This window comes from Dermacentor silvarum, chromosome 9, assembly GCF_013339745.2.
Source record: "Dermacentor silvarum isolate Dsil-2018 chromosome 9, BIME_Dsil_1.4, whole genome shotgun sequence".
Lineage (NCBI taxonomy): Eukaryota > Metazoa > Arthropoda > Arachnida > Ixodida > Ixodidae > Dermacentor > Dermacentor silvarum.
In genome coordinates, this window is record NC_051162.1 from 103,501,067 (window position 1) to 103,625,411 (window position 124,345).

The window sequence follows — 124,345 nt, forward strand, 5'->3', positions numbered from 1 at the left end:
AAATGTGACACAAGGATGAAAGTAACAGTGAAATCTATTTACAGCTGATATTACAAGAGACAGGCAGCGCAGGCAAGTCCCTAACGTTGTTGTCTTCCGACACCAGCTTGTGCCCATCTTCTTCCACCTTGTTCCCAGCGTTATAACAATATCCTGAGTGGTGCGGGCTAACATTCGCAGAGTTACAAACACCTGAACCTCAAATATTGGGAGCGCTCCAACCGCTGCAGGCGCAGCATTATTCGTAGTTCATGGCATGCATAATATAAAGGTTGTTAGGTTGCCTCCCATTGAGATCAGGTATTTTTTGTTCTCTTTCATTTCGCCTTATTTTTATTATTTGTACGCTTGAATTGAAAACGACAAATTCTTTTATGCTTTCCTTGGCTTCCTATGGTTGTGGTTAGACATGTAGTCTAAAGCAACGGGTCCTTGTTTGCTGCACAACATATTGAAAGAAAGAGAGACGTGTACATTGAGACGTTTTGGCCTTCTTTGTTCCTGGTCGTGTACTCTCACCAACTGCATGCAGTGAAGCGAAACCTACAGATCCCAACAACACACCACAAGAAAGACTCTTCCGGTCCGCCTCTGGTGGCCTTCCATGCAACGCCGACAGAATGAACGCTTCACGCAAGGATGGTTGGTGGATAATTAGCCAAACGCACTCTTTTTAGACCCATGCACCCGGCTGTAATCTCATCGGCACGTTTGTCCCTTGCCGACACAACAACAATGAATGGCTTTGTAGCCGGCTGACATAGTGCGCCCGATCTCATGATTAAGTGACATAGAAAGACAGCTAAAAAGCTCATAAATTTTCACGAGATATTTGTAAAATTAATGCCTTCCAGAGGGAGCGCAGCATTGTCATTTCGGCAGTGATAAGTGTCACAGTGTTGTGTACACGATGCCTGTGTTTATTTTGTATACGCTGAAGACGTTAAGTTCACAGGTGCGAAAATTCACCTGTATATTATTGGGTATCTGAGCTTAATGAGATTAGTGAAAGTAAAATAAGGAACATAAGGACCATGGTTTTCCTAAGGTACTCACAAATGTCCTATTTCGTGAGCAGCGCTGATTACACCGGCATTCTTTTTTCTGTTGTCTGCAACCACGACGACATTTTGTGGAGTGCAAGCTTTTCCGGTAAACGTAGCGCCTGTTTTAACGCAGGAAGAAAAACAGAATTACTAAGGTGCGCCGCAACGAGAGGATTCGGCAGGCGTAAAAGTTAAAGTTAATCCTGAACTTTGTTAGAACCCAAAGCTTGACAAGTACTTGTCACAGGACCTTCATTCTGAGATTGAGATTTGTAACATCATATTTCACGCCAGCAAACAAGCACAAAAATAAGTACGATGCCTTTTTAAGTGTGAAAGACTAACCTTTTTCACGTAATCGTACAAAAAAACGGAGGTATTGTAAAGTGATAGTAAAGATGCCGACATAAAAGATCGTAAGATAACAACCAATTCATGAGGAGCAACGTCAGGAGGCTATTTATTGCACTAAATCCTATCACGTGGGTAGTGCAACTTTGGTCTTGGAGAACACGTGAAGATTGTACGCATTTGTTATAGCTATTTTATGAACAGTTTTTCTGTAGAGAACTAGCCAGCATCACTGAACTAAATCTACGGCAAATGTAATTATATTGGATAATCTAATGACTTGATACCATTTTCATGGAGCAAACGGCAGCCCCAGGATTTAACACTAAAGAAATTTCGATAACATGACTCAACTGTCGTCACGTAAGAATCTTTCTATGAGCACGTGCACAGCGCTGGCACTATTCATTCAGAAAGATTGACAACAACTCAATGATGTCAAAATTAGAGACCGTTTGATGGAGAGCATGTATATTGGGATAACTTTAGTACGCTTTAGTTGGACCGAAATGGTGATAAATTAGTCTTTGCTTGTCTCAAGGCCTTACATTTTTTTCAGAGAATGTACTGTTTACAATGCCGCTTCCTTATCCACCATTCGCCGAATGTGCACCGTTTGATGGAGCGCACGTATATTAGGATAACTTTAGTGCGCTTTAATTGGAATGAAATGGTGCTAAATTAGTCTTTGCTTTTCTCAAGTCCTTACATTTTTTTCTGAGAATGCAGTGTTTACAATGCCGCTTCCTTATCCACTATTTGCCGAAACTTCTGCAGAATCGCGTGATTCTGTGTAAGCATAACTTTGATTTTGACTGGATGATTTTATCAGAATTTATGTACATCGCCCTTGCATGTGGGATTGAGAACGGTTCTCTTCGTTCGGCTATATAGAGGTCACACGGTGACGTTCAACTCAGTGCGTCTATTTCATTATTGTTTAAAGCCCTTTTTACGACGTCTACCGATATTACACTGTACGTCTCTCTAAAACATCTATGTGCAAACTTCTGCACAATCGCGAGATTCTGTGTAAGCATAACTTTGATTTTAACTGGATGATTTTATCAGAATTTATGTACCTCGCCCTTGCATGTGGGATTGAGAACGGTTCTTTTCGTTCGGCTATATAGAGGTCACACGGTGACGTTCAACTCAGTGCATCTATTTCATTATTGTTTAAAGCCCTTTTTACGACGTCTACCGATATTACACTGTACCTCTCTCTAAAACATCTATGTGCAAACTTCTGCACAATCACGAGATTCTGTGTAAGCATAACTTTGATTTTGACTGGATGATTTTATCAGAATTTATGTGCTTTTTAGCCATTCACTTGGAGGGGTGTTTCCTTATAAGCATTAAGACACTGCATGGTAGAAACGGTTCCAACGGAGGAACACAAAGTCAAATAGTTTTCATATTTGAAGTCGCCAGCGATGTTCTTAATGTGTGAGTGGTAGATAGGACATAGCGCAGTAATCGCAAGATAGTGAGGCTAACGATTGCCCCCAATTTAGAGAAAGGAAGAGCGAAATTTATAAAGAAGAAATATGCCAAACTTAGAATCAGTCAAGCGAAAACCATGTGAATTCATACCCCTGATCCTTAACAAGTATGCGACTTAAGAACAAAAAAACGAAGATAGCTTGAATATTGTCAGCGGTAGCATTTAAAGTTTCGGTAATTCACTCAGACAGCAATAGAAAAGCTATCCCAAAAAGAAAATTACCTAATAAAAAAGCCAAAAAAGCGCGAAACTGTGCAACTACAGGGAGCAGATAAACCAGATAAACTGACAGATCTGATAAATAAGAAAGTGATCTTCAAGATAATAACAATGAAAGGATTTGCCTATAAAAGCTACAAACAGAGATAAGGTATCTCAGAACAGCTGGTCAAGGTTTGGATGCCAACGTTTCGCCGTTGATGAAGATGGGTACTCTTATCGAAGCGTTGGGCAGCTTTACTGGGGCACCTTATCCTCGTTTGTAAATTTTATACTACAGTGTGCCACTCCATCTGACAGCCCCCGTCTTAATCTTGGAAGAACTTAGGAAGAAGTAAGAAATGGGAGTATCAATAAATCTGGCATAAGGAAATTTTATACATGAAAGAGCAAGATGTGTGCAGTGAAAGGTAAGCAGGCCCATGTTTCAGCAAATTCCACGATATGGTATAAGCAGCAAAAGAATTCTATACACTAGAATTCTAGCCACGTAACTGTGGTTACACATAGTGGCGAACATTTAAAAGAAGCTCTGTGTGTAACTAGCGATGAGGTTAGAAAGGCTTTGCAAGCCACATCACGATTTCGTAGCATAACCACATCGTGCTAGTTTATGAGAAGGGACTCGTTAAAAAATGAACCCAGAGAACAGACTGGCTTAAAAAAGGGGTACTCCACAATTGATCACATCTATGTCATTGTTGAGGTAATTGAAAAATCTGCGAATAACAACCAGCCAATCTACCTAAATTTCATAGATTAGGGAAACGTTTTTGATTTAGAGGAGGGAGCATCATTCAATGAGGCATTGCGTAGGGAAGGAGTGCAGAAATCATGCATGAATAAGCACATATACAGGGTGATCAAAATCGACAGGTTTGTTTTTTAATTAGTTGCTTAGATGTACGTGAAGACCACCTCTACAGTCAGGTTATACGCCCAAGCGGACACAGAATAAGGTGGCAACTATTGATGTCGGTGGCTTATTTACTGAAATTGTATAATTAACTTTTTAGTGGCTGCAGTAAGCAGGTAAGTTTGTATTGAAAATTTTGACGCAATTGTGTTTCTACACAGTTTCATTTGGCAGACTTCTTCTAGCGCCTCCGTCCTCCGAGATTGGAGAAGCTTGGCGCCGGTCCTCACTGTCATCAATGCGCAATCATGCGAACGGCAATTAAACTTCACAGTTCAATATCTCGCAGCACGGATGCGCTCGAAGAATTCTGCCAAATGAAACTGTGAAACACGATTGCGTGTAAGTTTTCAATACAAACATGCCTGCTTACTGCAGCCACAAAAAGTTCATTATTCAATTGTCCGTAATTAAGCCGCCGACATCAATAATTAACACCTCATTCTGTGTCCCCCTGGGAGCATAACCGTACTGTGGAGGTGGCCTTCACGTACATCTAAGCGCCTAATTAACAAAAAAACTGTCGATTTAACTTTGGTCACCCTGATATGTAGACTTCACAGCTACCTTAATTCTTGACAAGAAAAGCGCAGAACACCTGTCAAGAAAGTGTTCAGGGAAAGAGAGAAAATTTCTTAATAATATTCACATAATAGTTACAACAAGCATTCATGTTATTAGACTGAAATTCATTATGATTGAAGATCTACAGCCAAAATTTTGGTAACCTGCCGTTTCCAAATAAAATTGTTCATTAACGCAAGAGATGACGCGCAACAAAGAATTGGCGGTGGTCTTAGCCGACAGTGTGAGATAAGGGTTGACGATTATTATGCACAATTCAAACATAATGTTCAATAAAGTGGCAAAAGTATAGAATTCTTCAGTGGTTGTCAACCTGTAGTATCTGTGGCAAAGTATGTTCAGCTAGGTCACTTACTCATAGGGGACCTTGATTACGACAAAGAAATTTAGGAAAGGAAGAAAATCGTTTGGAGCGCGCACACAAACCATTGCCACGTGTAGACCGGCCGCTTAAAGCTATCCTTATAATACAATTGGTACATTCTTCTCGTTATAACATAGGGGGCCGAAACTTACAGTCTACCCTGAGAGAAGTTAAGCACCGCCCAATGAGAGGTGGAACAAAAATCCGAGGCGTAACACGAAGGCAGGGGTGCGAACAAGAGAGAAAAAAATGTCACAGTTTCGCCCTAAGGGCGAATCAATGAATGCGATAGCAACACAGCAATGTCATACGAAGTAAGGTGAGCGGCTTTGGTAGCAATATGAATTGTAGTAGACATGAGCTGATTAAGTAAGCAGGTGTGCTGCGGCGTCAGTAGACCGACATGACGAGAGACTCGATGACCACGAGAAGGCGCGTGTGAAACGGTGGTGTTGATGAGAAGCGCTTCCCGTGGGCAGCGCACGTGCGAAGGGACACACCTGTAGCGCTGCACTGCCGATCCGGGCAGCATTACATGTGTAGCGTGCGTTGGAAAATGTGGCCAGACTATTACTAACTGAATGAACAAGCGTGGTGTGAGCGCGCACAAACAAACATGAATAGATCACACTGAATGACTGCAGACAACGACTGTCAAAACGCTGGCAGCAAGCCCATACGCTGCAGCGGGCGAAGGTACGTGCGGTCTATCGCTTCAACAGAAACTGAGCGGCGAATGCACAGTGCATAAAGGTCAGAGCCGTGTGGAGATAAGAGACGGTGCGGCGAGCGACGAGTGCGGTTGTTGGCAGAGTAGAAATGCGCCCCCCCCCCCCACCCCCACCGCTCCCTCCGGCGCTGGCTTCCCGCTTCCTTGCTTGCGCGTGGGAGAGATAAGAGACGGTGTGGTCGAGCGACGAGCGCGGTTGTTGGCAGAGTAAAAGTGCCCCCCCCCCCCCCCCGCTCCCTCCGGCGCTGGCTTCCCGCTTCGTTGCTTGCGCGTGGGAGATTGAGTGCGTTCGCTCTCCGTGATAGCGCGCGTCCCCGCACGCTTCCGCTCGGGCATACTGCGCGCGGTGAAGATTTTATCTATACGGAACCTCACGGCGATGGCGACGACGACGGCGGCGACGACGGCGACGGCTACGGCGACGGCGATGGCGACGCCGACGGCAGAAATCCGGTTGAAGTGTCCTTAAAATTGCTATCGCAATAAAACGGAAGTAGCCAATAGTGTTATTGACACCGAGCAGAAAAAAAATGGAGCAGGGAAGGCGATGTAACATGTTGGGTAGATACTTAGATGGTGTACTACAGTCACAGTACTACGGCAGAGGGGTGCCAAGAGAAGCGAAGTGCTTTCGAAGACAGCAGACTTAGGTAGTTAGATAAAATTAGGAAATTTGGAGCCATTCGACTTAGTCAGTTGGTGCATGCAGGGGGTACCGAAGATTGGCGGGAGAGGCCATCGTCCTGCAGTGGACATAACAGAGGCTGTTGATGATGATTGTAACAATAACACCAGGCCTGAAAATATGCCATACCATGCGACACATGTGTTGCACCGCCGGGATTCACTTGTACCATTTCTCGCCTGCAATCAGAAAACAAAAACAAATAAAGTGGGTTGTGAATCGCATATAACGGAAACTGCATCACGTTACGTTATAACAAAGCTACACGTATTTGCTAGACACGCCCTCTTTCACAACAGATTTACGTTTTTTGGGAGGGAGTGGCGTACTTGACAGATTACTACAGTTCTTATTAAGTAGGCAGTGTGGTAAACAATGTCGTACGGAATATCTGCATGATAATTAGAAACGCCGTTGCAGGAATGAGGATCACTTTTGCAAAAGAACAAAGTCCAAAACTTTTCACTTTGAAACCTACTTCTCAAATACTATATAATAATGTAGCCTTCCACCTGCAAGTTATAGCATATAGAAAATTTTCACTCACCCTATCAAACACACGATCATATCCGCACGCTGCAAGTCTTTATTTTTAGCCGCATGTAGTACCAAGTTTTTGAGTGTCTTGGAACTGTCTACATGATTGTCATTAGTAAAGGCCACATATTCCTCCTGCCCCTGCAAATTATTCATTGTGAAAAGAAGAATGTATGTAAATTATGGCACTTACGACATTGTTTATTTGAATGGTTGTCAACAAAATCATGCCAGGAGGCTCAAGCTGTTGCAGGATCAAGCTGACCTGGGTGAAAGAATATGAAAAATAAAATCGGCGTAAGTGAAAACACCATTCGAATGTAACGCGCGAAATTCAAGTTCCTAGAATCTACATTTATAGTGCGCCTTTTATTGTGCTTCATCAAAGTATGCCCGAAGACACAGGCGCCAATCCGAATAAGATTATTATAATATTAAGCAAACTGAATGACCCTCTATGTTTGCCTTAAGTTCTACTGCAACTATTTTTGAACACATGTGCGATTGCTGATAAGCATTTACGAATAACTATGACAGAAATATTTCAATATCCCCCCTTTGACAGAGGTTTTATTTCAAGAAACGTAAATCCGTTTCATCGCAAACATGCACTTAATACAGGTATCAGTGCAACATTTATTGGCAGAAGTTTTTAGGATGAATATTTTGCCTTACTTTGAGAATAAAAAAACACATCAAAGTTTTTTATACACAAATTGAACAAACGATTTTACGCTCACGCTCTTAAGGATGGATGGATGGATAAAAACTTTATTCCGTCTATTTAAATGTGGTTGGGCCCCTATATGTCCGGGAGCCCCCTGGCCGACATCTCTAGGCAGGCCCGGTCCACCAGCCAGAGCTGGTCATCCGAGCAAGTGGCCCGAAGAGCGGCCTCCCTCACGCTCTTAAAGTCTGACTCAAATTTTAGACTGACAGTTTTTGTGACCTTGCTCCCATCCAGTTTATTTGTAAAATACTCCATGTATCAATTCCAAATAGTCGTTACCTAGTGGAAAAAAACATTTTATTCTCGGGACCGTTGATATATTGTTCTTAAAAACTGCTTTCTGCAGCGCAAATAGATGGAAAATGGAAGTGCAAAAGTATATGCAGAGGCGACGTATACTGCCGTCGTGCACATTGCGTATGTATTTTGATGTCTGCTTTATTGACGCTAAACAAACTAAGTTTTCAGAATGGCAGCGCATTACAGTCCAGAGACAAGGAAAAAAAAAACAAGGACCTTTCATCTGTGGCTCCCGTTTGAGCTCAGACCCTGAATTTTCGGTTGCCACATAAATCGCTGTACAGGTAGTAAATTTTTGTCAAGACTTATATCAAGCTTGTTTGTATAAAAAATTCATTGCATATGCGATTAAGCACACAGATCAGCGCACTACGTTTTACTTGTAACGGAACACAAGCGCTTTGATTTTGTGATGCTTACAGCTGAAGGAGGGATCATTAACGAGTGACGACTGCGCATCTACACAAAGTTGTAAACAAAAATCGAACTTGAGTATTTAGAAAGCTGAACAAACGCGGCAGTTTGGCTCGATGCTCACATTTCGTATATATTCCTATGCGCGTGCTACCTTTATAAGATGCTTCTAATGCGCTAGTGATGCTGTAAACTGCTCATTGCGCCAATACTTTTGCAGTACCTACTTGCTGGCCTTTTTGCAATGCAAGCAGCCTTTAGAGATAAAGGGCGGGTGACTTTGATATCTGGACGAAACCACCCACCTGGGGCGCTATAACGTAAAATGACTCCAAACTGTTTTGATTCAAGTTTCTGCAATCAGCCTCCACGATTGGTCAAAACATTTTCGGGCCACTCCCAACTTCGCCTGTCACGCGACGTCACGAAAACCGCGATAGCTCCCCATCAGATATAACGTGTACACACTGATTATGCATGATTAACCCGCACTAAAGAAAAATAATCATTCCTGATTCGACGCACTTTCACCACTTGTCCTCTGCTATTGGTCCAGTGTTTTCTGGCTACGCTCACTTCACCTCTCTGTTACGCGACCTCAGAAAACGGCAAGAACTCACCACGTCAAAGAGACGTGTACGCGAAATAAAATACATTATATGCCGAACGAAGCTGAAAATTTTCCGAATAGCCACAGACGGCCCCGTTCCGAAAGGAACAGAAGATGGCTGCCCGTCGATCGCTCAGGCCCTCGCTACTCACACCTGCCCGTGAGCATCTATTTATTTGCGCATGATAAACCTTTCTGAGGGACAGTAAAACGTTATCAAGCCCTTGCGGCATGCATACGACATTGCTCTGCCAACTCTTCCTTGCTGAGGATCCGTTTTAGCGGCATTGTTATCCTTCAGTTGCACGCCATCGCGATTTTTGACCAGCCACCGCAAGCTAAGTAAGGCGAAGCGGACCAATCGGAGAAGCCGGCACCGCCCTCTTCATGCGGTTACCTATTTTCACTGTGCTGGCTCGGCCCCATCGAAACCCTTTCCACTAGAGCGTGCTCCTCGCCTCTTGTCAGCCAATTAGATACAAAAAACCGCTGTGTGTAGACAATGCTATTGGTTTTGAAAGCGAACAACGGTGACTTCCTATAAACGAGGAGCGTGTTTGATTGGGTTGTTCAGACAACGCTGCGGGTCACCGCCCGATGCTTGCGTCGGTGCTTACGTAAATTTGACGTCAAGAGTTTCGAATAAAAACAGTTTGGAATCATTTTACGCTATAGCGCTTCTGGTGGGAATCATGCTGGTTGGCATTCTACAGATACCCACAGTATAACCTTCATCACAGATAATAGCCATGAAGCCAGCAGTTCATTCCAAATTGCCCAGCGTGACAAAATAAATGCGGACTTACAGCGCCTAAGAGCACTGCATGCAGCATTCCCTGTTGAAATTATTGATAGTATGGAAAACATACAAGATGTCCTTATCATGACGTAGTCAGGTAAAGAAAATGGGTATGATTTTATGCCAATAAAGGGCACTGCCTATAGTTCCCATACGTGGTTAGCAACAGCCTGTGTTTTTGTTTTCGACATTCAATGTGAAGTGATTGATCTCATCACTCGTCTCATTATTGTCAAGGCGCCAATAAGAAGTTATACGAAATCATAGAACAAACTTTGTAAAATACACTATCTGTTTGCTTATTTTGTTTTCTATAAAAACAAGTGCGCGAGGGATAAAAAATATCAACTACGCACCCATCTGCAAATAAATGCAGCGCCCGCAAAGGATGCTTGTGAGGTGCTCGCGAAAGGTGTAACAAGATATTGCGGGGCGAAATATAGTTTTGCGTGATATTTTTATACACTTTCACAACTATAATAGGACTACATTCACTTAAGAACGGAGGCAACGCGCTAACTAAAATCGTGCTTGAATTTACCTCTCAGTAAGCCTATTTGAGGACGCCGTTTTCTGGTGCAAGTAGGTGTGTAGAAAAAAAACGTATTTCTAATATATGGCCTACTTTCTTTGTCAGGTTGAAAACTTATGCGCATTGATAGTATGTTGCTGAAAACAATTAATTTCTTTATTTTCATCTAATTGTCTCCGACGTCATTATTAACACTGAAAATAACCACAGTTCCAGCGAGTGAAATAATGGTATTTCTTAGCGAAGTGAATGCTTTGAAGAAAAAAAAAAAACACTCGCTGCTACTCTCTACCGTCAATAAAATGTGATAGATTTTGTTTGCCTCAACTAGTTCATGTTTATTTTTTTTTAAGCTAGGCGCACGTTTCGTATCACTGTCGGTATTGTTTGTGAATGTTCTGAGGAATATTATATTTGTCGAAGCCCGCGCTTCTGCCAAAGGCGAAAGCGAATTCGGTATATGGCAGCGAGTACTCTGTACTGTCTACCAGTAATCAGTATAATCGGGCTTCTTTTCCAAGACACACCCATCTCGAAAAATTAAGCCCGCAACCACACCAGCAGAATATTCGGTCGTCACTTATAGCTTTAAACTATATGCCACCCTAACGAGGACCCCACGCTGCTTTACGTAGACTCAGCCTTAGAGCATGCCGTTTTGAGGTGCTCAAATTTAGTCTACGCTGCCTAAACCTCCATTATTCACATCTACACGTCCACACAACCGGATTCAGCAAAAAGACCTGCCACATACTAAAAAGCTGCCGGATTCGAATATTATTGATTTGGAAATAAATTTTACGTTTTAACCTTTCCATGATCAAAAACAAACGTAAATTGAGGGGAGTAAGAGAGACCAGGCAAGTATTCTTTAGCTGTCCCTATTGTATAGTTGAATAAATAAACACAAGTCACCTTTTACGCAACCAGGATGTATCAGGTTGAGCTTTGCGAAGTAAGCCAACACTCTCTTTAGAACCGAAAATAAGGGCGAAAATGTGAGACAAAATAGAATTGGAATTTCGATATTCTGTAGTGAGAACAAAGATATCGAAATCAATTGGATTATACCTATGAAAATGCAGCTTAATTGGAGTCGCACTAATTACAATATTTATTTGTAATTCAGTTATATTGCATTTTGGCTACTGTTACTGTGGAACTATAAGCTGTGTGCGAGAAGTGCCGCAGTATTTTGTATGTTGTGAACCTTTCCGGAAGATCTTCTACTCCACTTTCTTGGACATGGCAAATCAGTTATCAACTATACCGAAATATGTAAGTATGGTGAAATACACTTTAAATATAATGTTACCCAAAAATTTAAAATACTTGGTCTGGCAATTGATCCTGGACCCAGAAACACCTCAAGCACCGTACAACAGCTGATTCAAAAAGACGACCACAATATATTGGTGCATATTTACAAAAATAGAGCACGGAGGGTGTTCTGGCTACGTACCATTGCCATGAAAAATGATGCATACGCCTGTAAATCATTGCCTCCTGTCCGAATACGATTGGCGAGCGAGCTTTCAAGAATGAGGTATGTCTCAGCGACGAAACTTGATGACGATTCTCGAGGTTCTGCGAAGAAAAATATAGCGTGCCGAAATATGCTCACCCATAAGGTTCATGAACAAAACAAAATTAAAATTAAATTATGGGGTTATACGTGCCAAAACCACGATCTGATTATGAGGCACGCCGTAGTGGGGGACTCCGGAAATTTGTACCAACTGGGGTACTTTAACGCACACTTAAATCTAAGTACACGGGTGTTTTCGCATTTCGCCCCCATCGAAATGCGGCCGCCGTGGCCGGGATTCGATCCCGCGACCTCGTGCTCAGCAGCCCAACACCATAGCGACTGAGCAACCACGGCGGGTGTGAACAAAACAGCACGTCCTACGTACCGATGTGAACTGCCTCTTGTTTGTATACTGTCGGTTCTGTAATGCAAAGAACAGATCCCGATAGAAATTAATAACATACCCTCAGCCAACATCAGGAATATTAGGCAGTTGCAAATGTGCCATGCCGTGTACATAAGCATCCCGAAATCAATATTCTTTCTTCCATACCTCAACCGCCGAGACATTATATTGAGGGGGTAAACGGAGTCACACTGGCGAACAAGATTTCGCAATACAATTACGCATAAGCACAATGCGCAACCTAATAACACAAAATGCGCATTCTATTCCTGACATTTCTAAGCCGAGAAACTTACAGAAATTGAGGAACATAACACCTTGAAATACTGCGTATACTATTGCCGTTTCTGACCTCCTCAGGGGCTAGCAGCTATACGCTCCAAAGCATATTTGCCCGCAAGCACAATATTAAAAATGTATTGCTTTTTTTCATTTGTAGAAGGCACAGGAGACCAAGGATGCTGCGTAGAGCTATTATTTAACTGGAAGTGTGGCGGTCTGTAATATTGTTGTGATGTCGGCTTTGAAGTAAACTCCCTGTTTTGTGCTTCAATGTTCGGCCTCCGACACTGCCGACCGAAAATGATGCTCCGAACTCACCCTGACAAAACCGCTCAGCTAGCCCAACAAGCCAGATTTGTGGAGCCGATCCAAAAGTTCAAACAATGTCACGACAAAATCACGTGATTCAATTATTATATTCATTTGACATTGAGTTTCACCCCCACATGGTAGTTTCTTTGTAATAAAAAACGTTTCCACCCTTGGTGATTTATCTTGCGCCGTTACATCCCTCCCATTCTAACTCTACAGTCATGGCTAGGATAGTGTCTTGCTATAGAGAACAATGCGTGTGTTTTATTTCTTGAAGTTTACCAGCCAACCGTCGATACCATTTCGCCAGGGTGGAGTAATGTGCTGAAAAAATCCGCTGCTTTCCGACATGAACCCAGTCCGCTCATGTGCGTGCTGTGCATTTAGTTTATTATTGCATTTCTTTTCCTTAGTTGAGCGTGATGAAGTTCATGCAGTTTGAAATCAGTTTTCGTTTGGTCTTTTCTTCTCCTGTGTGTACGTTTTTTTCGCGCTGTGCAGAAGTATCATGTAGGCAGAAAACGAGAAATACTCGGGCTCTATAACAAGAGTATTTTGTAACTTTGTTTGTATGTTAACTGTGTTCGAATGCAAAATACAGGTCAATTTTACACCCATTAGGGCGAATGCAAGCGGCTTCAACTTCGGCCACCTCATTTACTTTTGTTTACCGCCACGGAGACATGACAAAATTCCCATTTCTTAGAAAGAAAGGTGAATGTTAGCTTTGCGTAGTCTATTGCTTTCTAAATGCGAACTCGCAAACATTGTAATGAACAGGCTGCTCCAGATGCCATACATCGTGTTTTGAAAAAGACGGATCATTCATCACAAATAAGACCAAAGGCTTGTCTGGCGGAGTCATGGTGAAAAATTGCCAGTTTATCAATTTTCTGGCATATAATTTGTTAATGAAAAGTAATTATCTAACTTTTTGTTGCTCTAATTGTAAAGATGCCAATTTGGCCGTGGTGGATAATTGTAAGAGAGGTCAACATGACATGTTTGCAGCAAGGTACACGCCACATGTCTATTTTTTCCGGTAACGAGCGAAAGCCCGATAAATATGAAAATATCACTTGACTACGTGCCCAAGTGCACGGGAAAACAGCGCCGTCAAACAGTCTCTGTCTAAAATCAGGTTTCTTCTCTGTTATGCGGCCGCTCGGTGACGATAACAGCACTGGTGCTCTTCCTAGGACGCGTCAACAGATCAAGGTGATTATTTTGTAATACCATCAAGCAATTGCTCAGTCCTGAGCGGCGAGCGCTGCCTTAAGTAACAGCGTGTTTCTCCACATAGACAACTTGATGGGGCTGATACCTCGCGCGCGCGAGCACTAGTAACATTATATGTTCTCCTTTTTCGCAGGTTTTTTTTTCTTCGCAGCATAAATAGACACGCGATGTGTACCTTGTTGAAAAGATCCTAAGATGGAGGGCTCTTACGATTATGTACAACTCCCTAATTTGCATCCTAATCATTAGAACATCAATTGAATAGTCATATAATTATATTGAACGAGCTAATTGGATGTCGTGAAATAAAATAAAATGCTGGTGGTTTCTCAACTTAACACCGGACAATATGCACTTAATGTTACCACCATAGGATGATTTGTCATTGGCGGAGCTCGGTGGGTGATAGCTGGGACAGCCTGTGCACGACTGTAGCTTCATTGCCCTTGGCACTATCAGAAATATTAGATAGTTGCAAATGTGCAGCTGTGTAATGGCGTAATCATAGGAATCTTTTCTCCTTGTGAACAATATTGAGTATATCTGATTTAAACCGCACTATAAATTGTCGCTTTTTTAAGTTACAGTTGTAGTTTGAAGCAAAATGTAGCTTAGTGTATTCTACAAATTGCAACCACTAAACAAACCTAACAGCCATTTGGACAATGAAATAACGTGGACACTAAAAAATGTGTTAAAATTTAAAAAAAAATATTGAACCATCAGAAAATGAATACCGTAGGCCGAACGCCAAGCAAGTATTACAAATTACAAGCCGCATTTTGTACCAACAATTCAAACTCCAGCTATAAAAATCACACAATCGAGTCTGGTAAATGAGAACGCACTATAAAAATCATACAAGCGAGTCTGGTTCATCGCAGCGTACGGCTACGAATACAGGCGAACACCAATATTTACTTACGGTATTGGTAATGCGGACAGGTTGAATACTCATGGGATATAACGCCAAAAGAGACAAAGATAGGCGGGTGTGGGGTGTCAATTACACAGGGATGTCTTGCTGATTCGTGACAGAAATTTGCTGATAGTGCTAACATATAGCCCAACTGTGAAATGACGATTGATACTCACGGACATACCAATGATTCTCTTGGTTCGGTGGGTAGCTTCGACCTTATGTATTACGTGCGCTGCTGGTTCCAGTGTCATCCCTTTTCCACTTACAATGGGCTCGATTCCATGAGTGAAATTGAGGAGGCCAAACTAGATACGATAATACAACCCTATAACAACGAGACTTGTTTACGTGTCGCTATCCGCAATGAGTGAATTGATTTAAATGTGCGACCTACCAATTTATAGCCTCCTGATGCGTTGGGCTCGACGAGCAAAAGGGCTTGATTATTTATATCGTGGTAGAGATACCTGTCATAGTAGGTCCCATCAATCTAGAAAAATAAAAAAATAGCCTTATGCTCATCTGGTCACAATTGGTAAATTATTCACTCTGTTCCAATGCTTCTCAATAACAAAATAAGTCAACGATAGTGGGATCAATTATACTTCTCTCAACACAGGCCGATGCCCCAATCGCATGCATATATTTCTCGTGCCCCTCATAACTACCTGTTGAGCACAACTGCGCAAGTCTCACGTGGCATGAAATAAGGGAGAGCTCATGTTATGCCAAGTGATGCGGCACCCGAGAGCGTGCCGCAATTTGCTATTCCTCGCGCGTCATATTCAGTGGTTTAAAACGGTGCAGGCCTGTCGCTCATGCTATGACCATCATTGGGACTGCATGTCACTCAAGCAGTATAATGCTTTGGCCGTCGCCATCATGCTTTTCTCGTCGCCATTGTTCCATGTGGTAACGTTTCCCAAAACCCCAAGCAATGCTGGATAGCCAGCTTCCTACAAAAAACTTGCAAACATGAAATGGTACAGTGCACTCGATCTGCATATTCTGTTTTATTTTCTTTAATTTATAGATGCGTTAAATAAACAACGACACAAGATAACAGCTCGGATAGCATAATTGAACTGCATAGATATATCAGTTGGAGACAAAATGTTAAACCAGTATTATGCTCCATTCAGCGGCCATTGTCAATCTGTGTTTTGCTACCTTCACATCATGCGGAAACATTAGGATCAACCTAAATGCTGAAAAATTGCGACCCGCAATTGCTTATATGCAAAGGAAATAATATTTTCCCTGTACCGGAAGCTGTCCCGGTTTCAGTTATAACAATCATTATATCAATAGGCTATACAGAGCTCGTATACTTGCTATCTCCCAATCTGTATACAGGCTCAGAAATCTTGAGCGTTCTTAGTGAAGATAAAAAATGGAGCCATCAATGGGACGTGTCCTCTTGTTTTATGCCCTTTAATTCGGTAAAAAACATGTACTGACAATGGCAAAACATTTTTTATTCCCTGTAATGTCTTTACCAACCGCGCTGTTTAACGCATTAGGGTTTTTGACTAATACTTTTCAGGTTTTAATGGCCTTGTAGGCGCAATTCAAGCCATGAGATGCTATGCGTACCAAGAGTCTACCAATTAACATAATTAAATATTTGAACCATTTTCTTATTCGTTTTATTTAATAGCAGCCAGACGAGATAAGCAGAGCAGTGTGAGCGAAGGAAACAATAAAGATATATGAAGGCAAACTGTAGGAAGCTGTGCGACTGCTTTTTAATTTGAATGTAACAAAAAACAATCAGCCCATAAATTCTGCCATTTCTATTTGCTCAGAACAAAGTAGACATTTTTGGTGATCGGATGCAGCACTTACGTATCTTTCAACGATGCCATTTTCGGTTACTTCTCGCAATAATAGTTTCTTGGCTAACACTGAAGCTTTCTTCAGCGTAAGCTTGCATTCCCCTTGAATGACAACAAGCTTATCAAAGCCTTCTTCGTGACCGTCGTACACCTCGGGGAAAACTTTGAGGCTGTTTTCGGCGAACACATCTCTTGCGGTGGTCGCTGCAGTGAAGCGAAGAAATCAAATGATAATAATTAACATGCGAGACAGTGACCTTAGTATTCCAACGTTCTCGCTGCGTTTTGTAATCAGTACGGAATCAGATAACCAGGCAGTCAAATAGACATGTGTATAAACAATGACCCCTTATATTTATTGGCGGAATTTATCATTAGTAGTGTCCGGCAGTAGCAACACTCAAAAACAATAGGCGGAAACAATTCTTGCTTTACGGTTTATTTCCGAAATATTGTTGCTCTGTAAGAAATAATTCACCCAGAAAATAGAACCTGTAATGCCAATGGCGTCGCCTGACAGTCTTGGCACTTTGACAAAAGCACCTTGATATATATATATATATATATATATATATATATATATATATATATATATATTGTGAGCGCTAACTGTGCAGTTCATCATCGTCTTCGTGTGTATATACCCATCCTCATAATCATCATCATTTTGTCGGGTTGGTGTTCCTGGGCTGTCTCGCGCTGTGGGAGAATACAAGAGCTCTGCCTTCGTCTCGGGCGTCGTTTCACAAGTGGTGGAGCGTGCGTTGATATCCCCGTCCTCTTGCTCTACCGGTCACCCCTGGAGCTCCGCTCTGGTCGACGGTTGTGCTCGCCAACACCAGTCATGGCACAAACCACCGCATCCACTGCTGCCACCACCTCAGCTCCAGCAGATTTTGTTCTTCCACCCGGCCAAGCCCGCATTCTCACCATTAGATCAAGCGAAAATATCGACTGCGACGCAGTGGTTTCCCCTTCTCAGCGCTGCATTTTTCAGGGAATCGCCATCGCTTCTTGTCTAGTGCGTTTCTCACGCGGCTGCGCCAGTCTGACCGCCTACAACACGACATAAGAGCCACTTCTGCTGCCGGAGGGGTCCACTGTTGCCATGCTTATCGACACAGCACCAGTATGTGTCATCACTGCTTCGCCTCTTTCCTCCTTCGCCGAGTGTACGCCCACGGACGGTTCACCCAGTGCTCTAAGGGCCACTGTGAGTTCAGATCTGAGCCCAATTCAGACTGATGCCTTGCTGACCGTCTTAAGGAAACACCAACCTTGCTTTGACATGTGTTCGGATGGCTTGGGTAAAATAACCGTGGCCACTCATCACATCGAAACCGACGGATCCCGCGTCATTCGTCGCCGCCCTTTCCGTGTATCTTCTGCTGAACGGAAAGTTATAGAAGACCAAGTCAACGACATTCTCGCACGGAACGTTATAAGGCCTTCAGCAAGCCCTTGGTATCCTGTTGTCCTAGTTAAAAAAAAAATCACGGTTCGGTACGTTTTTGCGTCGATTATAGGGCACTAAACAAAATTACCCGTAAGGATGTATATCCTATGCCCCGTACTGACGATGCTTTGGATACCTTACAAGGTGCCGAATACTTTTCGAGGCTCGACTTGCGTTATGGATATTGGCAGATCCCGATGCATGAGCCCGACAAAGAGAAGACGGCGTTTGCAACACCGGATGGCCTTTTCGAATTCAACGTAATGCATTTTGGTCTGTGCAATGCGCCAGCCACATTTGAGCGAATGATCGATACCGTACTACGCGGCCTCAAATGGAAAACCTGCCTTTGTTACCTGGACGACGTTGTCATCTTTTCGTCCAGCTTCTCCCAGCACCTAGAACGTTTAGACGACGTTCTCACGTGTCTAGCCAAGGCCGGTCAATACTAAGAAGTGTCGATTTGCGAGCCGCAGCATCAAAGTATTAGGTCACGTGGTCAGCAAGCATGGCATTGAACCAGATCCCGACAAGGTCGCTGCTGTACAGCATTTCCCAACACCAACCACACCTAAAGACCTTCGCAGCTTTCTCGGATTAGCGTCGTACTTCCGCCGCTTTGTCCGTGGCTTCGCGACTATTGCAGCTCCTCTTCATAAACTCCTGACCACGACCACACCCCTTACCTGGACGGATGAATGCGAAGCCGCCTTTCAGACCCTCAAGTGATGCCTCACATCAGGACCAGTGCTTCGTCACTTTGATCCCACAGCCTCTACTATCCTCCACACTGACGCAAGTGGGCATGGAATAGGCGCTGTCCTACTGCAGCGGAACCACGCGTCTGAAGAGCAAGTCGTGGCCTACGCGAGTCGTACTCTTTCTCCTGCTGAGCGAAACTATACTATCACCGAACAAGAATGTTTCGCCATCGTATGATCCATACAAAAGTTTCGCCCCGATTTATATGGCCGCCAATTCACAATTGTGACTGACCACCATGCTCTATGTTGGTTATCCTCCCTGAAGAATTTGTCCGGACGCCTCGGCCGTTGGGTTCTGCGTTTGCAGGAGTACGACTACACTGTCACGTATAGGTCTGGCAGGCAGCATCAAGATGCTGACGCTTTATCTCGTTGCCCGCTGTCGCCAAATGCCCATGTCTCACCTTCCCTCCGTTCGGCACCGCCCAGCCAACCGACCACAACCATGGCCCCAGTACGGTTCGTGACCTCGGTCGACATTCTGTCCTCCGAAGACCTCGCCTCCCTCCAACGTGCAGATACGTACTGCCGCACAATTATCGACCGGCTCACTGGCTTATCGCGTCCTCCCAACAGCCGCTTAAGACGACAACTGGAACGGTTTAAACTTCATGATGGCTTATTATTGCGGCAAGTTTACCACCCTACCGGTCACCGATGGGTCCCAGTCGTCCCTCGCTCACTTCGACTGCAAATTTTACAAGCTTTTCATGACGACGCAACGGCTGGCCACTTAGGATTTCATAAAACCTACCACCGCATTAAGACTCGCTGTTTCTGGCCTGGCCTGTCTACTAGTGTTGCCAAGTACGTCAGTTCGTGTGCGTCATGCCAACATCTAAAACGTTCGACCTCTCTTCCCGCCGGCCCTTTACAACCATTGCCGTGCCCGTCCGTTCCCTTTGAATTTGTGGGCATCGACTTATACGGTCCCCTTCCGCTTACACTCGCGGGTCACCGCTGGATTGTCACCGCCGTGGACCATCTCACTCGCTACGCTGAAACGGCAGCTCTTCCTTCTGGTGTGGCCTCTGAGGTCGCCGAGTTTGTCCTGCAAGCCATTATCTTACGCCACGGTGCCCCTCGTGTTCTTCTAAGTGACCGTGGCAAGACATTTCTTTCCCATGTTCTTGCTGAAGTCCTGCAAGCCTCAAACACCATCCATAAGACCACCTCTGCGTACCATCCCCAGACCAAAGGTCTTACCGAGCGTTTCCATCGAACTCTGTCCGAGATGATCTCCATGTATGTGAAACCCGACCACACAAACTGGGACACTATACTTTCTTTCGTCACGTTTGCATATAATACCGCCGTTCAACGCACAACAAACTACAGCCCCTTTTTCCTCGTGTACGGCCGTGCACCATATTTTGTTTTGGACACCGCTTTTCTCTCTACGCCTTCTGTTCCTTCCACATCTCCACCAGAGGAGTTCGCCGCCCGCGACGCCCACTGCCGCGATATTGCGCGCCCACACCGCGACCATTCAGGACAAGAGGAAAGTCCGTTGTGATGTGACCCGTCGTGTCATTTCGTTCCGCCCAGGCGACGAAGTGCTCCTGTGGACACCTGTTCGAGTGCCAGGGCTCTGTGAAAAATTTCTTCACAGGTATCGCGGCCCGTATACCGTGCTTGAAAGAACATCTGCCGTGAACTATCGCGTAGCTCCTGTTACCTCGGTTACTTACCGCCGTTGCCGCAGCACTGAAATTGTTCACGTCTCTCGCCTGAAGCCCTATCTTCGGCGTTCCGACCGTTTTTGACTCGCTGCCTTACCGGCCGCTTTCGTGAGGGGGGGAAGTTAGTGTGAGCGCTAACTGTGCAGTTCATCATCGTCTTCATGTGTAATTTTGTCGGGTTGGTGTTCGTGGGCTGTCTCGCGCTGTGGGACAATACAAGAGCTCTGCCTTCGTCTCGGGCGTCGTCTCACAATATATATATATATATATATATATATATATATATATATATATATATATATATATAAGTCTGACAAATCTGCACTTCATACATAAATGCATCATTGCTCGATGAGGAATAGGGGAGCCCAGGTGTCCGCATCATCTGTCGCAACTTTGTGCGATATGGTATCGCGTTACTCAAGGGAAGAACATCTTGAAAATTCACTGCAGAATAGCCCTCATTGAATCATTAAAACTACTTTACTGGGACCTTAAATATATTTCCCGCAATGTGCAAAACATGGTTTATTTCCAGAAACATTCCAGAGTTATACGGCGAGTGTATATACCCATAATGCTTCTTAGGATTTTTGTGTTTTAGAGTTCGCACCTTTTGTGAGTTCCACAGCCAGGTTTCTGGGCCATGGAATTCTATAGCAATCCCGTTTGAAAGTTTCCATCGTAAAATTACACCGTAAGAACTAAAATAAATGTTTCGATTCCAAAGCTAGTAACGACTCCATGTATTGCAGCGAAACAGCATTAAAAATTGGCGTTCTCTTTATCGTAGGCCAAAGAGGGTGAAAGCGAAAGCCTGCCCGCTCAAGATACATTCATTAAATTGCTTGACATTCTCATTCGAATGTGTTACTTCCTTTTTCCTATTTTCCCCCACCAAAGGTCGTGGGTTTCTGTGTCTTAATTGACGCTACCATAAATAATTGTGCGTTCATGAACTTTGCACTAATTAACAACAAATGCCGAGGATGCGACTAGTCCAACCAAAGGTCGTGGGTTGTAGTAGCTAAATAACCCTCTAATAATTAGCTGTACCTTAATCACCTTCACCTTAAGACGAAAGGTTGTGGGTCCGACTCCCACATAAGCTCGCTGGTTTGACTCCAACCGAAAGTCGTAGGTTCGAGTGCCTGAATTAACTTTACCTTAATTAACTTTGCCTTTTTTGGCATGATGAGCGGCATCGGAGCCACCTGTGTTAAAAGACGACGACGATCGCGCGAGCTCACATCACCTTCTGTAGTGCACGGTGCGTTTTCGAGGCCGCCGTCTGATGAGACATTTAAGGCTTTCGATTTAATAACTTAGGCGACATATGTGCTGTCCCTAAACGCTTACGAGGACACCAACATTCAGAAAAAACACAACAACTGAGCCCTGAAATTTGCCCCCTTCTTCAAAGCTGTTATGCAAAATAGTTCTCTGAAAAGAGCCAGAAGAACAAGAAACCTAACTCTTCAAGAAATTGCTGGCCACAGAAGTTTATTTAGCAACATCTGACATTGAGTATTAGTATTGTTACCATAGTACAAACACTTGTCAGATGTCAATTTGTGTACATGTGCAGAAAGTTTTACCTTGGATTTTATATAGCGTGAAAACCACAACTAGAAGTTTTATAGCAGCAGCATTGTCCAGCTATCGCATTTATCTCTTTGCCCCTACTTCCGAAAACGTGTTTACGAGTGGGGTGCTTAAATATCCTATTATTCCGTGGCAACTATTTTATTCTCACGGGATAGCTCAGTGCTGGATAATACCTTTATTGCAAAATTCAAGACATTGGAACTAAATACAGTTTGTCATTGGCTTTGTCACAACGTGAAAATGTATGAATAAAGGATTATCACAGATGAAGTCCTTACATGTATTTATCAGTTAGGTACCGAACTTATCCAATCGCGTTACACGTAGAGCACTATATATGTTTTCAGAAAGAAAACGCGGCTGTTTGCTGGTCGAGCAAAACACAATAAAGCAAAGAAACAAGTTACAGAGCTAAATACGGAAAAGATCACAGAAATAGCGTATCATTTGTATCCACTGCTTTATGCAACAAATAAAGCTGTGTTTTACAGCCCAACAGTGTCGCTGCCAATAGTTATTTTCCGATTCATTGCCCAATTTTCAAGCCATCTGATGTTCAACACCCGTTCTGTCTAATTCTGTTTGCCGTCTTCAGCTCGTAAATTTATCATGCCATTTTAAATAGTCCAAAAAATTAAGAAGCGACAATTTTCAGTGCTGGCTAGTCCCCACATGCATGCGCAGCAAAACCTACCAGAGAAAGTACTGCAAAACAGAAATGGCTTGTCGGTAGCTGTGTGCTCAAGCGTACAAATCTTCTTGTTTGTAGCAGTGTAGGCACAACGACACGGGAAAAAGGCACATGAGACAACATACAGCACCAAAAAGCGCCAATCGCCTTTGTTTTCTTTGTCCATGTAATTGTAACTGCCAAACGACATGACCTGTCAACACGCCTATATAGCACCCTCATCGATTATAGCACCCTTTACAGCAAATATGTGATTTTTGAAATCTTGCCTTGAGGTCCTATACGACTGTTCGTTTGAGTGCATTGTTTTTCACTTAATCGGAAACAAAGCACACATTACATAGCCTAAAAAAGAAACCATGGTTTGCAATAATAAAGAAAAACGCTTTTAAGAATCATAAACGGCAAGCAGAGAAATGTCTTAATTACCGGCGACGAGGAAACAGTAAAAAGTCCTTTGAAGGGAGTAGACTGTTATGAATGTTAGGGCCCATCTAAAGCGCATCGTGTTTCTTTTTTTGCCAGACTCAGACGTTGAGAACTCCGATTAGGAACTAATCTTCAGACAACTTTGGCAAAAATGTAATACTAGTCCGATAATTACCTTATTAAAAAAAACATGCCAATAGAAAAGCGTTTTCACGTGAAACCTTTCGTCATAAGTCTCCTCTGTGCGGAGCCACATTTCGCAAATATTATAGAGCCTACAATAATGGGTCCTGTTAACGCGATGATTCAGCAGTTGCTTAACAGAAAATAATGACGCAGCTGCCACAACAGATGAGGTCCCAGCATGTGCTGAAATGTCAGCGCAAACCAGCGAGTTTTGCTGCGTGCTTTGAACATGGGAGATAACATGTTAGGCCTTGTAATGTTTATTGGGAGACTGGCAACAAAACGGATACTTTTTCTGGGGGACCAAATGAAATACCCATCTAAGCTTTCAGTCGTGCCATGATCACGTAAAACGAAGCAAGCCCTAATTTTTTAAAACAGTGTTCAGTCTATAGTAGCATATTGACTCCCAGTCGTGGTGTTCCGTCTATAGTTTTAAGTTGTTTTTTTTTGCGCCCTCTCTATGGGGTTATTTCTTCTTGACTAGTTTTATTCTTTCTCTATTTAAATTCAGGGCAATTCGGGGCCTTGATAACCTATCATCACTGCTCTTTACTCTAACTATGAATTGCATATCGTGCACAATGATATCAAATATATTTCACTTGATGTTTCCTTGTTTTCCCCCTTTCGACATACACTTCCTGGTATTGCACTTTCGAAAGAAGCTTCACATAATTTGTTATCCATTACATTAAGCCAACCATACCAGCATATCTCCTCTGGTGTTGCCAGGGTCGGTTCTGTAGCTGGTAACTGCATACTCCCCGCTTAGCTTTTTCTTTTTGATGCGAAAGCATTATATGCCCCATTGCGTAAAACTCTATCGACATGACCGAAAGATGGTACCAAAAATGGCCGACGCCGCAAAGAGTACTCACGTCAAGAAATAATCTGATTAGCGTCACATTTCTTAGGGAGGTTCCTGTAAACAAAGGAAATTAATGGCTTTGAAAAGAAAACCTGGTACATTTCGGTCTCCGTAGGAATCGAGTCCAGAACTCTGAGGTGAGAGACGTGCACGCTTCTAGTGCGTGCCTAGTGCGTGCTTGATTGCACGCGTCACGTCGCAGCCGCGTCACGTCCAAGGTAGATATACCTGGTAGCGAAGCTTCCATAGAAGCCCATACGTTCAAAACATGGCGGTTCATCGGCGGCTCATGGGGCTTAGCGCCATCTGTGTGAGGAGGGAACACTTCCGGCGGAAGAAAAATAATGTGATGTCATATCTGTTAAAGACAAGAGTGACGCCATTTTGTTCTCAAAGGCGCGAAATTTGTTTTCGGAGGCCTGCCACTGCAGCTGTATATTCAAATGCCCCGCCATACAACTTGATGGGCGTTGCGAGCTTTCAGCACCGAAAGCGATGCAGGAAAAGGTCAGCCGTACGGGTGTCGAAATCGCATCCCTGCACAGCACATACTTTCTTTGAAGGCCGATGAACGCTTTGGGCGTAGAGTGCTCGTCTTTTCGTCGGACGCCAAACCCGCCAAGCCCGCCGGCCAGCGCTGTCGCACGAAAACAACTAAATTAAACAATTATTTGGCGGTCGCAACTTACTGCTTTTGACTGAATAGGTTAAGAAACAATGAGACTACCCGTGTCACCAAATTCAGGCAAACGTCGGCAGGCAAAACAACACAACATGTGAGGGGGGCGTATTGTAAGAGGATAAGTTTACCAGCGCGCCTTTCTGCACATTTTTAAGAGGTACATTGCATTGCAAGTGATAGCGGCAACGCCCGCCGCTATCGGTGGGCGCTCTTACAGTGGGCGCGGAAAAAACGTATTTATTGATAATGATCAAGTAAAACAGAATTGTCTCTACTTTTCTCGCCATCCGTATATAAAATTGATTAGGAACCTTATTTTCGTTGAATGTATCTAACTGTCCCTCTCTTTATTTATAAAACGCTTTTTTATTTTCCAATGTTTGTTCCCTCCAAACATAGTCGCGCTTCAATTGCTGCTTCCATAAGCACCCATGCTGATGTCGGTGACAATCCGTTCTGAACCGCTTTTCGTCCGAAGCTTCGCGACCTATGTGACTCGACCTTGTCACGTCACTGCGACATTAAAGATGTACCCTAGTGCGTGCGTCATTGGCCACGTGAGCGCGCACAGAATGGGGAGGAGGTGGCGTCACGTTATCAGTGTATAAAATGAGCGCGCTGATTGCGTTCCGGGGTCTACAAATGGTATAATGATTTCGCGTTCCCACACGTAAGTAGTCTTAAGTGTCTCTGCCGAATTTTTTTTTCAGTTTGATGTTGCCCGCGACTAAATATACTAAGTTCCCAGTTTTCTCACGGCTAATTCAATGTGTTTCTTAAAATTTTTTACTTCAAGCTGTAGACAGAAGGGTGAGCATAGGATTTGGCTATGATAAATATACCTCTCCCATTTTAGATTTATTACAGTCAGCGTAAAATTTGTATTATTGATGTAGAGTTCAATCATGTTTCCCGCTACATGTCATCGTGAATCACAAATCCTATCCCGAGTTTTCTCTCATCTGCAAGAAAAATTTGGCAGAGGACGTGGTAATTAGTCACGATATTTTGTACGTAATTAGTACGATATTTTGTACGACATATTTTGTACGGCTCATTAGTGCGACACATCATTTTAAATGCACATTTCGCGACGGCAGTTCGGGTAACTGACATTTAGGGCGAACTTGAAAACTGTTTGTGAGGTTTACTTAACTTGCTTCCGCGGGGACTGAAATTCGTGCGACGTCCATGTATTTTAGCACGTCATTGCGCTTACGTCAACCTGACGCATGTTTTTCTAAAATTTTTTCGTTAAATTGTGCAGAGTGGCTTTAGCGCACATATAGACGCTTGTGAATCATTGACATGGCGTAGAATTTAACGCTCAAACAAAATGAAAAAAAGTGCAAATCCTGTGGTCGAGCCGTAACTATAGTACACATAGTGTGTTAGCACCTTGAGTCTGACACCAGAAAAGCGGTATGGCGATGGGAAGGCGTGAGCAAGTTTGAAGAGAAATATGAAGTAGATGGAAAGAAAAGTAGAAAGAACAGAGAGAAATGACTTTAAAAAATGTCACAGTTTCGCCCTCAGGGCGAAGCAATGAATGCGATAGCAACACAGCAATGTCATACGAAGTAAGGTGAGCGGCTTTGGTAGCAACAACACGCAGAACTGTTGTCGACGCCATCGGCGTTTTGCCCGCGTTAGCTCAAAATGCGTGCGGCGTTGGTGACTGTTGCTGGAGCCTCTGATATAAATAGGCACTTGGTGCCGCAGCTAAACGTCACCTCCCTTCCCTCCCCCTCCCCCATGGCCTCTCGCGCGTCTGAAGAAAAAAATTAAAATTAAATTAAAGGCGCGTTTGCTCTACATATATGGTGATTGTAAAGGAGGAAAGAGACGCTTACTTCTGCAGCCCTTAAGCGAGCACGGCGCAGAACGCGCGTTTGTTCTCCGCCGTGCGTTCATTCCCCTTGAAAGCGCGCGTCCCTCGCGCCCTTTCACTCGCACATACAGCGTTCGGCGCACGGCGACGATTTCATCTCCATTGACGTCATACGGAACCTCACGGCGACGGCGACGGCGACGCCGACGGCAGAAATCTGCTTTTGAGTGTCCATATAATTGCTATCGCAATAAAAGCGGAAATCTTCCACTAGGCCGCGAAAAGCTAAAGACTCAGTGAAGCTGGCGGAAATGCCGACGCTGCGTTCCACCGTGTTGCAATGCCGACAACGCGTTCCAGCAGACCCGCTCCGTGAATGCGTGTCTCTCTCTTTCTCTCTCTATCTCAGACTTACGGCCGTCACTGCGCGTTGCATAGCGCAGCTTGCAACACCGACACCGCGTTCCACCGCATTGCATTGCCGACAACGCGTTCCAGCAGACCCGCTTCAAGAATGCATCTCTCTCTCTCGCCGTTATTTTCTTTATCTCTCTCTCGTGCATAGCGCGCAAAACCACTTATTCACCTCGCAGAGCATTGGCACGAGCGCGTGCGAACGCGCCAGCTGTGGACGAAGACGACGACGCTCGAACGCTATCATATGGTTCGCTAAATGAATGTACTGCAAGTGAGGCTGTATACGACCCTCGAATTGGGACCATGGGTACGCGGGTTCGGATACCGTCTCGGCAAGAAAATTTCTTTTCTTTCTTCATTGCTGATGATGATAATTTCTTGATACGAACCACAAATTACGGCTGGCCTAAACAGCTTCGCTGTTAAAAAAGAAAAGTTGGGTAACCAGAAAAAGTTGTAGAGGGACACTCTCCTGATGACCAACTATCACGTGAATTCCACGGATGGCAATATGTACATGCGAAAAGGAACAAATAATGTAGGAAAATTCGGCAGAAACCAGTTTCAAATGAATGTCGACGCTAATTCGATAATCGCTAAACCTATCTAGTGACACATCGTATTGGTGCGGTCTCTTGCAGCCAGGTTCCTCTGTCGCGCTTCCCAATAAACAGACTGCACCATGTGGACTTCGCCACCGTGATATTCATTCGTGGTGAATATATATTGACACGTATACATGTTTATCTTTCGCCGATGGCCGCTTTCCACCGGCTAACAAATGTTAAACGTTATCGCTCGGCGCAGGACGCGCCTGTATCGGAAGTTTCTAGACCGTTATCGATGCTTCTTTCCGTTGCCTGTTTTCACCGACGCTTATGTTATCTGATTGTATGAGCGACGCGAATTGTCTAGAACTTTCTGGAAGACACGCGCGTACCAGGGATTATTCTGGAACCTTCGATGACTCAGGTATAAAAGCCGACGCGTTTTTGCGCTGATCAGATTTTCGATGATCGCCGACTGTGTTCGCCGCTATCGTTGTGCTTTGAGTGTACCTTGCTTTTGTGGGCACAGGTTCGCCCAATAAACAACCGGTTTCGTTGTACACAGTTTTACGACTGTTTTCTTCAGCGTCACTACTACGTGACAATATATTCAAACAAGAGAGAAAGGAAACTGAGGAAACTGAGGCTTAATTCTCTAAGCAGCGACCTTCGTACGCAATTTCCTAGCCAGACATTTCTTACGCCAAGATAAAACTGCAACTGCAGTCGCGTTGCATTTAGCTTGCAGCATCATGTGAGAGCGAGAGAAAAACGATAACTCGAAATGGAAAGGAAACGCAAAGGAAGAGAGGAGCGTGGTGGCGCAGTGACCATATAATATGCTAGCGCATGAGGCGAGGCGCCTGCAGATGAGGCTATATTCTAACTCTTTCTCTGCTGGTGGCTTCCGTTTCCGGGTGTCTTCTACAACGCAGATAACCATGATAACCTACGCTCACTCGTTGAAAAAATTGTAAAATGAACGCTAATGTAAGATTTATTTACAAGAGAAATCGTATGATTGCAAAACAAAAATATCCGCGCCAGTAAATCGTTTTCTGTAGCGAACACAAGAAATGTCTGTCTGCAGTAATACTATGTCATGTCAAAGAAGGTGCGCTAGAAAAGAAGGCTCAATATGAGGCCATCAATCTCTCTCGTGACGTTTTCGTATGTGCTTTTCGAACTAAAGAAACCATTCCTTAGCTAGTTTGGCTTTGACATCTACACAGTTATTACACAACACATTGCAGGTATAAACCGGAAAGGCAGGCACGCATGCACCAAATTATCAAAGTAATCAAATTATCAGCCCTCAGAGTCGTGTACTAGCCGCTGATATTTTAAACAAGACTTTTTCAAGCGTGGTCTGGGCATGGCGCTTGGTAGTGTACTCTGCTGTTTTAGTTGTTGCAATGAAGTGAATTTTAAAGCTAATTTTCATCCGCGTGAATAGACTCCGTGAGAATAGCGAATACAGCTCTATTGTGCAGGCGCACACCACGCAAACCTTTGGCATCGATAATATGTTACGTGCTTGATGGTGTCACAAGGATCACAAGAAGCCTAGTTGAACGACCTTTGTGGTCTTCACACTGAATACCTAATGCATGTTAGCCTAGCTAAACTGCATAAAAGAACGAGCTGAGCGACTTTGCATACGAGCAGAACCGCCAAATGGCTTCTGTTACATTCTAACGCGATACATGGAGGACCTCGCTGCCAGAGCGTGTTTAGACACCTGTGGGTGCTGGGGGCACGAAGCTGAGGATTTGTTGTATGAAAGCACCAACATTTTTCAGGCATTGTGGCTTCATTTGGCCTACCAGTAATGACCGAACGCTCACAGGTGGCGCTAGAAGCACCCGCCACTTAATGAGCCTACATGCAACGCTGTTTTTTTTTTTTTAACAGCGTGCCTGTAAGCTCCCTACCGCCACCATGCGGTTTGATTGTCTGGTTTGAATTGCTGACCACTGTACGTGTGTTGCGTCAGCACAATGCACGTACAGTTTTTTTCTATGTGCCACTCAAGGCAACTTCTGTGTAACTCAAAACAAAAGAATGCAAGAAGTTGGCTTAGAGCAGCTTTATTTCCCGCACATTGAGAGTGCAAGTTACACTTCCTCGTAGTAGCAGCGCAGCGCCCACACGATACTGCCTAACGGCGCGCCTCTGTAAAGTATAGTTTTTTTTTAATTCGCCTGCAGGCTGAGAGTTAACCTAAAGGTTAGAGAAGTGTCGTCGTAACATAAGCTTATGATATATAAGTATAAGCGTGCCTCCAGATGGCAAAATATCGCGCTGCAACTTCTACAATGCCTGAGCAACCGGCATTCTCAATATCAATGGTATTTCCAACCTGTATGAGGTACACAGCAGCTGAAATCTTAAATTGGAAATTGTTAGTGAAATGATTCATGTGGTATCTTGCTGGTGGTGGCAAGACTAACGGCAAGTATTTATTGGGAAAAAGTCAAATGCACCCTGGATACAGTGATACTGGTTTAACGGTTGCGTTCTCGCACAATTGTCGCGAAACTGCAAAACTGCAAATGGAGCGGATGTACTACGGTGCGCTAACGCTGTCATTATTGTACTCTTTCTTTGCATAAACGTGAACCTTTGCAAAGGCAATTGCCTACGGAGCCGATATTGGGACAAAAAAACTGTGCTTGCCAACACGTGGGGCGCTACACAATGAAATACAATGTAACGCGCTATCTATAATTGCTGTGTCATATGAAATATTAGCAAACAAAAAATGAGGCAGGCCATATGTCCATTACGGGCATTTTACTTCGGAGACCACATGATTGCTTGAATATCAAGACGCATAATGTTAGTAACATTTCCATGATAGTAACCTGATATATTTTTCGCAATGTCGCATCGCAGAGTCTAACCTAGAATTAAGAAATCCCAATTTTTCCTGCGTACCCTTCTGAAAAAAAAAAACACACCTTTGTCTCATTCATCACTTTGAGTGTGGGCCCCAAGGGCCGCGTACAAGATGTCCCATCACCGTAATTTTCCTTATAATAGTGCATGGTGCTGGCTACAGGAACCGTTCTATTCTAGAAATAACGAAGCGTTCATCTGTTGAGCATGCGTTCGTCGTATCAATTTTTGCGATCTAAATTTAACTATAGCAAGTATTTATTCGGTGGGCGGTTCAATTGACCCAGTATATAACGCAATCAGCGGTAGAGGATAGTGCAATGAAATAATATCTCTGTGGCTGACGATAACAAGCGAGCGTAACACCTGCTCAGTATTAGTGATAACTTAGGATACTAATGTTCTACTAAAAATATCAATCTTCTGTCACTGTTGACCCTGTAATATTTCTTATTTGGACAAACCAAACGCGAGTGTTTTTTTCTCAAAGTTCTCTGCTTGAGAACACACCTAGCGTTATAATCAGGTTTGTGAAACGAATGTAAAATGCTTTCCTCTTTTTTTCAGTTTCTTCAAACTGTGGTGAGCTGATCCATTAGGCACCACCACGAGCGGAGCCATGTGCGAACACAGACCACTGAAGATGGTTTGGTCGTGTTAGATTGTGTCGCGCGCGGGCGCTTCTGAAGTGTTGCCTGTCCAATAACTCTGGTGGCAGAGAGGACGACGTCGTTCTTGCCATCAGTTACAAAGTCGTCAGCACTGACAATGAGTAAATTCTGCCTGTACTTGTACGTTCACTGTACTTTGCGACGGCACTTCGCGGTAGCTTCAATTAAGTGCCCTGTGGGCTTCCCCAATTTTTCAATTAGGTTTTTTTTGCGGCACCATTTCACGTTTTAACCCCCGTATATATATATATATATATATATATATATATTACTCAGCGATTAAAGTCTCCACTCCCGTTAAACTCGTTGTCGCGTAATGTACCGGCCAATTAGGTACTTTCAGAGAAGTACCTTCCACGCGAGCTGCAGCAGCTGACGTTAGAGAGGTGCCTATTTGTGATCCCCCTCTGTGTTCTTGTATTTCTCAAATATCTTCGTAGCAATTTTGAATGAAATTAACTTTTGCGGCCAGAATATGAACACTGCAGCTTTAAATGTTCCTATACTTACCGTGTAGATGCAGAAAAATATATTGAAATATCTATTTTTATGTGTACTAACAAGCATTTGAGCGACGTGTGAAAGCATCAATACAATAATAAGCATAAGGGAGATCGCTGTGTCTAGGTCCATCACTTGTCTTTTAAATGAAAGAGCGAGTTGCAAGCCACTGTACACTGCAGAGAAAGCTCTGGCGAAAAATAAGCCGTATCGTCAACAACCTTGCATTCAGTCATTTTTGTGTCACTATAGGAGTAGGAATCAAGGTATTCTACTTTTAGAACGCAACTAGGTGCGACTGTCATTTGCATACTTTGTGCAAAAATGTTGAAACCGAGAACTGTTTACAGCGCAGTGCTCTCGTTTGCCGTCATATGCTGCAACTAGCATGCGATTCATCTCCATGACGTGCTGCAAGGATTGGGCAACAGTCTGCTTGCACTTTCTGTAGGAAGCAAGTAACCGTTATACGCCCCAGAGACAAGTGAAAGAATGCCATTTCTGTTCCGGTTATTCTGTCCACAGTTCAGATTTTATTTTTCTTCTATCTGCACACTCCCTTCTTGCAGACCTGCAAAAAATTAATGAGTAATCTGCAGGTTGATAACAGAATGCTCAGACAATATGCCGATGATAAAATAGTGTAATACCAATAAGGTGCATGATAGATCCACTCGCAATAGCTGAAAGTGCCTTTCAGAGAAAAAGTTGGAGGAGTTGAAGGCTTCTCACAGCTTTCATTTCATATCATAACGCTAACACTTGATATAAATCACAAGAATTTATGTCGCACGTGTGCGTTCTTTCATAGCCACTGGCGACTGGGCCGGGTATTTTTGCAATCCCTTTCACCGCGATGCTCATAATTCTTCTCAGCGATCTATACTGCGGCAGAAAGACAAACTTTATAACAGTTAAACGTCTTTAATTACGCTTCATACTTGCGTCATCTTCTCATGCATAAATCATCAACATCTAGTTCGAAGGATAAGTCAAACATCCGGCCGAAGTTTTCGCGAAGTGTCTGTTTTTTTTGGGTAATGACATCTTAGCGAGCCTTCCACCAGTTGATTAGGTAACCCGTAATGATCTTTTACCTGCTTTTCAGCCATAATGGCCTGTTATATACGCACTATTCGCACAATGAAGTTCGCTGTTATTCAGTCGTTATCCATGAAGATGACTGTTGAATTTTAGAGGCCCCAACATCCGCAAGGCGATGATCGAGGCGCTTGTCAGCACCTCGTGATTGCGCAATAAAGATTATGGTGGACGTGGCCCCTGTTCGCCGAGCAATGTGCGTTGGGAATATCACGAAAGATTTACCCTGAACGAGTTCCCTTGCTGAAGTGTTGTCTGGAAGTTGAAGTTTCAATATTTTCCTTGTGAATATTTTCGTGAATTCATCTCAGACCACATTTTCTAACAAAATGTGTGTCTCACCTTTGACTAGGCTAACATAGTCAATTTTCATGACGTAATTCTATCTCTCATTACCTGTGTGTAAATTTGCCACACTGGTCGTCCCTTCGCCGCTGCTGCGGTGTGGCTCGGGTATTCGTCATTAACAAGGTAATTACGTACTGAACAAAAGAGCGATGTAACCTCCCTAATTCCTAACCGACAGTGTTCAATCTTTGCCACAGTTTTTGTTTCCAAGTTTCAAAAACCCGATTCGTATTCCAAGCTGATCCTACTATGCCTCTTAGTAATGGTGCTTTTAATTAGTACGATTATAATATTTGATGACGGTTTTTATAGGCATCCTCTTTTCAACGGGGCGGCGACAAACCATCGCAATAGTGGCTAGATTTTTCAAGTTACACAGAATATGTTGTGGTATTTTTGCCAAGCTCTCCCTGGTGTTATTTTTTAATTAAAACATCTATCTCCATGTTATTCATTCCGTGCCAGCAAAGAAGGTGGGTGGGGGTTTTACTATTAACAGCGAAGCTGTTTAAGCCAGCCATGACTTGTGGTTCGTATTAAAATACTGCCGCGCCATAGCCATGGCAACCAAGAGCGCGTTGGAGGGCGGCGCGACGCATGCGCACGCGGTCTCCTCCTCGCCAGCTCCTTCCCTTCCCCACCCCACCTCTTTCCTCTCCACGGCGCGTTGGGCCAGGAGAAAAAAGGCGAAAGCTTGCACTAAGCCGCGCAAAGCTCAAGACACAGCGAAGCTGGCTGATTGATAGTGAACGGCTAGCCTCCAACGCGTTCGACGTCGGCAAGCCACAGCGTTCTTGGCACTGTGCCAACCCTAAGCCTGCATGCGTTTGGGGCCAGCCAGGAAACCTGTCACTCGTAGGCGCCGGAATGTCCAGCACTGGTCACGCGAAATGTCGCGAAAGCGAAGGTACCTCCAAAAATAATCGCTACAGACTACCTTCCTACATGCGTAGTTAGGTTAAACCAAGTTAAGACCTCGCAGCAACCAAGCAGTAGCAGCCAGTAAGACATGATGATCGACAGTTTCCCTATGCCTAAGCTTTGCACGACAGAGTGCAACTTGCCCGTTTTTTTTCTTCCCTGATATTTTTTTCACTGATACTGTAAACGTCTCTTGCTTATCTTAATTGCTGTTTAATACTTTCGTCCGTTTTTTATCCCAACGCGCCTGAAAGGTGGACGTTTCCTACGGGTTTTGCTGGGTCAATATCCTGGCATTCCAGTACGTTGTGCGCAGTCGTTTCCGGAGTTTTTCCGCCAGAGATATTGTTTCCTCATACATTTTAGAATATTTGCGGCCAGCTCGGGCCTCAAAACGCAAGGCAGTGACCCTTGCGTTATCACAGTTCCGCCTAACATTATATGAAGCGTTTTTATCACATTCCCGAAAGGTATGTAAAATTCCACAACTATACGCGTGCTCCTGAGTCTGCGCTACTGGGGCGAAAACTACAGATGACGTAAGCCACACAAGAAAACGTGTGAGTGCACGCATCTGCACCCACCGCACGCCTAAGTGTCAAAACTGTGCCCTGTTTGTCTCAAACATAAGCTTTACTGAAGTCTGAAGAGATTTTTTTGGGGTGCTGAGCTGCCACTGTAGTGTCAGATTGGGAAACGCCGGACATATATTTATTGCTAAGCTCAATTTTTTTACACAGAGATCGAGACTTGACAGCGGAACTGCGTAAGACTAAGGTGAAAAGAAAGCAACCACAACACACGTGCTGTACCGGTCCTGTGGTCTTTCGCTGAGTGTCATCGTCAATGACGCAGGTACGAATAAATTGATGTCAGCCAAATTTGTCCATATATTGAATGAGTGTTGAACTAGTAGGCAATTCTAAATTATTTAAACTCTCACTTTACAGTGGACAAGGATGGGTCTAAGAAGACAGCGTTACCTTATTAGGGTCCGACTTGTCGCATGGTATTCCATCTGGTGCAACAACGGCGTAAACCCTCCACTTATCTGATGCGTTTGAGGCCGCAGTGCAGATTATATTACATGTGATGTTGGTTTCAGCCATCTGGTAGCGAAAAAAAGGGCGTGTCGTTATGCAAAAATTATCTTTATTCCCAAAGGTGGACGTTTCTTACGGCTCTTGCTGGGAGAATATTCCGGCATTTCATTACAATGTGCGGTCTCACCGCACCTGTAAAGGAGCAAGTGCACGTTCTCAAAGTTTTTAGGTGAATTAAACTGCGTAAACAGTTTACCAGCCACTCGAAAAATGTCGCGAGGTAATATTCACAACCTCAGTTTTATTATATCAGTTTTAACGCGAGCCATATTTGAACTCATTATGAGCAAACTAGGAAATTACCTGTGAGTGGGCCTGGTGAAAGGCATGTATCTATTGTCGGGTACAACTTTAGAAGGCGGGAGAGGCCCCGCCCCGCCCAGTTGATGGAAGCGCGGCAGCCATTGGTTAATCAGATTGTGGCAACAACATATGTAGCAACGGCAGAATAGAAGCAGAAAACACAGCACAAAGACAGACTGAAGCAGCGTGAAAACTAAGAAAAGCTCAAATATAAAGAAATGGGGGAATTAAAAAAAATACTCTCAAATGCAAAAAAAAAACATAGACACATTTACACAGAGACGCAGATAGAGGTATTCGCAGTCGGTTCGCAAGCTGCTTTGGCTACCTTGTCGTATGTTTTTTTAGGCTTTGTTCCCACCGTAGCCTTAACACTGCCGTACGGATTTTTAATAGCAACGTATCACGAGGATCGAAAAGCACTGCAGAGTTGTGCTGTGGGAAAGCATATCGAGTGCTGGCAGCAGACCTTATACGTGATTGTGTCACAGCGGGCGTTCTAAAGCAAGCGCGTGCAGTGAACAAAGAGTACTAAACCACACAGCGATGCGAATTGATGCCAAGTTTCCTTGTAAAGGCACCAGTTTTACGGTCACAATTTTATACGACTTGGTAGTGGGGCTGACATTACGGAAACAAACGGTGCGGTCAAAGAACCGGCCGTTACTAATTGAATGACATTCGCTCAAGCAGCGCGTGTTACTCACGTTATTCGTTCTCTTGTTATTCGCTCCAAGTTATTCTCTTGTTTGAGCTTAGCATTGGTGGACAGCAATCAATGGGCGGTGCTACACAATGCTCTAACGACGCCGCTAGACGCTCGGCTATCTTATTACACTGCGGCCACTGATCCATCCCGCTGAGATGGCAGCGACAAATCTTTGCATTGGACGTTGCTTTCGCAAATCTTTTTTGTGGAGGCAAGCATAGGTTTGTTTCATCTGCGTACGCTTTTCTTATTTCTCCTGAGAATGGTTTTGCTCCATCTCTAGAACACGTCCGACGAAAAACACAGCGACACCGTACATGAACATACCCACCAACAGTACACGAATACACCGGCCACTGACAGTAGGTACCAGAGTTTGGCAAACTTTCCTCGTCGGAACGTCACTTTGGAGCCATTGAAAAAATACGCAGGATGTTAGTTTGCAGCAGTGTGTCTCCCCGGGATCCTGCTTTTAGATGAAACGTAGCTCAGCGTCACCGATGCTCGCTGCTATCTTTCTTTGCCGGATCACCGCTTATACCAAACGGGTGTGGTACAAATGGTGCACCGTAAGCGCGCAATATGATTTCCGGCATGGTAGACGACCACAAACAGTTTGGAAATTCACTCTCACGAGGAGCAGACGCACACAGCTGACGCGTGGGCGGCCATCTCCGTCGGCGGAGTCACCGGCCGTCCAGCTCATGACGTCAGTCTGGAGTGTGCGCCCATTGGTGGAGGCTCGTGTGCATCCGCCTTTGAGGTGCAAATGCCTCTATCTTCTAAAATTGTATGCGACAATAGGAATGCTCGAGAATAATTGTATTCAAAGTATAAAAGCTGAATGTTATCATTGTTTTGTAGCAGCTGTGCCCTTCAACGGTAGTGCTCGAAAATGACACATGTCATTGATTTATAACAGTGCAAAAATGATGTGCATATTTACCAGGTATTGCTGTATGTTTTTGCTTTGCGGACGTAACTGAATGTTCATTCTAAACACGCAACTTTTACGACGTTAACACGGATTTTGATGTACATTTAGTAAGGAACTCAATACGATATATCAGTAGCAAATCGCGTATTTAGAAAAGTCTATAAAAGCGAAACATTGAAATTTATAGTGCAAAAACATACATTATTCATCATGATTATAACTTAGTAAAAAGTTGCGTCGAGGAATATACTGTAGCACATTTACGCGAACACCTAATATTATTGTGAAAAGAAGCAACGCCAAATATTATCAATAAGCGCAATATACATGTACTACATTATGTATTGTTGGCAGTGCAACAATTCGGCAACATAGTATGAGTTCAGTGGGACTTTGGTTTTTTTTTCTGCTTGGTTGAATAGTCATAGGTTTTTGTATCTGCAATATAATAGTCAAATGTTGCTTATTACAAGGACACCACAAATTGACCGAACACGGCAATTGCCATCCAGGCAGTAGAAATTTAAATACGAGGCACAGTTTGGAGGAGGCAAAGATTGTCCACCAGAACTTCACTATAGCGTCTCCATATTATCCTACCACTAGGCAGTGACTGTGCACAGCATGGATAAATAGATTAAAAAGCAACACTGAGTACAAGGAGGTAAATTTTCCCACCTCGAAATGCAAAAGATATTGGCCTTCGGTCATAAACTTTTTGCACTTCCTTCTCTTCTTTTTTTCGTGTTGTTCCTCATCGGCAGTGGTGAGAACCGCAGTGGTAACGGCGACATCAGTGGGAGTTGTAGTGGGCATAATGGCACTTTCTTCAAACAAACACTTAGCCCGTAAGCGATCCCTGTGTGAGTAAAAAGGAGACGTTTCTGAGCTTTTCTCTTGTGAGGGAGGCCCGACAAATGAAATCGGCCGCGCATTTTTGTTTAATATTGCCATGAATTTTTCCAGTTGGATATTCCTCGCCGCGATGAAGACACGAACAGCGAAGGGTGAAGTTACAAGTTTATAAACGGGTAGAATTTGTTCTGAAATATTTTTTCTACAAATCTTCTATGCACAGTCATTAATTCTGCGAGTTTAACTGTTTTCACTCCGCATCATAGCACATTTATAGAACATTTACGTTGTTTCGCGAAAGAAATGGCACAATCATGAGTTATCTCGCCTCCCTACTTGCTATTCTGGAGCTGTTTAGACTAGCCCCACCAGCACAGCATTTACGTGCCATTGCTGTTTCTTTTTATTCTCCACTCAATTTACGCGATTTTGAACAATAGCAAAGACTGCAAATAACGCTGCAAATATCTGTGGGACGGCGTGCACACGCACATACTTATTTTTTCTTCATGGCTTGGCTCAGCTGACCTCTTAATTTACCTAATATCAGTGCGCGTCACAGTGGTGAGTTCATATTGAGCAGTAATTATTCTGTTGTGGTCCTTCTACGTTGAGCATGCGCTTATCGGAGTTTGCGAGGTTTCCTTAGACACATGCTATATATCATACGATCCTGTTCATTGTCCAGCAATTCGCAAGAAACGTAAGGAGATTACAGATCACTACAAAAACAATGCAGGCGCAAGTTGGAATAGGCTAGTGCAGGACAGGGGTAATTGGAGATCGCAGGAAGAGGCCTTCGTCCTGCAGTGGACATAAAATATAGGCTGATGATGATGATGGTGACAAGAACAATACATTTTGTATTGATGTCATTTACTAAAATGTGGCACTTTTTTCGGAAAGTGCTGTAAGTGCGGTTACGCATGCATGGCACATGGCATGTATGCGTAAAGATATACTTCACATATTTTCTAGCGTTGAAGACTGGGCGTGTTGATATAGCACACTAGAAGTTGGATTGCGCAACATTTTGGCGGGACAAACACAAAGAAACACACACACAGCAGAACGCCACTTGCAACTATCGATTTATTCCCTTGTCACCGGGATAAATACATGAAGATGCCCAAAATGGGAAGGGCAACAAAATGCAAAACGGTTTTACGAAAAGGACCTAATCTTAAGTTTCGCATCCTCCTTGTTTCTTTTGTGCGATGTCAATCAAGCACAGCCAAAATGATCATGTGATAAAGCCGGCTTGTTATTAGTGGATGGTCATTTTTGTAGAAGTGTATTGTATTTTGTTGCTCTTCCGTTTTACAGCGAAGCTGTTAAGGGCTCACTCTTCGATGGTCGCGTCCGGCAATAGAAAAAAACTTTAATTGGCCGTATGCTGTACGTGCGAGTGAAGGCGCGCGAGGGCGAGGAACGCGCGCTTTCACGGGGAGCGAATGCACGGCGGAGAGCAAACGCAACTTCCCAGTAGAAGGGGAGCGGTGGGTTAGGAGGGCATTGTGGCACCCTAGACTGTGCGTGTGCGTGCCCGCTATCCTGCCGCCGACTTTCTCTTGGCTCTCACCCGCCTCTCCCCTAACAGTGTCTATAACGACGTTTAGCCGTTCCTTCACGTAGCCAGCGTTTTGACAGCGGTTGTGTGCGGCCACACAAACAACGCGCACAACTGTTGTCGACGGCGGCGGCGTTTTGCCCGCGTTCGCACCGAATGCGCACGGCGTTGGGGACGTGTTTATGAAGAACGTGCAAACCTTTTCCGTACACCCTATGGCGGTGTACCGCAGCGACCATAAGGCCATGGTCCCTGTGGTCACTAAATAAATGAAAACCACCGGATCATACATATTTCACATTCTTTATTACTTCAAATAACTAATTACACCATCACATCCTAATAGTCATAATTGGAAATACATAATTCCCACTATGGTAAAGCTTCGCTAGTCTTCTAGATCTCCACCCCAGTGGAAGGGCTGACTGTTTTTTGAGTATCTTCTTCAATTTATTCCGACGACAAGGGAGTAAATCGATAGTTGCAAATAGCGCTTTGCTGTGTGTGTTTCTCTTGTGTGTGTCCTGTAAAAATGTTGCGCCATCCAACGTCTAGTAAACATTACATATTTGTTATTAAAAAGCGTGATCACGTACGCAAGAAATGCTGAGATGGCTCTCCGGCTGCACTCAGAGAATCGAGGGCGAATTTCACCCCCAGCCTGTGGGCTCATTATGGTTCCGGCATCAGGTGGGCATGCCGCCAGTGATTCAGCACCGTCATGGGAAGATCCCAACCTGTGTTGAACAAACATAATATTTGCACGAGAAAATTTTCGCCATAGCCATACAGAGCCATACAGAACCATCATAGTCATACATATGTCATAGCCATCTCACTCAGAAATCACAAATTACCAACCACAACCTAATTTAGGGGCCTGCTGACGCCCCAGTTACACATCCTAGAGGTTATGACTCGATAAGAAAAAAGGACAGTAATATTCTTTTATATGCGCTAGAAGAGGATAAAAACAACAATAACCCAATGAGCACACCAGATGAAACAAAGCTGCAAAACGAAATCCTGACCACGCTTCAGTCGAGTCTGAGTCTAAAAAGTACGAAGTCTTGCTTTGTATAAAGAAACTTCATTTGCATAATAACTTAGGATCCGCAAAAGTAACAGTTATCGATAAAACCTACAAGATGTTGCTGCCGTGTGTGCAAGTCTGTGTAATAAATTAGTGGGAAAATGTGGGTACGAAGTATTATTCAAAGACTGCGTCTTTTTTATTCGGTATTGCACTAAGCTGTACTTAAATGAAAAATAGTAAAATGCTTCTGTCAATACAACAATCGCACAGGAGCGCTAAAAATCTCGCATATTTAAAGAAATCGAAAAGTACGCACACACAAACACATCACCATATAAAGCCATCGTATATCATCACCATATAAAGCCAACAGACCACGAAGCCAAGAAAAGCAGCGATAAAATTAGCTCTGGTTGAAAAAAATTGAAATTGACAAAATGATAAGGAAAAGGGAAATGAAAGTGGGCGAAAAGATCATTTGCCGCTGGTGAGATCAGAACGCACAACCTCCACATTACGCGTGCGTAGCGCTGCAGATTGTTCAGCGGCGCCAGCTATCAATACATCCACTAATTCGGGTATTTCTGTTTACTAGATCTCGCTTTGGAGTGTTAGCCAGTGCCACTCAGGGCCATGGGGAGCGGATGAGAAATATGCTTTTTTTTGCCGATTGTTTCACGTAACACGCGAACTTAGAAGAACAGGCACATGGCTAAAGAACCCTCCAATGCTATTTCCCCGATGGCTTTATGGTCTGTTGACTTTATACAGGGTGTTTCAGCGAACATTTTGAATTTTCTTTAACTGCCCGTGGCAGATAGCACACTTCTAGTCGCTGAGGTTGTTTCACTAATCACACTAATTAATTTGTTAACTAGTTACCTTATGGCACATATTGCAGTTAACAAATTCAAGTGGGTGAGACAGCAAGGCACATCCACTTTAAAAGAATTGTGTGGATGACACTAATTATGGGATATGCGCCGTCCAACTTGCGATAAAATGCAGTGTCTTTCCACTTGTTTTGTGAACAAAACGTCGTTTTGTCCATTGAAGCACAAAAGTAACTTTAACACCAATGCATTTCTCCCCAAATTTAGGGAATTAGTATCTCGAAACTGCGGTGTCATCTTAAGAATTCGTTGCAAGTGGACCCTCCTTGCGAACTTCCTGGCTAAAATTTGGAAATCGTAACATGTGCCATGAGATAATCAGATTAAAAATATTATTGTTTTTTTTTAATTAGTCCATAACGGATAAATTTTGTTGCGAGTAAGGTCCGACTCTCCGAATAGACCAGCTCATGGAGTAGAACTGTGCTATCTGCCGTAGGCTAGTTTTAAAATTTTTTGAGTGTGCACTGAAACACCCGGTATTGTCATGCTTACGAAACTGGAGCCCCTTGGTTTCTCTTCTTGCATATATATATATATATATATATATATATATAAAGATTAGGAGTGTGCGCTGAACCTGGAGAAATAATCACGAAAAAGTACTCACTCATTTAACAACAAAGACAAAATATGTTACTAACGTTCCAGCCATTTGCCTTCATCTGAGGGAACAAGACTACAGAAGACGTTTGTTCACGAAGTGTTGGAAAGGGAAAAGACACGTGGAAACGACATGTGGCTCCTCACAAAGTGTTAGCGAAAATAGTAATGAACAACTAACTCACACGTTGTTTCGAAACTGGGCCAGAAACACATGGCCAGAAAACAACACATGGAAGGTTGTGATGAGTCACAGACGAGAAAGCTTTGTCCTCACCCTCAAAGAATCGAAGAAAAGGAAGCGTTCTTTCTACGGTGGTGAAAGGCGAAAAGCATGTGGGTGACTGCAATCAGCCGCGCCTAAGGCAACACTTTCACCAGTCTCCAGGGACCGCCGTCGTTTAGGAGACTGCACGCTAGAACAGACCTGCCGTGCTAACGGGGCATGCACCACAATAGCGGCCCCTAACAGAGTAAAAGAAAGAACATGTGTCAGCGCGAAGCAAGACCGTTTTACATGCGTCGTGGTTAAGTTACGAGGAATTTCATTTTGCCTATAACAACATTGTTCTAATCAGAAGGCAAGCACGTGAGTTTCCCAGTGCTTTCATTAATGCCCGAGGCGGTGGTAATAAACTTATAAATTAGGTAGAACTCACGAATTTCCCGGTCAAGGTGTGAGCGAATGCCTCATTCCAATATTTTGGATTTAAGTCAGTGAAAGAGTGACCAGGAAGGTTGACACGTAGGTATATGGGAAGGTTGAAAAGAGTTGTGGGTATTACCTGTGGTTATTAAATCATATCCTGAAAGGTGCCTCTGTCTGAGGAAGATGGTGTTGATTACAATTAGTACATTCAAGAAAGTAGACCATATTGGCGATGGCACGTGTAAATTTTCCTCTAATTTGAACAGGGAAGTTCGACGCTGTGCTGATTTCTTTTTGTGTAATTCACATGTGAGCGCAGACCTGGCAACGTGATTTGTTGCAAGGCATACAGCCTATGCCACGGCAAGGATTTAGAGTTTACTTGGTGAAATCATCGCGGAAATTTTTATTGTTGCTATACAAGACGCGTTACAGTTCCGCAAGGCGATCACACTGAGCAAGGGTGCTATGGTGCTTTCTAAGAATAGCTGAAAGCGTTGGCACCAAGGCAGAATGGGTAAGGGTTAGATTCGTGTGTTGTTCCCTATTGGGGATTTAGCTTTAAATAGGGTTGGCCCGCTTGAGTTTGCAAGTTCAAGTTACAGTGTCATAAATTACCTGCTCCGGGTATTTCTGCCTATGGACGTCTTTCATTAGCGCATTTATAGCACTGAAATCTTTGTTAGAATATATACACTGAAATCGGTGCGCTTGGCAGTACGAAATGCACGTCTTACAGTTACTGACATGACTACTCTGAAAATGCATATACTGGTTGGTGCCCGTTGGCTTCCTGTAAAGTTTCGTAGTTAATCTGGCCCTGACAGTCAGATGCTTACATCCAGAAAGTTAACACTGTCCTGCAAGTAGGGGTGAGAAACGAAAATAGTGGGATGAGCGCGAGTGAAATCAGCTATATATTTTAAGGAATCTGCTTCCCCATGAGGGCAAATCCTAAAGCGGTCATCAATAAAACGCTTGTAGCATAGTAACATTAAGCTGCGAGACGCGAGAAAAGTCTTCTTACTAGTACGGCCACAAGAATATTGGCGTAATTAGGACCAATTTTCATTCCCATTTACGATTTCGCTGACTTTCCCCTAATGAACCCCATTAAAGTTAAAATTGTGTCGTTCGAGAATCAACTTGAGAAGTGTCCGTAGCGTATAGCAGTCAACAGGCTTATCGACAGGCGAGTCTTCATACGTGGACAGCACCGCCTTTATCCCATCAGCATGAGGGATATTAGTGTTGAGAGAACCAACATCGAAGGTAGCTAGTAAGTACTTGTTCGTTTAAGTACTTCTGTAGCCTTATTCATTCACACCGATAAAGGTCGGGCCACCTCCCGAAACTTTCGTGAAATAATATTATTTTTGTTGGTAATTGGAGCGCATTCCTTGCATATATATATATATATATATATATATATATATATATATATATATTTGTGTGTGTAATTAAGTAAACATAGTCTGCACGTGAACTGGCCTGCATTTATGCATATGTCAAATAATAGAAATAATAGGCTGGCTGTTGTGAAGGTACTCACAAGTGTCCTATTTCATGAGCTACGCTCATCGCCCCGGTGTACTTCTTCCGGTTGTCTGCAGCAACGATGACACTATATGTAGTGCAAGCTGCTCCTGTATACGTAAGGCCTGTTTCGACACAGGTAATAAATTCTTTTTCAGATATGTGCTACAATACAAAGAGCACGCTAGAGCCCTTAGCTGGCTAACTCCACTTACATCAGTTAAGAGAACTTAAGCTTAGAACGTACTTCTTCTGGAAAGCATGTAAAACCTAAGTGTAATAGTTGTTAGCCCAAAAAAACTCCTTCTGGAGGAACGGTAAAGATAGAGCAAAACATTGACAAATAATAATGCGGAGATAAACGTAAATTATTGTGTCCAATAAGAATGCATCCAATAGCAGTTTTGTCATATTATCATTGGGGGAGATCCTGGAACTTGTGGAGTTTCAACCTGGACTAGCCACCACTACTGCATGCATATATTCAGGATCTTACCTGCACGTTTGCATGTAAAACACTCGCGATCATCGTTAATACTAACGCCTAAGTGTACAAGAGATTCACCTGCGAACACAACTATCATTCATAATCGTGCAACTTGATCCTGTGTCTTCTAAAATACATGGCAGCAGCAGGAGTTATAGGGTAGAAATTTTCCAGCAGCATTTCTGCCGTCGGCGTTGCCGTTGCCGTCGCAGTGACGTTTCGTAAAGAGTCCAAGGGTGATAACATCTGTGCCGTGCACCGTATGCTGTATGTGCAAGTGAAAGCCTGCGAGAGTCAGCCGACTATGTTGGCTCAATCTCGCGCGTGCAAGGAGGGAAAGCTGGGAGGAGGTGTGCCAGTCTCTTTCGCGTGTAAGGCAATTTGGGAGGGGAGGGAGGGGTAGGGCCGTTCTACTACGGTGGCTTCGGCGTATGGCGCGGCCGCACTGGCGTTATCTTGAAAGCGATCTACCATGGGGACACTGTGCCGAGTGCTTACAGCTTCGTGTGCGTGGTGTTTTGGCCGCTTGGTTCACGTTGAAGCGAAGGACGCCACGAAGGTCAATTCTCTTCTGCTCTGCCGTGTTTCCTCAATCGAGCGTTCTGACAGCGAGTTTCCGGAGTCATTGAGTGGGATGTATTCAGGTTTGCTTCTGCGCGCGTGACACCACGCTTCGTGATTTAGTTAGCAAGCGAATGTTTACAAGAATAAACGGACGATAAAAATGCTATCCTTACTTCGTATAGCTCTGTGCTAATTTGCTATCATAATGGATGCTTCGCCTTCCTGGTGAAACTGCCGCTTTTCTTGAAAAATTCTCCAAGTTGCAAGATACAAGTGGCGTTCAATGCACCACGATAGCAGCGAGCACTGTCGGCGATCGTCGAAATCTGATCTACCGGCCACACGTGCCGGTTTGACTCGGTGAAGGTTACAGCGTAATCGCCGGTGCTCGCGCGCCTTCAAAAAAGTCCAACACTATTAGCGTAGCGCATACAATCACATTGGGCAAGATATGGTGACAACAGACAAAAAATGTCGCAGTTTCGTCCGTGAGATGAATCATCGATTGTGATGGCAAATTAGTACACAGCAATGTGAAGTAATGATAGTAGCTTTATTGGCCCTATACCGTTGTAAACATTCACTTAATAACTAAAATAACAATCATGGTGTCACGTGTGCTCGAGCAATTATAAACGTATCTCCCCTAATGACCGCGGAAACTAGCAGTCAAAACGCTGGAGTGGGAATGCGCGACGGCAGCAGCGAGCAAATTGACCTTCGTGCTGCCTGTCGCTTCAACGTGAACTGAGCGGCAAAAACACAGCGCACATTAAGTTAAGAGCACTCGCCACACTCTATCCCCATCGCAGTTTGATTTCAAGATAGGGCCCGCGCGGCCGCGCCATACACAGCAGCCAGCGTGGTAGAACGACCCCCCCCCCCTCTCCCTACCCTCCCCCCGGTGCCTTGCGCGCGACGGATGACGTTGCACTTCCTTCCCGCTTTTCGCCTCGCGCGCGTGAGATTGAGCCGCCACCGTCACTCACCCTCGGAAGCTTACGCTCGCACATACAGCAAACTAGTGGGCGGTGGCAATGTTATTCCCTTGGACTTTATACGGAACATGACGGCGACGGCGATGACAACGGCAGAACTTCGCCAGGAGGGTCCATATATGTGTTATCGCAATAATAGGTAGAACCCAGTATAACATTTGAGAAACTTCTGTTACAGAAAGGGACGTCTTGTGCCAAGCAAAAACATTGTAATAGAGATGGGCCAGCGCAAAAAATTCACAGAAAACAAACAATTTATACGCGTGTCCATTGTTTTATGCATATAAATGACAAATGTCCAGTGAAAATAAAGAAAACAATCCAACACTAGATTGTTTCTAAAATGTTTTTGTGCGAATTACTAAAAACTCGATGTCCTGTAAGCATCATCCGTTTCATGATGATTCTTAATTCCAATCGATAAAGGTCTAAAATGTGGATAAAGATTATTCTAAAACCAATTTTCTGCCACCTAGACAGGTTACATTGATTAGGCAGTAGGATCTAAAGAGAGTGCAGAGGTCTTAACCTCAGCATGATTCAATTTATGAATATTCATTTGCGGCACAAAGTCGACAATAGCACTGCTGATACTCACATTACTGAAAGTTGTTTTGTATTTCAGTGGATGGTATATATAAATAAAAAATGATTCCTGCGGGAATCTTGGCGTAAAAATAATCTGGTGAGCGTCTTTATCGCTTTGGTAGCTACACTGCTAACATACCATGAAGTTTCCCTATCGACCTTAAAAACCTTAATGTTGGTGTTTTAAGTAAACTGGGTGAATACTTTTTTTCGGTACTTTCTTGCAGTAAATCGTACGGCACTCAAAAACCAACCTAGCTGTGATACAAAGGTAAGGTTCGTGATGATATAATACGAAGGCGCTTGTTACTAACAACCGAACAAGAATCATTGGGACGCCGAGCAATAATATGAGAGGCTTGAGTCTGCAGAAATTCAAAAGACACAAGATGTGGGTGAAAAGCTAGCAATCATGAGGTTAAAGAAAGTTTAAATGGCTGTGAATGAAACTAGACAAATTGAGGCGCTTGTGCGCAACTAAATATAGAGTCGGACATTCAAAAGAACAATTATTCAGCAGTAACGCTTGGTTTAAATTACTTATATATGACAATAAAATTTTTATTTCTCATCGCGGAATATATATGAAACAAATACTAGCCTTTAACCATCTTACAAAAAGGAATCAATAGAAGCAAGGCACTTCCAAATATGGTTAATAAAGAGCTGAAGAAATTAGTTGTAATAGGAATCCCAAGGTTACTCTAATATTTATGACTATGAAATTCGATAATACTGCTCTTATATTGATTGCTTGGTCCTCATTCGATGGCGACATCTTTAACGGTTTTAACTATAATACATTGACATCATAAATCAAAGTTAAAGTAACTGAAACTTGTAGTTTATTGTGTCAAATACATTTGTTGCAATACCAAAAATGCAATTTACTTAACTAGTTAATTAGTTTATATGCAGTCTATTAGCGCTTGGTGTGTTATGCCCATCGGAAAAAGAATTGCTTTCGTGTAGTTGATTGAAAATTTTGTGAATTGCTGACGTCGCGTTCCATATATCTTTTTGACAATATTTTATACAGTTTGTTTGAATAGTAAATATGAGAGCAGGCCTAAAAATATAGCATACCATATGACTCGAATACCATACCGTCGGGTCTCATGTGTGCCATGTCCCGCCTGAAATATTAAACAACGCATAAATGATGCCGTGATTGACGTTTTACAGAGGCCATGTCAGGCGCATCAGATAGACTAAAAGTATCTAGCAGATTTCGCTAGTCTGCTAGAAGATATCTATTTTGGAACAAAGACATTTTTAACGAATGTCTTACGTTCTTTGTTTCAACCCAATGCTTGCACGAGGCGAAAATCTGTTCTGGGATTCCTGATTTTATTTAGCTGGAGCAGTTCTTCATGCACTTGTCATGACAAGCGCTCATTCTCACAATTTACAGGATTTGACAGGTACTGTTTTTCTCACCCTACAAGCAAGATGGTGACATCGGCACGCTGCATTTCACTGCTTGACCTTGCCCGTTCTCTCAGATTCTCGAGTGTCTTGGGAGTGTCCACTCTGCTGTCATTCATAAGGACCACATAATTATCCGGCCCCTGTAAATTTGCATGTGAGAAGAAAATGAGGCAGTTAAGGGACTGCCACTTACGATAATGTTGGTTTCAAGGGCTGTCAAAACAATCGACCCAGGAGGTTGAAGTTGTTGCAGGATCTGGCTCACCTAGTAGCAGAATGTATAAAAAAGAATTAGATTCAATTAGCTGAATTTCCAAAGAGAAAGAGAGAGAGATAATTTATTAGAAAGGCGGAAAGGTTGGCCTGAGCGAGCATGCTCTGGCCTGCTACTCTGCACCGGGGAAAAAGGAAAGAGGACAAATAAGAGTGATGAAAGATGATGATGGAGCGGATGAAGGGATGCATCTATATACACTAACACAGTTGTTTCCTTAAAGTCTGGCGTCTAGTACTATGATCTTCAGTTAGCCCAGAGCCGCCCTTGCACATTGATGGTATATATGTAGATGTATACGGTACGGTCACACATTGCGGATAAAATATTACTTGCGGACAATCTTCCCCTGCCAATGCCTGCTAGCGTCGAAGGCAGCGTCTTCCGCTGTGATGCGTAGAGAGGGCAGTCGCAAAACAGATGTTGGAGAGTTTCAGACACTTCTTATTTATTTATTTATTTATTTATTTAAGTACTCTCAATGCCATTGCGGCGTTACAGAGAGGAGTGGGGTTACAAGTTCAAGCTAGCAGTATTGAATGATGCATGCGCAGGGTTGCTGGCGATGGGGCGATGGGGACACTTGGGTGCGTTCACAGTTGGGGCTCTCCGTACGGCCAATGAGATGTGCATAGCGTCGAGTTAAGGCGAGGCCCAGGCGAATCCGGTGAAGCATGCTTGCTTGGCATCGCTTGACTTTAGCTGGGAGGCGTAAAGTCCTGTCACAGTCTCTTTCCCGCAGAATTTCCGAAACATCGTAATATGTTCTATGCGATTTGTTAGAAACGAAAATTCCGGCTGCCACGACGCCAACAGAGGTCGACGCGGTGCAAATCATTGTCGTTCAGTTCCAAGATGGGCTCCCACAATTTAAAATAATTTTCTGACGTGATACAGTTGCGGACGTTTGCAGCGTGTGAGCGAACCGCTTATATGTGTAGAGGGAATGACACAGTGGTTGTTGAAGATGAAATGGTTTCTTACACTGAAGTAACTCTGTTTCCTACGTTTGGGCAGCGTGGCGTTGACATTTGATCATCTGTTTTCATTTCAGCAGGGACGCGCGTCTCAGGTGTCCGCTGCTTTTCGACTGCAAGTGGCTGGGTGTGCTTAAGCTTACGTTCTTCAAGCTCGGCTTGGATCAGAGCATCTTGAGGCCAGTCATTTTAGCGCGAAGCGATCCTACGTAGCGACCTGAAGACTGCATAACTCCCAGGTTGCCCTGATGGGGACAAACAGCTAGCATCTCTTTAATACAAAGTTTTGAAGTCACATACGCGTGCCGATGGTGTCTAGCGCCCGCCGTCATTTTGAGTGTTGGACGCCGTGACCAACGTCAACGTCAACTATTGCCACCTATGAAGAACACTGGTCGTGTCTGCTTTCCCCTGAAGCAGAGAGCGGATGTGTCAAATAAGTTACTACACACTGTTTGAATGGCAGTTCGCGCAGTCTCTTCGTGATATGCTAATATTTATGAGCTGCAATACATGAGAGAGATAGACCCTCACTTTTAGACTGCGCTACCAGTGGGATCGACTCCAGAGAACGGTTTGGGAGATGGCAGATAGCACAACGCTCGGCCGAAATGTTTCGCATTGAAGGTGTTGCAGAGTATCTCTATATTGTCCGACGCTGATTTCTTCTTACACCTTAAGAATTAAATTCAAAAGGTCGCAACACAGCTGGGCCACCTGACACGCTTGTCAAAGGAGACACCAGCTTTTTCTCTTCAACCTTTCGCCCCTCACGAAGCACATCCCGTGACCACCAAGCGGTGGCATGTGGACCTCTCGTGTTGCGTCGATGGCAGGACATCATGGGGGTGGCTGTGTTGCCGGCGTACTACTGTTATGCTCAATAGAGTATTTTACCAGAGGAAAAGAAGTGACTATTATCTTTGTATGAGGAGCAAGTGAAAAAATGCCAATAAACTTTGAAAGTTTCTTCAGGTGTTACTCTGCAAAATAAAAAAGGAGGTCTTGAAATAGTGTCTACCTTATTAACAGAGAGATTTGTTCTTGTCCAGCACTGGTGTTCTCACATTATTTTGTTTTATGTCAAAGATACTGCCGACCTCTCATACGAGGCCTTAGGCAGGAGTAAGTCAGAGAATGAAAAATTACACCTAGAAGTAATATTATTCAGAATAATAGCTGCGCGAAAGCAGAACACCAATTCAGGGACGAGGCAACGAGTTTTAATAAGTTCTGAGTACCTATACAACAAGCAACTCTGTTTCGCACCGGAACAAACAAAGAAGAGAAGCAATTGAGAATAAATGCTAGTACTTATAAAATAGATAAGTATAAATGTTTGTCGCCTAGACATACAGATAAGAAGTATCTGTGTGAAAGATAACAGACAGCAGTAAAGACAAGTGAGAGTATTGATGCCAATCGCATTGATGTAGAGGGCGATAATCAAATATTGTTGTTTGAAAGCAGACAGAAATGCTCAGTAAAGGGCAAAATACATTGGAATAGGGTGCACATGTGTAATGTCAAGCCTAAAAATTTAAGAAATAAAGAAAAAAGAAAAGACGGAAATCAAATGGCTTTATTGTTGGCCCAGCAGAGAGAGGAATCATTGAACGGTTGTGCAGTTTAGTATGTGTGCCGACAACGCTTTACAATCAGATAGCGTGCGCGGAAAGACTAATTTTTGAATACTTGTGTTCTGCAGAAATACTCCTTCTGATTTTTCGAATGCTCAGGTCGCGTTAATTGACGACTGAATGATTCCGTATACGCGTTCTAAATAATTCATAGCTTATCATGGTAAACCAGGTACACATACTTTAGCCGATCGTGTTGCCGTCTCTTTCAGCAGTGTATCTAGGTTAGCATTCTTTCAATGTGTGTTGGGGGACCTAAACGAACGGTGAAAATTCTAGACAAGCCGTATTGTTTTGGTTTGAATCATTTGACTTTTTTTTCAACTTAGCTGCGTCCATCCCACACCACAGATGAACATTCAAGGATTCTATGAAGAAACGTTTCGCGCGCAAGTACATTTAATTTGGGTTGGATCCACGGAAATATATTCCAGAAACTTGCGAAGAACCACACAGCAAAAGCGGTCGATGAGCGAACGTTGCGTTTTCATGGAACAACGATGACGATGGGCCTCCTGTTGTTGACACCTATACTTGCTGTAATTCATTTCGCTTCGGTTCATGCGTGCGCCTTCGTGTGGTGCCGTCACACGCATACTCATCAATACAATGAGTATGCGTTCCCTTAAAGAAAAAAGTTGGGCTCTTTGATGCAGATTCTGTGACTCACTTCGTGTGACTCACTTCTATTCTGTGATGCAGATTCTGTGACTCACTTTGCCTAGACAGCATCGTGACTGTTCTGGGAAAATGAGGTCCTTGTGGTCTCCTAGACTGTTCATCAGAGATGTTGTCGAACCGCGTGTTTCTATTAGGACTGTTCGCAAGTCGTGCACACAGTAGGAAGTCTCTTTCAGTATGCCTGTGGCTAAAAGGGCTACTCACGTTCCTCCTTGCGCTTTCAACGCATCTGCAAAGTCTCAGATGACGACATCAATTGATAGTTATCTTTGGTTCTGTCAACGACGTCTCTAACCATGGTACTACCGGTTGTAGACAATATTTTGTCTTGAGTGGGTACTTCCGAGTTGTTGAAGATTTTTGCATTGATGCCGTTCTTTCATTTACCTTCTTCAACGCGGTCATGGCTCGTAGTTTCGACTGAACAGTCCTTTACCGGTTGTATTCTTTGCAACGCTTCAAGGCACAAAATCAATAATATGGTCATTCCGCTTCCCGAGATCTGCGACACGCCTTCACTGTTTACACTCTGTCTCATTTCAGAAGCAATTATGATTTTAGACTTTAGTGTAACCAGTTTGTTTTTGTAATCTACCTGAAGGGTATATTCTTGATATATATAATCGTCAGAAGTGAGTACTTCAATCTTTTATTCTAAGAAACAAAGCTTCTCATGAAGCATTTCGAGAAGGCTGCTCATGAGGCGCCGTTGAAGCGTTGTGGCTTTACAGGGAGCCCCGTCGATATCATGAAAGATGAGTCTTGCGGCATTTCTGATAATTGCCCTATTCATTATCAGCTCGGTCTCGTTTTACCAGGTAGTGATCAGTTGATGGATGAGGGCAGTCGTTTCCGTTGACTCCGCACCTCCCGGCGAACCCATGAGCTCGTTGCCACTTGGGCCTGTAGGCTGTTTTGTCGTTGATTAATATATATCTCTGGTTTCGGCACGATTTCGTGGAAACCCACCAAGGACTACACAGGAAAAGCGGTCGATGAACAAACATGGCGTTTTAATGGCACAACAGTAACTATGACGATGATGATAGCAGGTGAGCGAGGAAGAAGTTTCAAGAGATCTTCTTATATATGACTCCCAATTTCTGCATAGCTCTCTTTGCAATGTAAGCAACATGCTCATTCCACTTAAAATAGGTCCTGAGCACAGCATCTCAGCATTTACAAGTTTTAGCAAGAAACGGTTTTTTACTGTTGATTGAGCATTAGTACCGCAAAGAAAGTCGTTTACATGTTAGAGTCACAGCCACCATTTTCTTCTCGCTTATCTTCACCGTCCAGGTTGCACACCAAGAATATATTTTTAATTAAAGCGGAGTTTAAAAGAGCCTGGGCGCGCGGCCTACGTATCTCTTGAAAAAACTGCAGTCGTCTGCAAACAACATTATATTATTGGGAATAAAATGGGTTATGTCGTCGACAATGATCAGGAACAAAAAAGGCCCAAGCACTGACCCTTGAGGAATTCTTGACCTAACCAGTTGCGAACCGGAACACAACGTCATATTGCTGTGTTTGCGACTGGCAGTACAAAGGGGTAGTATAAGGTGGCAGTGTAAAGTGGCGTAAGTCCATGGTGTGTAAAGTTGGCATCGTCTCAGATATAAAAAGAAATCAATTAGCAGAACTGAGATAAATTGCTAAATACGCGATATACTTCCCTAAAAATACTTTGTTAAAGGGAAATGGCTCGCGAAATAATTTTGATCACCCTATGGCATCTATTATCGATGAAAAAGACCTATGAAAATTCTCGTACAAGCAGTAAGATCTGTGAAACACTTAGGTAATGAATGATCCTATACCTAAATTTCTACTCTTATGAATGAAGATAATGTTGAAGTTGTGCCCACAGAGCATATTGCATCTAAGGGTCTTAAATGATATAGGAGAAGAGGACAAAAGGTCATGTCAAGTGTTTTTTTTTTAATCAAAGTTTTCTCACTGTAGCATTGCACTTGAAATGAAAGAAGTGCTGCTAAGACCGTGTTGATTATTACTAAAATAAAGTTATCGAACAGCACTGTGAGTGTAGATAACATAACTACTCCGACGTGATTTTCTTTGAATACACAATATCGCATTATTTTACACTATTCTTCTACATCTAATTTCACTGGTTGCATACTTCCACTTTGACTTGATACCCCACAGCCTCATATTTTGTGTTCTGCGTGAATTTTGCAGTACGTATATAATTATACACGTAAAGGTTATATACACTGCCTATACCAGGTAACTTCGCATAAATACAATAACATTACCAAATATATAAGGCACTTAAAAAGCTTTAAATTATGTGCGATAAGATATGCAACAAACATTTTATTCTAACCGTGATCCTGGATTGAGCAACAGCTGCTGAATAATAAAACATTCGGTTCTTGAATATTTGCATGATATATTACACTATATTCAGTAAAAACTAGCGAAGCTGAAAGATTTCGTTTTTGCCACATACCAGTGACATAACAAGTGCTGCATATTCCTCTACATTGATGCCTTCTTTTATTACACGCTTCACGAGCTCCCTCTCGAGAATGAGGTACGTCTCAAGGACAAAACCAGACGACGATTCTCTTGGCTCTGGGAACAAAAAATGGCTTATGAATACGCGTTCCCATTATTGTTCGCTAAATGTTGCCCCACAAAATTCCCGTCATACGTGCCTATTTTCAGTGGGACTTCGTTTTCTCCAGCTTCTGCATTGACAAGAAAACAACGCAAATACATTATTATTATACCATCTGGGCGTGTCACGATTATTATGTCGGAGCAAAAGTACCTTATAACATTGTAAAAAAATCCTGCCCTCTGTAATTTGAAAATATTAGGTTTAATGTGACAACGGTTACAAATTGTTAGGCTCATGCACACCACATTCTGTAAAACTATGTAACAATGGAATGATATATAACAATTAACAAGCACATGGCGAAATTCAGGTACCCTAATTTCATGTTGTCCCGCTGTAGTGACCGCGAAGAACACAGTCGCGAAAACTGGGAATCACGAAAGTAATTCTTTAATTGGCGAACCTGTAGCCAGGAACAAATTTGTGGGGCCGCAACATTCATATGGGGATGGATTACCAGCGAAGCTGTTTAGGCTGCATACATTATGAAATCATACCTTTTTGTCATACAGCACCACACTGCGCCGACACAAGCGTCCTCACGGTTACCGCACCTGCCATGCATCTACGGCAACCGCGCTTGCGGCCGCGCTGGAACCTCTGACGCGCACGACATAACCACAGAAGCGCAGGCCACAAGCACAGGCGCTGTCGCAACACTATTTCGCCCTCTCCCCTACCCGCCTCCATTGCTGCAGCGCCGTCACCACACTCTTTCCTCCTCTCCCCTAGCTGGCTCCATTCCAGCAGCACCGTCACCTCCGACGCGCGTGACTTTACAACCACAGAGACGCAGGCCAGGCGTACAGGCACCATCACCACACTCTTTCCTGCTCTCCCAACAAAGGTGCCCGACGTCATAACCACTAAAGCGCAAGCCACGTGCACAGCCCTGTCCAATCGCATCGTTGCCATTCTTGTCCACGCGGCGTGATACGGACGTAAGCTGCCCAGGGTACCTGCCCCTCTTTTATTGCGATAGCAGTTATATAGACACTCCAAGCGCATTCCTGCCGTCGCCGTCGTCGTCGCTGTCAGGCTCTGTAAAAATTACAACGGCAATAAACTCGGCGCCGCGCGCCGTATGCTGTATGTGCGAGTGAAAGGACGCGCGCTTTCACGGAGAGCGAACGCATGGCGGAGAGCAAACACGACGTCTGCGGTCGTGCGAAAGGCCGTGGGGGGATTGGAGGGAGGGAGGGAGAGAGGTAGGGGAGAAGACGTTTAGCGGCGGCACTAAATGCGCATCTTGCGACCGGGCGCAAGGCGAGCTGGCGACTCAATCTCCCAAGATTCCGCCGACCAAGGAGGAGCCACTGAAGTATTTAATGCGCGTACCTATATTGAAATACATTTGCATTTGAAACTTTTTTTGAGGTTAAACTTGTAATCACCTTGACTAACAACGACCTTACCAGAGGCTCCTTCGTTGCGTTCGTGCACTTTTGGATAAACTTTGCGACTGCTTTCAGCGAAGACATTTTTATTACTGGTAGCTGTAAGCAAAAGAAAAATCGATTCTTTTTATATGGATGCACAAACATCAATCGAAACTTCAGTTTAGGCGTACATTAGAATGTGCGATCACCTTTAAAAAGTTCCCTTTTCACCATTTTGTCTGTTCTTGATACTTCAAAATGGTTTGTCCTTTCTTGATTACTTATCACAAAAACAATTGTCACCTTAACTCATTCATTAGTTACATCTATTTATCCAATCCTGAGTACGCATTTTAAACCGTAACCATAGGCGCTATATTCCAAGTGTGTAATTTCACCGAAAATGTTTCTACACGTCGACGCCATTTCATTAAACTTTGGTTGAAGAGCCAAAACGCACTTATAGGAAGGCTGGGTGATTATTGTGGTCAGATTTTGATTACAGAGCGGCATGACGTCTCTTGCACTGGTTTGTCTACATAGCATAGGTCCTTTTTGCGCAGCTCGTGCGTCTCATTATTTTTTGGCTCAGACTTGTTAACTTAGCAAATTTACAACAAGCTTGCACATCTTGACTCCCGACAAAGTTGTAGCCAAAGGGAAGGTTGGCGTGCAAGTTCTTCAGGAATAAATAACAGCAAAGAAAGACAGCTAATGACACTGCAGGGGACACCAAAGAGACTGAAAAACTTATTTCTGGGGTTTTACGTGCCAAAACCAGTCTAGATTATGAGGCACCCCGTAGTGGAGGGCTTCGGATTAATTTTGGTCACCTGGGGTTCCTAAAAACTAAGGCTAGCGGCACTTAGGGCAAAATGAGACCCCGCCATTTTTAAGGAGGACTCCTGGATGCGAAACTGGTGCATTTCACGCATATCGCTTATTGTTTTTGTATCTGTGACTTCATTTAAAAGTTGAAGGGTATGGCAATGATGGTGGTTCTAAGCGCAGTCCAAAAATACTGACATAAGGATATACCCAGAAAACAATTTTTTTTTATTGCGCCCATCAGTTTGTAGTTGCGTATCACTACTGGGGAATGGCACCCATATTATTGGCAAACTACGAATAATTAGAATCTATTTTTGCTTTTATTTATTACCTAGGCCATCCGAGAATTCATAATCAACTGTGCTTTTTTTCTAATACACTGTGACATAACTTAAGAGATAAAGCGGGCTAATTGATTGCCCAATATGTGTGATAGTATCGAAGGGCTAGAGATTTGTAGAGATCTTCGTTACGAGCAAACATGGTACAAGTGCAGTATGAGCCAAGACGTATCAGCCATCCATGCGGCTGGCATGACGATCACCCTTTGGGGCTGCACTCAATAACGGTGATACAGGTGCCCTCCCCTTAGCGTGCCAAGCTCTATATAAATATACTTACAATGGTGTCATAGCATAAATGCGCATTAAACGCTAATCTATAAACGCAGTCAATGTACAATACGTACAATGCGTATGAAGACTGTAGAACTGCGTGCACATGTCCGTCTTCTCAAATACAGAGTGATTTAAAAAAGAGACCTGCAACAAAGCTGCGAGGACAGGTGACCGATGCTGGCTGCCTAAAGGCAGCAAGAGCGGCGTGGGAAAGGCACCTTGTGCGTACATCTGGTGTGTGGCTGTACTTTGAGTTGCTGCTGTAGATGTCCGCTAGTGCATGTCTGCGTAAATTATGCGCTAGTGGCATGACTGGGTGAACAGTTAAAGTTATTCTAGCAGGCCACCGAATGTTTGGGTGTTTGATTCTGGCTGCCGATTTCTGGCCGAAGTCTGAGGTCGTGTTGTTGCCTTAACGCAAGGCTCTCGATGATAAAGAATGAAACACAGCAGACGTAGGCACTATCATGGTAATGTAAGATTGTGACGTCGGGTGCCCAGTATATGCCTTGCACTTCATGGGGCACTTTATGGAGTGCGTGAGAAACCCTACGATATTGACGACATGCAGGTTTGAATTTTGGAAGACGGTGTGAGGATGCAAGTCAGATGCGTTCGAGCCGGCGACGAAGACTGTAAGGCACTTTTGAAATCTTCATAGAGGCGCTCTGATCATTCGTAACTGTGAAGCTGTTGGAGGTGCCTAATTTTGGTTGATTACCGTGATGGCAGAGACAGGGTGGGCGATGGAACTCCGCTGCCGATAACGAACAATATCGGCGCGTCTGAATTAACGTAGGCGCCACTGCATTCGTCGCATGGTCATCGCTAACAGATTCCATGTCCCTGTGCTCATCAATATAGTTTCGTCATGGAGGTACCCTAGAAGTTCGCCCTCCATAGTGTGGGCAGGGCACTTGATGGTAGGTCTGCAGGTTGCTGAATAAGGCGAACGCAGCGTGAGCGTGCTCCCGAGGGGCTGTTTATAGAGACGATTGCTCAACTTTGTCTCGATGGCCACTGCTGCAGTTGAGCTTGGATGCGGCGCCTTGTAAACGAGCTGGCTGCTGTGTGGGAAGAGCCGGTGCCAGGTTACCAGGTGGCGGAAATGGTGGGTAGAATGACGGGGAAGAAAGCCACCGACCCGCAATCACAGTAAATCCTCGTTAACTCGAACTCTGATATCTCGAATTATCCGATAAGTCGAATTTTTTTCCCTGGCACGGTGTAAACTCCATGGTTTTCTCACCCCTTATCTCCCAATGCCACTGCGCCGAACTCCGGATATCTCGATACCTAGAATGCCAAAATGCTGGGAAAAAAAGTACCGAAACGTGTTTTGTACATTTTTGCGCAGCTGTGGTATCGCCAAAAAGTGAAACCAGGGCCCGTATTTTGTACCAATGCCTTTTCCGATGCTAATGCCTTTTCGTGCTTTTCGCGCTTGGTTACCCGTCAGAGCGACGGTCCGCTCACGTTATCTACGGGATCAGCCGGCCGCGAGCGCTGTATGATAAGACTAGCATAGAATAAAGCATAACGCATTGCTACAAAATACTGGCCCAGGCCTGAAATTTTGTCCCAATGCCTTCTGCTTGATTCTACTTCATCATCATCTACAGTTGTCGGCCGGCTGATCCCAACTTATTACGCGGCCGAAGCGTCGCTACGACCTCTGACGCACGCAAAGCGTACCACAAAGAATACCGTCGGCCAGAGGCCAGCCCGCCACCTTTTGTAAACACGCCAGCCGCGTTGCACCTGTTTCAAATGCCCGATATGCATCCACCCCCTACCCTTCTTTTAAGGGCCGTGATTTTGTACTGATGGCTTATCGCTGCAGCTTATTTACGCGCTTTTTCAGTGGTCAGAACGCTGCTCTCTGTAGGTTATCCTCGGTCGAAAAATCCAGGGAACCGAACACTTGCGCGACATTTTTTTAGCGGGACTTGGTTTCGAACACGGTGTCAACATGCATCTGCGTTTGCGCTTATATGTGCTAGGTTCGCCGTTGCCTATATACGACCGACGTGTCGGTTGCTGGGTCGCGCATAATATCGCAAAAGTGAACTACTAAAACTACCACTCCCGGTACATTGAGCTTTCGTGAGGAAGTCGGCGGCTGTTACCGGCGCCATATTGGAAAGGCGCCATGTTGGCTATGCGCGGTGGTTATGCTTATGTTTTCGTGAATTTCGCTATCTCGAAACTCCGCCTACCTCAATTTTTTTCCAGTTTTTACTACTTGGAGTTAACGGGGTATTACTGTAGCGTGCCATTCGTGGCGGCTGACCACGAGCTCGTGCCACGATTTACGGACGACCCCTTCGGCTTCGGTTGTACAGTTTGTGAAAGCCTGTGATTTGCCGGCTTCACATACCCCGAGCACCCAGCCTATCTCCCGCCACTCGACTGTATCACTTAACGTGCAACAAAGCTACAACTACTACTGTGAAGACACGTTTCACCTTCGTGTTAGGACCAAGTGCTATATAAGAGGGATCAAGCAATTTTTTCAATGCATGTCGCACAATATACGATAATCTTTTTGAATATAAAATATTCGGATCCAATATGAAGAATCTGTCGCGGTAAAAAATTGTCCTGAAGTGAAAGGTAAGCATATTTACCGAGAATGTAGGGACAGAGGAAAAACATCTTTAGAATGAAGTAGACCCTTTTGCACCCTAGTACACGTCGATGGCACATCTTCGGTCTTCAGCACCACTGATATAGTCGAAACAATTGCAAGAAACCCGTGCTCAAGAGAGCACAAGATCCAACTAAAATATGAAATATTGTTTCTTCATACACAGTGCATATTTTCCACTTTAGTCACATCAAAACGAGAGCGACAGTACGTTGAAGCCTCCTAGCTAAGTCACATCGGCGCAGATCCAGATATCTAATATTTCCGTGGGTGGAGCAAGGAAATGGGAGGCGCGCAGCGAATACTTGAATATTCATGACGTAAAAACTAGGCGGTGCCATCTTTATTCAAATAACGTCCCTGCATGCTTTCTCCCTTTAGCGAGGCTTTAGACAGCCACCCTAATTTTGAAACAATTGTGAAGTACTAGCATATGTATGCCTGCTCCAATCTGTTACTATTCCAAATCGGCCATTGATAGGTCAAAATGGCTCGGGTTCGGCCAAAATAGGCGTGGCGACCACCCATATTAGCTACAACCGAACCAGTCTGACTTATCACGGAGGGCTAATGGCGGATTTGTAATAAAAACAGATTGGAATAGATTACGTTATACCGGCCCTGGCTGCGCTAATACACGTCTAGTTGTAATACTAATCGTGCTAGTGCGTGTTACTGATGCAGCATAGGCAATGCGATCCCGTCTGAATTTATAAATATAATCGTTGGTTTTCGTACTAACAGCCACGCATGAGTGTCACAAAGGTACTTTACATCTTACTTTATATCAAGATTTCTCAGAGGCATTTCAAGTTACTGACTTTTATTTCCCGCTCGATCTTTACATTTGACATTTTACTCTTCTGAACTACACGATGACGCTTACAGCAACACACCGTACAACGTACATATCCACGTGTCATTAGGGCTTCGTAAACGCATATTTTAGTGATGGCAGTCTCTTTTCCTAATTGTACAGAACTCGACGCTCGTGAAGGAGCTGCTATGCCTCTGTGGCTTGAAAACACCCAGCTAAATGGTCGGCCTCGAACTTTTCTATAAACATCTTCATTTGTCGTAAAAAAAAGAAAGAGGTAAATATTGTACCATCTCACATTCTTGATTCTGCTTGTGACCTACCATGTTACAAGCTCATTACATCAGAAGGCAAATATAGTTCCGGCGATTATATTTCTTACCGTATCCGATGATATTGTAACGACGTCGGAAACTCGAGGGATAAACGAAACGCACTTGTCGGCAGAGGCAGTAACAAGAACGGACGGTTTTTAATACCGCGCGCCAGTCACTGCTTCTTCTTCTTGCTCTCTATCTTTTTCACAAGTGCCGATATGTCTTCTTACGTCGTCGTCTTTGCCTTACTAGACACGCGGCAATAACATTACAAATAATAAGGTCGTGTCGTGACCACGTAAAACAGTGAAGTATATCGGGGAGGCATCGTAAATAAATTGGTAAACAATATTACCAAATGGTTCTTTTACAAGACGTAAATGATTTGAATGGCAGGTGCACTATTATCGCTACGTGGTGTAATGTTTTACACGAAGCACAAAAAAAAAAAAAAAAACAAGCCTTCATAAACGCGAGCCCAGTTTTTTACAACAGTGAATAAAATATATATGGCATAGGTAAGAGTATTGATTGCGAAATCACTTACAACGCAAGCCTATCATTTAGGATTGACTAGCGCGGTGTCATGCGCGCACAGGTAGACGTGAACAGATCCCACTCGATGAAGGCGGACGCTTGCTGTCACAACACAGGTATCACGAAGAGCTGAGGCTATTAAAGACACCAGTTTTCGACGACGAATGCGCTCGGCTGCCGTCTGGTTCCGAGGGAATCCTGTGACGCCATCACAGCTCCGGTGCTGTTCTTTCTGATATTTGGGTACTTTACAAGGACATTTTATAAGCCCTAGCATTAGCATCTTGAAGCAGGTATTTACAAGCTCACTGTCTAGCTTTTCATACGCATACATGTGAAAGAAGGAGCGTAAATAAAACAACCAAATCATGCCAGGTGGCGCGAAATGTTAAAACAAAACTGTCTCACGGCGAGCAGTAATTCTCGACCTTTCTTATGTAGACTTCAAACGATGTGGGACACGTCATGACAATGACGGTTATCTAAGATATTAGAAGTACCTCTGTTTTTTATAATCCAAGGAGAAGTAATTCCCCTGCACAACGTATTCCCACTGTATAAGTGGCTAACAAGTCATGGTTGGTAAGCGATTGTTCATAGACTTGGAGTAAAATATTTTCTTTCTAGGGACATTTCAAATATTCATTGCTACAATAGGACAGCAATGCATTGAGCATTCCCACGTAGGATTCGTACTGTCAATGTGCTGCAAGGAATTATGACCCTAATAAAACTTTGATATTCCGGCTGGGTCTTCCCCAATCGTACTGTTTCTTTGCAAGCCTTTGAAGAATTTCGGAAGCGATACGCTTGCCCTTAAGGCGCTACCTATCTGCCTTGATGCCAGTGAATTGGCTGTCACATTTTTTGTATTGTTACTAATTCAAATCATCTTAATTATGGGACACTTTTCTGCTTCTTTTGCTTTTTCATCTGTTCACTCGAGAAAAACCACACAAAAATTATTGTAATTGTTCGCCGCATTAGCCTATCTCTAATTGGGTATCTTTCGGTGATACTCTCTTATCTCTCGGATGAGGAGTTTCTTTGCTACGACTCGCGTGTTCTTGAGGTTAAGCTTGTAATCGTCTTGATCAATAACAAGCCTGTCTGAGATATTTTTGCGGGCTCGGTACACTTCGGAATAAACGGTGAAGCTGTCGTCGGCGACCACATCTTTTTGATTGACCACTGGATACTACTCAACAAATATGATGTCGTGAATTACGTGCACAAACACACAAAATATCGAAGCTCTCTAAAACGACCAAGTTTATTGGCTCCGTTTTCAAGCTTACACACTGGAGTAGGCAAATGTCTACTATATGAAATGTTCCATGTTTATCTACTCTAGCACCATTTTGAAGCTTACCAAGTAAATAATTGGCAAGCAGCACATCCGCACGTTCAAATATCCATACTTTTTTCGGACAAGGAGCCACTACAATATTTTTCGGCATTATTATTCGGGTCTAGCACTTTTAGGAAAGGATAACAAGGAAAGCTCACATTTTCCGAAAATAATATTTGGGAATATTTGAAAATCAAAATAAATAACCAAAGCATCACATGCGACTACTTAGCGGCATGTGTGAACATTTTCGAGCTTCGAGAAGTTGTTTATTATAAACATAAAAAGTTTACATTTCTGCGTTTCTGAGTCAAACACACCGCTGCTTGTCCACAAATATGGGAGAATGACTGCGAGCACCATTGGTTGGCGGTTCGTGTGATGTAGTCATTTGAATGAATGAAAAGTTGTCTTTAAAGACTGAATGTATCACTATGGTTCTTAGTGGACTCAAACTTCCACACTGAAAGCTAACAGGACATTTTCTCACCGTGTTGCACCTATGGTCTAATCCTCGAAACTTCGTACGTTCCAAATTAATGTTCTTGTACCTAATAAAGTTGCATGGTCATGTAGTTTACATTTTAATAATTTTGTGGCCTCCGCTCCAAATTAATGTTCTTGTACCTAATAAAATTGCATAGTCATGTGGTTTACATGTCCATAACTGTGCTGGCCTCCGCGGCTAGCTTGATGTACGCCTTAAGACCCAATAGCGATGGGTTTAATGAAACAAGCACTGCTAAATTGGTCATTGAAAAGAGACACATCACCAGTGTCACTTATCCTGTGACGCAAGCCATAGTAGATGTCAAACCTGGTGCCCTCCTCACAGCAGCGCAATGCTGAACCAACTAGGCCGTCGACTATCCATAGACTGATGTTTGCGGAAACCGACTATATATATATATATATATATATATATATATATATATATATATATATATATATATATATATACCAGAAAAAAAAGCGATTCTGGGTCCGGGTAAATATTCGCAGTGAAGTAGACGCGCGTATGAAGCACTTGATTAACGTTTTGGCCGGGGTCCGGCCTTCATCAGAAATATATATATATATATATATATATATATATATATATATATATATATATATATGTGTACAATAAAAAGAAAACAGGGACTCCATTTTTAGTCCTATCAAGAAGTCAACAAACAGTGGCACCCACGACAGCATAGCGGCAATTATCTGCACTTCTTAATTGAAATAAATACACGATAAATAAACGGAAATGAAAGTGGATGGAAGAACAACTAGCCGTAGGAGGGATACGAACCCATGTCTTCGCATTACGCGTGCGATGTTCTTCCGAAATGAGCTAACTACCGCGGCGCTTCTCGTTCATTACGTAGCGAGAGGCACGAGTCCGGCTGCTTCGGTGCCTTCAGGTAGCACGTGTGGGTTTATCCCCCTTGCTGCATTCACCCAGAAATGTTCACGTAGACGTGACGCCTGCGGCAGAAAGGATGTTCCACATCTGCCGCCAAGGCCGTGAGTGGTGGAGCTCACGGCCTTGGCGGCATATATATATATATATATATATATAACGCGCAGATGGATAGAAACATAAGTAGATACCGGAAAGTGCGGTGAGTTTTTACGAACGCTCATTACAAGAAATTATGAAGCTTTCTTTCTAAGAAATGCACATTGGCTTCCTTTGTAGCTTGGTGCCATAATATAAATGGATGCCAATTATTTCCTTGCTACGACTCACGCTATTTCCTCCACCTTACAGACTTTGGCAGAACTACATAATTTGCCCCCTACCATTATCACTGCTTAAGCACATACTCTGAAATCCATTCAAAGTGCTCATGTTCAATTGTATCCCTTCCGGCGTAGATTCTATACTATATGTACTAACCCAGACCCATACTTTTTAGTGCATCATCATAGCTATGCTGCAGTGTTGATAATTCCTACCCATACAACCTATCACCTCAACAGGCGTGACGCAGAGAAATAGCCTAAATGATTTGCACTAACAATTACAATGACGTGGATGGCGTGGAAGCACATGCAGTAGGTCCTCTACCGTAATTACCGTACTTAAACTTACGTAGTTACCGTAGAATGTAGTAGTAGAACTACCGTAGTTAAAACTACGATAGTTCTTGCAATGAACGAAGAATGATGACAGAAGTGACTCGTCAAAACTCTTTAGGAGTGGGCTATCAGACTAATTTGATCTCATTAGGCGTAGGGCAACTAAAGTATGTTTTAAGAGAGAAATCTGGCATCTGTATTATGTTCATCGAATTGCGTGACGTACTTTCGGAGCTACAAAACTCATCATGAAATAGAGAGACCGGGTGTTGGAAACTAAATTTTATTGCAACACAGGACAGCGGGACACTGTCGCTAAGGCGCTTACGCTTCACAACCTAATTCCTAAACCAGTTCTGAAGCCAATTCTGAAGCCAGTCAATGTTCATTGTCCATCCTTGCTGAAGCTCAGTTTAGCTTGCAGCCCGTGCGAGCACAATAGATAATTCCAGATATAGCGCAATTTTAAGCAGCTAACGAAAGGCGCACTTACTGTAAAACTACATGTATGCAGACCTTTTAGAAACCAGGGGTATAACAAAAAATCACGAAAGGGTGCAAGCTATGTCAAAAAGCTGTAATGTGTGGTGCCGAAATGATCGAATCAGATCCCTAACCATATTTCCTGGGAATATAGTATTTGTGAATTGTAACCTTGACATCTCTGTACGTTTGATCTGTTAACTTATGTACTTCAGACAGATGACATAAGGAACACTAGAGATTCTACTCTTAAGAAATGGGTTGTGGGAAAATGAAGCTGCCTCGTGAAGGAGGCAGGTTGTTTTGCATACTAGCGCCGGTCGACAAAGCATTTGTCCTACCTACAACACAAAAATTCGGGTACACTGGCAACAAGCAGAGCGTCAGGCAACGGGGGAGCCAACCGTACTTGCAGGTTTCAGGCTTTCATACGTGTCACATTTTTTTATACATCTATTTTGAAAATAATTAATATCGAAGGTTACTGCATAATCCACGCCAGGTTTGAGCCAATTTGGATATTGTGCAACTGCGAGAGAAAGTTGGCGGAACTGCATTGATTGCTTAGACAATGACTCGCATGCATGCGTCAGCAGAGATAAGGTCACAGCGTGTACCGGCTGAAATGAAAACGCAAGTCTGCAGCTGCTTGCGTTTTTTGTCGAATAAAATGACACAACATGAAAGCTTTTGATCAAGCATACTTGGATATTGACTGCAAAGCCAAACTTCGCCAAAAATTAGCGTAAATTTTTGTCAAAATTTAGGCACTTTTTCATGTTACCTCCCTGAGGTCTTAGAGCGTGACCAATACTTTTAAAGGCTTTACAATACGACCGTTTCAGCCGGTTGTGTTAATCGTATAGTTGCATTACCACCGTTGTTAACGCACGCAGTAGGCGCACGTTAAGGATTACAATGCACTGTCCTATATTCGACAAAGCCATCCAAGTTTTCTAACGATATATTTTCGTTCGTTTACACGATAACGGTTTTGCATGAGTGGCACAAGACTATTTCATATACATTTCACATGGAGGCCACTGACCTTGACATTTCCTTTCCACTTGCAAAATCTGTTTGATATTCTTTTGTTCGCACATGTCGACGCTTCTACCAATAATTTAGACAAGCTTCCTCGCGTCATTTGGACATACTTCCTCGCGTAATTCGACTGAGTCATAACATCCTAAGGTGACGTTTGCTTTTTGTGCTTTTTGAATGTCGTAGAGTAATTGAAACGCTCGTATTTAGGCTTATAAGCTTGTGGTAAAACGAACCCTCCTAAGCGAATCCCCTGTCGACATATCGGCAACTCATCCTCTTCGCACTGTTTAACCACATTTGCCGCTTTTGCCTTAAAAGCCAACACTTCATCATCCATGTCACGGTATCCACGAAAAGACGAAGTCTGGTCTGCATACCTTTTTGTGTTAGTATACGGGACTATATGAGAACATTGGCTGCTGAAGAACACGTCATGCATTCGAAAAACTGTAGCTTGGAATACACATAAAACACTATGAAAAACAATATTTTTAGCATAAAATGAATAAAAAGAGGTCTGTGAAGTACAACGAGGGCGTGCCTTTTCCATTTCGAAAAATCTGCAACAGAACGGCTGTTTTAGGATAAATGCATCATGGATCAAACATTTTGTTTGATTCCTTGAAATGAAAAAAAAGCAGCTCCTGACCATTTTTGAAGAGGTTACAATGAGAACTTGTAAACGTTACCAGATGGTAACTTGTCCCGGAGAATGGGTCCTTGCTTTTCTTAAAACTTGGATAACAATAGGACCTTTTCGTTTAAACGGGAGATGCTCGACAGTGTAGATAGCATTGAATAGTGATAGTAGCGCAAACTACGTATCGATTTCAAGATTATTTTGATGTGTACATGAATTTGTCAGCTACCTGTGCAGGACTCAAACATAAGTTACGAATCTCCCTATACTGTCAATTTTAATGAACGTTACCACAGTTGGTTTGGTATACACTTAGGTACAGTTAGTTACGTTTCCTATTTCTTTGAATTTCATGAACGACCCCGATTAGTGCTTCGAACTAGACAAAAGCTCCAATGTTCCGCAAGAGAGCATCGGCCTAAAGTTTAAGCCTTTGCTTTAGTCAGTCACCAAGGGCCAGCTATTTGTTTCGGTTCTTCAGCCATAAGCTTCTTGATACTGCCGTCTATTGTTTGTCATCTTTACACCTGAGAGAAACATTTCCCAGTTTGTTCTCTTTGCCTGACGTGGCACCCGCCTTCCCTGTGATTTAATGTGTTTCAATGCTACAAGATTCATGGTATCTGACGACTGCCACAATATGCCCCCTGTTCTATTTATGTCATGCTTTTTGTAGCCATCACTCAACAATCCCACCTCTATTAGACCGACCAGTTACTTATAGTGTGTATTTCACTCCTGCGCCAATGATAAAAGCTGTAAAATACGGCAATACGTGTTCTATACTAAATTCATTGATAAAATATCTTCGTCGATAAAATTTCAAGTAGGTTGATTCTGTAAGCAATGTCCAGTCAGCCAATACTTACTTACAGCAAGAATTATGCGGGCGACGTTTCTGCTGTTTTATAAGGTTCTATGTTACTGGGAAGAGATGTCTTCAAAATGTATATTAGATGACATTTCATTCCATGTGAGGAAAAAAACCCCGCAGTGAGATGCTCAGTTTAATTAGGAATATTAATTATGTTGCGCATTGTAATACGCGGGCTTTTGCGTATTAAACAAGCCTTCTACAAATTCAAAACGTTTTCTCTCAGTCGATCTCGCGTGTGGCACCGGGAGTCTTCTCATAAACGGGTGTAAGCATAGCAGTCACCGATGACACGGCAGCGTCCGACACCTCATCACTTAGTCTACTTGATTATATATGGCTTAGTTGATATTGCCGTTCGACTGATCGCTCGAGGTACTTTGCATGCATTCGCAGGCTTCTTTCACGCTCAGAAAGCATTTCTGAGTAGCCGTATGGAGCAATAGAACGCTGTATCGGGAGTTTTGCACGTTGCTCTACAATTTCCTGATTGACATTTTGCATGTAACTACGTAAAACATTTTAGAAGTTGATCAAATATTTATTACTAATTTTGTAATAAGGCGACATGCACAAATAATCTGAGTACCTCCAAGCGACGGCAGACAACATTACCTTGGTTTTGTCCAGCTACGTGGCATTTGCATATTTTCAAAGTTTGGCTAAAGGTAGGTAGGACACCCTTTAGAAGGGACAGAACAGAGCCCTATCGCAGACACAACTGTATAAATTAAGTTACCTTTATTACTCCGCACTCTCTACGAAAAACAGAGATTGTCTTACAGAGAATCTATGTTGAATGCAATTTTATTTTCGTTCTATTTGCATCGCCCTCTCCTGCAGACCTGAAAAATAAAAAGACAGCAAGCAGGGATCAGGCAGCGCACAAGATATTTTGTTCCAGGAATACAGAAAACGGCGGGACTATTCATGGTAACATGTGAACAATAATCCATACGCCGATAGTCAAGGGTGCATTTATAAGAAATGTGAGGTGGAAGTGGGTGTATTTTCAAGCGTTGTATTAGTGTTGTAGGCAAGAAGTTTGATCTGCTATGGTGCATTCATTACTTTATGAACAAGAAATCTGAGCTTTTCGAAGGAGATGAACAAACGTCGGCAATATGGCTCTCCCATAAGAATTAATTAGTAATCATGACACCTAAGTATTTATATTTGCCGAATTCAATTAGGGCATTGTTATTTAGAGTATACCTAGATGTAAATGAACTTTTCTTGTTCATGAATTGCATTAAGACAGACTTGCGAATGTTTTGTTCCATGGACCATGTATTTCACGACTCATTGACAATATTGAGGTATATATACATATATATTTATATTTTCGGTTGGCCCTAAAACAAGGCAGCATCTCAATTTAGCGTGATCTGTTTTTTACATGTATATATCAATATATATTTACGTTAAAGACCAGCAATCGGCCAAACTTTGAAACATATTCTTCCTCACACCAAGTCATGACTGCACACAGACTATGGAATTTTGTTTTGCTTCGCCCGACTGTCGGGGGTGTCCGCATGACAAGCTAGACGTTTCATGAATATATCCAAAAAACATCCTATCACTGGACATTTCACGAAGAAATGTTACAATTTCGACTAAATACTATCAAAGTTTCTTCGTTTCAAAGATAGTAACTATAGAGGATCATATCTCGTCCACAAGTACACTCTTTAATCAGCAGGAAATTATCATTTAAAGGGAGCTCTGGAATTTGAGTGTTGTATCAATGACAACAGTATAAACTGCAACGCTAAACAATTGCATTTTTTATCTGTAAAGGACATGGAATCATGCCTTCGTACACTTTTAATGCTGAGTTTTAATGGTAAGTTTATTTGTCACCCTGCACTATATTCGTTTTTACGAATTTTATTTTTTTCCATCTGTGGCTTTTTATCTCTCACAGATGCCTATTCTGTGTACAGAACTGAGTGTCAGAAGGAAAAACAAACAAATGTTCCGAAGGCTGGTTTTTACAGCGAAGCTGTTAACGGCTATTTACCCCAAGATGGTTTACGAGCGTAGAAAAAAACTATCATCATCAGCAATGACTAGAGCGACATCGTCTTCCGGAGCTGACTCGTTGGCGCCCCTCGGTTTGCGCTCGTGCCTAAAAGATCGCCTGAAAGAATTTGGTGACACGTGCCCAAAGCTTGCCGAAAGAGGGGAGCTGAATTCTACCCTATAATAATTAAGACGTTCATTCCTCGTCAAATTTGGCCCCGTATGATTGATTTGTTTTTGTTTTCGAAAGGCAAACTAGAGTGCCGGGGGTGGCATTCCAGGCGTGCGAAGACATCTCAAAACAAAATGTCATCACAGCGCAAAGGTTTAACAAAAGAAAAGGACTTCCTAGTGTGCTTCGAGCATTTAAAGAAGTAGAAGGAGTGTATTCTGTCTAATACGGAGTATTTCTATTATTACGATATTCTTGTGTACGAAACGTTAAGAAATAATTATTTTATTGTGTATTGCACGAACTTTTGGGGAAGTTGCTGTAAATGCGTATGTGCCTCCTTTTTTTCAGCGGAATTTATTTATGGCATTTGGCAAGGTTACCATAGGTAGGCCTCAATATATTAATTATTTCTCTGGGTGTTTCAACTCGGAACACAAATTTCTCATAGCTTGTCCGATTTGTAGAAGAGTTAGGGCGTCCTTACGAGCGAGATATGGTGCTCCAACTTCCGGGGTATTCATTTTTTCAACACATGCAGAATGCCGATGAAAGTGATGTTGTCCAAGCATTGGACCATTTTGCTTAGACATAAAAGCCTCTTTAGGGGAGAGAAACATCGATCCCTTTCACAACGCCACCTTTGTCTGCGTTATGTCTTTCGTCCTATTAAAAATACGAATTAACTTCTTGGCAGCCAAACTGTCGTCCATTTATAGATTTCATCCACTGAAAACGTGTTCCAAGCAGTAATAATATCAGTAATATTTATAGCACATAAATTGCATTATCCAGCTTCGCAAACCAGGCTGGAATTTGTGAAAGATTCAAATATCCATTGTAGATGTTTTAAAGCTCGCAATAACTCAGAAAAAATGCTTCTGTACACAATATTAGATGAGGCGCAATCTTCGAATTGCTTTAGGTATGCCAAAACGTGATGGGTGCCCTTGTTTCAATTTTACACCACTGCATCTGAAGCATTCAATCATTTGCGGCATCTCTACATGCCCAGCCAGTGTCAAAACGTGGCTTCCTTGTATCGAGCACAACTCTAGTGTAGTATTAAGACATTTTGTACAAGGCGAAGCTTCCACTACCATGTCAAAATATTTCGAAATTCGGGTGACATGCGTGCTAAGAATCCCCAGTTATTTGGCTCTTCAATTATTATTGTATTGCGAGCTCCACCACTACACATTACGGCAGAAAAATGAGGAACCAAAGAGAACATGTGCCACGCTTGTCCTGAATTGCTTCCATTAATGTGATTCTCTTGCCTGGCGCAGCTCTTATTGGATGACTACCAACCGGCCGACCGTTTTAACTTCATAAAGGAGTGTTTAAAAAGTTTGTTACGCTAGAATCTGTAGCGGTGTTTCTCTAACCAGAATACCAGCTCAAAAGGAATGAGGACAGTGGAAGCTACAACCCTTACCTTGGATGTATTCCGCTTGTCACACGGTGTTTCATTTGGTGCAACCACCGAATAAAGGATAATCTGATTCGACGATTTTGAGCGAGCAGTGCAGAGAACTGTGCATGTGAAGGGGTACCCATACATTTGCTGCAATATAAGGTCAATAATTCTTAGATGGTCATGGAACAGTCCTTTGTGCTTAAAATTTAAAATACGTCGGTCGCAAAAAGGTGCGCAAATGACGTACTTCTAAACTTCAGTCGAAGTAAACTGTAGTATTGTTGAATCAGGTGAAAGAAATACCGTAGAGGTAAGTTGGACGCTTGCACTTTATCATCCTCAGAGACGGAGCCCACTCAGAGGCCTAATCACGTTTCAAGCCTGTTCTTATTACCGACTGGTATATATGAACGTGAAAAACACAATTTTTTGTTTAAAAACGCCGGCTAGTTGTTCAAGGCAGCACATCCATGTAAATAGAGAAAGTAACCGCCTCCTGATGTTTTTTGCCATAAAACAAGCATTTTTATTGCCCAAAAGACATAGACGAAGATCTAGCATCGCGTGGGACATAGACTTCTTTATGCTGCATGCTTTATTTTTGTATCTATTCACTGTATTCGAGAGGTACCTGATGATGGCCTGCTGTCGTCAGTGGGGAAACAACGGCATCGACCAAATTGGTGAGAATATTCACAAACGCTTACAGCAGTAATGCGCGTAAACCACTTTCCCAAAGTTCCATGTGCTTGAGACTTTAAAACGGGTTAGATATTTTACGTAATTGCGGCTGCGCTAATCCTGAAAAGGAGTAAAAGCAATGTACTCCGTTTGGTACAATGAGAACAAGTAGTTTAAGAGATTCCTTTTAACTGCTAGAGCTCGCAATAGGAATTCAGTAAAGCACGAGTAAAACCAACAAGTAATTTATTACGTTTGCCTACTGATCTTGTTCTCAAAAGAAAAAATCAAGTTTAATTTTATTCAAGCTACATGGCCTGACTATCAATGCTCCTTTGTGCCAGCTGTGGGTGTGAGAGACAACTTTAATGAATATCCTGCAAATTGATGGCCTGGGTCTAGGCCGCGCCGGGGGTAGCAGCTCCGCTCTTGAAAACTTCTGCTAGAATCTAAGGTGCATAATTGTTCTGTTTATGGTCAAATCCAAGGACAAATGTAAAGCGAAGCTTTGTTGGTCTAACGTACCACGGTTTCAGAGCCGCCGATTGGTGGTTGAGGTAGCTGATTTCGCAAAACAGTTCGCATGTTTTTGCGAATACCACTATATCACGCAATAAAGCATGAATATAAATTGTAATCTCACATGCATGCATCCCAATCTATGAACCTACAGATACCTAAAATCCCATGGAGACGATACCAAGAAATCGCGGTTCGCGGAACATCACACATGTTCTTAAAGCTTGCCCTGAATGGAAGCCTTTTTAAGGTTATATACAGGCTCTATTAATGCATATTTTAATTTCGAAGCAGCATGATAGCAGCAACAAACAAGACACAAGAAATGCTGACAACCAATTATTGTTTTTTAACGCCAAAGTGCCGCTGTGGCCTATTTCAACTGCTTCAGAAGCTTGTCTACCCCCCCCCCCCCCAATAAACTTCGTCAAAGCAAATATGCCCCGCCTTTGTCCTCTTACCATCGAAATATTTCCAACGGAAATTTCTTATACGGACTCACGAATAGTTTCCGCAAACGGTGTTTTTCGTACAATTTGTGCAATATTCGTAAAATATTAACTGAAGCCTTAATGAGTAAAGATTACGAAACATTCATCATAGTTAGAAAGAATGTAGATGTATTTCTAACGCGCAAGGACATCAGAAGAATAGCCCACGGTACTGAATATTATTAGACGTTTTCGCGTTCTACATATCTGAGTCTTGGCCATATGTCACTGGAAAACACGAACCTTATAGAATAGCGCATGATTTCCGCTGGCGTTTTTTTTTCTCGCCTACTACATTCTTCGGTTGCTGTACGTGTACCACTGAGAATTTACCTAGTTGTGCCACCGGCAATGTGCTATTATGACACAAGCGATGTAGAAGAACTGCCATCAACTCTTCCCCGGAGAAACATCATACACTGCATTTGTCCTTTTAACGTCCCTGCAAGACGTCTTATAGTATGCACCTGCATATGCTACCTTATGAATTACGGCCCAGATTACAAACCATCGAGTGCTTAAATTAATATCTTACATAGCATGAAAATGAATACAATAGAAGGAATAGTATTCAGTTTTACAACCTTTACTCGACCACTTCATGACAGTCTCTTTCATATAGATTCCAACAGCTGCATTTGAATATGCACGTAACAATACCGCAGGATCTTATTACAAGAATATTTGTTTCCAAAGGCTGGTTTTCTCTATATATGGACATTATTCTTATTATTTTGTGGTACTGAACAGTACGTTTTAACTCTTGTAGTTACGTAGTCGGCAAAGCGTTATATAACACCTGACCAGGATAATAATTGAACAGCAAAAGAAATGCATGCCGATATCCGGTGGGTTATACAAAATTTAGGCCGGTGTTTGCAGTGATGCTCCTAATTAACATGTAGGCAACAAACGTCTAAGGAATGAAATGCAAATTTCGGTTCTTGGCGCTCTGTTCATTACCCCTCACTTCGTGCGACAACAACTAAATGCGTTTAAGTGATACAGACACGACAAACTTCTGTAACTTGAAAACTGCTCATTTGGTAGGGAAGGCAGTAGAGGTATGTTATGCTTAGTAAAATTCCAAGCATGCAATAGCGAGGATACACGTCAAAGCCATTTCAGTGTCCCCATGGTACCATTTCAGTATACGTTTGCTCAGCAAAGTAGTGGTAGATTAGCACGAAATATCCCAGACCATGTCGAGAAGAACAATTAGCTTACCTCAGTCTGCAAGAGATCTTCGTCCTTCATCAGGAGCGTTTTACACTTCTTCCGTCTTTTCTTTTCGTATTTTGCGTCATTCTCTGTGGCGGCAACTGGCCTAGTATTGATGGAATCTCTTTCGGGTGTTGTTGGCATGGGGTCATTTTTTTCAAACAAGCACTGAGCCCGACTCCTGGTTGAGCATAATGAAAAAAAAACTCTGCCTTTATTTTCGCAAGAAGTTCACAAAAAATAAATACTGGGACATCATGTATAAGTATTATAATAAATCTCGTTCCTTGGCTACCGCGCACCACAATCAAAAAGTTAACTTTTTCAGCTCTACATAAAAGGACTGGTTTCAATCTTCACAGCGCCATTGTATAAATGTCGCAGCCTTAATCACAGACTATGATAACTTAAGTGTTTCCGCGCCGCACGTTTACAACCTGGGAGAATATTTCGGCTCAGTTTGCCTAAGGAATTCTGAATAATATGGCACTTTGCCCGCCATTTTATTTATTGTTTAACTGCATTTGCGGCAATTTTCTAATTGTTGACGCCAACAGGCACACTCCCCTGCCTTCGGTGTTCCTTCAGATACTGCATTTCTGTCTCGTTTGTCTACCCACTTGCAAACACTGTAAATTATTTATTCCGGTAACAGTGCCCTAATGCTAGCTAGTTTATTAATTTTTCTGCTTTTGCTCAGGCTAAAACCTATATTCCGCTCCATCCATAGCAGACGACGCTACGGAGGAAAGCGAGCCTTTACTCTCGACGTGAATTTGCGACCAGAACTATAGCGCAGAAAATAGGAATAAAAGATAACGCTATGGGTGGCCTAATGTGATTTGATTCGGTGTTACATTTGTGTCAGAAAATATGAACTAAATTATACATGAAAATGGCCACAAATATGAACTTACTTGCCTCTAAATGAGTGAAGGGTCAAGCTTCGGCCACAACCAGTGAGAGGGACCACTGGTGCTCAAATCTAAAACATAATACACCGCGCTGCAGAAACGCGAAGATGCGGAAATATACATGAATCGACTGGACCTATCGTCCAAAATTTGTAGTTATAAATTATGAGACTATCATTTCAGGTCGCTCAAGAGCAACTGCTCTGCGAAACGGGTGGGATGATAGACATCTGCATGACTGCACTACTTCCACTGGGCCGGCAATGTAATGCGCAGGGTGGAGAGCCGGTGGATCGTTAGAGTCACAGAATGGGTACCACGAGAAGGGAAGCGCAGTCGACGATGGCAGAAAACTAGGGGGGGGGTAATGAAGTTAGGAAATTCGCAGGCGCAAGTTGGAATGAGCTAGCGCAAGACAGGGGTAATTGGAGGTCGCAGGGAGAGGCCTTCGTCCTACAGTGGACATAAATGTAGACTGATGAAGATGATAACTACTTGCGTAGATTCTGCAGCGCTGCCTGCTATGTATACGACGAAGTATACCACTACCAAACGACCGCTACTCTCACTGGTCTCCGCATAATAAAACTGATTTTTTGCTGCGATCTTATAAGATGCTGCGCCCCTAGTTATGGGAGCCGGACAGACTTCATTTTCCAAAACGTTGCGCATGAAACTCTCGCGTGCATGTGCCATCCCCAGGCCACGGAGGCTAGACTAATACAAAACACCAACATAGAATTCAACGTTGCGCTGATCACACGTAGAACCACGCGTTGCCATTTTGCCAAAATTGAAAGCTCTAAGTGGCTCAAGGCAATCGTATGTAACGCTATGCTCCACTCAATGTATTATAAAAATCAGAGACCACTTACGTTACAAAGGCTGAGATGGCTTCGATGCTACACTGTGAATATTGAGGGCGGATATCCCCCACGGCTCCTGCGCTCATGAGGTATCCGGCACCGGGTTGGCAATGTTTTGAAGTTCCCTCACCATCATGAGGAGAACCTAACCTGTGGGAAGCAAACACACAAACAAGAAATTGTCTAAAATATTTGTTATAAGCCTGCATAATAAGTTATCCTCTTAAAATTACTAAACAACCAATGAGCGGTTATAATAAAAAGCTTCTTCGAGTCGAGGGACCTCAGCAGGAAGAAAAAGATGCAAATTAACGAGAAAAGTGGTTAATGATATTTGTTATGTATAAGGATATAATAATTAAAGGGAAAATGAGACATCAACCCAAATGTAGCAGTTGCTACAAAGGAAACCCATACGGGTTCCTCGAAAGAAAAGCCTCGCAGTTGAAGAAAAATTAGTCCTGGTCCGGGACTCGAACCCGGGATCACCGCCTTTCCGGGCAGCCGCTCTACCATCTGAGCTAACCAGGCGGCTAGCAGATGGCAAGGTGAAGTCGAATTTGTCAACAACTCCAAACAAAGGCAAGCGTTTGACGTAATAGTTCAGCGGAAACCCGCTCGTTGGAGAGAAGCAATTAAAGGGAAAATGAGACATCCACCCAAATGTAGCAGTTGCTACAAAGGAAAACCATATGGGTTCCTCGAAAGAAAAGCCTCGCAGTTGAAGAAAAATTCCTCCTGGTCCGGGACTGGAACCGGGGAACACCGCCTTTCCGCACCGCCTTTCCGGGGCAGCCGCTCTACCATCTGAGCTAACCAGGCGGCTAGCAGATGGCAGGGCGAAGTCGAATTTGTCAACAACTCGAAGCAAAGGCATGCGTTTCACGTAATAGTTCAGCGGAAACCCGCTCGTTGGAGAGAAGTAATTAAAGGGAAAATGAGACATCCACCCAAATGTAGCAGTTGCTACAAAGGAAACCCATACGGGTTCCTCGAAAGAAAAGCCTCGCAGTTGAAGAAAAATTCCTCCTGGTCCGGGACTCGAACCTGAGAACACCGCCTTTCCGCACCGCCTTGCCGGGGCAGCCGCTCTACCATCTGAGCTAACCAGGCGGCTAGCAGACGGCAGGGCGAAGTCGAATTTATCAACAACTCTAAGCAAAGGCAAGTGTTTGACGTAATAGTTCAGCGGAAACCCGCTAGGTGGAGAGAAGTAATTAAAGAGAAAATGAGACATCCACCCAAATGTAGCAGTTGCTACAAAGGAAACCCATACGGATTCCTCTAAAGAAAAGCCTCGCAGTTGAAGAAAAATTCGTCCTGGCCCGGGACCCGAACCCGGGACCACCGCCTTTCCGGGGCAGCCGCTTTACCATCTGAGCTAACCAAGCGGCTAGCAGATGGCAGGGCGAAGTCGAATTTCTCAACAACTCGATGCAAAGCAAGTGTTTGACGTAATAGTTCAGCGGAAACCCGCTAGGTGGAACCGCAACCGCTCAGGAGGAATGAATGAACGCCTTGCAGGTCAGTGACAGTCGTGCAGTATTCCTGCTTTTGACAGAGGGCGATAATAAGTAACGATGATAACGTAGAACGTTATGCAAGAATGCATAATCCTGGCTTTAAACTTTGTGTTCCGTAACAACTTGCTTTTGTACATATTAAAACACATGTTGCTCGACTGTTACTTGTTTCTCGCAGTACTCGCGACAGCACGAGCTTGTTTGAGGGGAGTGCTTTCGAGGGTCCTACACACCTGCACAGGTGTGCTGGTGGAGAATGCGTAGACTTTTTACGTAGCGCCGGGAGTCGAGATCGCAAATCCGTCTGAGAATCCACGAACTCAAAGGAGAGAAAAACAAGTAGAAGCGAGCGATGAAGGTGATCGTTTTAAATAGACGCAATAACTGGGCAGCGGCAGGTAGCTACTGTTGGTGAGAACAGGTCGGTTGGCTGGACTGATAAAGCATCTTTCTTTTCATAAAAGCAGGTAAAAGCAGTGAATTCGAACGCACGGTCGAATTTCCGAAGTTCATTATAAACTTCTTTCAGCATGACGTCGGCAACGGCAATGCGATGACACATCGCGATTACATTTTTCGGTTTAGGATCGCTGCGGAGCACGTGCGCCCGAGTGGCCCGGTTGCGCGCAGCTCGGCAGGGTTTCGTGAAAATGAAAAGAAGAGATGAGAATCTGCCACGACAAGATGGCGGAGTAACGCCAACTTCCGGCGTCACTTGACTTCACAAAGAGTGACATCAGGGCCCCTCCTCAGTTTTTTCCTTCCTCCATGGCTAAAAGCCTCCCGCTCCCGCGCAAAGCTCAGAAGATGGAACGGCCTCGCTCTCATCCATGACCAAGCTCGCACGAGCGCGGCGCTCCTGTTTAGTCAGGCGCGCTGCGAGCCACGCGGTCAGGCGGCGACCCGGCTACGGAGAGCGCTTGCGCCAAGTCGGCGGCGGCGAGTCACGTGATCCGTTGCCAAGGATACGGCGCAGTTGCGGTCAAATGAAGGTCAAATTGCTGGCGACGGCGAGACTCGGCTCGGCTAGCTTAGTAAAGCTTTCCCTTTAAAAATGCAATCGAAGCGCTCGCGCTTCAAGACGCAGGATGCAGGAAACAGCGCTGCGGCTTTTTCGAGTAAAAGTTACGGCGAGCGCGCGGCATCTCTGAGCGCTCGGAGAAAAGAGAGTGCTTACGATTCCTTCAGCGCAAGGAGGATGGGGACGGGCGAGCGTCGGGATAACGTGATAGCACGCGCTAGAGGGTCGAGGGGGGCAAGGGAAGGGCACCCATCTGCCCTCTTCCCCTAGGGTGCGCGTCTCCTCACCGCCCTTGCTGTAGCTGCGCATGGCTGTCCACACGCGGGCCACGCGCCGTACTTTGGAGGTAATCTTCGGAAAGTGCAAAGTCAAAACCCCAATGATTGGTGTCTTCACATGCATTTGATTACCGCTCGTCTAGTGTTGGTGGACGCGTAATCTCAAACTTCCCAGGCACAGTGCGAAGCTTTGGTTTGCATTGCGACAGCGAGTGATCTTTTCCTGAGCGCGCGTGACACCAATAAAGCTACGAACCTTACTTAGTGTAGTCTCTACTATCGCTATCAATGCTCCGCCTTTCTGGCGAAACTGCGAGATATCATTTTCCCGTGAAGAACATCCGTATCTTATTTAATTTTGTTTTGAATTTGAGGGCGCCATCTGATGACGGCAGCTAGCACTAAGCGCGGTCAGCTATGACATCAAGATTTATGGCGCCGCGCAATGCAGCACGCTAATCTCGCTTGCCGTGAGTCATGCCGATGCATTACCACGCCATTATGAGCCGACCTTCTTTTCATTTGTTTATACGTGTTACTGACGAGATAATATCCACGAGGAATGTACTGGGAATATGTGAAATTCATTTTGCTGCTGAAACATTAAAACCTCGAATTAACAAAATTTGCGACTTCACGATTTTTTTTTCGCTGGAAATACAGCTTCATTATGTCGAGGTTCGACGGTTTACGAGAAAACATAATTTTGTTCCATGGAAACTCCAAGACCAAGCCCTTTTCCTGCGGCCGTTTGGGGTCCATCTTCATTCGTCCTCATTCATGTAGGCCCTCCGTCTGGCGCAAGTGAGTTATTGAACTAATTGAATATCTCAAGGTAAACGGTGTCAAGATTCCTAAAGTGGACTTACACAAAACCTACAAAAAGGATAGCATCGGATTGTAATTCGAATATACGAGAAAACATAATTCTGTTACGTGGAAACTCACACACAAACCACTTTTCCAGCTGCCGCTTTTTGGGTGAGCACGCCACGAAAATCCCGACCAACTATACTCCGTTTCATACATCAGGTGCAACGCTGTGGAAGATACGCAAGAAGTACGTTCACCCAAACTTATCACTCCGCTCATTCCGTCTATGCTTCGCTGCGCACCAGCGGAATTTACTCGCGTGAGCTTGCACGTGAGGCTGCCACGACAGGCTGCAAATAAAGATCAAAGAAAAGCAAATTGATCTAAAACAACGTGTTAGCAGCCGCATGAGTGCATTGTTCGGTTCTAAGAGTAAATTCATTTTTTTCGTTCAGAACTGAGCTTATATAAAGGAAATTTTCACAAACATCGATCAATAAACAACAAACTATTTTTAAAGGCGAACCCAGGTATTGCAAAAAGTATCTCTAGCTTCCATAGCGTTGTACGTCATGTATGAAACGGAGTGCAGAGGCTAACAGCTTCGTTTTAAAAAATGGTGCAAAGTTTTTCCCAAGGTACTCACAGGTGTCCGATTTCGTGAGCTACGCTTGTCGCACCTGTATACTTTTCACCGGTGTCCATAGCAAGGACGATATTGATTGGACTGCAAACCCCTCCTGTATTCGTGATTCCTGTTTTGGAAACGTGCAAATAAATAAGCCGATGTTGGCTTCGATGAGAGCATTTGATAAGCATATTATCTCACAAAGATTGTAGAGCATGCTGCCGTTCACAGCTTATCACTACTTATGAATAATTTATTAAGACAACGTAACATTACATTCGCAATATTTCTTTTTTTATAACAATAGCAAAGACATGTTTAATTATTGGAAGTGAGTACTGTCGTTTCCGTGGCCTACAAAGGACGATAAGCAAGGTGTAAGACAGGGACGAATAGTAATACTATTAGCCGAAATAACAAACAACCAAAATAACAGCGCTGAGGCACACAAGTGTCACGAACTATAGAACATAGTAATACTCGTAAAATACTTAATGCTTGATCCAAAATAAATCCGTAAATTAACAGAAGTGTTCAATTTAATTCGTTCGCATCGCAACAGCTAAGATTACACGAAATAATTTTTTTATTCTACACGAATAGTTTTTTTAGCCTACAGTGCCAAAAGCCCTCGTAAAATTAATAAAATAACTCCTAGGACTGCTAGAAGGGTGTAACGCGAATGTCCAAGCGTTAGCTGTAGTTTGAGACGAAGCAGCCTTGGTAGTAGCCATTGTCTAGATTGGTGAATTTGCTGGCCGAATCCGACGCCTCTCGCCTGGCTCAACGACTCGGACCACGCGGACATAGCGTGTACAAGACGGTGTGCTTCTTCTTCTCCATGGCAGCTTTGTGTGCAGGTTCGACGCGTCTATGTCGCTTTGCATCTGCTTCTGCGGTACGCAAGGTAGGACTGCTTTGGCGCGCTAGGTGTTTCCACACCTCACGTCGGGCTCGCTCTTTAGCCCGGGAGTCATAGAGTGCTGCTTTTTTCCCGTGATATTACACGATAGTGTGGCCGCAATGGGTTTAATTTGTTGGTTGGTTTGCCTTTAAGAAAAGCTAACACCCACTATGCGAGACTGGTTTTCTCCAGCGTTGATGCGCGGAAGGCAAGATCATCTGGTGGTATTCAAGGTAACCGTAATGCTGCGTTACCACGACCTTGCGTAAGTGTTTTCGGTCACCAGTACCGAACTGTCCTCTCTCATTGGTGTAAGGGCACCCTTCAACTGATGCAAACGCGTTTTTGCACGCTGAAAACGTGTGCAGCGAAAGTCTCCGTCTGTGAACGACGCCAAAAGCGCGAAGAAAAGCGCGAACAAAAGCTAGCGCCTTAAAACAAACTGCTTAATGTGCTGTTGTGAGTATTCTTTCAAATAAGTAGTAATATCGCTTAGCCCGAGGAATGTCGAGTATCCAATGTGGAAACTGAATTGACAAACATGTAACTTGTACTTTTGGCGATAGCTGTTACGTCTCTAATGTATGCATTTTTTTCTGTTACTAACACTGAAATATTGGATTTTTCTTTATCAGAGTATGTGAGTGACAAAAGGCATAAAAATATACCATACCATACAATGGAACCCACGTGCCATCAGATTTCACGGTTTCCATGTTTTGGCTGAAATTATAATTAACAACTAAATAAGACTTCGACCATTGTTTAACTGAAGCTGAATTCACGTGCCCCTGATAAGCAGAAAGTTTCTGCAACATATCTATTATATATAAAATGTACTCTTTTAATCAAAGGTATCACGGAATTAGTAAAGGCGGCCCTAGATTCCTGTGAAAATATTATATACACATTGCTGTATTGTATTTAGCCCCCAGCCATGAAGGCGGAATCAATCTTCAGTTTTGCATCACTGGCATCAACGTTCATGACCTACAATGAGTAAACTTAAAGCTAAGCCGTCTACGTGTACACATAGATGGTTTTGTGTCGGTTAGATGGTGGGTCGCTCGCCTGATATAAAAAATTCAGCCGGTTTACACAGCCCATAACAGATATAACACTTGTCTTCTGCGTAACAAAGCGACAGACAGGATTACTAGGCATTAAAGTTTCTCGTTATAGGCACATATAACGGGCACCTAAACGCCTGTCTTATTCACGATAGGACCGAAATTGCCACTTTAAATAGTGTGAGAGGAATGACAAGTTTTATCCATTCAACGTGATCAGCCTATTTTTATAGTAAGAAAACTCATGCAGCGTTCAATATTGAGGCCTAATACGGAGCTACCAATTATGCAGGCCACAATTACAAAATTCATGCATTGATTCGAAAACGCGTCAGCTACTCAGCCTTAAAACGCTCACTTTTAGAATTTCTAACTTGGCATTAAAAAAATTTTATACTCGTCACATCCGATACGAGTAGCTTCAAACGCTTGTTCTTCAACTTTCTCCCTTTTACCTCCATGCACGAGAAGAGGTACAACAATAAGGAGCTTCGCGCTTCCGCATAGTAAACAACGAATACCCCAGGCTTGTGGGCTTGTCTAGGTCGGTTACTGAACACCCTCCTTTCGTATATCGTGGGGCCTTGGGTGGGTATATCGTGGCTTCCGCTGTTTCTCGACAGGCACTGTCTTCGCCCACAATTTTCTGATAGTTCTAGCACGTTCTCGCTTTCACGAAGTTCAACCTATTTAGAGGCTTCCACTCTCACTTTTGAATTCAGCTGATCCGCCACAGGTACAATGAGAAGCGCCGCAAGAAACGTGTAATTGCGCGCCTCAGCGTAAAAAGTAAGGTCTTTCTGCAGACCGTGGGGCGAACGCTAACAATTTCTCCATTTTTGTTTGGCGGCCGTCATAATCCACGTGCGACAATCTGCCGCTGGCATGTGCACTTCTTTGGGCACGACTTTTCGAAGTGCATTGTAGCCCCAATGATGTGATAGCACTATGCGCCTTGACCGAACACGACGTGTTCGGTAAACATCTGAAACACGATTTGCCCCCAGTGCTGAGCGGCATTACGTAATATTTGAAACAGCCTTCAACTGACTGCAACCAGAACGATAACTTGCTAACCGTGGGAAATTTCAGGTGGAGAAATATGAAGAAATATTAGAATTAGCCCATCGAAACGTCTTTGCTAACTAGAAGCTTCCCAGCCTGCTTCCGTTCTTTAGAACTACATTTGCGTTCTGTTGTACGCTAGGCGACTAGCGTTGCATTTATTTTGGTACGCAGAACCTCAAGTACCCCAATATCTGAGGATCTTCTTACTGTTTAGAATGTTACCGTACTAGTTCCGCCCCGCTTCCAGGCTGTTGTGTCAGTTTGAGTGCGAGCAATTTCTAACTGCATCTCCAAAGCTCCCGAATACTCTATTTCAAATGGGAGCTCAGTTTATGTATTCTCTCGGGTCGTTTCGGTCTTCTTCTTGCTCTTGTCTAATAGGCCTCGCTTAGCTCATGCGGTACTTTAGAAACTGAGGGGTCTGACAAATATTCCTCATCAGGGTTGGCTTTCTCGCTCTTGTTGACTTGTTTTATTCATTAACAGCGAAGCTGTTTAAGCTAAAGGTAGTCCGGTGGTGAACGCCCGAAATGTGGGCCTACCCTCGAGGTTGTGCGGAAAGGGTCCAAGCGCAATGGCTGTCAGGAGCAGAAGAAGATGAAGAAAAAAGAAGAAAGATGAAGAAGGCTGACGTGGCCTAGAAGGAGCGAGGTGGGAAATGGGAGAACACCGCTAGAATAAAAGAAGGAAGAAGTCCGCTAGGAGACTGGGCGAAGACAACAGCAACAAGGCGATGAACGAATGGCGTCGAGATCGAAGAGTTGAGTAGGAGGAGGACACCAGTGGCCCTGCACCAGTCGGGCTTGATCCTCCACGCCCCGCGGCGGTTGACCGTGGTCACCAGCAAAGGCTTGGTCCGAGGACAACGGCCCCGTCCTATGCTACGGGGATAACCTCACCGACGACATCGCTCGACAAGCCAGGCTGATTCTAGGGCGACAACCCTCATCAGAGAGGCCAGCATTCCACCGGGCCATGCGGAAGAAACACATCAAAGCAGTCATGTAAGCGCCACATCGCACATGACTTATTAGGACGTTTTAAGGAGGAGATATCAAACTAAGTGTAACGATTCTTGCGGTTGTGTATAGGTTTGACGTGGACTTATCGGTGTAGTACATCATGAATGTGTTTTGTGTGTCTTTGTCATGTCATGATTCATGTCTAGCGCAACGGTAACTATGACAATGGCAAATACCCCTGTGAACTAGCGTAGCTGTTTAAGTTCGAGTATGGTCCGTCGAGTGTACGCCGCAAGACCTCCGCCTGGCGAGGACGTCACCATGCGTCGCCTAACAATTCAACGATTCCCCCAGCTGTGCCGACTGCGCCGAGCCTCGCCACAGCTGCGTGAGCCGTGACGTGATCGCGCGCACCGCATCGCTTCGCCTTAGCTTTGCCGAGCCATGACGTTACCGTGCCGTGCGGAGTGGTGGCTATGGCTGCGCTGAGGCGGAGCTAAGCCGTGACGTCACTGCGCCAACCCACGGAGATATATAGCTCCGCGACGCCACCATGCCGACACAAAAGCACCGCCATCGGCACGCCGGGATATCACCGCGAAGATAGGGCGACCGAAGAAGGGCGTCACTCCCGAAGAAGAGGAAGCGCGGTGAGAAAGCCACCGCGCCGGTACTCGAGAGCGAGTGAGACGACTTCGGACCGATCCCGACTATCGCGCCGCAGAAGCGACGGCGAAATGTCGGCGATTCGCAGAAGATTCGCAGTTACGAGCCCGCGAAACCGAGCAAAAGCGTTTGAGCGTCCAGAAGCGATCACATACTTTAATGACAGAGTTTTCCGTGCTGCTTGGGCTGTTGATGATTCAGAAGTGATATTGCGCAAAACGTGGCCGAGTCTCGAAGCATAACCTTGCAATAACTTGGCTGAACCGAGATAAAGCTAGGTGGCTCCGCCAGCTTCGCTATTTGCCTAGTCTTCACACCACTAGTGTGAAGCTGCCCCTAATTTTTACAAGATTTCGGGTAGATTTAGAATTAAACTGTCAGAAGGAGTGGGCAGTGAGACACTGTATCGCTGAATGAACGACATAGCAAACTGTAAAAATCAGAGAACGCCTAGGCAGTTCTTATAAGTTATGAATGTAAAAAAAATGTCACAGTTTCGCCCTAAGGGCAATGCAATGAATGCGATAGCAACACAGGAATGTCATACGAAGTAAGGTGAGCGGCTTTGGTTGCAATATGAATTGTAGTAAACATGAGCTGATTAAGTAAGCAGGTGTGCTGCGGCGTAAGTAGACCGACATGAAGAGAGACTCGATGACCACGAGAAGGCGCGTGTGAAACGGTGGTGTTGATGAGAAGAGCTTCCCGTGGGCAGCGCGTGCGAAGGGACACACCTGTAGCGCTGCACTGCCGACCCGGGCAGCATTGCATGTGTAGCGTGCGTTGGAAAATGTGGCCCGACTATTACTAACTGATTGAACAAGCTTGGTGTTAGCGCGCACAAACAAGCATGAATAGATCCCACTGAATGACTGCAGACAACGATTGTCAAAACGCTGGCAGCAAGCGCATACGCCGCAGCAGCGGGCGAAGGTACGTGCGGTCTATCGCTTCAACGGAAACTGAGCGGCGAATGCACGGCGCATAAAGGTCAGAGCCGTGTGGAGATAAGCGACGGTGTGAGCGAGCGACGAGCGCGGTTGTTGGCAGAGTAGAAGTGCGCCCCCCCCCCCCCCCCGCTCCCTCCGGCGCTGGCTTCCCGCTTCCTTGCTTTCCTTGCGTTCGCTCTCCGTGATAGCATGCGTCCCCGCAGGCTTCCGCTCGGGCATACGGCGCGCGGCGAAGATTTTATCTATAGGGAACCTCACGGCGACGGCGACGACGACGGCGACGGCGATGGCGACGGCGATGGCAGAAATCCGGTTGAAGTGTCCATATAATTGCTATCGCAATAAAACATTAGTTTCGAATGCAGCGCCGCTGAGCGGTCCTTCGATTAGGGAACTCCTCGCGGGCAAGTGAGCACGTTAAGACGCTTGGCGCATTTTGAGTTGGCCTTACCTAGGTGCAGTTAGAACGCAGTAGAAAGCGTGCGCAGACAAGAAACACGCGCATATAACACATGCATGCGAGAGCGAGGGTGACGCGTCGTCGCTATGATGCGCTCTTCCCTCACGCAATATCTGGTGCGCGCTCGCGGCAGCAAGTGCTCTGCTCCATCGAGGCGTGCTCGTGGCGTGGCGTCGCAGCCACTGGGAACTCCGTCGAGGAGCGCTTGTGACATGGCGCTGCAGCCAGTGGGAATTTACTTGCCGTTTCGCTGATACAGAGTACAGGCGCTAGCTTTTCCGCTCAATGGCCCAGTTGAAGCTTTTGCATGAATGCTACACACAGCATGTTGTACACTATATATTAAAACACTCACAATACACAGCCGGCGTATCACTTGCCTCGTGTCGGCATCATGCGAAATCCGATTGTTTTATTTCGATAGCAATTATATGGACACACCAAAGCAGATTTCTGCCGTCGCCGTGAGGTTCCGTATGACGTCAACGGCGATGAAATCGTCGCCGCGCTCCGGACGCTGTATGTGCGAGTGAAAGGGCGCGAAAGGGCGCACTTTCACGGGGAGGGAACGCACGTCAGAGAGCAAACGCGCGTTCTGCGCCGTGCTCCCTGAAGGGCTGCAGAATTAAGCGTCTGTTTCCTCCTTTCCATATATAGAGAGCAAACGCAACTTTTTCCGTCGCGCGAAAGGCTGTGGGGAGACGGGAGGGAGGGAAGGGAGGCGACGTTTAGCTGCGGCACCAAATACGTATTTATATAAAAATGTCACAGTTTCGCCCTAAGGGCGAAGCAATGAATGCGATAGCAACACAGCAATGTCATACGAAGTAAGGTGAGCGGCTTTGGTAGCAAGAACACGCAGAACTGTTGTCGACGCCATCGGCGTTTTGCCCGCGTTAGCTCAAAATGCGTGCGGCGTTGGTGACTGTTGCTGGAGCCTCTGATATAAATAGGCACTTGGTGCCGCAGCTAAACGTCGCCTCCCTTCCCTCCCCCTCCCCCACGGCCTCTCGCGCGTCCGAAGAAGGCGCGTTTGCTCTACATATATGGTGATTGTAAAGGAGAAAAGAGACGCCTACTTCTGCAGCCCTTAAGCGAGCACGGCGCAGAACGCGCGTTTGTTCTCCGCCGTGCGTTCACTCCCCGTGAAAGACGCGCCCCTCGCGCCCTTTCACTCGCACATACAGCGTTCGGCGCGCGGCGACGATTTCATCTCTAAATGACGTCATACGGAACCTCACGGCGACGGCGACGGCGACGGCGACGGCGACGCCGACGGCGACGGCGACGCCGACGGCAGAAATCTGCTTTTGAGTGTCCATATAATTGCTATCGCAATAAAACGCCGCGCACGTTTGGTGCGAAAGCGGGCAAAACGCCGACGGAGTAGATAACAGTTCTGCGCGTTGCTGGTGCTGCTGCATGTCCAAGTTTATACAGCTGATAAAGCTACTATCCTTACTCCGTATGGCTCTCTACTAATTTGCTATCGCAATTGGTGATTCACCTTTCGGGGGAAACTGCGACAAAATTTTTTTCAAGCCGTTTCTTGCCTAGGCATCGACCGCGACGCAAGAGGAGTGCATCGCACACTTAGCCTCGCTAATCCCAGAAAAAATTTTCAAGACGACACACACCGAGAGGGGTGTACTATCGACAGACGTGGGAGCTGCCATGTGCGGCCACCTCGACGTCATCAATCTACAATATAAATGCACAGCTACCATCAAATTTCGTCAGTGGGCATGGTAGCGGCCCTCAGGTCGACATCAAGTCAGATCCGGTTGTTTTCCTAATACTCGTTAGAGGCGACTCTCAACAATTGAAGGCAATGACGTATTCTTTTTACAGCTGACATACCCTCAATGTCTCGATGTTGCTGCGCTAGAAACTATTGGCTTCCCTTTTTGCTTATGTTGTGTGGCGAAGTCAAGCCTAATCCTGTTTCGAATGTTCAACAGTTGCTTCAGGAAAGTCTAGGTCAGAAAAGCATTAGGAAGAAGGTGGATGGAAAAGTAACAGTCCCTTCCATTCTAAATTAAATGAAAACGATGACATTTAAAGAGGACAAAAAATTTGGAATCTTTTAAGGCACATATTTTAATCTTAAAGATAGATGTAGGCACAACGAACTGGTGGTGTTTGGTACCCAAGAAAAATATTTACGGTGCTCTGTTGGCTTGCGATCCAGGCCGTAAGGAAAGGCTGCCAGTTCGAATTAATGTTGTACAGAAATCTGCGCAGTGAACCGATGCAGAGTCCGGGCTGATCACTTAGTTGTATTCAGTTTATTGCCCGGAGTACAATGAGAAACTTGATTACTCAGAAAGTATAATATTAGAGCATGTACTTCGGAACCATGGCTCTCCCAACGTTTCTCTATATTTAAACATCATACCTAGTTTGCACCTCACAAGATTGTAATGTGCTTTCTATTCTGCCATAGTCAGAGAGAATGATACTTCGTCTTCTTCTCTGCCCTGTCCTTCGTTCTTCTCGTTCAAGAAGGCCGTCTTCATCCTTTTATGATCGTTACACCTCCCCCCCCCCCCCTTGAACGTCAACCCTCCTGGGTTGATAATCAGAATCAGAATCAGAATCAGTTTTTATTTTCCTCAAGGAAAAAATAAGGCACCACGTTGCCGATTGATGCCATCTCAGTCGCGTTTTGTGGTCCGCTGTACCAAATTGACTTCAAGACTCCTTGTTGGCTGGCTGTCTTGAAGGAGCTTTTGAGCCTTGCAAACCTTTTAGAACCAGCATAAAATCTCCTACATTGATGTCAGGTACCTTTGTGGAGTGAGCACGGTCGTGGTTACGCTTCATGGCGACCTTATATTTTTCGCTCTCTTCTACCTATTTCTTGCGTTCTTGGAGGGTTAGCATGTGCGACGAAGCAGGTGATCAGCTGGCAGCCACGTTGATTTCTCATGGTAAGCAAAATATAAACTGCATTCCAAAGCAGTTGTATGAGAGTGGTTATGGTGATTAACAACCGCTTCAAGAACACACCTCCAACCACCTTGGAATTCCGGATAGAGTGTGATAAACAGCTTGATATCTCTTATCGCTATCTCAGCCAACCCGTTGGCTTCAGGATGATATGGTGCAGCAAAACGAGTTGTATATTTCGTTGTAGAGTCCATTGTTTTAAACGCTCCCTTCTGAAAGTAGGGCCATTGTCAGCCACAATCACATTGACATTTTTGAACATTTCACGACTGAGTAGTGATGTGACGCTGATGGTGCCAAGCTGATATTTGTTCCCGCACAAGTAAATGAAACGGATGTGAAAGCACTCGTGGACAGCGGAGCATCAATCACTGTGCTTAACAAGAAGGAGATAGCAGAGCTAAATATAACCAAAGATTATCCTGTCTTCGTCGCTGTACCTCATTGTACCTCAGGGAATGCAACAGTTGCTCTAGCGTCGCATGTGGTCTAGGAAGAACTCCGCGCTGAGACGTCTTCGTCATCGCATGAATTATTATCGCGACTACAGAAGATTCAAATAATTTCGGGTCTGCAAGTTGCAAGAGTGGCCGTTTTTCAAAGTAGTAGTCGATAGCTGTTCCTTCTCGATGCTCGAAAAAAAAAACAGCCTTGTCCCAACATTCAACAGAATTCTGGTCAAATGCACGAACGAAACAGTTTTTCCGTTCGACCTAGGGCTCGGATGCATGGCTTGGTATCCTCAAATGGAACCCCTTCCCAATGTTTCTGTAAGAAAACGACGCATATTGTCCATGCGATCACAGTCGTCATTCCACTTGTTCTGCGAGCATGCATATTAAAAATATGAAGCCCGATCGACGGTCTCGATTGTGTATCGTAAAAAAAAATCAGGAACAACCACTTCTCGCGTTGCATGCCTTGGGGAGTTGCACGCTGTCGTTAAAACCCTCAACAGCTGTTCACTTTGTTGCATTTGCTACTGCTGCATACGCAAAAGGTGTTGCACAACTAGGCTAACTCCTTGTTCCTTGGTTGTCAATTCGTCGTGGCTACTTGATCTGTGGACCCACTGTTCAAACTCGGTCGCCTGCAGATCAACTCTGGCTTGGATTGGAAATGGATTGGAACCCATTTCTTCAAGGGTGATGTTAGCCTTGTGAGCTAGGAACGTCAGGAAGTCCGGTGTGCTGACCTGTTCTGGAAGGTCTATGGCATCGTCTCTGTCTTCCTGGCATGTATTGGCGAGCAGATCGCCGTCTTCGCGTCGGGCGATCGTGAACACCCACATAGTCCAAAACTGCGCGATTGCGCCAAAATGTAATGTTCCGCTTAGTCTGCCATAGCCATGATGATGATGATGGCCTCACACTTTGGCTCGTACCCACTCTGGAGGATTGGCCAAGAATTCGCTGCCTGAGCTTTTATGTAATGTTTTGAAGAGTTACATATGGAATTGAAAAATAAAATTTAGAGAATGATACCTCATCTTTTTGTCTGCCCTGTCCTTCTTTCTTCTCGTTCACGAAGTCCGTCTTTCTCATTTTATGTTCGTTACAAAGATGTTTAGAAGCAGCACAGCGAACATCCTGTCCATGGACTTGCATAGGTTTTGTTAGGGGGAGGGGTAATTACCCTGGGGGCTGGCCGTGTGATTTCCGCTTGGGTGATGATGTCCATGAAGACACTGTGTACTTTTGACTCTACTGCTTGACAAATATGGAAAGTTAAGGCGTCTGCGCTTAATCATGGTCGACGCCGTGTTCTTTCTGGTTCTCTGCTTTATGACGTCATTCTACTTGGACAGAAGCTCTGTCGCCAAGCCCGGCGGGACGAAAGCGGGGACGTTAAAATCACCGCGGCTTGCCCGTTAGACACTCTGGCAGTCGGGCAAGGTAGCATGACGTCAGGGATCGAATTGAACCTTGTGCTCTCTAGGAGGCGTTTCTCTTTCTCTTCCTCTGTCCCGCTTCTTCCCCCCGCCTCTAACAGCAATTCAATTACCTCATCACCTTTGTATGGCAAGTACGACCACCGACTGCCCTCAACCACAAAAATGGGCGAAAAGGGCAAAGAAAGCTATACGCTTTAAAAATAAATCGGGGACGCCAATGGCCGGCGCAGCTCGGTCTACCTGCGGACCTCTCCTTTAACTGCCCCGATCACCTCTCGTCGTTAGTGTCGCGTGCGCGTGCACGCGTCTCCCAAGCTGTCCATCTCAGTGACAAACATGTTAGAGGGCATCTATACAATGGCTCTATATGTAAAGTAGTGCTCTCTGGAAAGAGAAAGGGAACACGGAATTCGCCGCCGCTTTGTACACGCCAGAGTGCGACAGAAGAAGGGAAACAGCTTCCTGAATAGATTCCCGCTATACGTGAAGAGGACATTTCCGGCCTCCGCACGTTTTACGTGTACCTGGACTGAGCTAATATGAAGCACGCCTTCACTCACTTTGCACAAAACTGTTGGTCTTTATAAGACCTGCTCGATTTGCCAGCACCACCTGAACCAGTTCACGAAGTGCTGTACCTTGCCATTGGCTTCAGCTGTACAGCAACGGTTCCCTCTGAACCACACCGTTCGTTTCAAGACTTTGCGGGAAACTTGCAGGGCGGCTTCGTTATTTTTCTTCACCCTCCCTAGTGACAGTGGCGACTTGATGCAGACGTGCAGGTGCTAAGCAGCTGCGCAGCATACGACACAGTACACGGGTGTAAGTGCCGTTCAAACCCGGCTTAAGTGCGCCTGCTGTGTATACACAAATCAGGTTATGTTTACGGCTTAGGAGCTCACCATATATAGCTACGATTCAGGAGGACTCAACCGGACTCGGGCAGTGTGCATTAGGCGGATGCAACATAATGCCGCCTTCAAGTATGCATCTCGAAATTCGTTTCTAGTGTCGCGTTGTCCCGGCAACTGTTAAAATTGAGCGGCACAAATGCTGAACTTCGCGTGCCCCGCCGTGAACTAGATTGCAATGGCGCATTCAAATCGAACAGAACTATAGTAATGTTTTGCACAAACCTGAAACAGTACTGGATATCCCGCAGCCAACATTATTTCTCGCAGAATGTGGATCCCCACAGTGCTTGCAGCATTCATTTTTGTTTCTTACCCTATCAAAACAATGGTCATGTCCGCGCGCGGGATTTCGTTGCTTGACCAGCCATAGGCCACCAACCTCAGAACGGTGGTCTTACCGTCGACACGATTGTTCTTCGTATACTTCAAATAGTCATCGGGCCCCTGAAAAATTATCAGCCGTGAAGACAAGAACATGCCGAAGTGAAGCTACTTACCGCATAGTTTATTAAAAGAGACGTCAAATCAATCATGCCAGGAGGTTTAAGCTGTTTCAGGATCAAGTTGAGCTGGTAAAAGAATATGGAAAAATAAGTTCTCTTGACCAGTCAATTTACCAGAATAATATTTAACTTTAAGGACTCCAGCTTTTTAGTTTGCGACAGTTTGCGCGAATGCATACTGCGGCGCATCCTTCCTTTCTAAGTGATCCTCAATGAAACGACATGCTTATCCCGATATTTATCGCTGTGCCGGCACCTATTGTAAGACGATTCATAGGTAGGCACTATGCCTTCATAATTTCGACAGCAACATTTATTTCCGCTATTTTCCAGATGCACTGCGTCGAGGAACTCGTTATAATATATACTACATCTCGAATATATACTACATCGCCAATGTTAAGTTAGTGCACCTATATGTTTGTAATATTTAAATGGAGCAGTTAGCATGTACATGTTTCCCTAATTTTATTGAACAGTGTCAGGTATTTTATATCATAAGCGTAATGGATTCCGGGGAACAAAAATTGACTCCATCTTAAAAATGTTTGCGGATATGATCGACTCTCTTTTATTATGACCTTAAGAACATAACTTCTTTTTTCGCAAAACAATTCCATATACCAGTTAACACGAGTGATAGAGCGGATACCCATGGAAAAGAGTAAGAAGAAAATGCACAATTATGCCAAAGATAATGTTGGATTTAGCATCCTGTATATATGCGGATACAAAATCAAAACAAAGGTATTATTCTTATCATGACATTGCTCTCGCTGATGTGAATGTCTCCGTGCGCGGCAGACGTGATTGGGCACAGAACATTCCAGGCATCATTTTTCTTGCGGTTGAATACCAGATCATTTACGAAGACGTAAATACGAGTAAACGAGTGATAATTTCCGAATAAAGCATCAACAAGTTGTACGGCAAGAAGAAAGCCACCAGCTAAGTAAGATCGAGAAAAGTTGAAGTAGGGAGACCCAATACTCATCTTATCTGGCGGAGCGTAGCTCAAATGCCGTAAGCGCACTGCTTTTACAAACAGCTTTTTAAGTATTAGTAATACTCTAAACTACTCGTTTTGCTCATGGCCCTAGCGTTACTCATAGTTATATTTTCGTTACCACTCCACTAGCAGCCGCTGAGGCGGACTAGGTAGACGACCCCATGCATAGACAATACTACCTTCCCCATGCGTCTTACGGCTCATCATCATTTCATACATACGCACGTTCAGAGCGTTTATAATGAATACCAGAAACGGCTCAGGTACTTAATTTTAGCGATCCCTAGAACACCGGATATACGTATGTAGGGTTCTTTGATTTCGAGCAATACGCAATCATTCCCGAATCCTACATATAAACAGTGTATCTTTATTCGGCAGCATATTTCATTACTTTAGAATACCACCCTCAAAAATGTCTAAATAGGTGCTATACGCGATTTCAATTGTCATTATTTAAATATATGTCAAAATGATTTCATCACAATCGTGATCATAGATTGAATAAGCTGCGTCAGCTCATGAAACATCACTTCCCTAAAATAACTCTAAATAAGAAAACAGTCCATTTACTTAAAAATGTGCAAACCGCACGAATAAAATTCTGGCTACATACCGATGCCACAAATGATGCTGCATACTCTTGTATGTTTCGGCCTTCGTTTAACAGACGCTTCACGAGCTCGTTCTCAAAAATCAGGCATGTCTCGGCCACGAAAGCAGCTGGCGATTCCAGTGGTTCTGGGCATAAAAGTGTAGCTCATGTAATTGTTTGCGAACTATTTCCTCGCTCATCTGAAGCCCCACATACCTATTTTCACTAGCTCTTCATATTTTGCCGGTTGGTAGAGAGATGAAATCAAGTAAATGTTATGTACACGGAAATGTACCTTGGCATCGTTCAGAAAAATGATGCAGGTGCAAGCCACATCTTGGAGCCTATGAGAAGCGATGCTTTCATTAAGCAGTTAATCAAATGCTGGAAATTTGTCCCATTTCATTACTGCGTCTTTGTCATAAAGGAAACTGGCGTGCCTACTGGCTGCGCAGTGTGACAGATGCGGCAATCATTTCAAAGAGCTAGCTGGCAGTAGCACGACATGTTTCATTCTGGCCTAATGCTTAGAGCACCAGGCTGCTATGCTGGGGACAGAGGCTTGATCCTACCATCAGAGGCACGTAATTAATTTTTTTGCACGGATCAGCTACATGGCAAGACAGCAGTAGCACTCAACAGCACCCCGGAGCCATGCTAAAAAAAATTCGAGAGCTTACGCAAAGTAAGCTCATCTTTCAAAGAGGCCATCCATATTCATTGACCCATGACACAACTAACAACAACTAACGGTCATAGTGATAATGGGTGCACGCACATAGGTTAATGTACATCGATCAGCTTTCAACCAAAGTATATAATAAATCATTTATACATCTAAATATATATTTCACAGTCTTCCGTGTATTTTAGCTCCAGGAATCATCGAGAATTTTAGGTGTCGAAAAGCTTTATTTTATCGGAGAAGCTACGGCCGACATTAACCTTAAAGTTTTGTCGCTGTATTTATCTATATGCAAGCAAATCAGTAAAACAGTATGGCTCAACAAAATACAATCATTAGCGCCAATAGATGACAGTGTTTGGGGGGAATAATATTGCAAGTACGGTGCTTGCAACTTTCATATTTTATCCATTACTTAAGGTAACCGCAGCATCTATAACGGCAAACGCACCACAAACAAGCAATTCAGTGGGTCCCGCTAGCATTAATTATTAAGCCAATCCAGAAATCGTAATGGAGATTGCCGCCAGTTTCATGCAAATGAGGGGTGAAGTGCTAGCTTATGGGAGTGTGTGTGCCACCTGCATGGTGATTTGAATAAAAAACGTTTTCATCCTTGGTGCATTACCGTTCCCAAAGTTCATAACCACAATTTTTCCAGTGGAGGTGGGACCGGGCTAGTCTATAATTTAATAAAGTATTGACCAAGTTGCCGCCTTGAATATTATTACAAAATGCGCAATATATTTTAGGCTGTCGTATGATCATTATTGGTGACGTCTTTGCATTTACGCTTAGTTGTAATATTATAGAGTGTGTGAAAGTTATCATGCATCATGTTTCTTTAAAAAAGGATGAAGCACTGTACGCGAACAGAACGAAGTAAATATTTTTTTACAGCCAGGTTAACTACCCATCAGCAATTTTGTTGCTGATGGCAGTCAATTACTCATTTTTAAGTAATTACTCGTAAACTCGTAAATACCAGATATTACGTTTAAGATGTCAAGAAAAATTTGCGTAGAAAAATACCAGAAAGATGTAACTGGTATTTTGGAGGAGATAATAACTGCGTGCCTTTGTTTTCTGGCTGAATAAAAAGGTGCCCAAGAAAAAAGTCACAGGCCTACGCGGCACACGCAGCACAGTCACAGCACAGATAAATAGTAGCTACCATTTCGGCACCACGCTTCAACAGGGTATTCACGGCAAAGTCTCTTCGCCTCGTTTTGACAAAACGATCTGAACTGTCCGCACGGCGTCTACAGCGAGCTGCGACTTGTAATGCTCTCTGCACAGCAGTCTGCTGAGCCCGATGATGCATGGTTGTAGCCTGCGCATGTAGATCTACGCTTCAAGGCATCCGGGATCGGTTTGATTGCGCGCCTTCTCTGAATCGCATCTCGTCGTTTGCGCCTGCGCGCCGGCCTAGGGCGCGTTTATAGGGCATTTTCACGCTACCTGATAGCAAGCGCTGGCGTGACTCAGGCGTAATTTTACTCCCGCGCAGCGGTCCCTGGTTCGATCCTGGCGGGAACCGGGTACTTTTTTTGGCAGTTTCTGGCAAAAGCGGTTATGGTCACCGCACACAGTCGGTGGAGGCGGACACCATCGCGAACCGAAACCGCTATTGGAATGAACACATAACAGCTTACGCTGTAAATAATGTCACCTCCCTTCCACTCCGTGAAGATGGTCAACAGCGAAGCTGTGTTAGTTACACCGAATGTTACGTTTGCATGTGTTGCACGTCATGCAAATGCGTAAACAGAGATCTACAACACGAACTTATATTGAAACGTTGCGAGGCGAGAAGAGGCAGCGACTTCCGACGCTACCCGATGAGTATCCAGTTCTCTGGTCGAAACCTGCCAAGCCGCCGCCAGAGGCATCGGCTGCAGTCACGGACACCGCGTGCGTTCGGTGCGAACGCTGGGAAACGCGGACGACGTCGGCAGCAGTTATCCGAAAGGGTGCGCCGCACGGAAACTTCTTTTTATGCCCATCTCCTCTCTTCCTGACGCCCAGAGCGGCCTCTCATTGGTCGCCTCCTCCCCCAGCGCAACTCTCCTCTTCTGCTGGTCACGTAACCTGCCCTCCGCCGGCGCGGCTCTCATGTTGCTTTCATCCTCTCCTGGTCACGTGACCTGCGTGACACAGGAGGATGGACGGACGGACGGATGGCGAAGCCTCGACCTACAACAGCTTCGCTGTTAAAATGAAAACAAAAAACTTGGAGGACGCTTAAGCTTCGCCTTCAACAGTAGAACATGATAGCATTCAAAGATGCCTGACTGCTTCTCACGCTTTCCGGCCTCTGCAGCTTCATCATCATCAGCCTATTCATGTCCACTGCAGGATGAAGGCCTCTACCTGTGATCTCCACTTACCCCTGTCTTGCGCTAGATGATCCCCACTAGCACCTGCAAATTTCCAAACTTCATCACCCCACCTATTTTTCGGCCCTCCTCGACTGCGCTTCCCTTCTCTTGGTATCGATTCTGTGACTTTAATGGTCCACCGGTTATCCATCCTAAGCATTACATGGCCTGCCCAGCTCCATTTCTTCCGCTTAATGTCAACTCGAATATCGGCTATCCCCGTTTGTTCTCTGATCCACACGGCTCTCTTCCTGTCTCTTAACGTTAGGCCTAACATTTTCCGTTACATCGCTCTTTGTGCGGTCCTTAGCTTAGAAGCTCGAGAACAAGTTAAGGACAAGTCAAGTTAAGAACTGCAGCTTATGTAACCGTAACGTTTACCTGCAGACGCTGGTCTGGTTCTTCTTTTTAACACGAAAGTGTTTTATCTCGGGACTAAACGACTGATTTCCGGCAACGGGTGTAACGGATGTGATAGTCGCCATCTAGGAGCGGGGAAGCGAAGCACTGCCTTGTGACACCAACGAGCGCCAAAAGGGAGCGTTTCGGTAGTTACAGCACAGTGGAGGGTCCAATGCGATGTAATAGAATAAACAACCAAGTATAGCCTCGTGCATAGTTTCATACAATAATTATACAATAAATAATCATACAATAAAAACATTATTGTTGTCCGACGGCACTATTCGAAAGCAGAAACTCTGGAAGAATGAATTAATAAAACATTCATCGAAAATTATATGTTGTATTATAGTTATTGCTGGTGAGGGTCGGGCGGGTCCCTATTCTGGGACTTCGTTGGACAGGGCTGCCACCCACACCCGCTCCACGAGGCTCCGCTGGTCCCCGAGTGCCGGGCTCGACAAATACTCCTCCCACCCTTCCCACGTCGGCTGCGTAATTTGCGCTATGCTGCTGTTCGTTTGGGAGGACCAAACCACCTGGTACACCTAAGCCCGGCCACCACAGAATTTACATGTAGCGAAAATGTTCGGGATCTATTTTGGCCAGCACGTCTGAGCTGCCGTACGACATAATTTGGAGCCTGCGCAGACGGGTCTCTTCTGCTTTAGTAAGTCCCTTAGCGGGATGAGGTAGCGTTCGTCTACGCAGGCGATATAGTTGCAATACTTCTTCATATTGCGGTTATCGGTGTTGGTAACTGAATACCGCTGACTGAGGGGTCGGTAGATAGGGCCTGGGGAAGGAAGGCTTGGGCCGAGTTGTGTGCCATCTCATTTCCGGCTACCCCTTGGTGACCCAGCACCCAGATGAGCTGCTTTCTCGTGGCTCGTGTTCGTGCCTGCCATAGGATGGCGTGAGAGATGTGAAATTCGTCCTCTCATGTGGTTCCTAAGAGAAGCCCGATGTTTCCATTACGCCACGAATAGCGAGCCTACATGCCATGCTCCCTAGCCACGGACGAACGCCTCGACATGCGAAATAAAACGCCGTTATCAATTTATCGCGGGCAAGCCAGTGCATTGAGGCGCTTGGCGCGTTTCTGTTTGGCCGCCTCGACAAGCGCAATCGTTGTAATTAGTAGCGATTGTGCGTGTTTACAGCGTCTTTTGCGCTTCGAAAAGTGTAGATTGCTCTGAAATTTACGGCAATGAAGGCATATAAAGCGCACAAAACAAAGCCACAAGAACGCCTAAATCCACAAGCCCGAAGATCAGACAAATCGATTTATTGTGTGGCCTCGTGTAGGCAGTTAGCATCGGATTATAGCCTGTGGCGCCTCGTCGCCTACGGATTGCGGCTTCAACGTGCATCAGCAGCGCATCGCCTACGGCTTCAGCTTGCGATGGCACCACCTAAGACACCTAAAGCGTTGAAAGCCAACGATGGTGCCGGGCGAATCTCGCTTTGCTCCGGCGAGAGACACGCCAGAGTGAAGCACGAATGCCTACGCGTGTTCGCGGCACATGATGCTAACTGTGCCACCGGCATTCCTGCCGCTGTGTGCCGTAGCAGCTTGACTGGCTGCCATAGACACTAGGAGCCGGACCAGAATGCTCGCACCTTCGCCGATGCCACTCGCCAGCAGGACGGCGCTTGCCAACAGGACGCCGTGCGCCAACAAACCTGCGACATGGTCTGCGGCCCGCAAATCGTGTGGCTTTCGCTGCAACGGACCGTGAGTTCACGAACGAACGTGCAACAGCTTCTGTGAAGAAGACACGTTCCACTTTCCTGCTCTACCGATTCCTATGAAAGAGGGATCAACCGTACTTTTTTTTCGCTGCCCTGCATGGCTGGATCCACTGCTGTACGGATGCACGGCAGCCGAGCGCCATCTGGATGGTGTTGCAAGGAAAAGAGTGGGGCGCGCCGCTCCCACTAAGACAGACCTCAAACGGCAGCTTGAAAACGGGTTTGTGTTTGAGTTGCCGCGTAACGGAACTATGTTTTCTCGTATATTGAAATTAGAGAGAGAGAGAGAGAGGTTTATTTGAAGAAAGGCAGAGAGGTCGGCTTGAGCGTTAGTTTGCTCTGGCCTGCTACTATACACTGGGGAAAGGGGGGAGGGGATAAAAAGAGCGATGAATGATTATGATAAGGATTAAGAAGTGCGTATATACATGTCCATCACGTTGAGGCCATACTAGAGCCATGCATTGAGTCCAGTGGCTATATATTGAAATTAAAATCTGACGGTATCCTGTCTGTGGGTTGTGTACAAGTTGTACTTTACGAATTTTCTTACACATTTTACTTTGAGAAATGTAATTATCAAAGTAACGCCTATGTGCCACGTGGAGGGCCTGCATGGCTCGGGATAATTTTTCTTTAACTGATGCCGACGCCGGACGCCGACACGGGATTTTCTGCGGCATGGGGCCCTTAAAGTTACTGTGCAAAAATATGAAAAAAAATTGAGGGAACCATCGAAACTTGACTCGGAAGACGCGACTGTTCGAATACGCAATGTTGCGTCTCCGGGAAATTAATTTCAAGTGGACGCGTCTTGCAAGCTCACCGGCTACAATTCGTAAATTACAATATGTATCGTGAAGTAATTAAGAAGTTCATTAGTCAACTTTTGTTAATTAGTTGAATGTGTGTTTCGATTTCGCGTGTTACTAATGTCCGCCTCTTCGAATAATCCAGCTCAACGATACCAATTATGCTACCTGCCACAGGCGATTAAAAAATTTCGTAAAACTTAAAAATTAACATCATCTATATAAGTCTGGTTTTTAAGGCGCGAAACCACGATTTGGTTGAGGCACGCCGTAGTGGGGGTCTCTGGATTAGTTTTGACCGCCAGGGAATTTTTAACGTGCGCGCAATGGACTCGATACAGGAGTTTTTGCATTTCACCCCCATCGAAAGCGGCCACCGCGGCCGGGATTTGATCCCAAGACCCAGTGCTTAGCAACGCAACACCATAGCCGCTAAGCCACCGCGGCGTGTCCTTACTTTTGATAGCGTAAAACTCCTTGGTTTATTGCGTAATATTGTGTAACATCTGCAAAGGGAATTCCAAATGCAAAATCATGTGACTGTTTACTAGCCTCGTTTGCCCGAGGGTACAAGTAGTATTAATTTTATGTAAACTTGCCTTTTGTGAGGCAGCAAAAATGTTGCCAAACTTTTAGAAAATCTTTTGGCCAAATCTGTTCTTGTTTCAACATTATACATCAAAGCTCATCGCACATTTCATTTTCACACCAATATCAAAAAAGATGGCTGACTAATGGAGTAGCACACGAGGAATAAGAATTATAAACTGGGATAAGGTGCCTCAGAAAGGCTGGCCCATGTTTCGATAGGAGGACCTATCTTCGCCTTTGACGAAGATAGGTCCTCCTATCGAAACGTTGGCCAGCCTTTCTGAGGCACCTTATCCCTGTTTATAATCCTTATTCCTCATTTTCACACCAATGCTTCTCTACAAAACTTCATTTATCCAGCGTGTATAAGATCGAATATGCTGAGGCAGCTGCTACCCACAAGGTGAATAAAACACCGTCGAAGTGCACCTAGTTATGAAACCTGTAAACTTAGCCCGATGTCACAGATTCGTTAGTATGAAAAAGCGTTTCCTGTATTCTAGCTTGTCGAACCTCATGCTACTTCTATTTGGCCTCCAACGCAGTTGTTTTGGTACACATCGGCCACTGGAACAATGTAGGAAAAGTACCAAATCTACTAAAGGAGATACGTTCGTACAAATAAACTGCTTATTATCACTTTCTTTTAGATAACGGGATGGAAGATCCTGTAATTGAGGACATTGCGCTGTAAGTACAGATATCAAATTAAAAGTGTGGCCTTCTAGTACCTATGACTCTGTATGTCTGTACTAGGGGGGGGGGGGGGGGGCAGGTGTTTTGCAATTCTTCTTACATGCTATGAAGAATAAAGCAGGTGCTTGGGCCAAGTGATTGAAAAACAGACGAAGTATATAGTTACTACGACTCTCAATAAATGTTTCCATCCGGCGACAAGTTTTGCACAATTGCTGTTAGTAGTCGCGTTAGAACTTAATCTTACGTCGGACAAGGATAAAAACTATTACACCTTATTTCATCTTACTACCTTTGCCTTCTCATGTGGAATCTATATACCTTTTTCTTTCAGGTTATCGCCATCTGTTTGCTATGGTTCGCCATTCATACGCACGCTGCATATTGAAATTGACTAAAACCAATCACTGAGTAAAATTATCCCCACTATAGCATAAATACATCTTTAGATTACATTAGAGGTGCTCATGTGTATTTTTTTTTCATGTTGCGACGTGATTAGAAAAGCGTGCAGTATCCATTACTGGAATCTTTGGTTTATCATTATAATCGTGCTACACTGTTCATAAGCTCTACTTTTACAAAATACCGTATGTGCATGTGTGACGAAAAGCACGAGCCTTAACATCACGTGTCAATCGTACCAATAACGGGAGGGCGCTTACTGCTAATTTATATACCACAGCATAAGACATGTTCGCAGAAAATACAGTATACCGTCCGCTTCTTCATAATTTTACGTTTTACATTTGTTCTGTTAAGTGTTTTTTCTTCTTCGAACCGCGAATAGGAAGAACACGATAACTTTGGAAAGAACAATTTAGGTGCTATGCATAAAATTTGCTTTGGAGAAAATTAAGAGCAAGCAGAGAAATTTAGGCTATAGTTACCGACGATAAAGTAGGAGAGGGAAAAAATACTATGGAGGAGGTAGGCCTTTTTCATCCTGGGGTACGGCGACCTTGCGTTTGTTCTTTGGCGTAGCACTCACAAATTCAAAGCTGCGGCAACAGACAGCTTCATGCAGCAAAGCACCACAGAGTGCTGACACACTTGACCTATTAACACGTGTCGCATATTCTTTAATTGCTTATTGTAAGAATGGTAGCGCATATTTAGGGCTGTTGGGTAAGTCTCGTATGTGCACGGAACCATATTTGACACAACGCAGTGACATCAGATAATTGGAGGTGCTGCATAAATTACTTTGATAGACAGCAACGCACAGCCGTTAGTTGAGATAATTTCAAAGCGCCCACGTGCCGAAATACAAAAGTGACGGTGCAGCTGCCTCGCGCTTGCTTCACCGCATGATTCACAATTAACGGATTTGAGGACGTATATATGTCTAGTGATTCTAAAGCCATGATGTTTAAATTGGATATGAAATAACTATTTCGTTCCTCCTGTCGTTATATGTGCAACGTCTACACAACAGCCCATACTCTTCGAGGCTTCTGCATCATGACCATTATGTTAGATTGCAGCTTGTGTTTTACGTGTCCAGTTGCGTAACCGCAGTCTTCACTGTGTGTTAACCGATACAGTTCATTGTCGTATATTTTGGTAGGTCATCGAAGATTTGCAACAAAATCTAGTGTCTGTTTTGAAGAGAAAATCTACGCATGAGTTCCACAATTACCATTTAATGTCCGCTTCAAACGGAGGCAGAGCATGTTGACATTTGATTCCCATTTGGAAACTGCATTTGACATTCTGTTCTTCACATATGTTGACGCTTCCAGCACGATTTGGATGACGAGCGCACATTTCCTCGTGGTAATGACCGGCGTCATAGCATCTGACGGTCACACATTTTCTTGTTTTCTTTCATTTCTGATGAAATGAAATAGAAGATAATTATTCTGAAATTGGAATGACCTTTCTCAATAATTCCACAGTCCTTCATATTGCTAACGCATCTTCCCATACAAGATTCAATTACCGACAAGTCAAAAATTCGTCACTATTTTAATGTCTTTTAATAATTGGGACGGGTTTAAGACCTTCGCTACTACAGAGCTCAGCATTCAACTGAAACCGTAGCTGAGTATAAAAGAACATTACACTAGAAAGCAACTTAAATAGAAAACAAAGCACTCTTCATACTAAACTTTACACAAGTTACAAATGTATACATGTCGCATTTATTGGAGTCACTACAAGGCCTATAATAAGCATGAGTAAAGAAAGCCCTTATATTTCGCCCGCGTTGAGAAATATGTTCAACAATGTGGAATGCACGCCTGCACCAGTAATTAATCTGGTATACAACCGTATTCCAACGCTATCAAACTGCAATGCAAGGAAGAATAGAAGGTAGGGTTCTGATTGGTGTATTTTTGTAATAAGTCATTATTATATATTATTATTATGCACAGTTTTATTTCTGGCCGTAAGGACTAGGAGAAAATAAATATTATTCTTTAGAGACTTATGTCGGAAAGCGCAACGTGGGACGCCCCGTCAAACATGATAGTACTTGACGCATAGTGGTCGTCTGCAGCACTGCGCAGCATTGGAGTGCAATGATGGCATGTTGATTATGCAGGGGGTTCAATTAACCTAAATGGCAATGTCCATTTCTTTCATTAGCACCAATAAACTCAGCTCAGAAAAACAAGACACCTCCAGAGATGTGGACATCGCGGATGATTGTGATAAAAAGTGGTTGATCTCGACCAACGAGATTACACTTTTCGACCGACCACATTGTTCGCTGCTATCGTTGAGGTTTTACTGTTGCTTGCCTTTCTAGGCCGAAGCTCGAATATCGTTATCTTCACCTTGGGAGTAAGTCTTTGGTGTGCCCTTTATCTACAAGGTGTACATTCCTTGGCAGCTTTTCCGCTATTCTCGCTGTGCAAAGCATGCCAAGCAAATAAGATGACACTGACAAACGAAAGGCCTCAGAAGGGCACTTGACCATAAATGGATGATGGTGCAAGAGCTCCACGAGGGCCGGCGGGTAGGTCAACGTTGGTACTCGGACAGACCATGGATTTGGGGCCGTTGTAGTCCAAAGCGTATCGGGAAGGCGATCGCATACAAGATCGGCTGGATGCAATCAAGAAAAACCAATTATATACATCGGCAACGCTCCCGGTTCGTGGAGACCTCGGTAAACCCTCAGCCCACGGCCGAACGCATATTTCAGCTTTGGTAAAGTGTACTGCATAATCACATTTTGTATACACTTATACTTGCGAAAATGCGAATGGGCTGCGTGCTTTAGGGCATAACTTCAGACGAGGGTTCATCTTCAGGCACAAATACGCGGCGGCGATGTGTTTTCAGTTCCTTACGTACAAGTGGCCCAGCAGTCAGTGGCCTGTACTAATAGCATGTTGACATATATGCACGCATGTGCAACATGTTCAAGTGACGCAGAACGCAAGGCAACACGGTGTTGGGCATAAGGAACAACGCACTGGCAGCCGCCAGCCGTCTGAAATTACTGACGTGATGAGGAGCGTCACCAGTGGCGTTGCAGGTGCAGCATCTGCATGGCGCCCGAGATGATACCGATGTGCAAAAGAAAAAAATTGCCCTCCTGGCAGCGCTTTCGCACACCCAGTCATTCTTTTAACAAGAAAGATGGCTTAGCCTGCGTTTGCGTTCGCTAGCCAGGAGGAGGAGGAGGAATAAAATTTATTTGTGTAGCAGATTTGTGAGACCTAGGCCTCTCTACGTAGACGACGGCCTCTTCGGCCTGCTGTATTGACTTAAGTTGGTCTTTTGGTGCAGAGCTGAGCAGCGCGGCCTCCCACTGCTCTCTGGTCTTGTGCGTTTTATTCTGTGTGGGTGTCCCAAGACAATCGCAAACCAATATGTTGTAAGTCCGCCCTTCCTTGACAGAATCTGCAAGTATCGGTGTAAAGTTCTGGATAGTAACGGTGGTAGGCCACCGGGTTCGGATATGTTTCTGTTTGCAATAAGCGCCATGCTGTCGCTTGCCGTCTACTTAGCGAGGAGTGTGCCGGAGGGAACGGGCCCTGCCCTGTTTATAGTGTTTGGTTATCTCGGTAAAGGTGGTCATCCGGTCTCTCTCCGTTCCCAGTATTTGCGTGTCACCTGCTCGGTCCGTCAGTTCTCGAGCCAGGTTGTGCGCTATTTCGTTCCCGGGAAGGGAGGAGTGTGCGGGTGCGTAATGCGTAATGCGGAGGAGTGTGCGGGTAAGGAAACGTAATGTAAACATCTCGATCTTCACGATAGTTGGCTAAAATTCTTAGCGCTTCCGGCGAGATTCTTCCTTTGGCATAGTTCTTGACAGCGGTCTTGCAGTCACTCACAATGATGTTGGCCTCTGTGGAGGCTATTGCCAGTGCTAAGGCAGCCTCCTCCGCCACCTCAGCCTTTCCTGTTTTTACAGTGCCACTAACTCTGGAGTCACCCTGTAGACTGGTAGCAACTATCGACATACTCTGTCTGTTTGTGTACTCCGCCGCGTCCACATAGACCACGTCCCTAGCACTACTGAATCTTTTGTGGAGAGCTCTCGCTCTTGCGATTCTTCTATCTTCGTAAAACTCCAAGGTGCATGTTTCTGGGGATTGGGAGTATTGAGAGATGTCCCTTATTTTCCTTGGGATGTCTCCCCGCCGTCCGTGCTGTGCTTTGCAGGATACTCCGATGTCGTCTAAGATGTGTCTACCCGTCAAACTCTGCGTAAGTCTTTCATACTGCACCACTCTGTGGGCCTCAATAAGTTCGTCTAACATGTTGTGCACGCCGAGTGCTAGCAACCTGTCGTTTGACGTATTTGCTGGAAGTCCCAAGCCTTGCTTATACGCCTTTCTAATGATGCATTCAATCTTGGCTTTCTCCGCAGCGTAGAGCTTAAGGTAAGGGACCACATATACAATACGGCTGATTACGAATGTTTCTATTAATCGAATAGGATTGTGCTCTTTGATGCCATAGTTCCTGTTGGATATCCGCTTTATTAGTCTAATTGTTTGGTGAACACTATTATCCAGTAGTCTAATGGTTTCTCCATTATGACCGTTTTCGCATATACGTAGTCCCAGTATTCTTAGGCTCTCCACTATCGGTATCCTGGTGCCTTCTACTGTGACCACAATGTCCGGCCTTTCCTTAATTATTTTCGACCTCTGCATGTGGGTCTATAAAGCAGAAGTTCTGTGCTAAACTATTTTCCCAGATAACTTGCCTTTCCTCTAAATCGAAGACTACTGCTACGTTAGAGGCCGTAGCCCACGTATGGTGGCGCTGCTCGAAGTTGACGGGCAATTTTTTCGCGTTATCTGAGATGAAAATATAAAACATCATTGTTTTTTTAGTAGAGCACATCATTTCGACTCATAGGTAATATTACCCAGTCAGCATTCGATATTTCAGTTAATTCTTTAGTCTGACCTGTCCAGGTTTAAGCTTTGCTTAAGGGCGAAATGGCGCGCCTGTCTTTTGGAGAGTGCTCATCGCCTGCTTTCCGCTTGTAAGATCTCCTGAGAGAGTCATGATCAACTTGTCGAAGCACAGGTACCAAGTGTGTGCTACATCTGCGCCAACCAGCCGAACGTATCGTGAAACAGCAACATTCAGCATGTACAAACGACTGAGAGAACAGACTACGCTTCGCAGGCTCTACCGACACTAGCGTCGGTTGGGTTTTCTCATCGACACCTAGGTCACACGGGCGCATCAGGGCTCCGACGCAGGCTGCATTGCTAACCATTTCGAAATTGGTAACATCTATAAATATCGGTTACCTTCAGAAATTCTCAGCGATTTAGCTGTGTCTCCCTTATTCAAAGAAAAGAAGCTATGCGAGCTGGTAGAAACCAAGAGTGGTGCCAGACTAATATGGACTATTTTGCATGCGAATATAAATCGCCAATAAAGTTTATCCGTCAATATGGTTCACGCGCCAATATGCCTATTCTCTTCCCCAGGTTGACAACGCATTCGATACATCACAAGGCACCGAGTACTTATTCAGCATCTATCTTGGTTCGGGCTGTTGACACTGAAAAGAGGAGGACCGATGATGGCCTGTTGAAATTTACCATGTTGCCTTTTTTGCTTTGTAACCCCCAGCTACATTTGAACCGGCAACACTGCTTCCTTCTCAGCAATGAGAAAATGTACTTGCGACTTGTACGCTCAGTGTTGTTTTTCTTCACCAGATTTTCTTATAGTTTAAAGAGGGTAGGTGAAATGCTTACTTCTCTCGTGAACGCTGGCCTTTTGTCGAACAAAACGACATGCTGATCTGCAACAGGACCATATAGGTGTTCGATGGTTTCCGAGCCAACGGAACAAATTTTGCAGCTGCCTTGGTTTTTGTTGTTGTTGTATTTGAGGGTCTTTCGTCCATGGATTCGCTACAATTGCTGTACCACTTCACAAACGTTGGCGTGTAGTACAATGTTACTCGGATATTCGCATTCAGACAACACGTTTTAGACCGTAAACGTCAGCCTTACATCCATCATGGTCCTCCATCATTTTGAAGAGAGTGGGCCCGTCATCCTGCCCAAGCCAGCATGGCCACCAGTAAGCAAGTCGTCGCCCCCGCCAGCCGAACTCCCTCCACGGTAGCCTGCTATTGTGTAGATCTGTACAGAAATTCGGTCCATACTTGTACGGTGGTGATTTTTTTTTCGGAGCGCGATGATCTAAAGTGAGTTCTCGTCACTGAAACATTTGATGGGGTGTCTCAGCCGTTCGATACTCTGTCTCCAAGAATATGCCTTTACAATGAATTAAAACTTTCCCTCGGTCGAGCGGCGGCTCATTCAGATGGCCCACCCTTCGAGCCAAAGGATATCCCACCAACAGGCTGACAGATCTCGCTGTGCACCATCAATTCGTCTTGTACTGCCGTACGCTTATTGACTACCTGAGTAGTTTCACGAACCCCTCAAACAAATATATGCTGCGGCAATTGATGAAATGCAAGACACAGAACGGTGCATGCTACCATTTCACTTATCACCACACCAGCCGCGAATGAATTCTCGTGGCTCCAACATCTTCATCATCAATGCGCATTGTTTTAAATTATTTCCGTTATTCTGGGCAGAGCCTTGTGAAGACCCTAAGAAAATGCGCGTAATACGAAAATGCGAAATATTTTTTTGTTGTTTTCAAAACGAAAATAGGGTGTGTGGCAGAGCTGTTTAGATATCTTCATATTGTTCGTTATAAATAGTTGAGGGCACTATTTACTCCTTATAATTCCTTTTCTTGTGTATAACCCTATTAGCGAGTCGAGTGCATGACCATTAAACAGTATTCATTGCTGCATTTTATTCCATCTCGAGCAGCGATATGGAATGAATGCGTTGTGCTTCGCAATTTTTAAAGGAAATAACGCGAAGAAACGCGGACGAGTTAAAGTGCTGCGTCGTAATTCATTTAAGACTGCAGAACTAAGCTGGTTGAACCTGTACATGGCTGGCTCAAAATAATCATTTCCATGTGTTTTCGTAAGTAGAGACAGTAAAAGAGAGGTATCGCAGGCAACATTACAAAAAAGGATACCCTCTAGTCTACTGTTAAGTCAACTTTTAGTATCATCTGCGAATGACTAGAACTAGATAGTTCATCACTCACAATCATTAAGTCAAGTATAAAAGGTCCTGTATCAGTAACAATATTTTTACACTCAACAGTAGAATCAGATGGTGCATCCACCTTACTGTTGTGGAGTTAGTGGCCAGAGTAAGTATTGACAGGCAAAATTAAAATAATAATCATTTAGAGCATACGAAGTTCTGTCACTGAATTCGCAACATAATTTGGTAAGCTTAGAATGGCCGAATATATACCAGTATTGGCCAGTGATGTTCACCTAAGAATGCCTTGCTGTAGATTGATGTTAGATGATATAAGCTTTTAAAGATTTCCTGGAATAATGTTCACAAGCGTGGTCATCGGCAATTTTATACCCCAAATACATGCAGTGTGTATATGTACCACGCATATATTGATCTTGACAAGGACCCTACCAGCAAAGTACAGAAATCCTTGCAAATGTTACTCACGGATGGGTTTTCTTCCGTCCCTCCGAGGCACAAGCACCTGTATACTACAGACTCCTTTAACAAAATGGCTCTTATCCTGCTACTATAGGCTACTGAAAATACACAAAGCCAGCTGTACCAGTGCGGCAAATCGTGGATTACCGACGGTCTCTGCTTCTTGCGCCATGCTCTATCATCACTTGTGGCCTGCGGCCGAACACAATGTGCGTGAGTCGGGTGAATTAATCGAAAAAGTGCTGACTTGAAAGTCAAGTCAGTTCACCCTGCTTGCCGCAAACGTTCTGTCGCCGCATCGCTCATGCAACGTTCGGAACATACCTGCAGCTCTCCTAAAAACATTGAAAAAGATTTTCTAAGTGATTCGTCTTGAACTTTCACGTAACGAATATCACGCTTCCTTTGTGACTTCACGTGCAGCGTCTCCTATCCCGCCCACCTGGAAATTCCTCCGTCACGCTTCTTCCTCGTAAACGCGCTGCGATACGATATGCTCCTGGTACTAGCCAGGCCCTATACAGCCCGCGTACTTCCTTCTTTTGATGAGCACGTTGCACTTGTGCCCGCGAAAAAAAATTATAAACGTGCTTGTAAATGTCAAAGACAAGCTTCCGAAAGAAAAGTATCCCGGCGTTGTTTATAATATTCCTTGTGCACACTGCAGTCACGTGTACATCGGCGAGATCGGCAATTTTCGTAGGCGTATCGAGAAAAACTGTTGTGATGTTAAAAACAAGAAGTACTTACTAACGCTCTTGCCGAGCATTCTGTGCCACAAGGACATGATGTTGACTGGGGTAGGAATTACGCTGCGCATGGACAAAAGCAGCCGCGGTCCCCCAGTTTCCTCAACCGTGCCATCAGTAAGACGTACGCTGCTTCCGGGTTTGTCGTCCGTGGCTTCGCTATGAATTCTGCACTATTCTCGTCCAGTATTCTCGTATTCTCGTGCAGTATTCTCGTCCGTGGCTTCGCTATAATTTCTGCAACATGCACTTCACAAACTCTCGGACTCTAGTGCAGCGTTTGTGTGGTTTTCGCAATACGGTGCTACCTTTCAGATCCTAAGGCCATAGCCTGAATGTTTTCTGTGGTGGGTACTAAGTCTATGCACGCGATGGGCTGATAGCTACATGAGCGCTGTGTACTCGCAGCTTAGTTGGCACTGAAACTAGAGGCAGCACGAAAGGCAATTAGCTCGCTGATGCTGCCGCTCTTCTTCACGCTAGCGTTCTGATAGTGAGTGTCCGCGGTCATCTAGTGAGATATGTTGATGTTTGCCTCTGCGTGCGTGACACCATGCTTGGTGGTATAGTTATAGTAAGCGATTGTTTACCAGTTTGTACGGTCGATAAAACGTACTAACGGTACTTCATACCGCTGTCTCCTAGGGCGCTATCTTGTACGCGTTCCAAAATGGAAAATGGTCCGTTCCATTTTGGAACGCGTACAAGATCGCGCCCCTATTCTGCTATCGCTATGGATGCTTCGTCTTTAGGGCAAAAGTACAAAATTTTTAGGGGTTCACAATTGATCAGTTACAAGAAGTAAAAGGGTAGAGGCACTGCAAGTGAAATTTAAACATCAAGTGATGCATTCGATTCTAATTATACGTTATTTTCAGTGCCACTTTCGTGGGAGAATGAATTAGATCGGCGCTCACAATGCTTTGAAATTTGAAGTGCCTTGTGTCAGCAATAATATTTCTGCGCCTTTACTTTTTTTGTATATATTATTAGCAGATCATGCGTCCACAACATTTCCATGCTGGTAATGCTCACTGAAATATATTGACGGAGAGTATAAGTTGTACCACTGACATGAGGCACGAAATATGTGTGCTGCCTGAACAAAGTGTTTCAAAATCATGATTTTAATTTGTAGTTTTGTGTTCCGTAACCAAAGATAAATGTATGTGATTCCAGACGAAGACAATTCTCCGAGGAGTCCCTTGTTCTAGCAAGGAGTACATATAAAGCCACACGGTAGATCCCTCTGTGGGTTGTACTGCATGCTTACAACTTGTTGGGGGTTTCGTTTTGTAGCTTTTCGTTTGTTTGTTTCGCAGCAAATCCATATTAAATTTTATTTCTACATTTTACACATGTACACAATTCAAGTACGGATTTGATCGAAGAGAGTGATGGGGCGTATCAACGTTATTTTTAGCACGGTTGCTGCTACGATTTGATTTGCTACCATCGATTCTTAATTTTATTTTGAGCGATGATTTACATTCCCCAGACAGGACTCTAGTCTGCCGTTAGCACTCGTATTTTGGCAGATAAATATTTTTCTTTAAATAATATTCCCGCATTCACAGGATGCAAACAATGTAAATGAGTTATCAGTGTTGGAGGCATAAGGGCACAACTCCTGTTTGCAAGAGCACACGAAAAATGTCAGCTTCAAAAATACCACGGACGACATGAATATTTTATTTTCAAATAAACACGCCGCAGATTACAAAATAGATTGCTCCGAAGTTCAACGCCGAGTTTAAACTTCCAATACGCATTCTCCTTGTTTGCATACCTGGAAAGAGAAAACGTTGTCATGTCACCGGGCTATTAACATTGTTTCCATATAAAAATACACATACTTTGAGACAATGACACTAAATAATTATTCTAAAATTTCGGCGGCAAATAAAGCAGCACAACATATTGCCACTGTCAAAATGAGTTATGATGTATCAGGCGTGTACTGCTGTATGACTTCTCTTTCCCCTTTCCATAAGAACACTGGGTGCCCTCTAGCGCCGCCGCCACGAAGCCTGTGCGTGGCCTCCGAAATGCAGGGCGCGTCGGTGGTGCGAACTCTGAGATACGCGACATGCAGCAACTTGGCTTTTTTTTATCGCGCTTCTTTCTGAACACGATGTGCCATGTAGTGCCACTGCCGAGAAGAGCGCGTGCGGCCTCCAAGACGAGAAGCGTGACATGCCGGTTCTTACGAACGCTGAAAATAATTGTTCCCTCGCTTGCTGCACTTTATAGGCTGCACATATTCAGTGACCGAAGTTGGCCTGAGGTTCATTGAAGAGCGGCGCAAACCCATTGCATACGTGGCGCAGCTCACTAAAGAGTTGGCATGAAAGAATTTTATTGAAAAGTGGCACATTGGTACACGTTGCCACATATTCAGTAACTGCCGTTAGTCCGAAGGTAGGTTTCGAACCATGTTCTCGCCGCACAGCAGCTCAATTCGCTATCCATTCGACCATAGACTACCCAGTGACACCAATGGTTAGGTACATGGGTTAGGTAATGGGTAGGACACGAATGGTTAGGTACAAAATGATTAGGTACATACATGCGTAGCCCTCAAAAAATGCGTGCAGTTCCCCAGGAATGCTAGGCCATTAATATAAAACTGTAATCAGGTATGAATACTATCAACGAGGAGAGTAACAGAAAAGAGTGGCTTGGTTTTACAAGACATGTGGATAAGAATGCTCATTACAGAGCAAGCGCAAGTGATGGGTATTCGATTAGGAAATGAATACTACAGTTGGGCAAACTAGCTAATGTGCAAAACAACGACTCTTGTATTAGGGATGCAGTCTGCTGGGGTAATTCATGATAACGGGTGGTTTCTTGGTCATTGATTTGTTTGTAATGGGAAGGAAAGTGCATGTCCGAATGTGCCAAAATCTATCTTTATATTCTCGAAATAATTCAAAGGTATCAGTAGCTGTCCTATTTATTGGGCAGCAAAGAGCGAACGGCGTGCCTTATGCACCTTGTTTCCACAAGAAAGCTTAGTCCCTAACTGAGCTTGGTGATTTCACAACCATAGATTTATTTATCACTTACTCGCGCTTGCACATATCAGGAGCCTTGCCATTTGGCAGGATTATGCAATTGTCACCTATTTCCCTCACTTTTTTTCGGGAACGATATGCTGCACCCAAATGTTTGCTTCGCTGAAATTTTCCAAGATACCTACGAACAAATGCTCTCCTACAGTTTTACAAGAATTGTTTTTTTTATTTTACACGTAAGGCTAGTTTTCTGACGTAAGTAGCAGCCACAATATGAGAAATACTATCATTACCTTGCACTCGCCGTTTGTGTGGCATTTCATCCCATCTGGAGCAACTCTTCGGAATAATGAGACTTGGTTTGTATCTAGCAAAGTCACATAGCATCTGAGTGCGCAGGGGCGGATTACCTGTCCCAAAGTTGAAAACATATAGGTGAAGTAAACGTAAATTCAGAGCACTGAGCGATTATCAGGATACCTTAGCAAAAATTATTCAACATATGGCCGTTCTAAGGAGAATATTAGCATTTTGGACGCAATTTGCAGTTGAGAACAACGAGGAACTGTACGACAATCAACGAGATGAAACTGCGCCATTACAGACTTCACTACTGCTAACTAATACTTTAACTTTAATAAGAGTTGCAGTCCTTGCAAGGACTGAATGCGATGCTTTAGCAGTTGGCAAGACCACCAAGAAGTGGTCTTACGTAGTTATCAAGGGTAGTCAGATAAGCAAAGACTGCCTAAATATTCAATAAAAAGAGAGTAAATGAACTTACAAAACATTCGTGTTCCCATTAGGTGTGGATGACAATTCTGGGTTGAAATGTAGATCTATTTCTATACAAAAGGAGTTTGCATTCCCATTTGGTATTCAGGTGTCTTTCACTGGCTGTATCGTGTGGGATAAGCATCATTTTCAATAGCGCAAGTTCATCATCAACCTATAATTATGTCCACTGCCGGGCGAAGGCTTCTTCCAGCGATCTCCAATTTCCACTGTTCTGCGCTAACTGATTCCAACTTGTGCCTGAAACTTCATCAGCCCACCTAATTTTCTGCCGTCCTCGACTGCAATTCCCTTCTCTTGGTATGCATTCTGTAACTCTAATGGTGAACCGATTACCTTTCCTACGCATTACATGGCCTGCCCAGCTCCATTATTTTCTCCTAATGTCAATTAGAATATCGGCTATCCCCGTGTGCTCTCTGATCGACAGCGCTCTCTTCCTGTCTCGTAGCGTTAGGAGCAACATTTTTCGTTCCATCGCTCTTTGTGCGGTCGTTAACTTGTTTTCGAGCTTGTTTGTTAACCTCTAAGTTTCTGCCCCATATGTGGGCAGCGGCTGAATGCAATGATTGTACACTTTTCTTTCCACCGACAGAGTAAGCTCCCATTCAGTATTTGGCAATACATGTCGTATGCAGTCCAACCCAATTTTATTATTCTCTAAATTTCCTTCTCATGATCAGGGTGCCTTGTGAGTATTTTATTTAGATAAATGTACTCCTTTACAGACTCTAGAAGCTGACTGGCGATCCTGAATTCTTGTTTCCGTGCCAGGTTATTGAACACTGTCTTTTTCTTCTGCATATTATTCTTCAACCCCACTCTCACCCTTTGTCGGATAAGGCCCTCAATCATTCGTTGTAATTCATTGCCATTGTTGCTGAGTAGGACAATGTCATCTGCAAACCGAAAGTTGCTCAGATATTCGCCATTGATCCTCACTCCTAAGCCTTCTCAGTATAATAGCTTAAAGGCTTCTAAGCATGCAGCGAATAGCATTGGAGGGATTGTGTCTCCTTGTCTGACCCATTCCTTGATAGGTAGCTTTCTACTCTTCTTTCGGAGAACCAAGGTCGCTGTATAATCCTTGTAGATATTTGCCAAAATATTCAGGTATGCCTCTGTACTCCTTGGTTACGCTATACCTCTATGACTGCTGGTATCTCTACTTAATCAAATTCCTTTTCGTAATCTATGAAAGCCCTATAGAGACGTTGTTTGTACTCCGCAGATTTCTGGATTACCTGATTGAAGACATGGACATGATCCATCGTAGAATATCTGTTCCTGAAGCCAGCCTGTTCAAGAATAGATATTCTACGATGGATCACATGGATGTCAGTGCGTCAAATTCTTGCTCTACTGCGAAGTTGATTCGGATCGCACCATCTGCCTAAAAGCTCGAGTATTCTTCAGTCAATGAGTAGTCATTAACCAATATCACAGTGTTGTTAAAGGGGACGTCATACTTCTCACTTTTTTAAGTTTTAACCCCCAAAAAGGTTTCGCAACAAAGATTAAAAATAAACTTTCTTCTACAAAATACATTGTCGAAAATTGAACATACCAGCTCTGTGTTTTGCATCGATACGAAGCGTCTCTTCTCTTTGGTCTGTTCTGCCGACAATACAGTTATGTCGCATATTCTAAGGCGTCAACATTGAACACCTCACTAAGCCCGCTCGGATTATCAGACTTAAACTGATGGCGCCAAAGAGGTCTACCCAAAAACATTATATGTAGCATTCTAAAAACTACAATGTAATGATGGAGCTATCCCGAGTTCTTTGGACAATTTAAATCTAGCGGTTGCAACAAATGTGACTCTACTACATCAGGTCAACACATTATTAACAAACGTATAGCACTCAATCGCAAATTAGCACTATTTGTAAATTAGTATGGAAATGGTGAAAATGCCCTCGGTGTTTCGAGGAGCTCTCTAAATGCCAATATTGAAATATACATCGAAATACAGTTTCCATCTTACGCTAATTCATTATCATCATCATGATCAGCATATGTTTATGTCTAAGGCAGGACGAAAGCCTCTACCAGCCATCTTCATATACCCCTATCTTGCGATGGCTTACACCATGTTCCGCCTAGAAATTTTATAATTCCATCCCCGCACTTAATTTATGCCGTCCTCGACTGCACTTACATTCTCTTGGCAACCATTTTGTAACTATAATGGTCTACCTGTTATTTTCCCTACGCATTGCATGATCTGTCCAGATTAATTTCTTTGCCTTCACGATAAATCACTGTTTCTCAAACTTAATCTTTTGCCGTTATGAACATATGAACCATTCTAAAACCATGATGCCTGCTACAATCTGAAAAAAGATTGCCCTTAACCACGCACTGTGTAATATACGTTATGTGAAGCATTTTGCGGGTGCCTGTCTACGCGGTATTGTTTAGGGTTCCGCAAAACACTAACAGGTGCACCAATGTCTTTGTGTATATTGACTAGTTGGGTGTGTGCGTCCCGAGCGTACGTGTTTGTTACGATAGTAGGACGCATTGTGACGTGACCAGTGACGATCTGCAATATAATGTACTTAAAAACGGCTATGCCGTGTGGCAAATGTTAAAACGATGATGGCGTTTCACTCTGGCGAAGAAATAATAACATTCGGCAGTGACACTAAAGACTGCTTACGTGTAGAAATACGAAGGCATTATAGCGTCTGTCGATCTCGGAACGTCATGAACACACACATTTTATACACTCATGACGTGGCGCCACCTCCTCCGCATTATCTGCACCGTCACGTGCCCAATGACGCAGGCACTAGGCCACCTTTAGTCAGCCAGATGACTGCGATGTGAAGTGTGTAATGACGCACGCACTAGGCACACCTCTAGTCAGCAAGAACCATTCAACTAACTAGCTCAAGGGTGCGAGTCTAACTAGCAAGCTCGACTCGCGCCCTGGAGGCCCGCGTACGGTTCCCACCCAGACCGAAATGTACTAAGTGTTATTTCCGAAGCAATTTATGTGCTTTGCTTACAGGAACCTCGCTGAAAAATGTGAGGTCAATCCGATCATTTTTTACGTGTTTTTACTCTTTGCGGCATCGCCCATTTTTGGCACCGTCTTTCAGTTACGCCTATGCAGACGGATTTTCGCGTAATGGGGCATATCATGCTTTCGCAATTCAAACATGACTACCTTGAGGAATCATGAGGTGGGCGGAACGTCTCTACATCGTGTAAGCTGCTACGAGGAAAGTATTGGCTGAAGTTGGCTTGTCCCGAAGATGTGCAGTCTAACATGACGCTTCCAAGGGCGAGCTGTCACTTAACAGGCTAACGACAAAGTGGCATGGAGCTCGCGCGTGGAGTGTTTCAAAGAAGTGGCTGGCTTTGAAGTAAGTTGAAAAAAAAACATGGCCTTATGGTCAGACCGGGCCGCTCTGCGTAACGGCCAAGGTTCGCTTCCTCAATCGATCAGCCATTACTTCTTTATAAAAATGAGGTAAGAAAGGAACCTCCTTACTTAGCTACCTACCTATTTCAGAATGGAACGATTAAGACACATATCATTTCTCATTAAGAAAAATTGTCACACGGGCTTGATTTCGAAGGTCATTGCATCATGCGGCCATCGAGCGATCTGTCATTGTTCACATGCGCCAACGTGTAATCCACCAGAAAAAATTAGGATATCACTGCCTTAAAAGCAGTAAATGTGTCGTCATCGTACACTCGTCGTCGCTACTCCCACCACAACTTAAAGCAGGCTCTTCATGGCGAGTTCTGCTCTCGTCACTGGATGAACAAAACCACGTCAGCCACCGCCGCTACTTGGCTTCGACCTGTGCTTCTGCTGCAATATGCAGCTGATGGCTGAGCTGGACGAGACCATCAAAAATTCATGCGTGCGTGATATCCTCCATGGCGACATCGTCTGTGACACAGACTGATGCTATAAAACATGCGCGTATTCTCGAAGTATAAAAGAAAACAGAACTGCTTAATTCACAGACTAGGAGATAAGTGATATCTGTGCATGTTTTATGGGTTGGCAAACGGGCAACCCTCTGGCTGACGAAGACAACGGTATGTGCATTCCCAAGAAGACGCATGGCGGGGTCTACTGTCAGAATTTGCTGCTGCTAAAGTAAATCTGCTCGGAGCTGGAAATTACACCAATGCACGCAAACATCGTATAACGTTGTAGTTTTATATCGGTTAGTGTTGTTTGATAACTTAACCCAATTTGCGCTGCGTCTGTATCTGTGTCTTCCCGTATCTGACCTCTTTCAGGCCATGTCATGGACTACCGCACTGTTGTGCTGAGGAATCCGGGTTCAAAACTAGCCGTCGCACATGTTTAATGCGATTATAATTGCTTGGGAACGTCACCCAGTTCGGTATAGATTTATTAGTGCCTAACCACTGGGTTAAATTCATACAACCGAACAGTGGCATGTAGAATGACATTGAAGAGTGGAATGTAATACCCTGAGATGCTGTATCCAAGGTGGCAACAGGATGTGCCGTTACATTGCGTTAATGGTAATCGCAGTAACGCAAACAGAAATTCTAAGATTTCACTCAGAAATACTTTAGTATGTTTGCAGAGAAATTTGTCCCACTGCATATTTGTAATGTAGTGCAATGTCTCAACCACACTGACGGGTAGATCAAAGCTGGTGGTGATGCTGTTGCTACACTAAGTCTTACTGACTATTGGCGATACACATCAGGAAATGTTCAGTCGATGAGCTCGTGCCAAGTGGATTTTGACTGAACGTGACCAGACGCAACAAGGCAATATATTGCGATGCCTATTGCTTCGTGTTTGAACAGTAATTGTCTGAGAAGGGTTATTATTATTCCAAGAAATGGCGCCTATTGAAATGAGTGTCCGAAAGTTTAATCGCCCGTGTATACAAAATTAACCAAAGGAGAAACGGAAAGCAGAGTCTATTGGAGGGCGTTTAATGTGCGCAGCTCATCATACTTTGCGGTATTTCGAAAAGTCTCATTCATTCATAGCGTTTTCTGTTGCACTATGCCAAAAATTAATCATGGCGCCCTTGCGTTTTCACTCCACTGGCACGTAGTGTAAACTGCAAAAAAGAAAATGACTCGAAAAAGAATATTCAAGCGGGCGCTGAAGACGACTTCCCCGTAATGATTTATATGCTCCGTTCTGGATGCACCTGAGGGTGGAAAAGATAGCTCCGAAATTGTATCTTTGTCTGAAACGCCGCGATACTGAAATGAAATCAAACAGTGCGGTTGAACGACCGATACCTGCAATCGCGATAATAACATATCCAGCAGTAAGGATTTCGTTACACGTTTGAGCACCTGAAGTTCTTTACGTCATCATAATTTAGGTAAGCTTGAATTTTCGCACTCTACTCCGCTTTGGATGAGGCCAAAATGGCAGGAAATTGATCCCGCTATATTGTGCTTGTAAAAAATGCTATATTCGATAAGGCATTTTGTTAAATTCCTTGAGAAACCTCAACGCATTTTGATGTTCGTACATTTCGTGCATTCTGAGGATCTCCGCTGGCATGCAGCGTAACCACTGCGGAAAACAAGAAGGTGGTAAAATTCCGTTAACTTTCTGCTTTATTGCTGGTACAAATAGGTCCAACGGCAACAATAATATGAACCAGGATCGAGCACGCAAACTATTGCCCTGAGAGAAGCGCCATTGTCTTAGCAGTAACAGCTGCTACTTCCGAGGTACTGCGGTCAATAGGTGCTCTGCGTTTCCAAACGTTTTGGCTACTATTATGTACTAACATACAGAGAGCAAAGGGGCATCACTGTTTTTCTAGTTGACATTACGAGAAAAAATGGAGCTGGGCAGGCCATCTAATGCGTAGGGCAGATAACCATCGGACCATTAGAGTTACAAAATGGGTACCAAGGGCAAGGAAGCGCAGTGGAGAACGGCAAAAAATTAGGTGGGGTGATGAAATTAAGAAGTTCGCAGGCGCAAGTTGTAATCACCTTGCGCAGGACAGGGATAAAACAGGCCACTAGGAGAGACCTTCGTCCTGCAGTGCACTTGAAAATAGGCTGCTGCTGCTGATCATGATGACGATGACGATGATGGTGCACTTAACTTCTCTTTCTGGCAGCAAATAATTCTGCCAATTGAAATACACATAGCTTGATCTTAGGCATGCCTAAAAGAATGCGCCAACTGCAAAAAACGTTGATTGCGTCTTTTTTTTTCGAACCGTGCAATTTAAAAAAAAAGACACCAGTAAAGGGAATGAATTATACTGGCAACACACCCATAGACTTCATAAATTTGTCTATGAATATAATCACCGTCACACTCGAGGAAACCTCTCAACTTCCAAAATGAATATAGACTAGCATCAAGCGTCTACATTGCAACACTTTCCGTCATATTACTTTCGTGTATATGGGCTTCAATGAGAAGTGCAGCAAGGTGCATCCGACACGTTTTGAATATAAATACAGTCATTTTTGTTACTACATTTTTATATTGGCTTGGTAAGTACAGTTGAAATAAAAGTTCCCCAATAAGATGCAATGTTTCACCTTACACGTAGGTTCTAATGCTGTTGCTCTGTCTGATATTGGGAATAATACGTCAAGTAATGTTAGTATTACAACACTGAAAATAATTTATACCGTAGCATTCAAGAAGCGCTCGTTTTTTTCCAATTTGCTCAAGCACTGCTCATTTCTCATCGTCACTTCTGGATCAGTGGCAGTGGCTCTGTCCTTGTTGGAAGAATCTGGGCATCTACGGCGGAACAAGCACTGGGAAGCTTCTGTTCTGCGTGAAGGTAACGTGTTAAAAAGCATGTAGCACGATGGATGTAAAGTATGCACACAATAGGCATTCTACTGCAAACGTGTTCGGTGACATATTTCCAGGCAAAATTTTTGAACGAGATATTTCCTTTTTCTTACACTTTCACTGGAAGTCTGGTATTAAATAGCATTTGTAAACGTGGAATTTTTAGAAAATTTCACCTCTAAAATTTAGGAAAAAACAAATTTTCTGTTGGATTTCTTTGAATCAAGTAAACAATAACTTCAGTGTTAACTGCGAAGCCAATTGTATAGTGTACCTAGTCAATTAACATATAATAGTGCCTTTTGCCACTTAAGGAAGCATGAACCTCGTGGACTGGGTGAGATATATTAGCACGCATGATTCATTTGTATCTCATTGATAGCTAATTATTAAAAATGGGCTGGCCGTAATACGGTAAACCATTAACGAAGAGGGATCTAATCCCGGCCACGGCGGCCGCATTTCGATGGGGGCGAAATGCGAAAACACCCGTGTACTTAGATTTAAGTGCACGTTAAAGAACCCCAGGTGGTCCAAATTTCCGGAGCCCCCCACTACGGCGTGCCTCATAATCAGAACTGGTTTTTGCACGTTAAACCCCATAACTCAATTAATTAAGATTGATCTATTTTTTTGCATCACCTTCTAGTGTCGTAGGCCACTGGGATATGTTCATAAAAATATTCTGGTAAAATATAGCACACCCAGGAATCTTGAAAAGGCCAACTTCGTAAACATTTGCCTTTGTACAAAATTCCCCTTATATACCTGTGCGATTATTTAGAGAATAACACGTTAAATAGTTACTTACGAACACAGAGTTGTTAAAACAGTATTCATTATATATGTTCCATTGCAGGAACTACGTATTGAAATACTGGACTTGACCTTCAATGTTAAGCTCTTAGTTACCATTTATGAGGCCACCCTCACTTTCGTTGCCGGTTTTTCTATGTAGCAAGCTGCCCCCGCCCCTCCCCCCCCCCCCCCCAAAAAAAATAAAATCAAAATTGGTCGTTGTTGGCTAGCTCTACAAATAATTCGACAAAATTAGGCAACACAGCTGGAGATTACAGACCTTGAAAGAAATCTGATATCTAATCAGTTTCACCCAATGTTCAAACAGTGCAAACAAGCTGTAGTGTTAGCTACTGCATTGAACTTTTATTCCAATCTACTTTGTGCAAACAGCTGCTCGTTTAACTCCTTTTGCATTTCTGACTTATGGCTCTGTAAAGAACTGCGTGCGAAGGTTTTTTTAGGTTTTAATACGATAGCGTTAAGGGTCGCATGTGGCAGATAATCTGGTGTCGGCGTCGGGGGCGTTTCCCGGCCAACAAAATCATCCCGAACCATGGCCTGCACTTCCCAACCAAAAGCAAGGCAGTCCTGATGAGTTATTGAGCAATTTCAATTTGCTGCAGAGAAGCATGCAGGCGAATATACGCTGGCTAAACACTCTGCTTTTTCAATAAAGAGCTTTCTCTCTCTTTCTCTCTCTCTGCAGGGTGTAGAGCATAGCTAGCGTAACAACGACTCGTTCGCGGAATGTATCGTCACTTTGCAAGAGAACGGCACCGAGACCGTGACCACTAGCATCAGTGTGAAGAATGGTGGGTGTGGCCGGATCAAAGCTGAAAAGTACTGGATCGGACGAGATGGCGTGTTTCAAAGCCTGGAAAGTACTTTTCCAGTCCCAGGCACCGCAGAGTTGCATATGAAGCACAGCAAGAAGGAGGCTATGCCGAGGAAACTGCGCGGGTCTTTTTCAAGCAGTGGACGGGGAAAGTTAAGGACGGAATCAAGCTTCGCGGGATCTGGCCGAATCCCATCTTTGCTGACCCAGTGCCCCAGATTCTTGATTGTCTGCTTGCGAAGCTGCATTTTTTAACAGCGGAGCTGTTTAAGCTCTTGGTTAGACCGCGTAGTGCGAACAAAAAAAATCACCGCATATCCACGAAGTGAATGATGATGAGTTGGCGAAGCACCAGGGGATCATTCGGGTAACCGTGAATCTCCCGTACATTGCCTTGTGATGAGTGCAGCAGCACGGCGACGCCGGCAAGTGGACCCGGAGGCAGCGAGAGTGCGGGAAGCGGCGGCAAAACGCCGGAAGCGTTATCTACCTGGAGTATGGTGGCGCCGAAGCTCGGTTCAAGCTCGAGCTTCGGGAGCCCTCAGCTCCGGCTCCGCTTGCCGGCGTTCCTGTACTGCTGCAGCTTTGCGAGCCTTCAGCTCCGGGTCCGCTTGCCAGCGTTGCCGTTTTGCTGCAGCTTCCCGCATCCTAGACTCCTGGTCCGCTTGTTGTCTGCGTCGTCGTGATGCAGCAGCTTAGGGAGCCCTCGACTCCGCTTGCAGTTGAGCTGCCACTCTCGCCTTTTCATCCATAGCGGGCGCGCCGTTATCAGAAGCGACCGTTATCATCCATGGCTAAAGAGAGGAAGAGAGCGAGCGTCGTGAACGACCGCAGCGCCCATAGTGGACTCATGCAAACCAGAGCTACGGACGACGAGGGAGGGACAAGGCTCGGCCCTAAGGTGCTTCGCCC

General features: G+C 44.1%; 3 protein-coding genes and 1 long non-coding RNA gene across 8 annotated transcripts in view; 1 reads left to right on the plus strand and 3 right to left on the minus strand.

Annotated features, from left to right (window-relative positions):
• Positions 1–23,597, minus strand: part of LOC125940019 (venom metalloproteinase antarease-like TtrivMP_A) — a 51,967-nt gene extending 28,370 nt beyond the window's left edge. Inside the window, exons 1-10 of the mRNA XM_049655671.1 lie at positions 23,489–23,597; positions 16,869–17,062; positions 15,415–15,510; positions 15,202–15,325; positions 12,245–12,280; positions 11,791–11,915; positions 7,137–7,208; positions 6,954–7,084; positions 6,536–6,585; positions 1,057–1,165 (exon numbers count right to left, since the gene is read on the minus strand). Coding sequence (XP_049511628.1) covers positions 1,057–1,165; positions 6,536–6,585; positions 6,954–7,084; positions 7,137–7,208; positions 11,791–11,915; positions 12,245–12,280; positions 15,202–15,325; positions 15,415–15,510; positions 16,869–17,062; positions 23,489–23,564 — 1,013 coding nt within the window. The 5' untranslated portion in view covers positions 23,565–23,597. The remainder of the gene's footprint in view (positions 1–1,056; positions 1,166–6,535; positions 6,586–6,953; positions 7,085–7,136; positions 7,209–11,790; positions 11,916–12,244; positions 12,281–15,201; positions 15,326–15,414; positions 15,511–16,868; positions 17,063–23,488) is intronic.
• Positions 23,598–32,589: 8,992 nt separating this feature from the next.
• LOC125940021 (venom metalloproteinase antarease-like TpachMP_B) lies at positions 32,590–67,053 on the minus strand. 5 transcript variants are annotated; one of them, XM_049655674.1, is made up of 11 exons: positions 62,112–62,208; positions 56,369–56,449; positions 54,780–54,904; positions 48,922–48,993; positions 48,738–48,868; positions 48,384–48,433; positions 44,677–44,785; positions 40,540–40,680; positions 38,197–38,377; positions 35,450–35,575; positions 32,590–32,667 (listed from the first exon to the last, which is right to left on the minus strand). In XM_049655674.1, the coding sequence occupies exons 1-11, from the start codon at positions 62,125–62,127 to the stop codon at positions 32,641–32,643; spliced, it is 1,059 nt and encodes a 352-aa protein (XP_049511631.1). In that variant the 5' UTR covers positions 62,128–62,208; the 3' UTR covers positions 32,590–32,640. The 5 variants fall into 5 exon arrangements, with proteins under 5 accessions (XP_049511631.1, XP_049511630.1, XP_049511632.1 ...); XM_049655673.1 differs by lacking the exon at positions 62,112–62,208 and adding an exon at positions 60,411–60,696; XM_049655675.1 differs by lacking the exons at positions 54,780–54,904; positions 62,112–62,208 and adding an exon at positions 66,967–67,053.
• On the plus strand, positions 56,222–75,839 carry LOC125940025 (uncharacterized). The gene is made up of 4 exons (XR_007463245.1): positions 56,222–56,274; positions 62,163–62,344; positions 69,410–69,499; positions 75,799–75,839. It is a non-coding gene; the product is annotated as an uncharacterized LOC125940025 (long non-coding RNA).
• Positions 69,291–103,432, minus strand: LOC125940022 (venom metalloproteinase 1-like). The gene is made up of 10 exons (XM_049655679.1): positions 103,301–103,432; positions 95,110–95,234; positions 93,479–93,550; positions 93,295–93,425; positions 82,719–82,768; positions 81,160–81,268; positions 76,888–77,028; positions 75,105–75,279; positions 72,205–72,333; positions 69,291–69,411 (listed from the first exon to the last, which is right to left on the minus strand). The coding sequence occupies exons 1-10, from the start codon at positions 103,353–103,355 to the stop codon at positions 69,385–69,387; spliced, it is 1,014 nt and encodes a 337-aa protein (XP_049511636.1). The 5' UTR covers positions 103,356–103,432; the 3' UTR covers positions 69,291–69,384.
• Between the last annotated feature and the right edge of the window lie 20,913 nt (positions 103,433–124,345).

Coding starts and splice junctions, on each gene's coding strand:
- LOC125940021 (XM_049655673.1), bottom strand. CDS start 60,489: ATGTGCCATCGACGTGTACTAGGGTGCAAAAGGGTCTACTTCATTCTA. Junction 56,450..60,410: donor CCTCTGTCCCTACATTCTCG/GTAAATATGCTT, acceptor TTTTGCTTACAG/CTACCAGTAATAAAAATGTC. Junction 54,905..56,368: donor ACGCAACGAAGGAGCCTCTG/GTAAGGTCGTTG, acceptor TTTTGTTCCCAG/AGCCAAGAGAATCGTCGTCT.
- LOC125940022 (XM_049655679.1), bottom strand. CDS start 103,355: ATGAAAAAGGCCTACCTCCTCCATAGTATTTTTTCCCTCTCCTACTTT. Junction 75,280..76,887: donor GCCATCTCAGCCTTTGTAAC/GTAAGTGGTCTC, acceptor ATGCTCAACCAG/GAGTCGGGCTCAGTGCTTGT. Junction 69,412..72,204: donor ACAAGCGGAATACATCCAAG/GTAAGGGTTGTA, acceptor TTTATTTTTCAG/GTCTGCAGGAGAGGGCGATG.